The 144,179-nt window shown below is 41.2% G+C and overlaps 3 protein-coding genes and 1 long non-coding RNA gene across 6 annotated transcripts; 1 reads left to right on the plus strand and 3 right to left on the minus strand.

Moving 5' to 3' along the window:
* Positions 1–9,747: 9,747 nt before the first annotated feature.
* Positions 9,748–88,630, minus strand: POLN (DNA polymerase nu). The gene is made up of 24 exons (XM_072335127.1): positions 88,501–88,630; positions 86,045–86,106; positions 83,758–84,240; positions 83,128–83,318; positions 81,564–81,676; positions 79,953–80,107; positions 76,008–76,076; positions 69,827–69,887; positions 69,560–69,624; positions 69,195–69,278; positions 68,687–68,776; positions 67,533–67,589; positions 66,989–67,042; positions 66,668–66,733; positions 55,078–55,135; positions 53,443–53,520; positions 52,870–52,984; positions 35,990–36,072; positions 33,593–33,724; positions 31,899–32,009; positions 27,574–27,652; positions 19,366–19,433; positions 12,112–12,173; positions 9,748–9,816 (listed from the first exon to the last, which is right to left on the minus strand). Exons 1-24 carry the CDS (start codon positions 88,628–88,630, stop codon positions 9,748–9,750), a joined length of 2,535 nt encoding a protein of 844 aa, XP_072191228.1.
* LOC140252199 (uncharacterized) lies at positions 10,073–11,176 on the plus strand. Its single transcript, XR_011903572.1, has 3 exons — positions 10,073–10,147; positions 10,511–10,617; positions 11,142–11,176. It is a non-coding gene; the product is annotated as an uncharacterized lncRNA (long non-coding RNA).
* Positions 88,631–90,513: 1,883 nt separating the features above from the next.
* HAUS3 (HAUS augmin like complex subunit 3) lies at positions 90,514–98,152 on the minus strand. Its single transcript, XM_072335128.1, has 5 exons — positions 98,022–98,152; positions 96,327–97,814; positions 94,842–95,278; positions 93,028–93,253; positions 90,514–91,806 (listed from the first exon to the last, which is right to left on the minus strand). Exons 2-5 carry the CDS (start codon positions 97,227–97,229, stop codon positions 91,528–91,530), a joined length of 1,845 nt encoding a protein of 614 aa, XP_072191229.1. The 5' UTR covers positions 97,230–97,814; positions 98,022–98,152; the 3' UTR covers positions 90,514–91,527.
* Positions 98,153–105,487: 7,335 nt separating this feature from the next.
* MXD4 (MAX dimerization protein 4) lies at positions 105,488–142,248 on the minus strand. Of its 3 annotated transcripts, none has more exons than XM_072335688.1 (6): positions 142,030–142,248; positions 141,453–141,621; positions 133,574–133,603; positions 112,266–112,380; positions 109,147–109,306; positions 105,488–108,307 (listed from the first exon to the last, which is right to left on the minus strand). In XM_072335688.1, exons 1-6 carry the CDS (start codon positions 142,091–142,093, stop codon positions 108,159–108,161), a joined length of 687 nt encoding a protein of 228 aa, XP_072191789.1. In that variant the 5' UTR covers positions 142,094–142,248; the 3' UTR covers positions 105,488–108,158. The 3 variants fall into 3 exon arrangements, with proteins under 3 accessions (XP_072191789.1, XP_072191788.1, XP_072191787.1); XM_072335687.1 differs by having other exon boundaries at positions 141,453–141,549; positions 142,030–142,218; XM_072335686.1 differs by having other exon boundaries at positions 106,921–108,307; positions 141,453–141,552; positions 142,030–142,218.
* Between the last annotated feature and the right edge of the window lie 1,931 nt (positions 142,249–144,179).

The raw sequence follows: 144,179 nt of genomic DNA on the forward strand, positions 1-144,179 counted from the left end.
GAAACCTCTTCTGAAAAATCTTGTGATTAAGCTGAAGAGATACTTTTTCACCCGTGTGCAATAGCTCAATACCCCTTACGTGTAAACCACCACATTACTTGCAGGCTATGAAGCCAGTTCTGGGAGCATCAGTGTGACCAGTCAGAGGCTGCAGAACTGCTGGTTCAGTGCTGTATATTATTGTACAAAAGGTACAATACACAGCATGTGTCCACAGCTGCTGTCCAGATGCCCTTTTGCCATCCCATGCCATGCTCCAGTGGAATGAGGAGGATGAGGAATCGATCCAAAACTCTTTGTTCTGCCTCAGTATACATTCAGCGGGAGGAGGAATGCCCCAGGCTCTAGGCAATAGGACGTCTGGAAGAGGATGGGCACACCAACCCAGTGACTTGGATGAAAATTCAAACCTCAAGCAAGAACTCGTGCTGCACTCTGAGATGGGCTCTGACAGGGATACTGCCAGTCATCCCATTACTCTGTGGAGTTCTAAACCTCTTGCAGATGCTAAAGCTACAGATTAGGCTTGAGGGATTTGGATCCCCACACTGCAGTTTCCCTTAAACTTTGTTTTACCTCCTCTTTGGGGAAGTGAGCCCATATATTTTTTCAGCTGCATATCAACAAAGGTTGTCATAATTGACATTTAATGCCATAGCTTTATGAACCATGCAACATGGTTTCCCCATGGCTTCCCCCTTTCTACAAGCCTGGGAAGGAGAATATCTGGAGATGAAACATGAGTTTCATGTAGGCAGCGAAAGGATTTAGATTCCACATTTTCCCCACTATTACAAACGTGTTTAGCTGCATCACAAACAGGACAATACTTAACACCGGCAGCTTTGGAAAAGAACATTTTGTATGAAGAGACTTTGCTGTTGCTGGGAAAAGAATGTCCTTCGGCTAAGAAACCAAAACCTGTCATTGGCAGCTGTTAGGCACTGAAGTATCAGTGAGCAAAATGGAGCAGGAGGTGGAGGAGGGAGTGAATAATACCTACTGTGAAAATTATCTGTTGAAAGGACTGAAATATTGCAAAACTAGAAATGAGTTTCATGGTGAAGAGTTCAGGCTGGAGAAGGCTCAGGGGACACCTGACAGTGGCCTTCCAGTACTTAAAGGGAGCTTGAAAACAGGAGGGGAAATCAACTATTTACACAGGTAGGTGGTGATAAGTTACAGAGCAGAGTTAATTTTGCTCTATTCTGATTTACATACAATGACATTTAAAAGAGTGAAGCACTCCCTGGGTTTGCAGCTGGAACCGAAGTCTGGGATATGGTAACTTGGAGTTGTATTCTTTTGAGCTCATTCTCAGGCAGAGCAAATATTGATCAGCTCAAACGCTGTAGCCAGCCCCAAAGGGAGCATAGAAAGCTTCTTGGCGTAACATCCTGTAACCCTGTGGTTCGTGCATTCCTGTGGATGATGGATTCTGAAAGCTTTTCAGGGAGAAAAGTTTCTTACACTGTGTGGCTATAAAGCCAGGAGCAGCAGCAGCACCCATTGCTCTCATTGCCTTCTGAACGAAGGAACTGCCTGCATCAGAAGAAAAAGCCATTAATATTAAATGTCAGGAGATGAATCCCAGAAGAATGCACTTAAATCCCAAGGGCACAGAGTCAGTCACACTTCCTGTCCATGGATCATTTTTTTTCACAGTATACTTAGGTATTCAGAGGGCTGGCAAACATAGGGTTGTTCTTAGGTATTTTATGGAGTGCTAAGTGTATACTTGATCCTAAAACTGCTATGTGACACTAACAGCCTGCCAGCTCCTGCTGCTCCTGCCAGGCTGAGTAATGCCGAGTAATCCCAATATTAACAGCTGATGAAAAGAGGAGGGACGAGTTCATTTGACCCAAGCTGGACTTCTAGATAAGGGAAGATAAATTGCCTAGCTCAACGGGTCATTCACAAGTTGGATCAGCTCCCTGTGTGGCACGGATGTACATACTAAACACATTTTCAAAGACATGGACTGCCTTATGGGGATACACAGAACAGTTTATGGACATCTAGAAGAACCCAAAGCACACACTGTATGCAGAGCTGTGAGAATACAGTACATTTTGCATTCTGCCTGCCAGGCCCAGCTGGTTTTCATAGGATCTGTCCTGCTGCTCACCTTAGAGTAAATAACAGGCATGTGGTTTTGCAATTTCCATACTCCCAACGAAAGTGACAGCAATAGTCCTGCTATTGAATAGAGCCTTCATATACAAAAAGGGCAGGGCTCTCGGCTAAGACAAAGATGGCTCACTGGGACGTTATGAGTTTGCGTAGGTAGTCAAGCACCACACACAGTGCTGGGTACCGTGTCACTTGTTTCTAGTGAAAAGATCCTAACACAGACATTGCAGTGTTTAAGCAAACAGGTTCTGATGTTACATAGCAAAGGAGTAACTATCAGGCCTATCATGGCCTGAAATAGTGACTGAGCACCTGTTGGGAAGGCAGGGCCAACCCAGGGGAGCTCAGCTGCATGCAGTGCACCTGAGTGACTGGTGGCTGGAGGCAGGATCCAGCCCTTTCCACACCTCATTAAGGGTTGGCAGAGGGGGCACGAATCTGTTGCTGGAGACTCCTACCTACCAGAGAGTCTTCAAAGGTAAGCAGTTTTTCCCTTTATTTCTGTATCTGTGGCTGTTGTGTCTGGGTTTGCTCTCGCTTGCTGCAGCCTAGGACTGTGCTACTATTGCTGTACTTCCCATCACATTATAGCATTGCAGCACTACAGAATGTATCAGGACTCAGGCCAAAGCAGACACACTCTTTGTCTCTGGTGGAGACAGAGGCCACCAGCGCAGGTATCTCCTTACCTGAGAGTTTCACACCATTCAGATGAAGGTGCATCCTGAGTCTTGTGGACTCCTGTCCTCATAGCAACCCACTGCATGCTGAATGACTGCTTTCAGGTCTCTGCTCAGCCTTCTCAAGGTTGAACTTGAATTTCAGTCTTCCCTCACAGCTGAAGGTGTTGATAACTCTGGTTTTTACCTTATACTATTATCTCACTGTGATAAAATCTTTTAAAAAGTACAAACCCATTGGCCAAGAGGAACTAAAATATGATCTAAATCTATTAAAAAAAAACAAAAACAAAAAACAAACAAACATACAAAGTCTGGAAACTACCAAGGGAAAAAAAGAGACAACATTAACATCAAATATTGGTGGTGTTACGAAACTATAAACGTGTCAGGGAACAGTAAGTGACTGAGACCAAAGGCGTAAGATGAAGAGGTGAATGCCAACCTGATTACTGTGGGGAAAAAAAGATACTAAAGACACTAAGGAATATGGAGAAGGCTTAGATCACACATAAGAACAAGTGAAAGAACTAAAAGAAATCTTCTGCAAAAGAACAACCAGCTGTATCACAAACCATAGCACTGGAAGCACAACATGGAGAAGCTAGCGAAAGACCACATTTACAACACTTTTTCTAACCTCATCTGTGACCCACAGAGGCCCCAAGGGAAAATGTTGACTTCCCCTAGCTCAAGTGTTACAAAAGCTCATTATATTTAAAGGAAAAACCCCATAGGAGGCTTATTTAATTTAACATCAGAGAAAAAGTGAATGGATGGGAAGATAAACAGAGACTGGGTTTGCTGGCAGGCAAGTAGAGTGGCCCAGCTTTCAAATTGCTACAGAGTTTATTCAGTGTGAAGAAATAAAGCTCTTATAGGTGGTGCTCTTATGCGATTTGGAGCCAATCATGGATGTGAGCTGGCACTGTGGCACAGCTGAGAGTTAAGAAAAGAAGATGAAAAAACTTCTGGCAGAAATCCATAAGACACTTGTGCTCTTCACCCAGCCAGATACCAGTAAGACACTTACAGTCATTCAGCAATGAACTCACTGTACGCCGAATGGAGGTGGACAAATGGATCTGTGCAAGGAGCTTCATTCTTTCAGCAATTCAGTGCAGAATTGCAATGTGAGAAGCAGCAGTCACTCGAGGGGAGGTTGGAGGATGATTATCAGGAGCCTGTAAGCACAGTTCTCTGCTTAGCACACAGATTGGAAAACAGGCTTGTAATCTGATACATAACACTTCTGAATAATTGGAAAGTGTGAAATTCAGTGCAGGCAATGAATCCACCAAAAAACAAAGGGGGGAAAAGAGAACCTCCTCAGGCAATTTTTGATGCCATGGAAAACATGATAATGAAAGGAATGACAACAGTAAAAAAAACTTGTTAGCCAGAAAAGTCTCATAAACACCATGAATACATAAATACCATTCTAAATGGATGACCATAGCAAGATAAGGGCATGAAGGTTAGAAGAAGAAAGATACATAACTTTATATTTAAAGTAACTTCAATTAAAAAATAACTTTTCTATTATTATTAGTACAAGCTCTACTGAAGTGCAGGGAAAGGGTAGTGAATGGATTAAGCTATCAGAGAAAATAGAAAAGGGACCTTTAAAGGTTCCTTCCAACTCAAATGATCCTATATTCTGTGATTCCACAAAAAGGTAAGGATGAAGGAGCTTATATATTAACCATGTAACTAGTCTTGAATGGGGATGGTGACATGGATAAACATACCAAAACCTGGAAATGTACAGCTGGAACGTGGAGCTCCAGGCTTCAAAGCACAGGTCTATATGACTGAGAGAGCAGACAAGATAACAGATTGCTTGAACCTATAGAGAATAATAATTGATAACAACTGATACAAAAATGGCCAGTAGAAGTTCACTTCTAAGATGTCTTAAGATAAAAAGCTTGATTGTAGGATGCTGTTTTCAGTAGAAATAAGCCAATCAGGGTGTGCAGTTTTCCCAGGAAAGGAAAACTGGTATATAATTGGAACTTACTTTTAATTCCAGACACACTCTACCTACTGAAACTATTGCAGAATGTTAGAAATGAGAACTGATTCTTTTTCACTCTTTGAATGTTTCTGACAACCTGCTAATAGCAAAAGGAAGTATGCCAACCAGAAGTGAGTGTGTGAGCCAGGAAATATAGTAAATGCTGGCACAGAATGAGGCAACACAGGTGGGAAGCATGAATGAAATCCCCAGACATTTCTGCGGCTTCTGCTGGTACAGCTCTGTATACTTTAATGAGGTACAGGAGAATATCTGAAGGGAATTTCTGTTTTGCCTTTCATGCATACGACTACTGCTGCTCAGCTGAAGAGTGACAGAGAATCACAGGCAAGCTCACGTTTTCTCACTCCACCTCCTGTTCCATGTGGGGTCAGTGATGAGGACAAGACCAGGTTATTCAGGGCTTAGTCTAGGCTTCAGTGGGAAAGACAGAAGAGACATGTTAGGACACTGAAGAAATATATCAGGAAGTTGTAATTCAATCTTCAGCTCATTTCTTGGCCTTATTTTCACATCAAAAATACCAGGTCTGTAGACTCCCATATAGACTCCATATCCAACCTAAACCTACCCTGGTGCAACTTAAGGCCATTTCCCTTCATCCTGTCACCAGAGAGAAGAGATCAGCCCAGCTCTCACTGCAGTCATCTTTCAGATATTGGAAGAAAGCAATAAAGTCTCCCTTCAGCCTCCTTTTCCCAAGACTAAACAGTCCCAGTTCCCTCTGTCACTCCTCGTAGGCCGTATTCTCCAAGCCCTTCACAAGCCCTGTTGCCCTTCTCTGGATCTGCTCCAGCACCTCAATGTCTGTTCTGTACCGAGGTGCCCAAAACTGAACACAGTACTCGAGGTGAGGCCTCACCAGGGGCAGGATGACTTCCCTAGTCCTGCTCACCACACCATTCCTGATACAAGCCAGGATGCCATTGGCCTTCTTGGCCACCTGGGCACACTGCTGGCTCATATTCAGCCAACTGTCCATCAGCACACCAAGGTCCTTTTCCATCAGGCAGCTTTCTAGCCCCACTTCCCCAAGTGTGTAGTGTTGCCTGGGGTTGTTGTGACCAAAATGCAGGACCCAACACTTGGTCCTATTGAAACTCATTCCGTTAACCTTGGCCCATTGATCCAGTCTATCCATGTCCCTCTGTAGTGCCCTTCTCCCCTCAGGCAGATCAACACTCCCTCCCAGCTTAGTGTTGTCTGTGAACTTACTGAGGGTGCACTCAATCCCCTCATCCAGATCATCAATGAAGATGTTAAACAGAAGCGCCCCCAGCACTGAGCCCTGGGGGACAACGCTCACGACTGGCCGACAACTGGATTCCACTCCATTGACCACAACTCTCTGGGCCCAGCCATCCAGCCAGTGCTTCACCCAGCAGAGCGTATACCTGTCAAGACCATAGGCAGCTTCTCCACAAGAATGTTATGGGGGACAGAGTCAAAGGCCTTACTGAAGACCAGGTAGACCACATCGATAGCCTTACCTTCATCTACCAAGCGGGTCACCTTGTCATAGAATGAAATTAGGTTTTCAGGTCCTGAAGACAGGATCTACCATTCATAAACCCATGCTGACTAGGCCTGATACCCTGGCTTACCTTTAGTTGGTCCATGATGGTTCCCAAGATTATTCATTCCATAACTTTCCTGGACACTGAGGTGAGTCTGATGGGCCTGTAGCTGCCAGGATCATCTTTCTGGCCCTTTTTGAAGCCTGCAATCCACTGGGCCATCCCCAGTCAGCCAAGACTGCTGAAAAATGATGGAGAGTGGTTTGGCAACCACATCTGCCAACTCCCTCAGCACTCTAGGGTGCAAACCATCCGGCCCTGTGGACTTGTAAACATCTTCCAGAGACCATAAACTTTCTTTTTGTTCTTGAGGTCCAGCCAAAGATCTCTGTTTAGCCAGCCCAGCCTCCTTGCCCATCGGCTCATCTTTCATGATTTTGGGATGGTCAGCTCCTGCGCCTTCAGAACAATTTCCTTAAAGCATTTCCAACCTTCCTGGGCTCCCACGCTCTCCAAAGTTACCTCCCAAGGGACCCTCTCAACCATGGTCCTAAAGAGGTTGAAGTCCACCCTCCAGAAGTCCAGGTGGCAGTTCTGCTGACTCCCCTCCGTGGTTAATACACATACCAGCAAATAGCCGTGCTATTACATTTCTCACAGAAAATGAGTTAAAGGGTTTGCAAGTCTCATTCCTTCACCACTATCCTATGTGACAAACAAAAACTAAAGCCAAAGATATAACGCAGTTCAAACAGGGTTCACTCACTAAAGCTCTGGAGAGCCACCTATTCCTACTTCCTACCTTTTTCCTGTATTCTGTTTCCTCGTATTCCTTAAGCCCTACCTATGCAGAGTTCTCTGCACTTCAAACAGAAGTTCTGTTTGTTGCTCTCCCAGTATCATTTCGTAGATTTTGAGAGGGAATCATTTTAGAGGTCAAATTGAGAGTTTTAGAGATTGAAAAGGGCCCTTATGATTGCTCCTGCTCCATCTTACCCATGTCTTTCAGTCCCCTTCGTGCCAAACCAAAATAAGATGAAAAAGTGGTCATTCATAATAACAAGATTCTTGAATTCAGTGGTGTGAAATTATTGTGTCAGCCAAAAGGAATTCCTGGTGGTCATCAAATACAGAATGTTTTCACCTATATTTATTTGGGAGGAAATTTGTGGTCAGGACTGGCCCTGCTTCCCTATAATGGCTCTTTACATTCAGGCATGCTGCAGGGTCTCTTGCTAAGGGGTTAGAAAAACTGTACTGCTCTGAATTTATAGTAATACACATGTTAGTACACTATTAAGGTAAAACCGATGCCTTGTCCAGCAATGCTTGTTGGGAAACTAATAGCAACCACTACCCTATCTCAAACAGTTTGTTCAAGGAAATGATTGCCACAGTAAAGAGAGAAATAAGTCTACTATTCCACAATTTGAAATCTATTTTGCAGTATAGGATGGAAGGCAGCAAGAATGGAATGTGAAGTACAAGCAATTGCTCTAGAGAGTGAGCATTCATCTCAGTACGTGGGATTTCATGAGTTAAAAACTCATCCAGAGAGGAGCTCTGAGATCAACTTCAGTGAGTTCTGAAAAATCTAATAATCCCCAAAACTGATACCTTAACAAAGTAGAATAGGCCAAGCAGTGAAGACCGTCTGGCTATTCATAGAGAAGAGAATGGAAAGACTAAAGAACACATCCCAGTATCTATAATGTGTCATTATTGCATGGACAACATCAAAGAGGTCTAGTTGTGTGCCCCCCCCCCCCCCCCCCCCCCCAGTAAATCTATATATGCTAATTCACTCATGGCCTACAACTGGAAGAAAACAGCTTCTTTACTAGTGAATCTGGAGTACTAGAAGGTATCTTGAGTTTCTGGTATACATCCTGCAAGCTGTGGGGACACAAACTGCACTGTCTTGAGATCCTGGGCTTGAACAGTCCTGCAAGCTTGAACCAGTTTGTCTTTTGCCCTCACACCAGCCTATACAAAATGGACCTTCAGATGTATAATAAGGCAGTGCCCTTACTGTGTGGTTGTCTTGGAGATTTAAAAACAGGAAGGAAAGTTGCAAAATCAAAAAGGGCAAACCTGGTGCCCAGAGGGGATCACAGTCTCTGTGATCTGCCTCCCACCCAAAGAGACCCACAATTAATATGTAAAATGTTCTGACTTTGCTTACATGACCACTGCTAATTTTATAGCAATGTGAATTTTTAGAAATAACTAATTCACTTCATCTGACAGGCTGCGTACAATTCATATGCAATAGGTAATAGTTAATGCCTTTAAGGATAATGCAAAATTGTCCAAGGATATAAATTAAAACTGTTGCAAGATCTCTGTAGCTCAACACATTTAAAATTTAAATTATATTACTTTGATTATTTGAGGTCTGATGCTGAAAGATATTGAACGTCTCCTACAAATTTTTTTTGTTTGATTTCAACTTCCAAATGAAGAGTAGATGCTGAGGACAATTTCATCTTCCACAATCACAGAGACAATTTGGCAACCAGTAACGATTTATAAAACAAACTTCAAGCACAGAACAACAAAGTATCAATAACAAATCCAAACACTGAAGAAGAAGCCTGAATCCTTTAAAGTGTAAGTCTGAATCTCAGCATTTATCTAAGCTGTATTTAGCATTATATCAATAATAAAAATAATAGATCAGGCAAAACTAAAATACCTCCTCTAAAGTTTGCTAAAGCTGTAGTGTACAATATGAGTTTGAAATTAATAGCATTGACATAAATCTGGCTATTTTTTTAATACATTTTATGCTGTTTTCATTTACTTGTTGTACTTTAAAATCTTAAATACAAAGTAAAGTGAAAACTCTTCTAAGGAACTCTTTTCTAAGTCTCTGGAAAAGGACATTCAGCATGTTAGCAGCTGCCATCTACTCACAAATTATAGAATAAGCTGAATGCAACAGTTAAGCAGCTGCTGGTACAGTCCAAATAACATCTTTCTAATTTCAGATTTTATGTATTTTTACAAAAGCACTTCAGAAAATATTTAATACTAAAATCTAAACATCCATTTAATTCAAATAGATTTGTCATGTTCCCAAAGGGTTAATATTGTCTTGCTTCATTTCTTGCATGTAGCAATTTAGCTCTGAACAAAAGCAGCTCCCTGCTGGTTACCTTGGCTAAAGGAAACACAATGAACTGGTAAAATCCAGTTTTATCTCACTGCTGTTGCCTAGGGCTACAGACAAAATGAAGTAAAAAAATTCACATGCAGAGTATTAGGTGCTTATGAAAGATCCAGCAGCGCTGTTGCCTAGTGATTCAGTGAGGAATCAGCACAGGCCAATGAGGTGTACGGGTACTGAATAACATCCCCGATGACTGCTTTACATCTCCTGCAATTCTGTCATACACCCCCATGATTTCCCAGTGGTAAGAAGCACTTTCAAGGGAACCTGTCAACAACAACAACAAAAATTAAACAAACACATCACTTATAGCAAGATTACTGGTTTTGCTTTTCCTTTTAGATACTGATAATGCTCTAGATTACACACCTATCTATGTGAAATGTTATTTGCATCTTAATACTTAATTGCAATTACAACTTTGATTTTACTGTTTTTGTTTTTTAAATCATCCACTTTTACAGACCTGGGTCTATTTGTTGTTGCCTTGGCTCTTTTTCAGTTTGTTTTGCAGTTACTGTGTAGTACAGTAGATATTTTGACATGAAAGCTGCCTCATTAGCAAGGACTACATCTTGGAAAAGCAGCTACTTCAAAGGTAAAGAATCCTTTAGCTCAAAGAATAAGAAGAAATCTCTCCCTATTACGATGACATGTGTGCTCAACTTTAATGACATCTTTCTTCCATGTTGAAATACAACATTCATATTAATAGAGCACATAACATGCAGTTAGTCGAAGCAGGTGTGCTGAAGGAAAGTAGGAGCATTTGGCAAAAATCTTTTCATCTCCAGCATCTCTGATCCTAAAATATGTATTTACTGCACAGAAAGATAATATGAACAAATATACAGACTTTTAAAAAAAAAACATCAGTCTCAAATTCTTCACTGAGACCAAACTATTTACACCTTCTACTTTGTATGTGGTTTCTGCCATTGATCCATTTTGGATGTTTCAGAGGAAGATGAAGTATCTTCATGATGTGTGTAGCCTCATGTGCAATAAGAGTACAAATATCTCATGACTCCTACGGTAACTCACTTGGGAAAAGGAGACCAAAACAAGGTAAGAAGACCTGCATCTCCAAATACCTCTACTGCTTATAAAAATGTCCCAGACAACTACCTGTTGTCCAAGACTGTTTCTTTTTTACCTATTAAAATCCAGTTATCCTTTAAAAGAGAATCACTGTTCGCATAGAACCCATTTGCTAGTGCACGTAGGTGCATTTGTCAGTGTGTGGTACAACACTTCTAGTATAAGAAAGGAGACATGCTACATGCTGTAGTTTGATGAACTTCTGACAGTGGTTTGTCTGCAATATGTAACATTAAGATGGAATTTAGGCTGTGTAAATGTGAACGTTCTCACTGTGTACAAACATTTCTTTATTACAAACCTATTATACTGTCCATATTTTATTTCATACCAATGATTTCCTCAGGCAAAATGTGAATGATGTTGTCTCTGACAATGTCCTTGAAAAAGGGAATCCCAAAACTAACGAGGAAGGACTGCAGTGTTGCTATTCACCTTATATTCTATTAGTAATGCCATACTTATTTTAATGAATCTCCACTGGGACCCAGAAATATGTAACTGCAAGATCTCAAGAGAAGGCCAGCCTCCCAAATGCTGAAATAGAAGACCTGGATGAAGGAATATAAGCTGGAGTTTATCTAGTAATTTTCTTTTTCAATTGATCCTGTTAATACAAGTCTGTATGTTGTAAATATATCTGAAATAAACAGAATAAATTTGTTTCTGTCCCCAGATCTCATACAGCGATCCTGGAGAACGAGTTATCTGGCAACACCAAGCACTCAGTTTCTCAGGTAAAAGGAAACCCTTGAGCAATTACTCTCTTAGTCAGATTCCAGAGACTGAAATCCCTTATAAAGCAACAAAAGCTGAGCAGTGAGCTAGCAGCAAAGGGCATCAACCTTGTACAGAGAGAAAAATATAGTTACATGATATAAGAATTACAATGAGACACAATGGAAATGGATACAGTCGCTGCTTATCCACTCAGCTGTTACAGATGCTGTTCAATTAGACAACATCCCACACTTCACGCTGGAACGAGTGATTCTGAATGTTAGGCACCCCCTTAGAAATGTCAAAAAGATCAGTTTTCTAAGTGAAAATTACTGGAGAAAGATCTTTGCAGTGTCCTAATGAATGCCTGGCACATTTTAAAATGCTTATTAAGGCATTATTTCTCATCCTACCACACCCATCAGAAATTCCATGGCAATAAATGAACTGGATTTTGAAATTACTGTACTGTATCACACAGAATCACAGAATTGTAGGGGTTGGAAGGGACCTCTAAGATAAAGAGCGTACTACAGTCACTTCCAAAATAGAGGTTGCATTTCTTTCCATTATTTTTCCTTTTAATGATAATTCTAAGAAGCTACTATTACCTGCAAATATGAGCACAAAACTGCTGAAGTGAAAGTCAAAGTAGTTGTCTCTAGGTTCTGAATATGATGACAACAACATACAAAACTACACATCCTTGAGACAGCAGTGGAAATCTGGAATTGTTCCTACCTTCAGTGGCACTTCCAAGGCTGCCGTTTGCTGAAGGGATTCCATTGTTCTTTTCACCAGTGCTGTAAGGACAGAACAGTTGAAAATCTACAGCTTTATTTTCCAGGATAGAATTATAATATTAATAAGAATAATAATAATAAAACAATAGAAAGAAAGAAAAAAAAAACCAAACACATTTAAATGTTCAAGATTTTTTTATGGCTACACCTGATTTCTTGTGGACAAATTCCTTTTCTTACTTTAAATTGAGTTTCAGATAAAAGTTGGAGAATTATTTAGCCTACATATGCTATAAACACAAATTAAAGCATTGTTACCTTTTCCGGAGGCAGCATACCTGGTTACTGTATGTCTCAGCTTTCAAATTCTGTGCTGTTAGATTATTTGGTGACAATTCACATATTTTAATTTTCTTGTGCAGGCACAAAATTTTTTATCTAAAACAAAAAGCTCAGAAAAGCAATGCTGGGATTCTGAACTATCTAAAGTACTTCTTCCTTTGAAGTAGAAAAAATCTTCCCTGTGGGACAGCTGAGCTCTAAAGAGTTGAAACAACTCAACTTCAGTATGATTTACGTAACTTAACAACTCATCATGTCACAACACTATGCTCACCACTAATGTGAAAAATGCTTCTGTAATTATTTCAAATCAGTCATTTGGGACCAGATTTGTCAACCTCGGTCATTCCAATTACAAAGATTGCTACTGCAACAAAATATGGTTCCAGTAAAAATTCAATGGATAAATGGCTTTAAAAAGGAGGTAACTTTTGTCTACTGAAAGTGAAAAAGGAACACTGGGCAGCCCCACAGAGGAAGTCATTGAGCAACCACCGCTCCTTTGACAGGACAGCTGATTACATGTCATCGTGTGCCTCACAGAACTGAGAAACAACAGATTATGCAGTATGTGGTGATAACAACTAGGCTGAAAACAACATGATTACTGAGAAGTATTCTTTGAAGTTATTCCTCGATGCACATCATGACTCTTTTGCAGCTGAAGTTAGGTGCAAAGAAGGAACAAGAACTCTAAGAAGCAGCATATGGTTGTTGTCTCTCTGGCTGCTGCTAAAGCCTTTTCTAATGATGCCAGCACCAAAGAATAGTACGCAGTGTTTTATGTCACATCTGTGACACTGAGGCTGACTTGATAATAATGAAGAAAATAGCTAGCTTCTGACTGAACACAAGTGGGGCGCTTAGACTGTGCTGGCTCACTCAGACTTGCATGTTAATGAGCTGTCATAAGATTTTCCATTAAGTCCAAATTATGCAGTTACTCATAAGATCAGTGGCTGAAGTTCCACAGATGAGAAAAATAAGACTTATGTTGACATGTGATGACAGCTATGTACATAGGTTGCTCTGAAAGTAATACCTCCTATTTGTTTCCATAGAAATAATAAGAAAGAGAACAACAAGACTGTTTGATAGAGCAAATTCTCAGTTACAAAACACTACTTTTCAATAAAGGCACCACCATTAGCTATGCATTTTCATCAGTGATGAAGAAGAGCCTGCACAAGCAGATGTGACCCGCTGTCACTGTTACCACTGCCGAAACACACCACCCACTGCTTCACCATGCTCACATACACTGCTTGGTCTTCATAAGTGTTCAGTAACCATAGATGAATGTCAGTGGGTGCCTTTTTTTCCACATGGAGAAATTCAGTTCCACACCTTTGCTTCCTACACACATCCATGTCAGACACTACTTTGTCTGACTGCCCCTGTGCTGCCATCTGTCACATGGCAACAAAATGTAAGAGAATACTGGTAGGAAGGTTCAGCTTCTACTGTCATACCACTGACATCTGCCTCTGACATTGTGGGCCACCTTCATAAGATGGGAGGTATTACTTTTGGAGCAGCCCTCACATTTGCTTCATGCTGGACTTGAGGTAGCCCGTGGTTCCATGCAGGACATCATTGTGTTTGGAGTGCAGAAACAAACATGCTAAACACTAATTGTGAGAGCATAGGACAGCGTTGGTCTAAACAATTATCTTCTTAAAATTCATTCCAAGTCAAGATGCCTATTAATAATGGAGCGTTGGTCCGTCTTGAGAAGCCCAGTCTGAATTTAAACAAGCTGCCAGTTCTGGGAGATCAGCAGTGCAGCAGACGTCGGGACACTGAGCAGGTGGCATGCCTTTAGAAGGCTAAACGGATTGCCAAGCAGTCCACGGGTAAGTAATTTTTCATAGGTACAACTGTATAAAGCCTTAGTGAGAGCATAACCTCTGGATTCTACATTTGTACAGCATCACTCAGCCCTGTAATATTCCACCAAAGTACTTATGAAAAAGTAAAGGGCAAGCTCAGCCCTTAGTGTGGTTAGATAAATAAAGAGCGAGACCATCAAGACAATGGGAGGAATAGGTCTTTTAGACAAAAAGAGCTCCAGTGGACAACAAAAGAGGGAGCATGAGTCAGCAGCACTGATTCATGGGTTGGGAAATGTGAGCAGTATGATTAAAGGTGCCGTCTGCACGTGCACTGAATTAGATCTGGTTCCCCTCTAAAATTTAACAAATTTTTCTCCTATAGAACTGTTACCCCCAAAAGGGGTTTCACAGTGACAGTGATGACTGCAACATCTTTCTCTTTTGGTTCACACAGTTTTTGCTTTGAGGCATGTGGCATGATCAGAATTCTGCTGTATCTTTAACTGCTTTTAATTTTAAGAAGTGCAGAAGTGGCCACATCAACATGAGTGAACCTAATGGTTCCTCAGTCGCCTTGACAGCCCATTAAAAACCTCTCCATGGGTTCACTCGATTTTCTTCTTTGTTTTTATTCTGTGTCAGGTTGACTCCCTATTTTATTTCTCATGTCAAACTGACTTCTCTGGTTCTTCCCAGAGTTTAGAGGGTGGCATGGTAAAACCATTCACTTCAAACAATCTGAGGAGGTTTTGCTTGCATTTCAGCCTTTTGAAATCACATCTTTGGAAGTTTCCAAAAGATTTGCCTACATTTATTTTATAACAGGTTTTAAATTATATATATATATATATATATATATATACAAAAATGATAACAAACATCAAGAAAAAGCAAGTGGATTACCATTCCTGTTCAGTAGTCTGTAAAGAAGGAAGCATTTAAATTAATTGACAGATTTTGCATGAAAATAAGTAGGTAAACTGGCTGAATACATTTAGGCTGGAAATTAAAAGTTCCAGAATTTTCTCTCTCCAAAATCTAGAACAGTCTCCCAGTGGGAGTAATTTTTCATATGGAGATGATCATTTATAAAAGAGACCATATGGCACGGTGGTATATAATTGCATGAGAGGTCCCCTTTAGTTCTATGTGTATAATGTCTGATTCTTCCTCTCTCTGATCTGGAAAACTCTCTAAGTGCTCAAAATAAACAGTCCAGGCATAGGCAAGCTTATGTTCTTTATCTCATATACGTTAGAGAATAACAACACAGTGTTTAAATAGATCTGTCTCTATGTCTCTATCATTTTGTTGTGGTGGTTGTTGTTGGTTTGGGGCTTTTTTGTCTGTTTGTTTCTTTTCTAGAATTTAGATTGGAAGCATTTGGGAGAATGGTTATTTATGTTCTGTTGTGGTTGTGCACCTCTGGTAAATCTAGGGCACATTAATTATTAATTTTGAAATGTTCCTTTGCAGTCAGCCATCTACTGCAGTGGCATCTGCTAAGTGCTGTTCTCCCAGCCTTTGCAACTTCCCTCTCAAAATCCACAGTCAGCAATTATGAGATTTGTTGATTATGCTCATTCCGGAATGTTTTGTATGCCATGTTAAAAAAACGACATATTTCATCTTTAGTCCCCCAGAACTGATGACAGCAAAGTAAAGGCATCATAAATGAGCTGAAATTATAACCCATATTAGATTTTCTTGATACTGGCTGGAATAAATGTGCTTATTCAAAGAGCTGTGAATAGGAGCAAAGAAGAGGCACTGGTGTGGAACAAAAGCTTGCTTGTCCCATCAAACTGAAGACATTTTTCAAGCTCATTCACCTATGAAGTTATGACTCCAGCAACAAGCCAAAGCTGATCAGACACATGATCTGAGGAATAAGGATTTTTACAAATTAAAGACTATCTGGAGGCATCTCTGTTTTAAGTATCCGTGTTCTCCAGTTAGAAGGTGGCAGCTCAGAGAACACAAAATGCCACTACCCTGCAATGACTTGTTCATTCTTCCGTTCTGTTACTTGAATCACCTTTTGAAGGTGCACACATTTTTATGCAGCTGCCTCAGCACTCACTAATTTGGTAGCAGAATAAAAGGAAATTTCACGGAAATTCAAAGAACCACAATTTGCTGCTGACAGATGATTTTTTTTTTAATATAAATTAAGCTATTGTTTTTACGTATCAGTAATCTTAACTGATCTTAATATCAAAACAAATAGGCTTAGTTTACTTTATTTTTTCTACTCAGGCTCATTCCTCTGGCATTCTTATATTTTAAGTATTTCAGCTGATTTTTTTAATACCTGGTAAAGTATGAGAAGAAAAAAATAAAAGGGTATGCTTACTATGGGCCAAATATCAGACAGGCTGCAATCGATACGTCTCCACAAAATGAAAAATTGGATTCTTTCTGGAGTTCCTATGAAGACTCACAGTCAGATTTGGGCACTGTCTGTGTACCTGACTGCATAGACTTCAGATCTTAGACACCCTCTCAGATGCAAGAACCCATTTTTTGCTGCTCCCAAAATACCACCTCCTTTTCTGCTTCCTGGGTTGCTTGAGAGCTCAGGATGTGAGGATGTCAGACAGACAGGCTGCCTAGGAATCAGGCATATTATTAATGGTAAAGGTGATGGTCGTCTGTCAAAACCAAATTTCCACCAAATGTTTAGATTTCATCTTTCCAGGCATCCTCCAATAGGAAGTGAAGATTGTTAAAAAAAAATAAAAAATCTTTTTGATATCTTTTTCTTGCCCTAAATAGAGAATTGAGTTAAATAATACACCATAACTGTTTTGAAAACTAGCTAACTCAGGGTAGTATGTGCTTTACCGTATTTCAATGTATGGAATAGAGAAACACTGGCAGTATGACTGACTCGTGGCAACTCTCAGCTCCTACTCAGGAGAGTCTCAGAAGCAAACAGACACATTCTTGTTGTAAAGAAGTACAAAAGACACTTCCATATGGGAAATGCTACTGAAAATGCTTATGTTCTTCATTACCATTTAACTGAAATAATATGATTTGCCTTCATGATCTTAATTTATGAATCTTACAAGTATCTTGTATCTATGAATCTTACAAGTATCAAGAAAAGGAGCCTGAGAGGAGACCTTATCGCGCTCTTCCAGTACCTGAAAGGTTCTTACAGCGAGAGTGGGGCAGGTCTCTTCTCACTAGTGACAAGTGACAGGACAAGGGGAAATGGCCTTAAGTTGTGCCAGGGCAAGTTCAGGTTGGATATTAGGAAGAACTTCTTTACAGAAAGGGTAGTTAGGTGCTGGAATAGGCTCCCCAGGGAGGTGGTTGAATCGCCATCCCTGGATGTGTTTAAGAGCCGTTTGGATGTGGTACTCAGGGATATGATTTAGCAGAGGTTTTTTTAGAGTTAGGGTACTGGTTAGGCTGCGGTTGGACTTGATGATCTTCAAGGTCTTTTCCAACCTGGGTAATTCTATGATTCTATGATCTTAAGATTTCATATCCATTCTGCAAATAAGAAAACCGAGACATATGTTTGCTGTTGCTTTCCTTAAAAAGTAGATCAAAAGCATGACTGGAATCAGAATGTAAATATTCTGAATACTAGGCCGGCGCTTTCTTGGATCACGGTGAATGCAGGAGAATAATACAACACTGAGTTGTACTCAGTTAAAGCCATCACACTCTGCTCTTTAGCTTTACTGAGCTTAGTGACTGTACAACTGAGATTCCTCTCTGGGTCATTAAGGCTCAGGCTGGGTTCTGCAAGTCAGCAGATTCTATAATTTAATGTTTCTGAATGGACAAAAATACTCTTTAGATAAGGAAAAATGAAGCCAACAGCTAAAGAATATCAGTAAATAAAAATAAGAAGTCAAGGAGGAGAGATAAAGAACATGGGGTAATGGGATGAAATTCATATCTGGGCTTTCAAAGCACTGAAGTGATTTAGAAGCCCATATATCCTTTTGGCACTCCTTCTCTTTAAAACTTGCATACCCAATTTGTTACCTCAGTTAACAACTCCTGAACTAATTGGAAAAGTTAGGGAAAAAAGAGTTTTCCTATTTAGTTTCATCTAATAGGAATCTGGGTCAACTGCCCTCAGACTGCAAATAAAGCAAAACTCTTCACATCATGGACTGGGGACAACAGGGAGATCTGCTTCATACTCCTACTCCTGACTGGAAGTTAAACCTTAATTCAGACACACCCTTTGTCTGCCTATTTGGTTATAATGCAATATATTTCTTGGACCAGTTAGTCTTAAATATTTGTGAGCTTACAGTACTTGTTTTAGTCAAAGTCATTATTCAACTTCAGACTAGTCCTAAGTCTAAAAATTAACATAAAGCACTGGCAGTAATGTCTCCAGTACTTACTGGAGAAAAGACCTGACAGCCTTGTCTTTGCTGTCATTTGCTAGCTAAATTTTTACCAGATGTGGGGATAAACTTAGCTTAGGAAATAACATCTGTAAGTAAGCTGGATGAGAAGATAAAAGTGTAGGCAGGAACTTTTGCTAACAATCAGTGTTGAAAGTTCCACCATAAAAAGTTCTCTTAATTAATACAAAGAAACAAACAAAAAACCCAAACAAACCAGTAAATTAACTTAAAATTACAGTACCTTGCATTCCTATATGAAGAATTACACACTTCTTTATGTAACTGACCCCAACCATGTGTATTTAGGAAGTTACTTTCCAAGTCATTCATCTTAATATGGTTTATTTCCTTCTACAGCCCTTAAAGACTTATTCTTTGTGGGATTCTTGTACTGAGGGAATCATGGTAAGGAAACTAAGTACAAATCAGTAATTTAACAAACTCTCGATAAAGAGTATATTGAATTTTATCGACATAAAAACCAGTGAGGGAAAACTTTCAGAAAAATCGCATAGCATTTATTTTCTTAATCATGAGAATCAGCGTACCTTCCAATACATTAATTCTTTATCATATGGGCATGTGGACTAGATGATCCTTGTAAGTGAGCTATTGTCTTCTATGCTATTCAAAAGAATGACAGGTTATTGGGAAACGGGGAGGGAGAAAGAAAAAGATTGTATTTACCTGAAAATTCCTGGATTTGGGAATCTTCTACTTCAAACAACAACTCGTCATGAATCTGAGCAATTAACCTGAAAAAATTCAGAGACTTCAGATAAAACATGCACAAAATTTCTAACAGTGCTTTCCACTTGTATCAAGTAATTTTCGTGTAAACCCTGCATACACTAAAGAGAAAATAGAATCATAGAATCACCAAGGTTGGAAAAGACCTAAAAGATCATCCAGTCCAACCTTTCACCTATTACTAATAGCTCCCACTAAGCCATGTTCCTCAACACAACATCCAGTCTTTCCTTGAACACCCCCAGGGTCGGTGACTCCATCACCTCCCTGGGAAGTGCATTCCAGTGCCTGACCACCCTTCCTGAGGAGTAATACTTCCTAATGTCCAGCCTGAATCTCCCCTGCTGTAGCTTGAAACCATTCCCTCTGGTCCTGTCCCTTCCCTTCAGGAAGTTATAGAGAGCAATGAGGTCTCCCCTGAGCCTCCTCTTCTCCAGGCTGAACATTCCCAGCTCCTTCAGCTGGGAATAAAAAATAAAAATCCTAAGAAAATGAAAGACTTCATTAATGGAGTTAAAAGGATTGTTGCTCAACCTCCTCTGAAAGCATAAAGGCTATGGTCTGAAATCAAAGCTGCTTGCTAACTTGTAAATGCCTGTCAGGGATTTGATGATGTGACAAGGTACTACTTAAAACTGTTGTAAATTGCAGAAAACTGCAAGAATTTAGAGAGACAGGTTTTGCTTTGTTAATATAGCTTGTTTTCCTCAAGCTGAGATGGAATAGATGTGGTTTCAAATATGCTGTTGCAGTAATCCAAATTAGGCCAATAGCAAGAACTTGGCTCATGGGCATACAATAGTAACTCCTAGTCTAGGATTGGCTGGCGACTGGAGTCTTTCTCAGGAAATACCCTTTTTACTTGAAAGCAAATTAAGGCTCCTCATTCTGCGGGCTGAAGAACAAAAATGTAGGCACAGATACTCAACCTGATTAATTGCCTCTGTCATTAGGACAGTTGTATAGGTAAGAACAGAATGTACAGCTGAAAGCAGCAGCATCTTAAAACTCATGCAACAACATTTACCTGCCTGAGCTCTTCAGTCAGAGCTGTTTTGTAACAAAGTTCTACTGATACTTTGTTTTTATCTTTGTCAATATTAGGTGTATGTGGATAGGCCTCCTGCATATGGACTGCGTCTTAATTGTTCAGCGCTTACAGAGATAAGCATCCTAAATTATTGGTCTGCATGCAAAAATAAGATCGCAGTGGAAAAAATAAAGGTGTCTGACCGGATCACATCTGAGGAAGAACAGATATAGTCTAGCATATGTAATCTTTGGGTGCAGTTCTCACCTAGAAGGGATAAATATTGCACGTCTGATTAAACTGCATTCCTACTAGGTTTATTTCATTTCTTCTTTAATTCTTGTAGCTGGCACTCTAAGTCATGAAGCTGTAACATCTATTTTTGAATTTCTTTGCATTTCATATATAACATTTAAATTAAATGCTTGCTACAGACTTTTTTAATGCCTAGCACTTATTCATTCTTTAGAACGGCTGAACCACTGATATGGTTATAACTTATAACTTTCACAGCTTTCAGGAAAATATCCTAAGATAGTTTCACACTGCCTTAAATTACAATGTGACATTGAGTAACAGAGTGGTGAGCTCTAATAATAGGTCTTCAATTATTAGTCACTTACACCACAGTCAAAAGCAGAGTGAAACAGATTAACATATTTCTAATAGGAAACTGGGACACAGAATACAATAAGAAACAGACGAGAAGACCAGGATCATCTGTAGCAAGAGAACAGAGTTTACATGAAATCTATAATTTCCAGTGTAAGTAAATTAATTAAAGCAAGAGATTCTTCTTAGTCACTGGAGTGACATGTGAAAAGGTATAAATCAGACAGAATGTGTCTGTGAATGTTAAAACCTCTAAATACACTCTGAATCAATGGAATAAGGGAAAATAAATGCATTGATGAAGCTGGTGAAATAAAAATGTGATTGGTTATTATTTGTAGCAGAGCAGTGACTGATGGCTTCAGAATTAGAGCCAGTTTTCTAAGTATTTAGTAAGGAACTGTCCTTTCTTTGAAGAATTTACAACACAGATCAAATATTTTATCATGGATTTGTCAGATTTTAGAAATGGAGGAAGAAGCAGATTTTCAAAAACATGCAGCACTGGATCAATAGATCACCTCATCTCCATGCTAGAGCTGAAACTGATTTTGGGTTTCTTAAAGCAGTGACATTAACCTATTTGACTTCAGTACGGATAAATGAAAAATCATAGTAACTTTCCCATTCAAAATTCACAACTTTGACCATTTCAATGCACACAGAGATCTTTCCTGTACTTTAAGTAAAAACTATTGGAAAAACCTACACTCCTGTTCAATAGCTTAAAAAAGCAATCACCACTTTGAAGAAATATTGAAATAGCAAGCTCCCCCATTATTGCTTGCTAAAATGTGAAGTAAACTGGATAACACTACACTTGGATCTTTAGAGGATCCACCTAGTTACCATTATCATAGTATCATCATATCATAGTATCATAGTATCGTGCAAGTTGGAAGGGACCTTAGAGATCATCGAGTCCAACTCCCGGGATTCGAGCCCTCTAGTGTAGCAGAGCAGCACTTGTACCACTTGCGCCACAAGGGGGATTCGAACCCGGGCCCTCCGGTGTTGCAAGCGGCGGTTCTAACACCATTACTATATGATAATCATATAATTGATCTGATATATGACAAAACAAACTGAACTATCAAGAGATTTTTTCATAGCCTTCTACTGATGAGGCCTCCTTACTGTTTAACTTTTTAAAACACCATGGCAGGTTTTTTCTAATATAAGAACAGATGAAGATTTTATTAGTTACTGTAAGGCAATATATTCCAGATCTGGACCTCTCTAAAGAGGCAAGATTTTCCAGTACTACCTAAAATCTTTTGTCTAGAAATGAGGGTGCTACTGAACAGAATTCAGCAGAACAGCTCTTATATCACCTGTGAGCAGGTGCTATAATTACCAATAATTAGTAAGTAATTATAAAGTATTAAAGTAATTCAAAAGAGCACAAGAAATGTGAAGTGGTTAGAAACAAATGTGGAGAAGACTTAAAAGAAAAGAAACAATAAGAAGACTGCTTATGTAGCAAACATTTCCACGTTTTCAAGAACATTTAGAACTGATGAAATCCAATGACTTTGGGGGAACACTTTTAAATCTTAAGTCAGACTGCAGATATCCCCACAACCACAGAAAGATGAGTATTTGCAGATAGGCTATTCCTAGTAACAAAGCTTGCACCTTCCTCCTGAAGCATCTGCTACTGGCCACACTTGGTGATAATGGATCAGATGAATGCTGGATTCAACTCTTCTTAAAATCCCTGTGTACTCTGCACTAAATATTTGTTTATTTTGTTATATACTACAAATACTACTCACCATTTAATAGCTGCACAATTTCTCCACAAATGCACATGGGTTTAACTGGAAAGGATTCCTATTAAATTGTCATGTAAATAAGGAACAAGTTCAGATAATTTTGTATCATTTTGTAGACTTTTCAAGTTTCTCATGAAACTGCATCTAGGAAGATTTCTACTGCAGTAATATAGAAGATATAGCTCAAAATATATCATGCCTGCATAGGTGTTACTTGAAGTAACTTTATGTTACTTTTCTTTCAGTATTTTCCTACTGAAGACCAAGACATGTTGACATTCTAACATTTTAACTACAAAAATTCAGCTAACTTGTGAAATTTCTCAGCAGTTACATCAATAAGAGCAGGAAGCTGAACAGATGGTTAATTAAGAGAATAGAATTTTCACGTGTTCCAAAGTGTTTTAAAACATACCAGTCTAAAAGGTGACCTACAAAAGGTTTTTATAAACTAGAAGTATATATTTGCATTGGATGACCCACAAAAAAGGTACATTTAAGTGTCTGCTACATCTTCAATGTCCTTTTTGCCTATGATATTTAAGCATATTAAATATATTTAGCTTTTACTATAAAGAATAAATCATTTTGACTTTTTCTGGCTCACTCTGCATAAAGTGTTCAGGTAACAGCATCTTGATCACAAGATGGTGATCTTGTGCATACATGCATAATACCACTGTGAAACACTGAGGAAAGCAACGTTTTTGCTAGGTCACAGCACAACTAGAACTGCAGTTATTTGTCTACTTGGGAAGCAAAGAGCTACATACTGGATGGGGACAGCAGCTATGGAGAGTTCTCAATAATTTCCACATCAGCCACATGATCTAGGACATTTCCTTCTGCTACTGAAACAAAAGCATACGTCTGAGAAATGAAAGCCTCATTCTCCTCAAGCACAACTAAAATCTCCTATCTTTTCCCTGTGATGCTGTTTCTCCAGTACTAGGTTAAGGATAATACTCTTACAATAATTGATATTCAGAGCAGACCGTATACAGGTAATAATGAGGCATAGAACAAGACTAGTAAGTATTTAGTTGAAAATCTTGGATAACTCCTACAGGAGAAACATGGGTAAGATCAGTTCTTAAATTCCTTAAAAACTAGGTGCAGGGACAACAAATTTATACTCAGAGTTATGAAAACCATCCGACACAGCAGCAGCATTAAGTAGCTCACAGAACAAATACTGAAACTATGATATAGTCAAGAGATCCTTTTATTACTATGTCCTTTTGTATGAATCTGAGAAAGGATAACCGGTTAATAAAGTACTAGTGCTGGAATCCCTGTACAACTCATAATATGTTTCTTATTTCTTCTCTGTAACTAAATTAAAATCAATTCCAGGAAATGAGCTATTTGAGTTTTACCACATGATTTGTATCAGAAAAAAATCCAGGTCACATAACACAGTGCTTGTTCCTGGGACAGTAATGGTTCTCTCTTACTAACTTAGTGATATGCATGGAAGCAAGCTGCATTTTTAGTTCATCAGCTCAAAACAATCATTGCGTTGATTAAAGTTTTTTTTTGTTCATTAAGGAAGGCTTAGAAAAGCTCCAACATCTGCTGCTAAAGAAGAGCAGGTGGGATCAAGAAAATAGATTTGTGTCTTTTCCTCTTATTTATGTGGCTCCTACTTTTCAAATCATTCATTTGTATCTGGCCTGTCACTGGACCTGTTGCTTTAGCCAAACTCTGGACACACTGAGAAGTAAAGCTGTGTGTTTGAGGCACCAGATCCAGCGCTATAGGAATGATAAACTGATAAGAAAGCACAGTTGCTGGATTCAAGCAATATTACTCAACAGTTCTTCGGAAGTGTTGAATTTACTTTGCATGTTGTTAGGATGTTACCATCTTTAATGACTAAAAGCTTTCCGAGCAGTTCATACAGTGCCACACAGACTTTGGGTAGCATCAGCCAATCTTCAGCTTATACAGTGACAATTTCTACCAAAATTGGTATAGGCAACCCATTCTTCCTGTAGTTCCTTCCTCCAACATCTTTCCTCCATAACACATTCCCAGGCATACGTCACTGTCATGACATTTTAAATAACTACAATTGTCAATCTAAGTTCACCGAGTATTTTTCTACTCTCATAAATTCCACAGATCTTCTTTCAGTTGCTAATACACACCTTGATCTGACTTCAGAAGTTTCTTTGTTATCATCTGCCTGCAGGAGACATTCTGTGGAGGTTCTGCGAATTGCATCAGGCAGGTAAAAGCTAGCATTTGAATAATTGATGTCAGTAGCATATTTTCAGTAAGCAACTTGGCCACGAGCAGCAGAACAGCATCCCAACAAAGATGTAGATAATATGGTAGAACACTGAAGAAATCATTTTGATTATTCATCCGTGCCACACAGAATGAACATGTTAACACCAATGGCAGTAGCTAACCGATAGTAGTATCAGCTTTTATCGTACAGATTACATATTGAATGCAATACTTCTTTTATTCATTTCTGTAAAATTATTCCCGGGTTACGGATTGATTTTTTTTATTGACAACAGCATGAGTTGCTGAACTGGCATTTGAATTAAAAGCTGTCCAATGCAAAGTGAAAAATGAGACTGCCACTGATCAGCCACAGAGGAACGTACTGCTCCTTCATGAGGACCTCGCTGATTCAGCTTTGTGAAAATGGAATTGGTTACCTTTCACTGACCTCCCAACACCACGTTACATGGACAAAGAGTAACTGAAAAATGTCATGATTACTAGTCATAAGAAATGAAGCTATGTACTCTTGGATCTGAACTTGCTCACACACAATTACAATATATGTGAATGCAGCACTGTTGATGATTAGGAACATAAACCTAACTGCAAATTAACATCAAACACTGTAAGGCCTTGTCTAAAATGCAATTTGATTCTTTTTTTTTTTTTTTAATCTCCTAGATAGGGAAGACAAAATGTCGGGTGTTAGCCACTACATGGCTATGCCTTATAGGATATACTGTATCGCAGTGTAAGTAAGGGGGCCATAATTTCTTCTAAAGCATATGTAAATGATATTTCTCTTTGATATGTTGTTCAAAGTGAAAACTTGATTCTAAAATTAGAAATTCTAATGGAGGGGAAAAAAAACCTTGCAAAAGGGTAGAGACAAAAGAAAAGATAGTAGTGTATTTTTTTTATTTATTTTTTAGTATGATTTGATGTGATGATAATAGGAGGCTGATTATATTTCTCATTTTGGAAGAGCTACTGTGCATTCCTATTGTTACAATAACAGCAACACTTCCCTTCAACAATATTTTTCAAAGAGCATTACAAAGAATGTTAGGATCATTATCCTGACTTTACTGAAAAGCAAATTAAGAAACAGACCACTGAATAAATAATAGCTGAATGTCACTTGGCAGACAAGTGACTGAGTGGAAACACAAAATATCAGGTTCCAGTACTCTAATCTGTTGACAAGACCATAGTGATGCTTTCAAATGCCTGAGCCACCTTCTAACCAGGTGAGTGTTCACAGAATTTACAAAGGCATTGACTGTGGTTTTCTGACAAGCCTAGCTCCTAAGTATCTAATAAATATTAAAGCAAGGAGCCATTTGCAAATATTAAAAGGCTCTCCTTTAGCAAAGCCATTCAGTTGTTAATGGCTGGCAGGAGTTCAAAATTCCAGTTTAAAACAGTGTGTCTCTTTTAATTGACCTTGCAGTCTTCCCAGCTGCGGTATTTATGGTAGGAATGAGAAGCATAGGCAGCAGTTCTTCTGGTCTAGCACTTCCCCTATGATTTCACATCACATGGAAAACTTGTAAAACTGCAGTACTTCCCCATGCCCATTATGTCCTTAGCCATTTGATAGCACTACATTATAAAATAAATAGCTTGGAGAGAGGACAACTCAAGCAAACTTTTCTGTTGAAAGAAGAAAACATTCACAAGCTTTACCAGACATGGCATTAAACGCAAAAACCTTTGGCTTTCTGAATTACAATAAACAGCTGGTCACTGAATCTAAAACACTTGTTAGGTAGGCACAGAAGGAGAGAATGTATTTTTACCCTTACACCATCTCTGCTTGCATCCATTAGAGGCTGTTGGCTGACTGTCCCACAAGGCAGCTTCTCTATCACTTATCTAACCCAAAGTTACACGTGCCAAAATAAAATTCAACCAGGCCACAGCCGCCTGATTCTGGCCTCTTCATATAGCATTGCCTGGATGCCTGTCCACCAAAGAACCATTTCCCATTTCAGATTTGTAGTATACGGCCGCTTATTTCTTTCCTTTGTGTTTTTTGTTTTGTTTTGTTTTTAGCAAAAGAAAGCCATCTGTACAAGGATTAAAATCTGTTCATTTATTTTGTTTGAGCACTGATTTCCTGATTCCTGTTTTTTCCCAGCCCATTCGATGTTCAATTGCCACTGTACAATATACTCAAAATACAGGAAGGATATGATCAACTGGGCTTGATTTCAAAGACATGGAGCTACCACTGAACTAGATCTGACTGAGCTTAAACAGGCCATAGGCACTTCATTGCCTTGGGATAGCTTTACAGATCCAGCAGTTCAAGCACAAAGATACAATTTCTGGATGTAAAAAAGCATCCCACAAGTCTTCTTTTGTTAAACGATACAGAAGCATATGCAATATTTCTACAGCTGCTTAAAATGCTGGAGACTCATTCAACTATTTTTGTTTTAAAATTAAACACTTTTTCAGTCATTCATTACTAACCTGGCTGTTAAAGTTGGAGAAACGACAACAGAAGTAAAAATCTCAACCATAGCCATTTTGCAAAGATCAGCTGCAGATCCTATGAAAGAAAGTGTACTGCTTTCAGTTTAAAGCACACAAAAGGAAAGCTGTTTTATGGCACAGGAATGAAAAACATCTGAAGATTGTGAATTATAAGAATTTGCAAAAGTAGCAGGTTCCATTGATGTAATATGTGAAACAGATTAATAAATTACAAACTACTACATGTTAATTAGAAATAGCAAACAGAAATTATATAGAATCAATGAAATGCTCAGGTTGGAGAAGACCTTAAAGATCAGTGAGTCCAACTTCAACCTAATCATACTATCTATCTGAAATGATCTAAATTCAAACTGGAATTAAAATTTACCTATAAATTAATTAAAATGTAATTTAAATTTTGTTTTAGAGCCACATTTTCACTTGGTAATTTAATTCATGATTTTTCTTAACTCAGTGGGTATGTGATGCATATTCATTACATTATAGGGCAGTTACACTATGTTATAGAGCAGTGTTGCAGAAAGAGTGTCACGTTGTGTAATGGATAAGGCATTTCTAGTGATAAAGAGACAGAATGATTCTCCAGCCTTGCAGTTTGGTGAAACAGCCTGTTCTGAACCACACGACAGGATTTAGTGCATTTTTATAGAGAGATTTATCAGAAAAAGTAAAGAAATTATCCTTTAACTAAGGACCAGAAGCCATAACTCTTGCTCCATCAGATATCTTAGAAGTACCAAACCATACACATTTTCATTTTTGAACCCTCTAAATCAGTGAATCTTGAATTCTTTCTTTCAAATAGTCCAACATCAAGAGATAAAGATTATCCATTTAGGCAAATAGCAAGGGTACTCTTCTGGGAGGTAAAAGAATATCTAAGAGACTGAGGAGATTATTATGTCTCAATAACCCAACAGGGGAAAGACCTAATACTTCTTTCTGTTTTCTGTAACAAACTGCCTCCCTCTGAATCTCATGCTGAGACTCCCTTTTATTCATTAACTATATCAAGTGCAGATTCTCAGCTGGTTTTTGAGATGTCTATGCCTAATGGAAAATTTAGTCCCAAATACTCTTCTTATTTTTCTGTTCAAATGTTGCCTTACACTGATTAAATACAACACAACACAGGGCACACTGATATAGAAACTAAGAAAAAATGTTTCACCGAGAGTTAAGTAGTCAGTCAGATTATGAGAATAAATTTATATAACTATTTAATTCCTCGCAATACATATGTGTAAAGTGCAGTTGTAGCAAGTTAAAGCTGGAACTCTGCACATTCCACTTAATATTGCAGTGCAACAGAAGAAATCATCTAATATCTGCTTCTGCTACCATTTTCAAAATGCAAACTGCCTATATTATCAGACTACTATCACAGAATCACTGAACCATTAAGGTTGGGAAAGACCTCTGTGATCATCTAGTTCAACCACCCACCAAGATTTCCCCTCTAAACCGCACCCATTAGTAGCACATCTAAACATCTCTTGAACACCTCCAGGGATGGTGACTCAACTGCCTCCCTGGGCAACCTATTCCAATGCCTCACCACTCCTTTGGAGACACTTTTATTTTCTAATATCCAACCTGAACCTCCCTTGGAGCAACCTAAGGCCTCTCCCTCTGGTCCTATCACTGGTTACACAGGAGAAGAGGCTGACCCCCACCTCCTTTCTGGGAGTTGTAGAGGGTGACAAGGGTCTCCTCTGAGACTCCTCTTCTCCAGACTAAACAATCCCAGTTCCCTCAGCTGCTCCTCGTAAGACTTGTGCTCCAGACCCCTCACCAGCTTTGCTGCTCAGCCAGTCTGTCCAGATCTCTTTGTAGAGTCTTCCTACTCCCAGGAAGAATGACACTTCTCCCAACTTGATGCAATCTGCTAACTTACTGAGGGTGCACTCAATATCCTTGACCAGGTCATCAATAAAGATATTAAACTCAACAGGCCCCAATACCAACCTCTGGGGAGTACCACATGTGATCAGTACCCAGCTGGATTTAACTCCATTCAACTCTCTGGGCCTGGTTCTACAGCCAGTTCTTTACCCAGTAAAGAGGGCATCTGCCCAAGCCACAGACTGCAAGCTTCTCTAGGAGAATACTGTGAGACAGCGCCAAAGTTTTGATGAAGTCTAGGCAGACTATACCAACAGCCTTTCCCTCATCCACCAGGTGGGTCACATACAGCAGATCAAGTTTGTCAAGCAGGATCTGCCTTTCATGAAATCATGCTGTTTTGGCCTGATCCACTGATTGTCCTGCACATGTTGTGTGATCTCACTCCAGATGATCTGTTCCATAACTTTCCCTGGCACCGAGCTCAGATTGACAGGCCTTTAGTTCCCTGGATCCTCCTTATGAGCCCTCTTGAAGATGGGAATCACAGATGTATAAACATAAAACACATTATTTGCAGTTTAGTACATTAACTCTAGTGCTCAAACTAAAAATGCTTTAGTATCATAGTATCATCATAGTATCATAGTATCGTGCGAGTTGGAAGGGACCTTAGAGATCATCGAGTCCAACTCCCGGGATTCGAGCCCTCTAGTGTAGCAGAGCAGCAGTTATCCACTTGCGCCACAGGGGGGATTCGAACCCGGGCCTCCAGTGTTGCAAGCGGCGGTTCTAACACCGTGCGCCACTGGAGGCACACAAAGTAGTATAATAGGCACACAAAGTAGTACATAGTATAGTATAGAAAGATTTTATAGCACTTAAATATTTTCTCAGAGCTGAAATACTTTGAGTCTAGAGCAAATTTTCTAATGAAAACCTAGAAATACTGAGTATGGTAAAGTTTTTAATCCTTGTTTCACCCAACCTTCCAATATTACATGTTTTGAATAAGAGTTACAACTTTCTTTTTCAGATATGTCCTCCACTATTATTTGAACTGACAATTAAATATATCAATCTTATTAATGTAGGATAATTTCACAAGTAGTCCTGTGTTGGGGTTGTAGGCATGCTGATCATGGGCCAACAGCTGGACTAGAAGATCTTAGTGGTCTTTTCCAAATTTAATGATTCTACGATTCTATTTTATGATTCAGCCTTGCCTTGCCTCCAAGCAATTTGGACAGAATGGCACAAGCAAGTGGTGCTCAAAGGGCAATGTAGCTTTATTAATGTTACCCTATACACTCAGCAGGACCCACTGTATTAGCTCAAGCATTGTGACTTCAGCTGGAGAGGGCTGCTGTTCAGCTGGATGAAACTGATGTGAAATAGACACAAGTCTCTAGAGAAGCTTGTGTAGGTATTCCCGCACATAGAAACATGCAAGCTGTGCTGCAGATCTTATTAGGATATTTTAAAATCATAGAATTATAGATTCTTACAGTTGCTCAAGTTGGAAAAGACCTTAAAGATCATTGAGTCCAACCACAACCTGACCATATTACCCTAACTCTAATGACCATCTGCAAAAATTCTGTATTTGAAAGCCTCGTACAGCAAGACAGCTATCACTTGAGCACAACTGTTACTCAAGCAGCAGGGTATAAATTAGAATTCTAGATCTGTACATGTTCTTGGAGAGATAAGTCCTAAATAGAGTTACTAATTATAAGGAATGTCAAACATGACATAATTACTTAAGTCATTTTTAAAATTAAACATTGTGACATGAATAACATTTGGAGAGAAAAAAAGAAAAACCAAACGATCCTTTCAAAAAGAAAATTCAAATGACTCTATAAAAAGCACTCCATCACCATATTTAGAAAGCAGTTTTTACTTGCCTGTAAATTGTACATGTCCAATATAACTTAATGAAAATCCTGTCTGTACCTTCCAAATAAAGAAATAATGCTTCCAAGGTTTGGTAGGAGAGATGACAGCTTCAGACTGCCAGCTCAGTTACTATTTGTTCCTTATGTGGTTAATACTATACAAGACTTGGGTCCAAGCAACTTATACAGAAATATTTTAATACATTTATTACTAATATTTCAGTATTTTTGTGCTGATTTTTACATTTCCAGTTTACATGGCAACTTTCCAATGTTTTTCAGAGGTTCCTTTTCAAGTGTTCCTTACAAAGACTTGGGTTTCAAAACAAAATATAATAATGTTCTTGTAATACTGCATATTTCTTAAACTAAAGCTAGAGGAACCTAGAATCAATATTTTAAACTTCTGTATTTATAATAAAACACATGCCTTAGTAGCATAACTTAATAGACTATGAAAATACTCATTTTTTTGTGAGCAAAAGAGATGTCGTCTGTTGGAGTTAAGATAGGTAGGCAGGTAAGTAGGTAGGTACATAGGTGAATTTTTACCTTGAACAACAAAATTGACAGCCTGCCTCTCTGCTTGAGTGCGTAGTTTGTAATCCTGTGAATTGATATTACCAAGTAGCCTTTTGCGTCCCATAATGGAAACCACATAACCTTGTAGGATTTAAGTAGAAATCAGTATTTCTAGAGCAAATAAAAGTTAAACTTCAAAAAAGTAAATATTTGAGCATAATGCAGATTTCCTGTAATTATGCAATCCTCGAGATAATTTACTATTTTACCTTCTTAAAGTACTCATAGCTTATTGTATTGTTTGCCTCAGAATTATTTTACTCAGAGAACTGATACGTGTTATACAATAATAACTTATGTTCATTAAAGCTGTATTTTCATTAGGATTATCTGCCAATATGCTGGTAGAATAGCAAATTCTCTGTGGGAGATGAAACTATAAATACCTAGCAGAATTAGCTATCTATTAGCAGCCATAATTAGAGCTTTCCATGCAGTGAATAGTTTACTTGGGAATAGCAAAAAAAAAATCAATTTGTACAGTAATTAAATCATTAATGAATCATTCCCCAAATTATCAAATAATTATTGGGGAATTCTTTTTTTCCCCATTTTCTTAATGCAAGTTCCATGTCCCTTCCACAACCAAACTTTTTAAACTCTATTTAAGTAAACAGTTTAAAAGAAACACATAAAAATAATTAAACATTTATTTTTAGGCTAATTACGTACTTTGCCAGCATCACTGGTTTTTTTTTTGGAGGACAAGTGTGAGGAACAGAGAGAGAAAGAGAGAAATCCTCTTGTCCAGAAAACACTTGTAAATTCTTGCTTGAGCTTATCTCCCCAAACTAAGCCATGTCCTTTTCTTCAAAGTACAAAAATGGCTTCTGTAACACTTCTGATCACCCTGACTACCCATAGACCATCACTGGATACCACTGAAGGTCAGACTGCACACCATAATTTCATCTGAAGCACAGTATAACCTCTCTAAACACATTACTGTTTATTTTGACAGTACTTGTAGTACACTATACAATACCGTATGGCTTACTAAGTAATCCATCCTGACAGTTCTAGTAAAATTTTAAAATAAAATATTTCAAGCAGCTATTCTTTCTCTTCTCTAATTGCTGTGCTCCTAGGATTCTCTAAATGTAAATGAATATGTAGAACTAACAACAAATTTGATGCTAGAAGAGTTTGCAGCTGCTGGCTTCAGGAAGCACTCTGCACACATCTGTCATCACAGATACCACCCGAGCAACAAGAACAGAAACTCCGACTAGTGCAAAGAAAAAATATGTATTTAAAAACTGTTTCTGTAAACTGGTTCTTTGACTGAATGGCTGAACATTCATGGTTCAGCAGTGTTGTAACATATTTATTAAGTAAAATATTCCCTGGGATTGTGTTGGAGCACATTATATGTCGAAGTGAGGTAGTGTAGCTTGACATTAAGTAGAGTTCAGCCTGAGAACAGAAATATTACTCTGCTAGCATCTGTCTGAGGAAAGGCAGAGAAGCTTAATCAATTCGTTGTAGGAATAAAAGAGAAAAAAAAAAAAACAAAAAACAAACAACTGACTCACCAAGAGGTGATATAACTTATAATCTCTTGTCCTGTAACTACACGAATTTAGGTTAAGCAAAATCTCTGTCTTCATCATTGTGACAGTGATCAATTAAAAAAAAAAAAATTGCTTGTTGATTTGGATTACCTTTACTTTGACAATCTCCAATGGTTTTCTTTGTAAATTCATGTACTTTCTTGTATTTTTGCATAAAACTCTCTATAAAGTGACTAGCTTCGAGAGGAGTAATTCCCAAGCATTCAGCAAGACGTTCTTTACCTGGTACACAAAGAAAAACAGAACAGAAATCCATTACAGACAATAACACTGTTACGTTCAAAACAACACTGGTAAATATGCTCATCTCTATGAAAGGGGATGGATATGATACAGTACATTCATATTTCAATAATGCGAATGTTATCCTTGAGCTGGAATGTTAAATTGAAGTTGAAATCTGCAGACTCTAAGGAGGAGATGTAGAATCTACATGTTATGTAAAAAAAAAAATGGAGATATGGCTAGTTGAGTTTAGCCAAAAGCTTTGGGTATGGTGTAGAAGTCATAAAAAAAACTAACAGCAGAAGTAATCAGACCATGTGGCCTGGTTTTAAAAATACAATAGGAGTGTGAATCCCACAGATTTCAAACAGTCTTGGACTCCTCAATGTCTACAGAAATCTATATGATGAAAGGGCTAGCAAAGAAATGCAAAACAGGAAAGTGTTTCAGCAGAGATGCAGAAGAGTAATAAATTCTGGATAAGAGATAGATGCACTATATGTATTATTATATATATTACAAACATATAATATTATACCAAAGACAGTTTTTCCAAGTGCAAAAATATCATCTAAGAGCTTCAGTTTAAATACATTTATAATTTAAATATTTTCATTAAAAATAACACACGCATCAACTTTAGTCATATGAGGTTTGAAAGACAGTTATATTTGTCTGCACAGCAACACAAAACCAACACTGTGTCTGCAAACAGCATAAGCTGAGAGGCAAAGTCTCAAGGCATTAAAAGCATAGAATAGTTACTGTCATGGTAATACTGTCAAGAAAAATTACCCAGCGTTTTTTAAGGGAGAGAATTTCAGCCACCTAAATGCCATCCCTGTCAGTCTGATAAGCATTTCAGACTTCTGAATACAGAATTATGTAGCATTTTGTTCTGTCATGCTGGGATCCACACTGAGCTACAGGAACACCAGTCCAGACAAGGTGCTAGAACAAGAAATTCACATCTCAGATGACTCCTAGCTGAGCTGTTACAGGTCTGGGAATCTATTTTACATCCAAACAACTTGTTTTTAATTTCTTAGTCAGAAAATGACAAATTTTCTACAAAAGTACGGGTTTTTAATAACTAGGTGAGTGCTGAGGCTTCCTTAGAGAACTGCAACATCTATATTTGTCCATGCTACCCTTCTAAAGAACTACTGCTATACAGACCAAAGTATTACATGCAAGAGAAGGAAAATTAAGCCACAGTAACAAGAAGGAAGTCTAAGAAGTTCCAGCAAACACAATTCCTGGAAAGCAAAAAGAGAAGAATCTACAGCCACGTAAGTTCATGTTTCATCATGTGGGAGAACAGGCCATGCCAAGCAACTCCCAGGAGTGGGCTTGAGCACTCCCCTTGAGTTATCTCCGTCAGGGGAACTGTTAGCAATAGTATGTGCATTCTGGCGTTTTACATTCTGTCGTATCATATTTCAAAACTGAAAATAACACTTCTAATCAGCTTCTCTGGTTTTCATTTAAACACTTTTATATACCTCTGTGTTCCATATAAGTCAAGACTTGAACACTGGACTAGGACCACTGAAGAGAATTGATTCCTTCTTTCACAGAAGTTTAAGTTGTCTTTTCTGTAGTTTCACAGAAGAACTGAGTCATAAACGGATGGATATAATTGCTCCACATTAGGCAAAAAGTCTGAAATTCTGCCATCTCTCTCAATAGTTAGTAGATTAATTACGGTACTAACTCCTAGACATAGTAAAACCTTTCTGTATTGTACTGTTTTCTACCCTCCAAGATTATAGGAAAGATTTTGAAAGTACAAACCAAAGAGTAACATACAGCTAAAAAAGCATAAACCAAAAGATCACCAGGTGAAAGATTTCCACTGACTCCAGCAAGCATAATACCAGCAATCTCCTCCAGAGGTCCTTTCCAGCCTTAATATTCTGTGATTCTAAGAATGTGCCTTGAGACAGTATCTGAGTTCTTCTAATTTAATTAGAGCTATTGTCATCTCTGTCTAAATACCAACAGAAAATGAAGTCTCCTAAAAATTAGTCCTATTTTAGATGAAGACAAATGCATCACTTACATCAGCAGCAAATAAACTTGACATCTGAGTAATTTTTACATATGCCAATGCAGGTAATTTGCTGATTTTAATTATTTAACAATAATTGATGAAAATCAAAATATGGCACTGGCAAAACTCAGACATTTGGTATATTTGCACAAGTTACATATATGTTATGGACATACTGTAGCAATTTATTTTATGAGAATACCTACCTGCTCCATAAACCACTGAGTAAACAATACGCTTTGCTTGCTCTCTATCAGTTTGTTTCACTTGTTCACTTGGGATGCCCTTCCTAAGCAAACAAACAAACAAACAAACAAAAATGATATATTTTCACTTAAAATCAATTTACATTTTTATCCTTACCGAAAACATATTTAACTACATATTAACAAGACATAAACAGAAGAACTTAGGAGCTTTTATCTTAGGCGCAATGAACACACAACCTGTTTACAAATTTTGGTGGTGACAGACCTTAGAAAATGTAGCTGTTTAATCTTCATCTTTTTTTTTGTTTGTTTTATTTTTTAACCAAATCCTTGATTAGGAAAATTCCTTCTGCTATATTATTAATTCCTTAGGATGAAGACCAGTACTGATCCATGAGAAAAGTTAAACCTTCCCAGCATCAGCATTTCTTCAAGACACGAAGTATACACAAACACCAAGCAAAAGTCTGACCTCAAGCTTATTTAAACAAGTTATATAAATTCATCATTAGTAAGAATATCTGACCCTTTATCAAGAATAATTGCTGATAAAAGCACGCACCAAATCTCTTATGTGTTTTACAGAGCTCTGAAATGGAGACAGGCCATAAAACAGCAGCAGGAACAGAGACAGTAGCTAGTTTACTTGCAACAAGCATTGTCCTCCCTGCTTCCCATACACACACCAATGATGTAGATTGTCCTAGAAAAGGGCTAATGGATTTAGTAATTTGTAAATTAAAAGCTAGGACTCTGCAATCACCAATTATGTGCTATCTATGCTTTCTCTTATCTAAACGTAGCTTCAGGAAGAACACTGACATTACCGACCATTTATAGCACTGAAGCATAATGGTAATATGGTTTTAATGGAAGCTTATTGGAGGAAACCTCTCTAACTGGCTCACACTCTGAATGTAAGTATCTACACAAACTGTTTTGGGAAGTTAAAGACAGAGTGCCATCAGAGATGCTTGCTGCCATATGAACAGCCTGTGAATAAGTTTTCTCATGAGTCCACTGATGATGATTCAATCATGTTTTAAGAGTCAGTTTGGTATACTTTGTCATTAAAGCTTTTTGTTATGGGATGTGCTCTATCATGAAAGTTTTGCTTGGCAAGCTTAGAAAAAATTGTCATATTTTTGTATGTATCCTTGGAGTCTTTTACCATTATTATGATGCCTAAACACATAGAAAATCAACAGAACCACAGATTTGTTCATGATTGGCATATAAACTGGCTTTAGCCTATGAAAAGTGCTCGTATAATTACACAGTGAAAGACGAACAAGAAGACCTTGTATGCAATCAATGTTAAGAGAGTCCTGTTCGAAATACATCTATTTTGAAGAGGAAAATCAGAAGTGATTTCAGATCTTCCTTCATAGGGCAGACCGTCTGGTTTTAAAAAAGTTCACAGTCGTTTTGAACAGTATACTTGCTTCTAGGATAAAATGGATTTTTCTCTGTTTATTTTTAAGCTGAGAAACATGAAGAGCTGGATAATCCCAAAGACAGTGTAAGTTGATCATTTCTGTACTTAGAGGCTCTCATACTTCACTTTCTATATTGTGCCAGTTCAAAAGGTCATCATGGCTCCTATGAATAAAATGGGGTGAAATTCCCAAATGTACCTGATTAAGGTTACAGAGTGGCAGTTGGAACTAATATGTGCAGAATTAGGAAACCAGACATCGTCAAAGATTTCCTGAAGTAACCCCTGCCAGAAAGTCTGCAGGAATTTCCTGAAGGATCTGGCAGAAAGCCACACATATTCTTAGGAAAACACCTATCCAGAACGAGAGGAAATATAACCTGATAGCGATTCCCAGAAAAGGAGAGCAGACCTTACCCCAGATCACCGTATTTAAACTTGGGAAACAGTACAACATCTAACTCTCTTCCTAACACTGCATAATTCATACTAGATGCCTGGTAAAGCAAAGAGATAGGATTACAGCAATAGAATTTACTTGCAGATTTGCTTAAGTCTGAGGTTAGAGACAACTGAGAGCCAAGGGATGAGCAGAGGGTAAGTTAGCTGCTGACCTCTGAAAAAAAGAAGAGCTTTAACTGAAAGAACATAGTAGGCAAAAAAGTTATGGAGATCTGTAGGCAGATACAGACTTCTCAGGTCATGGTATTGAGGAAGCAAGACACAAGCTTACTGAGTCTCACTGAAAAGTCTTGCTGGGTGGAACTGGAAGTTCTAAAGAAGATTCAAGTGGAAGGCATCAGAACTTGATAATGCGAGAGACCCTATTATAGGATTATGAAGGTTGATTTTGCAATATACAAACTTCATCTTGAAGGGGCTGATCAAGAAAATGTTGCTGTAATCATAATAGGCAGTCAGGAGAAAGATCCTATGCATTTTGTAAACAACCATAATAAATATTTGTCTAAGGCATCTAATGGTGCAGATGTACGTGCACTGTGTGCTTATGGCAATCACAACAACCACTTCACATCTCCTGATCTCCAGTTATCCAAAATAATATATGAGAAGCAACTAATATTTTAGAGCTTCATGTCAAGTATTTCTTTTAATATAATGCTAAAACCAAAATGATCAGTCAACACATCCAAATGGGAACATATCGGAGTGGGAAATGTGAGTATTCAGCAGACAGGTGCTAAAGGTAGCACCCTGAATATTTGCAAATGTATGTATCTCACTCAAAAATCCTGAATAACAAAAGATGATAAAAGAAATTGTGTTATAAATCACAAGTGCTTGAGCAAATAGAAATCATTAATCAAAACGATACATGTTTATTCTAATAACAAAAATGTTTTCTTCTGTTTATATCAAATCTGATCTATTTCTATCAAGGCTGCTCAAACCCCTTTGCAACGCAGTGCCATTCCTTCAGTTTGAGGTGGAGACTACTCTTTTCAGCAGGTCTGCCTGCTGGAAACTACCAGGTCATGGTCTGAATTGGTGCTAGAGCATCTGGTGTAATTAGTAATTAGCCTGTGTGGCCTGAAGGGGGTGGACCCAGGGTTTAAACCTCATTTAAGGGCTGGTAGTCAAGAGGGCAATGTCTCTAGCCAGAGATTGCTTCCTTCTGGGAGTTTTCCAGCAAGCTCTTGCTTTCAGAACAGGATGTGCTCTTCTTCCTCTTATAAGCAGCTTTAGACTAATACCTGTTATGGGTAATCCTAAAACTGATCAGAAGCAATTCATACTACTCTGTACCTGATACAATTAGTTTTTCAGAGGTATCTTAAATATTTTCTGTCATTTCTCTGAAATTCAGAACATATTTTTATATATTACCACGGTCTCAAGAACACCCCAAAAATTTTCTGCTGAATTACATCTTAAAACTTACAAACACAAACTTTCTTTATACCCAAGAAAAATATGGCAACCATATAGAAAAACAAACAAACAAAACTTACCTACAAACTAGAATAACATATTTAATAGATAGAAGATGCTTGGATGAATTCATTTTCATCTGTACAATCATTATGAAGAATAAATGCTAATTTTAGTCTACAGAAATTAATACAGACCAAAGCAGTTGAACCTGCAAACAAGGAGAAAAAACTAAAGGAGGCTACAGTGCATTTAAATTGAGCAATACCAGAATAAAAGCTTGAGAACAGGTAGATACGGAAGGAAATCAGTCTTAAAAGAATGCGATAAAATGTTTCAGTACTTCTGGGAAACGTTGTGTGGTGACGAAGTCGTCTGTTTATGTACAGGAAAAGGAAGAACAAACTTCTCAAACACAATATCTGGCAGACATGCATTGCCTTGATCTGCATTACCTTGCAGTCATAATAGCCACACGGCTCTTGGCTGCTGTCCTGCATGTGCCAACTAATTCAAGTCCTAACTGGGAGTTGTTGATGTGGGAAATGAGATGAAGTGCCATTAAATTCATTTTATACACAGTCATTAATGTCCAATAAATGAGTGAATATATGAGCAAATGCATCTTCATTCATCTGACTGGTCTTCTACATTACCTTGGGTATTTTGTGCTTTTCTGTGTTTAACTCTTCAGTGAAGTACATAAATCTGCCATTTTTAATCAAATAGGGTTATGTATTTTGTACGATTGTGCTTGGAGCTCTGTGTTGGCATACGAAACTGGTGCAGACAATTTACGTAATTAGTGACAAGTGCAAGCTTTAGAAAGGCTCAGTTTTATGGCAGAATCACCCCTGGATTTATTATGTGGGAGGTAAATTCTGAAAGCTTAGAGTTTTTAAGTGACATTGGCCTTATCATAAGGCAAGCAGAGTATATAGTAAAATGTTATCTGAGTATTCTAAACACATGGAAGAGACTGATACACTATAACTAGTCTGCTCACTGTTAATGTAATGTGCAAAAGTAAGTGAGCTTTTTGGAAGATTATATACAAAATAAAGAGTCTCAACGAGCTCATCCATACAAAGTGGCAAAATACAAACAGGGAACTCTGTATAGAGCTGAATATTGTCTTTGATTCATTGGAAATGAGGGTGGCAATACTGGAATACTACAAAGCTTTCACTGGGTAGACCCACAAGCTCACACAGGAACAGAAAACATCACAAACAAGTTTCTCAGAAGTTTCTGAACCGATACTGAAGGCTGAAAGTGACAGTTTCACAAACTGTATCATCACTGCTGATAAGAAATGGTGTCACCACTACAAGCCAGAGTCAAAATGGCAGTGCACGAAGTGGCAACAAGTGTATTTATCATCAAATAAAAGTTGAAGACACAGTCCTCATTGGCTGAAGTGATGTGCTCTTAGGATAGGAAAGTGTTAAGTGTTTCCTGCTTCTCTGGAAGAAGCTTCGAACAGGAATGTAAGCCATGTTGGGAGATGATAGAGTTATTTTTGTAGCAAAACATCAAATAATTACTAATCCTGATCGAGTCAGGAGTCTCAAAACCTTATAAAGAAATAGATGGATCTTCAGACTAACCTAAGATAAATATCAGAAAACATTGTTTGCACATAACCAGAAGGTGATATAACTGCTGTCAGTCATCATATCAAACCATCAGCAAACAACGTGCATTTTGCTCAGAAAAACAAATTGGGGAAAAGGGAAGATAACATTAGATCAAACTGCTTCTACACAGTTAAGAAATAGGTAAGATATAGACATCTAAATATTTTGGCAGCGCACTCAAAAGAGCAAGAAAATATGCATGAGTGTCTTCTGCAGAGAGGGATGAGATACTGAGCAAAACACTTCTTCAATGAAAAAACCTCTTTCAGCTTAATTTTCTATTATGCCTATTAAATGTAATTATATTTAATACATTACATTAAGTGTGATTACATCTAACTAAAGGCAGAATTAATACTGAAGAGTCGTCTCTTTTGTTCGTTTTACAACAATCAGTGGGCATGAAATTCCATGTTTCAAAAGTAAGGAGGTCTTAACTTTTGCAGAGAGATGTTTGACCTTGGCCTAAGAGAAAGTTTCTGGACAAGAGGGACTCTCAGTTCTCAAAGTTGATGCTCCTCTATTTCCCACAATCTTTACTTGATTTCTTTGGCACCTACCAAACACATTCACAGTACTATTTTACAAAATGTATCCATTGTTTCATTATTTCCATACTCTAAAAGGTTTCATCAATGAAAATCTAACTACTATTGTGTCATTCAATCCCGAAAAGTAACTGTTTATAAACTGTGTCACCTCAAAACATTTTGAAAATGGTGTGGATTTGAAATACCTGTCTTTATATTATTAATTTCATCAGGATTTATACTGAGACTCAAGTTAATTGAGTTAAATGAAATAAACATTTCATTTAGATTTAGATGACTACTTGAAGATAATTCTTCATACACAAGAAAGTTCTTCACAGAATCAGGAAAGTCAAACACTGTAAAACACAGTGAAACAACTGGGAACTGTACAACATTACAGGGCTTATTTTTCACTAGTTGATGCATTAGTTGTGGTGATAAAAATTCTTAAACTTCATTTTTTTTAGTTATTCTAGAAGCTAAGAAAACATCTGAGGTGCAATAATATTAAGCTTCCAATCATTTATATGTATACATATATATATACACACACACATATATACGTATGTATATATATGTACATGTATATTACATATACATTTTAGCTGGTTTATTTCGAGCAATTGTTTAACTCTTAAACCAACTGTCTTTATGAAGCATAATGAGTTTTGCCTCTGCCTTACTACTGGTAAGCCTAAACAAACGTCATAGCTGCATCTCTACAAGGAACTGCATACTATAAGGTGAAATAAGTTACCATACAGACATTCCGTCAGAGTATAAAGCAAGTGGAGTGTTAAATTACATTAATATTAACTACTACAAGCCAGCTTTCAAAACACAAATACTTTGCTGCAAAAGTAAAACTGTTAAAATATTCAACATCAGCTGTTTTACCTCTGAGCCTACGATGTTTTAAAACACTGATTTGGGAAAGTAAACTGAACCTCTTCCCTTCCACTGAATTTCAAGGTGAAGGGGTCGTGGGTGGAAAGAACGGACACAGGAGTGGGTGAAGAAAAGTGACAGCAAATTAAAGCACTGCATCAATGGTGTTGAAAAAATGTGCTGCAACACTAGAAACCAAAATCTATATTGAGAACCTATTTATTACTCATATTTATTATACATATTTATACTCTAATTTCTGGAGGCTGCTCTGCTTAATGCAAAGGCAAAACAAACATTACAGCTATCATGAACATTATATTTGCAAAAGCCAGTTTCCAAGAGTTTTCTGTCAAAATCTTTTTGTATGATTTTTTATTTTGTAAAAAATTTATCAGTTACTGCAATTATTTGTTAATGAACCAACATTTTCACAAGTAATATCTGTTAGAAGAAAATCTCAATCTTGAACTAATGTGTCTTGCCTACTGCAAACAAGCTTGATTTTAAATGATGACAATTATTCAGAACAATGATTTAATCTGTTACTGTCACAGAAATCTAGATGAAAGTGATGAACTTCATCATTTACGATATTTGTGTCCCCTATGCCAACACTAGAGACATAAACTGAAGATTCAATTACAGCTGATATCACAGTGCTTTCAAGTAGATATGAGACTGACTAATCCCAAACAAAGAATATTAGCACAGAAAAGAGAAACTAAATATACAGAGAACCTGAAGCTCGTGTTTCAAGCTAGTCACAACAAACTGATGCCCAACACATCATATAGGAATGAAATTAGATAGAACACCGACTCTATTTCACCCTCTCTAGATATCAGTAATTGCAAAGCTATACCTACACAGCTGGAGAAATACACCCTCTCATGGAATCTAAAGAAGAAAAAAAGACTATTGTTCTTCTGCAATAGTAAGAATTATTAAAATTTTGCATAAAGTAGGGGGGTGAGCAAGTAGAAACAGAGGAAGATTGTAGTATTTGATCATGAGATGACTAGGAAACAACACGGTTTGGCAGCGGAAAGACAAATACAATTTCAATGCATAACAAGTGGATTATTTCCAATAACAAAGCAATCTTAGTTCTGCTGTGAAATGCACTGGTGAGATTTTATCTGAGATCGTTAACTTCATTTGGTTACCATGTACAAGAAACATTAATTTTTATTAAATTTCAATATAATTTGAAACAGGAATGGAGATAGGTTATTAAAATGTTGAATAGACAAAATAGTCAAACTGTATGAAATGAGACCATTCTATGATTCTATGAGGCACTAACTATATAAATTAAAAATACCATTCATCTCCTGAAGCAGTGAGGTTAACTAGAAAACATCACACATCCATACTTTAAAATTCTTTTACCACTTATACATGCCACTGCAATTCAACAGCCTCTAGCATCATTATTTCTTTGTTTAACTCGCCATAGTGTTAACCCTATTTCATGACCAAAATTAACTCCTATTAAACTAGAGCATAGGAAGTTCTGTATGAATGTGTGCAAGAACTTCTTTAAGGTGAAGGTGACAAAGCACTGGAACAGGCTGCCCAGGGTGGTTGTGGAGTCTCCTTCTCTGGAGATATTCAAGACCCGCCTGGATGCCTACCTGTGCAACCTGGTGTAGGAACCTGCTTTGGCAGGGGGGTTGGACTCTATGATCTCTGGAGGTCCCTTCCATCCCCTATGATTCTTGACCACGATACCAATATAGCTCAGACTGGGTTGTGCACAGAAATTTCAGAGCTAGGTTAAAAGAAAAAACAAACAAACAAACAAACAAACAAAAAACCCAAAAAACCAAAAACCAAAACCAAAACAAAAACAAACAAACAAAAACTAACTAGCTTTGCTAACGAAAACTATTTAGTTAACCAACTAGTTACACTGATGCTGTAGCGCAGTACCACAGCTTCAGGATCTGCAAACAGTATAGCCTCATTCACAACTGATTTAAAATCTAAGTTATTGTTAAACAACAGCTTCATAATAAATAGTATCTCAACAGGTAGACACTGGGCCACAGGACACCTGATCCTGAATGTGATTTGGTTTGGAAGAGCTTGCCTTCCCATTTAAATTGAATTTATCTGCATCTCTGAATTGCACACAGGGAACAAATTATTAATTCCTCTCTCATTACCAGTAATACACTGAATAAGAAAAAAATACATGATACAAAATGAGATATTTTGTATGAGAAGTGAAACAAACAATAAAGCCATGGATAATAATTATCCAGTTAAAAATACTGCAACAATGCTTTCATCAGAATATTTCAACAAAAGGAGTCAGAACAGAAGCCTTGAAACTAATTGAAAATAATAACATTGTTACAAAATTGGATAATCCAGCACTAATGGAAGAAATAGAGTCATCAGCAGGTAGCGCTGACCTCCAGGTTTTCAGTGAATCAGTACTGGCTGAGCTACGTGGCCAAGCTTCATAGCTGAAAGACCACAACCTAGCCTTGCATTTCTGAATACAAAATTCAGCAGAGATATTCAGTGATATGTATTTAAGGTGACTATGGTATCATACACGTAAATAATTGTCTCTGCTTTCTTCAAAGGCAGGACTCGAGATATTTAAGATTCCCCTAAAATACTCCATGGTAAAGAGCAAGTATGTTCATAATCTGTTTTAATACCACAAACGACCTATCACAGTCTTATACAGTCTCTATAGCATGGAATGTGACTACCCTTCACATTCCAAGAACAAAAACTTCTAATATATAAATCAGAATTATTCAAAATTCATTTTAAGTAGACTTGACATTAAATTCAAAGAAGTGAAGAAAGGAATCAAAAAGACCACAAATCCTAATTTCTGATTATGAAATATGAAAGTATGAAATAATCTGGACAACCTAAAAACTCTTTAAACAAAGATAAAAGTCTTTCTTAAGTCCTAAGCTGGTATATCTCCTTATTTAGATAATGAATAAAAGCCAAGAGAGCCCTAACAACAGGGAAACAACTGTAGAACCCTGAGGATAACTGGGATGAGAGGAATGGTACAGTGGTACCTATTTTCCTTGGTAGAAGTCTACCTTGATAAACATAATCACTTCATTGTTCTTTAACAACCTGACAAAACCCAACTGATGCGTCTCCAATAACAAAGACTTCTTCAAAAGTTTGCTGATAATATACTCATTAAAAATAGAACCATAAATAAGAACCATTTGGACAACACTCAGACTTATGGTGTAATTTTTAGGTAGTCCTGTGTGGAGCCAGGAGTCGGAACTGATGATCATTGTGAGTCCCTTCCAACTAAGGAAACTCTATGACTTCAATCACAACTGTTTAAAAAGAATTTAACTACAGATGTTGGTTTTACCTCTGATAAATCTATTTATCTCATTGACGTTTCACTGGCTTTTCTTGTTACTTGACATTAACCTTGAATTCAAGTCCTAGAATTAATACTCATTTTTAAGTTTTTTCATTTCAAGCCTGATGTCTGCAGTTGTAAGTAAACTAGGGAGTAAGCAAGTTAACTGAAGTCAGTGTTTGCAATGCAACATATTTACGTGAAGTAACCTAAACACAACAGTGTTTTGCTAACAATAAATGTTTTATCTATGTGATTCAAAAGATGCGTTTTAAACAAAGTTGCATGAAATGGGTACAGGCAAGTGAGCATATATTTAGTTGGTCTACTACCAGAGATTTGTGCATGCTTAACTTTATCTTTTTCTAACAGATCCAGCACACTATCTTTTTGTATATTTTAGCCTACAATGACTTATTTTGATTTATTTCAGAAATATCCAAAATCTCTTTGCTTATTTCCTGTGTTCTTCACAGCCCAGCAGGGTACCAACAGATAGAACTATTGTCGCTAAGTGTCTTGAATTTCCAAGTGGCTGGAAAAACAGGAGTTCCTATTTCACCATAGTCCCTGATGGATCAAATGCCAATGCACAGAAGTTGGACTCACATTAACATTATTCGATAAAATCAGTTCCTTGAGTCCCCTGCTTGGCAGACTGTAATTCAACAAAATTTCCTTATCTTCCTAGAGAAAGACAGTCTCTGAAGAACAAAACAAACCTTTCCGCACTGTGCACTTTTTATTCAAATCTAGTTGAACTTCTCTGCCCTTTTTAAAGAAAAAATGAAAGACTTTTGTTTCTCTGATATGGTAATCCCAAATAATTCTGTGATTTGCTGCTATATGGGCTTTTTCTTGAGTCATTTCCAAAATTAGCATGTCCCTCTCATACCAAAGCAGTTCGCTATATATTACCATCATCCCACACACACATCAGCTGAGGAAATGGACTTTTATATTCAGTACATTTTGTTAACAGCCTGCAGTTCCCAAGATTACTTGAAATTAAGTGTTCAGATTCCTCTGATTCTGACACAGGTGATACAGTGTAAATGAAAATCTCTTCCCAAAACTACACTACAAAAATCGATTTTTTTCAGATTAGTGGTAAATAATTTCTCTTTTTACTCTTATTTTAGGTATTAGAGGCCTTTGCCACAAATAAATAATGAGACAATGTCCTCTTATTCTGCACCAAATTTCTGAACTCTCTGCAAGCCACATAGAACAATTATTATGTCTATTACGTATTAGGAGACCAAGCCAGTACCTAGAAGAAGAATAACTTTCTACGCTGTTTCTTGTTTTATACACTAATATTGTTACTAGAGACCACAAATCAGTTGGCTACATCCATACTTAAGTTTCTGGATATGAAAGTGTGGTTTCACACAAAATGCCCCAGTAACCAACCTACATAGAGTCTCCTTTGAACCTCATGGTTTAAGAGGACATACACACAGGTATTATAACATCTCAGTTCATAGTCACAATCTGTTAGATGTTTTATGACAAACTCATCTATGTAGAAACAAAGAAGATGAATGGTTGCAAACATATCTGCAATAACTGGTTGATGCCTGCCAGTGTGTGCCTTAGGAATAATTCACTAGATAAAAGCATGAATCACTAAAGAATTTTCTACAGATTTGAATATAAAGCATTTGAATATATAAGCAGGTTCGTTTAGATCACATGTGACTGATTTTCCTTGTCCTTCAGTTCCAGCTATTTAAGAGAAGCATAAACAAACTATTGTGATTAGAATTTCTCATTAGCTTCTCTCAGATGGACTCATGGTCTGCATATACCTTTTTTTTTTTTTTATCCTCACCCTTTGAGATGCACACTTTAGCACTATACAGAGAACCTGGCAACCCAATACTGGGTTTTATATTCCATTTCAGGCTCAGAAAACTAAAACATAGGAAGTAAGTCTGATTTTCAGATATCAGAGATGTCATATTAAAACATCAGAACACAGTGATGAGTCTTTCAAGCTTAAAACGAGTAAGCTAGTTCCAGAACCATAAATAATGTAGCTGAATTTGATGGAAAAGCACTATCCTGTGATACATGCAGTTCTGAGGAATCTCCATTTCTCTGAACTCTGAAGCAGCAGGAAAAAGGACTTATCCACATATCTGAAAACAGCAAGAAGCAGACAAGAATTTGCTCGAGTTATAGGAACTCTATTTCCAGTTAAAAAAGCATGCTGCAGGAAATCAGGACAAAAATCGTGTGTTTATGCAGTATGTTCTTAGCTACATCAAGATCCTCTTCCTGGATTTTGATGCAGTATGGCCAGTACCAATATATACTATAGAAGAGGAACATCAGCCTACCGAGAAAGTGGCAAATGAACAACTTGAAAGAGATTGGCAGAATCAAAGAGTTATTTAAGATGATACAAGTCCACAGCTATATCCCTTAGAGCCACACTCACACATCTCTTTAAGTACCTTCAGGGATGGCAACTTTGCCACTTCCCTGGATAGTCTGTTCCAGTGGCTAACCACTCTTTCCATGAAGAAACTCTTCCTGACATTCAATCTAAGCCTCCCCTGACACATCTTAATACCACTGTTCCACATTCTATTATTTGTGATCTGAAAATAAGGACTGACATCCTCCTTTTAGGTAGTTAGAGAAAGCAATAAGCAACACTCCCCCCTCCCCAAAGATTCCTCTTCTCCATACTAAACAGCCTCAATTTCTTCAGGTGCTTCTCACAAGTTCTGTTCCTTCACCATTTTTTTTGGTAGTTATTGTGCCTCTAATGTAAAAAAAAGTTACAGTAACTACCTAAAAATGGAAAAATTGATTTTTTTTTTCCAGCTTCCATCTTTGAAATTTATTTTAAGATATGTCCATTAACAGTCTTTTTAACACTATATGAAATGCTAGATTAAAGAAGTGAGATATATCTCATTCAGGAATTTGTTCTCATTTGCATGGCTTATGGCAGTTAGTCTTGGGTGGTCAGACAGCTGCCAAGACAGTTCTCATCATCTTCAGCACTGTAGTAATAGCCTGACATTTCCAAAGAACCATAACTGTCAGAGGACATCATCACAGTGCAGCACAAGGTGATCTTCTAGACAGCTGGATTTAGTTATGTCAAGAGTTTTCAAAAGTAGAGGCAAGCTTTGAAACTTTACTCTGTTCAGTAGCAAACAGATCGTTAATGTATTTCACTCTTTGTGTTCTTGCACTAGGTGGTGTTGAAATGACATTTAAAACTTACTTTTAAGTAGGCCAAAACATTGCACACCCCCATAAGATAATGTAGGTAATATCATAGTCAAATTGCTACAGACAGGATAAGAGTAGGAAGAGTACTTAGCATAAACAAGTGAATATTAAAATCTATTGATATCATCTTAATTTTAGCTGAGGATTCTGTTAGAAGACCAGAAAATATACTGGATGTACAAGGCAGAGATAAATATGGGCTTTGCACTGACACAAAAAATAAACATCAACAGAAGCAAACCTATTGAAAAGAGGCCAAAAGACATCATCTTAATTTTACTCCTTAGTTTCCGTGGGATTATATTCCATGAATATTATTTCCATGTCTGAAAAGCAATTAACAGACAAAACATAAGACTAAGCAACAGATTAATGCTGTGAGTTTGTGGGTAATCTGTTAACACCAACTTTTGAAATTTTTATAGCAGTTTCAAAACAGTTACGTCAAGTAGAACACACAATACTTTAAAACAACGCTACTATCTAGAGCAAAAAACATCTACAGCAAACTGCAGGGAATTCAAAATCAGCAGAGGCTCCGTTACTTCTGAAATGAGCTCTCTTGCTAAATTAGCCGTGGGAATACAAGATTACAGTCTCGTCTTGAAGAGAAGATTGCTCCTCAGCTAGGTTTATTGCACATCACACTGAACTTCAGCCTTTGAGTACACTCATCCACTCTTTTACCATGATGCACAGACATGGTTTGGGTTGACACATGCTTCTGCGTCTTTAGATTGCACTGTCAACAACTACAAAGATGGCATAAGAATAGACGTTTAACAGAAACATCAATCCAAAAGGTCTGAATGGCAGACACATCTCTAAGGTCCCAGAAACAGATGAAATCCTGATAGGTCATGCTTAACAAAATTAAGACAGGAAAGCTTCTATACATTAGAGATCTTAATTAAATTGTAAACTCATACACAGCACAACTCCTTACAGAAACTGCCCACCACATTTGCCAAATGCTATTTAAAGCCTGTCTAGGGGAGCTGGAACCTGATGATACTTAGGGCCCCTTCCAACCCAAGCCTTTCTATGATTATATGATTTATTAGTCTAAGTTTTCATAGATACAGAACACCTGTTAAGAAGGACCAGCTGATACACTCAGAAGCTGGAATGCTGTCAGACACTGATGTTATCCATCTATAATTGTTTCTTATGAGAGGGAACTTCAAAAAACTAACTCACTCTTTATACATTTCTTTCAGAAAAATAATTTTTGTCAAGGTTTTCAAGTAGTCTAATATGTGTCAGAGAATATTTACAAACACCAACAATGTCGAATTCCTTTGAAAAGAATAAAATATTTGGTATATCACTTGGTATATCCCTTGCACAGACTTTAAAGTCTCAGGATCAAGCTCTAATACAAGTCAGGTGACAAAGAGGAGTTAAAAGGTTTCTCATTTATTTTGCTCTTCCTTCACCTAACTCATTTTAAATGGCAGTAGGAGGGGTGCTGGGGGTCAGAGGCTGGTATTTCATGCAAACTACACGAGACTTCTTTTCTAAAAACATGTGAATTCCATTATTTAGTTCTGTTTTTAAAGCAACGAAGGTTTGCATAGCTACTACGGTACACAATAAGTTAATTCTGTTTCTTCAGACTTTTTAAAATAAATTCAGATAACTGGGTAATTATTGCCTAGTAAGTAGTTTTGTTCTCATAACTTCCTGGCATTGGCCACATCTGAAACAAGGATAGAAAGTTGTTTCTCTGAACTGTTTTTGCCTCTGTAGTTATGATCATTATGTTAAATATATTTTTTTTTTCTTTTAAACATGGGTTGGATAAATACATAAGATGTATATCTATAGATAAATTAGGTATTAAATAAAGAGTGTTTGTATGTATTCAGTTGCTCAGTCTGAATGTGAAAATTACTAAAAAGTTAAATAAATCTCAAAAGAATACTGTGTTAACCATACAGTTAACATTTCTCTGAAATCTGAATGTGCTCAGCCATACCACAATTTCCCCAGCAACTACTCATATTCCACTAATTTAAAATTTGCATTATGAAAGATGAAGCATCATCCAGAATGGAAAGATATATGTGATGTTGTGTCTTATCCCCTGTGATAAGCAAATTAAGTACAAACCCCAAAACCCAAGGGTGAGTTTAGTAGGAAGTGACTCAGTAAGAGGAATTAAATCTGCCAGAACAAATGAACATTTACGTGGAAGCTGGCTACCCTGGATCTACTTCATTCTCAATAGTGAGAAATTAACACACCAGGTACATAACGGACATCCAAGTTTAGAACAGATGAAACTCAACTTTCATTCTTCTGTAATTATTAACAGTCACATTCAATAGTCCAAGTATCAGCCTTCCTGAAGTTTAAAGGAAGAGTGAGCAGTATCGTTATATAATGATTTTGTAGACACACTATGACACTTCTGTCTGATAAAAATATTTGCCTGCAATATTTCATTAAATGCAAAGTTACCGTGTAGCAACTATAAGAGGTTGACAGCTGCCAAGAGCTGTGAGGTTGTTGAATAGGATAGTATTTCTGGAGCCCTGCCCAGAGTTAAGGCAAAATTTGACTCATCCTCATGCACACACTTGCAGTATATCTCTAAACTAAAATAAGGATTTAACTCCATCACGAGGTTCTAGTGTTATTTCAGAGCTAGGAATTAATGATAATATCAGTAGAAGCTGAGAGACTCTAGAGAAATAGGCAATCTTTCCATAGCTATACTCACTGAGACACCTGTGACGCTGAGTTGTGTTGTCCCAGACTGTACATGCATGTAATTATGATCTGATTATATTTGTGTTTATTTTTACTACTTCAGAGTATATTACCAAATAGTACAGTGGGGGGAAATTTAGGAACTGTAGAACAGGGATTATCTAAATCAGGACTGAATAATTCAGATCTATTTTTGCTTTCATGTTTTTCAGCTAAAAATCTTTCAACAAAAACAGAGAAAAAAATTAAAGAGTGAGAAGCAAGAAAATATGGAAATTGTGTGACTTTTACATGACAATTCTGTTCAACCTCCTTACATTTTAATATATATTTACTGGATCTTCACCTGTCTTGTATGTTCAAACTGTAAGCTTCTTTAGATCTATCCCGTCACTTACTGAATGCTCATGTATTTTTGAGTACAACATGAATCTCAGTCTCAACTAAGATTTTAGGCATCACTACGATAAAAGCAATAATAAGAAATATCTTCATGCAGATGAGTAACTAATACGTCACTGCTTGGATAGTTAATGTTTCAGTCTGCACGATGAAAAGATCAGTAAATAATCCAGAAACTGAAGTTGTTTATTTTTAGATAACTGGAGTACCACTTTTACAAAGCATCACATAATCCATCAGAATTGCTCCAAATAAGCCCATGAACTCCAAAGACTGTTTCTCGCATACATGGAACTTGATGCCAGTACTTCTCTAATCAAGCAGGTTTCAAAAATGCTTTTACTTCTACTGAGAAAATATGTTCTGTAATTTTTCACTTACCCAGTTTAACTGCTACAATGGAATTTCAAAAAGTATTGATGAACAATAACACAGTGAGAAATTTACGAACATGTGCTCTTCACAATCAGCATCAGCTTTAATTACAAGGCTTAAACTAGGCAGCTGAATTACAGTATTGCAGCCTATAGCAACAGAAAGCAATGGATAAGAAAAGGCTCAGAAAGAGAAGGAAGTTTATAGTTTCCAGCACTAAAACAGCATAAGAGTAACAATAGGTATTGCGGCTATTGTGGCAAAATACTGTCTTTTATTATCACTGCACAGGAAAACAACAGTTTGAAGGGTGCTTTTTTTGGACAGTAAATATCCCAAAATGCAATATTTGCTCTTACCACTGAGAAGCCAGTGAGGTAAATATATCAGTGGTTTCAGGCTCTTGGAATAGTTTCAACAGCTCTGGTTCAGCTGATAAGTCAGCAAGGATCCTTAATTCAATTTGTGAAAAATCTAGAAAAAGTGTGTCAGAATAAATCTATTGCTCTAAAACAAAAATCTCTGAATTTCAACCAATCTACTACAAAAGAAATCATTTGTTTCTTGTTCAAAAACAACAACAACAAAAAGAACAAAAAAATACCAAAAACAAACAGCTGTAGAAAGTGCATCCTTAAAAAGTTACAGTCCAGCTATGGACTACAAGGTACCTGACTCCATTATTATCTCCATTATTAGTGTCAATTCATTTTTATTAGCTCTTTGGTGCTACTGACAAGCATTACAAATAACCCACTTCCAAACCACACTAAGGAGTACATGTCATATAACAATATTAATTGATGCTAAGGGATTTTACAGCTTTTAAAAATGAAATGTCATGCAAAGAAGATGGGAAAAAAAGATCACAGAATGGAGAATATTAATGAGAATATTAATATGTATGAGAATAGTGATACATATTATCTTACCTGCTGCTAAAAAAGTATATCCTTTCTTTGAAACAAATAGTGCTCGTGGGGAAATGGTTAGTATTTCCTCTTCTTTACCTAGAGAGGAAGTAGACAAATGTACCAGATCCCAATCCAAAAATAGCATTGCAAACCATAGCAGGTTGTAAATGCCTCACCCAACACACAATTAAAAATACACAACTGACAATGTAAGCATCCTAGAAGAGCACCAACTTCCACTTATTTTACTTATTCATGTACAGCATCTCCATGTCTAGCAAACCTGCATGACCTGCACTCATTTCTCCATTTATTTTCCACTCCCCCCCACAACCAAACCCTCCCCAAAACTCCAGCTAACAAGCAACTGCAATGAATAACATAATTCAGAAGTCACTTAATAAAGAGACATGCAAGTAAGAAAGGGTCTATAGAACTGATCTACTTATAAGAAGTGTTTTAACTTTGGATATGCTGCTTCAGTGTGTTAGTAAAGAAATTCTGAGTTACAGGAAGTAAAGGAGTACAAATATTAAGAACATACAGCTGATACAAAATCCAAGTGGTAATGAATTAAGCTCCCTACAATATAACAATGCAGTAATGTACATTGAAAAGGTATTAGAAACCTCAGTGTATTCTCTGAAAACCACTTAGTTGTCTTGGTGCAAAAAGCAATTACTTATTTTGAACAACCATAGTTCATCTGACCAGAGATTATTGACAGCTGATACTATGAAAGTGAGGGAAATGAATGCCTCAATATACAAACAAAACATATACATGGTTTTTTGAGAAGTACATATAAGATCACTAACAAATTTGATTGAATTATTTCTGAAGAAGCCCTTGTGCCACTGTTAAACATTATGCCACAGATTTACACAGCTACTGTTCACACTTCTTTAAAAACAACTTAAAACCCAACAACATATAAAAATAAGCCAGGGAGATAAAATAGAACTACTGTTGAAGTTTTACACTGTTTTAGACAGTCCCCCGTCTTGCAATTTGTATTATATCAATTGGAGGGACAGACTAGCTGTGAAAAGGAAAGCCTGCTCTTATCTATGCAACAAACCAACAACATTTCCCAGCTATGACTAAAAGTGTTCAAGAAAGTTCATCTGGCAGATCTCTCCTATTACAGTCTACTTACATGACTTTTCGACTTCGTCACTTGGGTCATGATTTCTACATTCTGAATCACCTCCCTTAAATCCAATTCCATTACCAAAACCAACAGATCTGACTAACTACTCGCAATTAGTTGTGAGCTTAATTAAAATACCCAAGCTTTAGCAACTCCTTGGGAAAAGCCCTATGAGCTGAACGCACACAAAATCACCCCTAGAATGTTTAATAAAGTTAAGATGCATAATTTTCAGCCGGAACAGAAGGAACAGTGAGATTGTCCAGGGAAAGGAAATTTTAAACATTTAAGACTATTCAGATAAGTGCTGAAACAGCAAACGTTTCTCGAGCATAACAAGCACAAAGCGATTGTTTTAAATGTGAAGGTACAGCTTTCCATCAATAATCCATTCCGTTCTTTTGTGTTGGAGCTTTTGGTCCACTTCAAAATAGAATATTACTCAGCAAGATAAGGAGATGAAATTAACTTTTCATGTTTATATTGATATAACAGTTTACCTTTTATGTACTGTTTCTTTGTAATTCTCACTGGATGTTTAGAGATACCTTGAATGTTCTACAAATAAGAATAAAAATTGCTTAGTAGGTGAAAGTTTATAACAACATTTGTGAACAGTTTGTAAGAAGCATAGAAACATTCAAAATACTAATGCCAACAAGTTTTTTTGTCATAAATTAAACATTTTGTCTTTCAAAGGAATCTTCCCCATTCTGAACCAAATTCGTTTGAATATTTGACCTTCCTTGACAGTTGGGATTTCATAAGATCAGTTTCTCACCAACAGACTTTACAAATGCTAATCTCTGGACACATGATAGAACATAATCAGTAACACTTCTTATTACTACTATTTTTTTCATTTTTACCCTGCATTTTTCAATATGGAACATTACTTTCAAGAACAACATACATACAAACTCTGCCTTAAGCTAAATGAAGTTATTCTCCTCCAGCCCCTACACATTTCCCTAACTTCTATATCCACTGTTTTGAAAAGCGTAACAAAATAAGAAGCAGCTGTTTATTAAGTACCGCATATCTGTCAAAGTTAAAAGTGAGAACTAAGTTTATCAACAAGCATAATACAGGACAGAAGATTACTAGACCTTTGTTTAAAGATTCATGCTCATACATCTACAGTAAACTATGAAAGATGTCACATGACAGCTTCCTTCTGTTATGTTACTGTGCTTCCTTGTCTAGAGGGGTAACACACAATGGGAGAAAATGTGTATGAATCTCAATTTTCCTAATTCCAAGAAATTCATTTGCAAGTGGTTCAGGAATTAGACAAAAATATTATGTAATACTGTAAATTCAGAAGAAGGGAATAGTGCTATATGATAAGCAAACTACATTTGCTATGTAATTTTAACTCAAAATCACTACCCATCCCCCTAAGAGGGATGTAATCAAACTGCGAAAGGTATTAAAATTTGAAGTGGAAGGAAAAGAACCAAGCCCCAGACTTTCCTTATGCACTCAGACTTGAATGCAGGAACCTAATTTTTCCACATGTAAAAACAACTAAAATCACTAAAGTTATAAAGATCCAATTTTGACTTAAATCGTTTTAATGGTAGAGAGCACGTTATGGAGTTTTCAGCTGGGCTTACACGGTTACAACATTTGCTTAAGATAACTTCCAGCATAGATCCATTTACGGTTACAATCACTGATTATTTTCTTTAACTCACCAGATTCTAAATTCTTAACAAGATGAAGTGAGGATTTATTTCAAAATCTTATGATGGCAAAATAAATCACTGTACTGCCATCTTGACTTCACTGAAAGCATAGGCAGGAAGTCTGCTTTTAAAGCCTTTTTAGATGTGTTACAAACTATTCTGAAAAACATAATTGCAAGTGCAAAATGTACTTTCACTTGTAAATTAGCTAACAACTCAAAATTTGAATAAATCTTCAGGGAAAAAATAAGAAGCTCAGGAAACATGAAAGTGGCAATCATCACCTCTAAGACACTGGAACAGCTTAATAGATGCCTCTCACCTAACTTAAACATCTTTAGGTTAGTGTCTGGTTTAAACTAGCTGTCTAAGATCCCTCTACAGCCAGTAGACAAACACAGATATCTTGAGTGGGCAATTCAATCTACCTGTGCAAGACACATTTACAACAACTTCAGACTTGACTGAAAGTGATGTTTTCTAAAATTTTAGATGATCAGATTTCACAAGATACATTTAGTATAGGTATTTTAATTGATGGGCTAACAAGGAGACAATCTTCCAAAATGAAGACCTTGAGTTGTTGATTAGATGACTGTATTATTATAATCAAAAGCAGAAGATTGTTGTGGCTTTGGTAAATGACTATTACCACCCTGGATGACATAACAAAACCTCTGCTGTGGGCAGAGTTGCCCAGGTTTGAAGGATCCCTGTGATCAGAGGACAGTCTGTAATACTGAATGAAAGCAAGTGCTACACCCATCTTCCAGGAGGCCAGAAGGGAGGATGCAGAAAACTACAGGCCAGACAGCTCCTCCTCAATTACTTAAATTAGTCCTGGAAACTATCTGCGAACACATTAAAGTCAAGAAGATGATCCAGAGTAGTCAGCATGAGGGAAATCATGCTTAAGCAGTGATAACCCTTGTGATGAAATGACTAACTTGGTGGATGAAGGGAGAGCAGCAGATGTTGTTTACCTTGATGTTAGCACAGCTTTCAAAACAGTCTCTCATAAAAGTCTCATAGGCACACAGATGAAGTACAAGCTAGATAAGCAGACAGTGAGGTGGAGAGAAAACTGGTTGAAGTGCCAGGCTCAAAGGGCTGTTATAGGCAGCACAAAGTCCAGCTGGAGGCCAGTCACTAACAGAGTGTCCGTGTCCCGGTGGCCAATACTGCTCAGCACCTCCATTAGTGACCTAAATAACAGGATAGAGAGCAATCTCAGCAAGATGGTAGACAATAGAAAACTGAGAGGAGAGGCTGATGCAGCAAATGGCTGCATTGCCATACAGAGGAACCTCAACTGCCTGGAGAAATGGGCCACGAAGAGTACAAAAGAATTCAACAAAACTTGAATTCCTGCATGTAGGGAGGAATAACACTATGTGCCATATACTTTGGGAACTGACAGCCTGAGAAACAGCTTTGGAGAACAGGACCTGAGGATTCTGGTGAAAAAAAAACAAGTTGAACATGAGCCAGAATCAAGTCTTCGTGCCCAGGAAAGATGGCAGCATCCTGGAGTGCATCAGGAAAAACGTTGCCAGCAGGCCAGAGTAAAGGTGAGCCTTCACTCTGCTCAGCACTAATAAAATAAACCTGGATTGCTGGGTTCAGTTCTAGGTTCCCCAGTAGAAGAGAGACATGGACACGCTGGAGACAGTCCAGTCAATGAGCCACAAATATAATTCAGGGCTTGGAGCATACGTCATACCAATAGAGGCTGACAGAGCTATTTATCCTTGAGAATAGAAGCTCAGCAGAGGACATTAGCCATACAAATGCCTGCTCAATGGCAAGGTATAAAGAAGATGGAGCCAGATTCTCCTCACTGGTATCATGCAGTGATAGAAAAAGAGGTCGTGGGAAGGCAAATACAGGAAGCACCATTTAAACAGTGCTCAAACAGCAGTACAGGCTGCCTAGAGAGGCTGTAGTATCTCCAGTCTTTTTCTCAGACCATGACCTGAGAAATCCACTTCATGGACCTTGCCTAGCGCATGAGGGGTTGGACTAGATAATCTCTACAAGATCAATCCATTGTCGATGATGTTGTGATTGTATTAGTCTCTGCTGTTAGGCTCTGCATATAGAGGCATATAGAAAGAATGACAGGCTACTCCAGCAAGGACACTCAGAATGATGGACTCTTGACGTCTCTGTTACAGCCTAAAAATACACAACTTTTTCATACAGTTTTCAGCCAGAGGAGAGTAGATTTATCAACAAAAACACCATCAAATCAAAATTCAACAAACACCACACTGCTCCCATTTTGATGGGTATATCCTCAATCAGTTAAAATTTGTTAAGCTTTCCATTTTTGGCCTCCGAGTTCTATTTCTACATTTCAAACTGATTTTATAAACAAACTTGATAATTTCTTAGTTTAAACAGTACGTCCTTTCAGTTCTTTCACAAGATTGCAGCATAAAGATACATACTGGCTACAATAACTTTCAAGTCAATGAGGTTAGAAAACTGAATCAGAGGCTAGTGGTACCCTTCAATTATTTCATACTTTTTGTCAAGGTTGTTGCTTATTTCCCATGTTATATTTCACTTTCAGTTATTTCTATCAATGCAGCTAGCCTCTATCATATACATTTATAGCAGCATAAATAGTGTTTGTTTTTTAAATAAGCCAGCAACCTTAGTCAACACAGCTAACTCCCTGGAAATAAATTTGTATATGTATACAGTGGCATCTATATTCATGTGTATATTTATATTAGAAAATTGCTAGTCATCTACTAACTGCTCAGATCTGCATGTTTTTAAAGTATGCAAAATGCAACAGAAAAAAGCTGGTAAGTTATTGAAATAAAAGGGAATGAGAAGAATGTTGGTAGAATATGGACATTTGATTCTGATTAATTTCTGCACTAATCTAAGGATTTAATTAAAAACAAGAACAGAGACAAAAATTACTCAGGGAGATAAAATTATCCATTCGTATATTAACATGGTGTGGTTACATCATGAGTGAAGACCAAAAACTGCTGAGGAGTCAGATGGAGCAGATCTATGAAAGCAACCTTTTTTTCCCAGCCTTCACTCAGGTCAGTTAAAGTTATTACTTGCAATGCAGAGCCAACAAGACTGAGCCCTGAGCACACTCATGAACTCAGTTCACCAAAACTGTCTGGCAAGTGACTCACTGAGAAGGTATACAGCACAAAAACTGCCATACTTAAACACAGAAATAATTATTTTCTCTAACTTCTGTATGAGACAATTTTAAGATACTCTGAAGATCTATTTTTTAAAATACACATATTTCAATAAAAAGAGAAAATGAAGAAGGCCGTGGCAGCAGTATTATTCTGCATACATACATTCCTAAGCAAGTCTTGACTTATCTGCAATTGCCACCTAGTGGCTAGCTAAAAATCAAACACATTCATTTTCCTGATTACAGACAATATTGAATTTGAAACCTAGATAACCATTGTCTCTTTCTTCCCTCAAAAAGAGGAAAATGCATTTCTTGAATTGGTAGAAGTAGTACTTAACGATGAGTACCTACCAGTCACAGCCAGCAGATGCTAATGGTTAACACAGGAGAACTGAGGACAGTAAGACGGCATAGAAGTCAGCAAGATGACCTCTGTCCGATTCCATCTATCTTCAGTGATCCTCACGTGAGCCATTTTTTATTTTTTGTTCCAAACCTGAGAGAAAACATCTGTCTCCAAAACTCTGGGGGAAATTTCTTGACGTTTCATGACAGGATGCTGACAACTGGCAGGTTTTCCACTCATTCACACAGGAAAAACAAACTGTCAGCTGAGAAAGACCACTGTGATAGGGATGTACATTTACAGAGATCATTTTCTGAAATTCTGAAGGAAGCCAATGACAGAGCTTTCAAAAAGCAGCACTCTGAAAACAGAACCATCCAAGACAAGAAGGGTCTCTTGCTATATCTATCTTTTGATCTTCCCCTATAAATCTATTCCATTTTTATCATTCTTCATTTCTCCCTTTTTCTTTTTTTGTCTTGTCAGAACTCTTAAAGCTTTTGAAGAAATTGTTTTCCGAGTGAGAAACAGGAAGAAGAATAATGCACGATACTTTTGTTGTATTGGACCAATGAAGCTTATTCTCAGATCAGAATTAGACTTACTGCCCTTGCAAATAGTAATTCACTAGAAAAGAACATGCTAACAGTTCGAACTTTTGAGAGCCTACAAGACAAGATGTAATCTGTGCACGAGTTACATTTAAATTATTATTATTATTGCCTTCTCACAACACGAGTCTCCAAGCTTCGAGTAATTTCTACAAATATATTCTTAGAAATCCTACTGTCGGAATATTTCATACAAAGAGCAGAACATCTTCAAGCAGGACTTCAAAACCTGCATCAGTACACAGACAGGTACCAACAGACAGCTTCCTAAAAAACTGGCACACATTTACACTGATGTGAAGATAGATGCATTTTTGCAGATTGCTAGAGACTTGATACTTGAGCATGAAATTTGACAGTGAAAATGAACTTAGTCGGCCATGAGCTCTATTAGATTCCTCAGTGTGGATGTGGAGGTACAACAGTTGTGACCATACAACAACTCAGTGATACTATTAGATACCCATAACAGAATATATAACATGCCCATACAGGAGTTGAAGCATGTGTGGATAAACAGTGGAAAAATGAAGACTGTGGCAGATTACAAGTGAATAGCACTATTTGTCTCTTGTAGTGAAAATATCACACTAAAACTGCTTTCTGGTTACTATAAAATTGCATGGAAAAAGACTTTACAGAGTTCCAAGAGGCACAACACAGAATACAGATAAACTTCCATAGCACAGTACTCTAACTTATGATTATTACTATAACAACTTTAAAAAAAACATCTTGTAATTTGCATCGGAAACTACATAGCTATAAAAACCACTGATGTAAACAAAGGCAGTGTTAAGTTCTTGCTGTCACCCACAAGCTCCCATCATTATCGTATCAGAAATAAACACAGCCAGTTGTACTGACTGTATTCCAATACAGATTTCTAAAAGGCAATCAGTGCACAGCTTTGGAATCTGCAGCAGCTCTAAAACATCACTGGCAAAGGCCGTTCAAGGGATAAAAATGATTCAGCAAATATCCAACTGCCTGAACAATGCCCAGTCAATAGCAGCAGGCACTTAAAAGTTGGCAATTTAATTTTTACTGCATATAATGGAAATCCAGTATCTTAGAAATTTGACAGAGCAAATGGAGGTATGCAATGCCATAATCACCCGAGCAAAGAGACACTTAACAGGAAACTTTATCATCTAAGCCTCTCCAAGGGGCTTTTTGCCAGAAACTAAAGGAGAGTGAAGGAGGAATTGGGCCTCTCAGTTGATTTTTAGCACATCGTGAAAAACATTTTACCTGCTATTACCCTGAGTGGTACAGAATCCCACGTTTTCTTGCACTGTTAATTTTGATGTTCTGTTTTTATGTTTATGTTTAGTTTGCAGAACTAGTAATGACAGACTCTCTCTTTTCCTGTGTTTTTAAAAGAGAAGCATTTTTTGCATGTATTACTGTATAGAAACAGATTTATTCTGGCTACACATTATCGTTCTTTAAATACCACACAAACCACAATTATACATACAAAGACAGTCCTAAATAAAAGACAAGTTATCTACATAATCGCTTCCGTTACTGCAGAATTACAGCCCAGATGATATCCCAAGCTTTACTGAGCCAGATGGGAAACATTATCATATCAAATGTTATCTATGCATTGGATACACTACGCCCACCATGAGATGCATGCACAAATCAGAAGCCTTTCTACAGAGATCACCAAAGACATGAATATACCGTGTAAAAGGATATGAGGAGTACATGTGATGCTAAGAGAACAAAGGTTTATGATACAGAACCCTTATTTGTACAGTTCGATATTGAATCAATGTGATTATCTGGAACATCAGACATCAGTGTTATACTGCTACTAATGTGACTTCGTGCTGTTGCTGTCCCGCTTGTAACTAAAAGAGTCTTATTGAAATGTAAACATAATGTAAATTCTTATCACAAAAGCAACTGAACTACAGCCTTGATAACACACTTATTCTTTCAAGTATATTTCCCTGTCAAAACAAAAAAACAACCAAGGAGTAAGAAAGAACAAATTGAGAACTGTCTCCAATGTTGTAAATGCAGCTCATTTAATTGCTGAATCCAGGACCTAAAACACATTTCTAAAAGTAAAGCAGCAATAAGAGACTGTAAAAACTCTAAACACATAAAACGAGATACTATTTTAGTACTATTAGTGCAGTCCTAACCAGCATGCAACTCAAGAGCACTGAAAGAAATATACTGAAAATAAACATGACAAAAGGAAAATACATTTTGAATGCACTTCATACTCAGAACAAAGACCAGCTGTAAGAATGAATGCTCTGACTTTATCAGCATATCAGAGCAATAATGTTTATACCTAATAGAAAATATGACACTAAATTCCTTTGATGCAAAGGTCCAAGAGAGTGCATAGACTGTCATCTCAAACCAGACATTCCCTTTTAGTAAAGCCAACGTCAGAGCATAATTACCTAAAAATGAATTTGTCAGCTTAAATGGCACTAAAAAAATCTTTTGGGAAGACGTTTTACATGAGCCTTGAACATACCTGACTTCCCCCTATCCTCAAGGCATTCCAATAAACATACTTTTAAACAAACAAAAGACAAAATGCACTCAAAACCAATGCAAATGTAAGATCCACACTATCTGCCCACTTGAAGAAATCATTCATGTCACTACATCAGGATATGAAAATATACTTACAAAACTGAACTCATAATAGTGCAATTTCAAAAGTAGCCAAAGACTTTATTCTTAGCATCAGCTGTCAAAACCTTTTATGAATCATGGAAGAAAGAGACAAAAGAAGGATGCTTGGGTAGAGGTGAGCTTCTATACAAAGCTGAAGTACCAAGATGAAATTCTGTTTGTGCAGGGATGTAAACTTCCACAATAAAAATAAAAATTCGGCAGTGTCACAGATTAGACTGCAACACAATGAGACCTGGAAATTCAAGAGCTGTCCCTACAGTTTTGATTGCCTGATACTCACAGTCTGCCTTGCTCAGTTGTGCATGTGTGTAGGGGTATGTTAAGGATGTAAAACCTATTGGAACAGTGTTAATGGAGAGAAAAAAGTACACAGCATCTCATCCACACTGTCCATAAGCCACAGGACAAACTACCCCAAAACTACACTTGAGTTTTAAATGACTCAGTTCATTCCTTCACTCCAAAAGACAGCCCAGAAGAATACACTCAGTGCTGATACACATACAGTGTCCCTACTTCAAGAGACTTTCTATTTTATTGGAACTAAAACCAGACAGGTGATTTATTATTCATATTCCAGACACCGATAGTAACACATGACTTCTAATAAACAACCAAGCAACTCTCTATAATGCGTTCAATACCAGAAGCTATTACTAGATATCCTGAAATACATTCAGTATTTTAGGTTTCATGTGGCTCTTCTTTGAGCAAATTAACATTCAACATATCCAAGTTAATTTCTTTTTCTAGTGACATTTCTGCTCTCCAAGTTAAAGGCTACCGAACACTTTGATACATTGAATTATTTATTTCTTTGTCTGTTTGGATAAGCTGGTAAAACTACTTTTCTTGGAGTGAAATAGCAATGTTTTTATTTCACTTTTTTTTCTTTTTTTCCCCCAACTGCTCTAAGGACATAAAGAATTTTACTCATCTCCAGCATAACTTTTTGATACTCAAAGGAAGGAAACATCCCCAAAGCCCATTGCTTTATGTTTTTTAATTTAAAGATACAAACATATTCTGAAGTATAGAAGTGTAAATTCATTAGTAACAGTTCTCTTTGATGCAGAAGACTGGAGGGAAAAATCTTAATACAGAATACCTACTTCTAGCACTGAAATTTACATCTCGAACCAAATCATAGTATTCCATTATATGCAGTCTTCTACAGCAGTAGACTACAACATCAAACATGTCTCTCTTTTGTGAGGTACTATATTACATGATATATACATTATATAATACTTATTTGTGACAAAAGTTTTAGTTGTGCAACTCACGTTGAAGAAGGAATCAAATGAGAAGCAGCAATCAAATGAGAGGGAAGATTGTACAGTTAAACTAAAGTAGATGCATGGAAGAAAAGCCACTGAATTCAAGTTCTACCAAGAAACCTTCTCTAAGTTGCTGCAACGGAAATGTAAAAAATCACAGAATCACAGAATTGTAGGGGTTGGAAGGGACCTCTAGAGATCATCGAGTCCAACCCCCCTGCCAAAGCAGGCTCCCTACACCATGTCACACAGGTAGGCGTCCAGGCGGTTCTTGAATATCTCCAGAGAAGGAGACTCCACCACCTCCCTGGGCAGCCTGTTCCAGTGCTCCGTCACCCTCAGCATAAAGAAGTTCTTGCGCACATTCGTGCGGAACTTCCTATGCTCTAAACATGTTTCCTAGGCACTCGCGGACCACCTCTTCCCTGACTAAAGGGAAATCTCCCATTCCCCAGACTCTCTCATCAACCTCCAGGGTCTGGGATTCCTGAGGGAGAGCCCTTTCACTGCAGACAGAAGCAAAGAAGGCATTCAGTATTTCTGCCTTCTCAGCATACCCTGTTACCAAAATGCCCCCCTCACTTAGTATGGGGTGCACATTCTCCCTAGCCTTCCTTTTGCTGTTAACATACTTAAAAAAGCCTTTTTTATTATCCTTTATCACCTTAGCTAGATTCAACTCCAGGTGGGCTTTAGCTTTCCTCGTCGCATCTCTGCAGTCCCTGACTACATCCTGATATTCTTCCCAAGTGGTCAGACCCTTTTTCCACATATCATGCACTTTCTTCTTTCCATGGAGCTTGCACATGAGCTCCTTGCTCATCCACGCAGGTCTCCTGGCACCTTTTCCTGATTTCTTAGTTACAGGGACGCACTGATCCTGAGCTTGGAAGAAGAGCCGTTTAAATGCTAACCAGCTCTCACAGGCCCCCTTGCCTTCTAGCACCCTGGCCCACGGGATAGCCCCAAGTAGGTCCCGGAGGAGATCAAAGTTGGCTCTCCTAAAGTCCAGGGTAGCAATCCTACTTTTTGCTTTGCTTCCTCCACTCAGGATCTCAAACTCCACCATCTCATGGTCGCTACAACCCAAGCTACCCCCAACTTTTACTTCCCTAACAAGTCCTTCCTTGTTGGTGAGAATAAGGTCCAGCAACACCCCACCCCGCATCTGTTCCTCGACCACCTGCATCAGAAAGTTATCTTCAATGCACTGCAAGGATTGTCTGGACCGTGCATGCCTGGCCATGTTGGTCTACTAGCAAATATCTGGACAATTGAAGTCCCCCATAAGTACCAGTGCCTGGGAGCATGACGCTACTTCCAGTTGCTTACGGAAGGCCTCATCAACCTCCTTCTCCTGATCAGGGGGCCTGTAGTACACACCCACAACAGTGTCACATATCATGTGAATAAGCTTATCTTTTGACAGAAACCCACTTAGAGGCAAAAATATATGTCATCCATACATCCACACGTGGATTCATCTGAATGAAGACCACAGAGTTCATCTGAAAAAGAAATCCTGTTCTGTGCCTCTTATCTGGTCATTTCCCCTTAGACCTGCAATTAAAAACCTTTAAAACACTAAACGGAGTCACAGAGAGAAGACAGATATATTCAGTTCTTTTACAAAACAAATAATACACACATAAAGAAACCTTTGCTTGGAATATAATCATCCAAAACTGCATGTGAGATGTAGTATATGAGATGTTTTCCTGTTTGAACTTCCACAAAAGCAAAGCATCTGCCAAAAGTCACTCCTGCCACAAGTATATACAGAAAAAAATTATAGCCAAAATGAAGCACAAAAAGCCCAACTATCACAGCCATAAATGACCTGACTTCCAGAGTAACAGAGTGATTCTATACTGCAAGGCCTGAAGTCAAATTCCAGAAGAGAAGGGATTCTTCTTGTGCTCTTCCTCCTTTTCTGTAAGCCCCGGGTATGCCCTACGGTTCACCAGTCCTTTACAGGGAGGGATTTATAAACATCAGGAACTTATTATATAGAAGTCATTCTGTAGCAATCTAGAAGGTACATGTGTGGCTTGCAGATCTCACATTCTACATCAATTTAAGGTAAAAAAAAAATAAAAAATTAAAGTTTCTGATGAAATGTTCATGGAAATTATTCACTAAAATTACTCATTAACATATTTTTCTGTCTTCCATTTACATACAGTATGGCTATTGCTAGACTTACTAGAACATTTCCTAAGTTAAGGTATGCAGTATGGTATCTAAATTACCTTATTGTTAAAATTTTAATTTAAATTTTAAAAGGTTCACTTACTGGATGTTTGGATGAAAGTCTGCCAGTCACAGTTCCTGTTTGATTCCATGTAGGACAAATAAATCCCTGTAGTCAAATAAAATAATACCCCTCACCATCTCCCAAAGAAGAGGGAGATTTCACACATCCAAAAAGGACGTATTTCTCTACTTTAGTTAATGTAAACTTAATTAAAACACACTGCAATTAGGATTACAAATTTAAAAAGAAATGCTATCTAATTACATATACATTACAGTTCTTTAACTGTAAATACTGCAATCATTTCTTAACTTTTATTTTAAGTCCCATGTTTTAGAATTGTTTTTTAATATATATTACCTTTCTCATGCATGTTCTTAGTCCATCCACATAGGTTGATTTCATTTTACGAACCTAAATTATATAAGACCATTAGACAAATACTTATACATAACAATAAGATCTACACATCAAAAACAATCTAAAGTGCATGAGACTGTTCCATAGACTCTCTTAAAAGACAGTCTACCCTAGGAAAAAAAAAATGGGTATATAATCACTGTTGATCTACTAAGATAAAATAGCAGAGTGCTAAGGTATACACTAAAGCAGATCTATGAAGGTACTAGCAAAAGCCCTATTGGAATTCATTCTTTTACACTTTATGCCTCCCAGTCAATGAACTACACAAAAAGCAGCACAAAAAATAGAAGCATGGATTTTATTTATTTATTTATGTTGGAAACTGATGTACTGAATACCTAGACGTTAAGCATAAGAGCTAACTAGGTAATTTGGGATTTTCAGGAGGCTCTTGTCACCTTGTTTGTTTAGCTGTTAATAAGTTCTATTTTTTGCTAATTTTGCTTGACTATAACTACATCATGTAAAACCAACAGCTCACCTGCCGGTATTCTAACATTAGCTTAGGCAAAGGATGAAGATCTTGCAACTTACTTAACTGTAAAATAAAGAATCTGAATTACTGTTATGTCCTTTTGTTAAGTGGTATTATTTAACTATCTTAACTTCACCATTAGAACAAGGATTAGTATTTCATACTTAACAGTTAAATAAAATATAGCAGAAGTTCTGCTGGAGGAAATTCACTTGCCAAGATGAAAGAGGATGAAATGTTTGTCTAAGGATATAACAGTTTAACAGTCTCAACACAGACCCAGAAGAGTCTTCACTCATCCCTTCCTTCTGCAGGAGGGGTGGAGATTATCCCCTTGCATTTTGTTTCCCTTCCCATTTCAGACAGAAACAAGAGACGTAGGCATGAAAACTTTTCCACAAGAACATAGAAAACAATAAGGCATGTGGAGTGGGGGGGGGACTGTCTATCATCATTCATTTCATTTTTGTGCTAGACAGCATCTAAGCAAGAGAGAACGTGGAAAAGTACGCAATATATTTATACATGTATTCATGAGTGGATAATAAACATGTATGTAAGTAAGTGTATTCATACAATGAAAACCTAACAGCAGAGTTCCCTTTTGTCCCATCATACAAGTTCCAGGAGATTTCAAGATTACTTAGATTGTAAATTGACATAAAAATTTGTAAATAAAAAGAATCAAAGGAGATTGTATATGAAGAGGTACAACAAAAATTTCCAGAACTACACAGTTCAGATTAAATAAAATTATTCAATTCTATCAGAATCAAGATTTTCAATCGTAACTCTTTTCTTACTACTGGGGATAAATGATTTATTAACCAGTCTATAGTTACGTAGATTTGATACTAGATCTATGTAAAGTTGATACAAAGTGCTACAAGGTACCATGAATTTCAGATCAGGAACCTACAGAGTATTTCCCTTGACATAAGTGTATTCAATACAAAGCTGTTTTTCTGTCTTACGCAGTAGAATTCTCTTTCCATTCTTGGTCCCTCTCTGTCACTTCTGGCATAAGTAGATCAAATGTGATTAACATAGTATCAAAATAAAAGAAGATTGGAAGGGAAACTAGACAAATGACAGCTTGACTGACATACAACTTAGAAGCTTTTCTAAATAATGCAGATCATTTAAAAACCTCATCTCACCACAGCTTCTGAGGTGGATGCAACTTGCTGTCTTTCAGTTCTGGGAATTTTCTCACACACAGTATGCAGTTTTAACTTTTCAAACAGTACCTACATTAAGAAAAACAATTCAGTGCTTCGAGTGATGTAAAAGAACAGAAAATCATTAGATTCCTGAACTCCAGTCTATAAAAGAGATTCCAAGCAAAGTAGAGTGTAATGCAGAAAAGAGAAAAATAACAGAGTAAAAAGATCTAATCTTTACTTTTAGAATATTATTTCTGAAAATAGTGCACTTACTAAAACAAAAAGCATTACTGAAATTCATTCAAATACAGATTAGCCAAACTGTCAGATTTATGAATTAGCTGAGATGTCTTCCCTTATAATCAGAAAAGATAATTAGAATCTAGGAAAGTAGTGAAGAATCAGAAGTTGTAAGAACAAATTTATATGCTTTATAATTCCTTTGCATCAGTAACAGTTTACAGACAGATAGATTAATTAATAACAGTAGTATGGATATTACCTCTCTGAGTTGAGTACTGCTGGTCAGAAGGAATCGTTCTCCAGCAATCTGATGGGCTTCCTCTTCAAGTTCCTTGAGTCTCAGCTATAAATTAGTACATCAGAATTATTCCTTTTACAGATTTTCTTCAATATTCTGTTCTCTCCTAGATTAGTGAGTATATATACCTCATATTTCGTTACTTCCTACATTAATAAGTATATTGGACTACCACTTATAAGTGAGATACCACATTGTTGACTGTCAGCTGGTTTAATGGATTGCTCACATATCTTCTATCTACATTTCCTTGTGCACTAGAGAGGGGATTTACTGCAGGAAAAAAAGCACTAACATCTGTGGGAAAAAACAAGGATAAAATTTACCCCCAGGATCTCTGATGTTTTTCTCAGTTCTTGTTTGTCCACATGTATTTTTTGAGTTTCCATCACTGCAAATACAATTAAATCCTGAGAACATTTGCAATTGATGATTTTAATCTTGCATGCTACAAAATGGAAACCCTAACCTGTGTGAGTGTTCACAGGCATTACAAGGATAATGTAATATTTGGTTATTATAACATTTTATTTCAGTATAATAAACAGCTGCATGAAAATGGTAAAAAGATATTTGGGACTGAATTTTCATACCTGCCAGAACTTTGATTAGTGGAATCTCTAATTTGCAAAATAATTTCCACAAACCTTGGACCTGTAATGTAAGGTACAAATCAACGCCAGTATTGGCAAACTTTATTCTAAAAACGGTACAGTAGTAGCATTACATAGATCAGTTTTTCAGTAAGTAGTATTTCATGTTCTGTATCACAGAATCACAGAATTTTTCAGGTTGGAAAAGACCTAGAAGATCATCTAGTCCAACCATTACCAATACTTCCCAACTAAACCATATTCCTCAACGCAACATCCAAACGTTTCTTGAACACTCCCATGGTCGGTGACTCTACTACCTCCCTGGGCAGTGCATTCCAATGCCTGAATCATTTATTTTTATAAACACAAGGCTGTATGTAGCATGAAATACTAGTTAGTGTGAATGACTGCATCTGAACATTACATTCAGTTATCAAGTTATCACATTGTTTTATAAGGACAGGAAGTGTAATGGTAATTAAGAAATTTACACACCATATTTCTACATTATTTTTAGTGTAGGGTCCACATTTCTTCATTCTTTTTTCTTGTGCACTTGAACAACTAAGCAACCACTCTGAATTCAATATTTTCTTTTCAGTAGGAAGATTTAAAATGGTGGGATTATTCACACAATTTAGTCACAAAGAAGAGGATAGGTTTTTTCCTCTGACCACTCTGACCAATCAGACAACAAGAGATCTCTCAGTTTCTGTAGGCTTGTGTTTGGTGCTGCTGTACCTTAAGCGTTTCCATTACCTTCATTCACAGATAGAACAATTGCTTGGCCACTTAAAAAAACAAACAAACAAAAAAAAAACAACAGCCCAACATGGCTCCATCAGCTAATTTTCTCATCCCTTACACTATAATTTACATCAGTCTCAAGGAAAGCCTCTAGTATCTAGTTTAAACAGCCTGTAAACAGCCTGCAAACGTGTTGTTGTTGCTGGTCATTAACGTCAGCACCTGACAACAAGCTTTAAAGAGCCTCAAGGAGAGCAGAAGCTAGCTTCCGCCCACAGCTTACCCCAGCGTGGTAGTCACTATCTCTGCTCATAGTAAGCTGTGCTTATAGGTAGTGGCTGAAGTAGTAGGGGCTGTAAGTATTAGCCTTTAGTTTTTCCTACGCTCTTCTTGCTGTTCTTGGGACTACAGTATAATCATGGTCTCCACCAGGAAGAGATCCTACTCTTCCAAAACTGTGGCAACTCAGACAGAGGGCCAGGCCAGAAATGCCGCAGTTCAGGTTTCTGGCTGTATGGAGTGCCTGGAGTTGTTGCTGCCTGGGGAGGGTGGCAGGGCCCCCACCTGCGTGAGATGTGAGCAGGTGGACGAGCTGCTAAGCCTGGTGGTGAAACTCAGGGAGGAAGTGCAGTGGCTAAGGGCCACAAGAGAACGTGGGAGTAAGAAGCAGGGTGAGGAGCATGGAAAAAACACCGGGAAGGTGGTGGACCCCCTGCCCTATCACAGGAGGACAATCCCTACCACTGAGAAGGGCTGGCAGAGAATTCCAACTCGCCGTCGTGGCTATCCCCCCTGCCTACCTGCCCCGTGTCCACCACTCTCCCTGAGCAATAGGTTTCAGGCACTGGAAATCAATCAGGAGGTGAGTGGAGAGAGGGTGGAGGAACTACCTAAAAGGGAACCCCCTAAGCTGAGTAGGTCCTCGGATGGTGATGATGGTAGTACTCCTCAGTTGGTGGTGCCCCCCAAGTCCATCCGTTCCTCACCCACCATTAGAACATCAGCAACAAAGAAAAAACGACGGGTCATCGTTATTGGTGACTCTGCGCTGAAGGGAGCAGAAGGGCCAATATGTCGGCCAGACCCTCTACATAGAGAGGTCTGCTGCCTCCCGGGTGCCCGGGTTAAGGATGTAAGGATGAAGCTTCCTTCCCTAGTCCACCCCTCTGACTACTATCCCCTATTAATGTTCCAAGTTGGTAGTGATGAGGTAGGCAGAACTTCCATGAGGACTCTGAAAAAGGATTTCAGAGCTTTGGGGCGACAGGTAAAGGGTTCGGGAGCACAAGTTGTGTTCAACTCTATCCCACCTGCTTCAGGGAAGAATGAGGGATTCAATATAATGGGCCAACAGATCAATACCTGGCTCCGAGCTTGGTGTGCCCGGCAGGGGTTTGGGTTTTTTGACCTTGGGTTCCACCGGTCAAAAGGGATCTTAAGGAGAGAATTGGGTAGGTTCATCCAGAGGGCTTTAAACTAGTTATGAAGGGGGGTGGGGCAGTAGCTGGGGTCACCAAAATGGAAACTGCATGCAATGTCCCTGTGCTTGCAGGAGAGGGGTATGCTTCTAAACCCCTAAGGTCTTGGCCCTTGGTGAAGGAGGAGGATGACTTGCCTCCTTGTAGGAAAAACACGAGGGCTGGTGTTAAGCTGGTGGCTGTGGAAACGCCTAATAGTAGTCACAAGGCTATTAGGGCTGCTGCTGATCGCAAGGAGGCCAAGCTCAGGTGCCTTTATGCTAATGCACGCAGCATGGGTAATAAACAAGAGGAGCTGGAGGCCATTGTTTGTTCAGAAAATTTTGATATAGTTGCCGTCACTGAAACATGGTGGAATGACTCCCACACATGGAGTGCAGTGATTAAGGGCTACCAACTTTTTTAAAAAAATAGGCTAGGTAGGAAAGGTGGTGGTGTAGCTCTCTATGTTAAAAAAGATTGTGAATGCGTGGAAATCAATAATGATGATGACAGGGTTGAAAGCTTATGGATCAGAATAAAAACCAAGGCCAACAATACCGATGTTATTGTGGGAGTTTGCTACAGGCCACCTACCCAGGATGATGAGGTGGATGAGATGCTTTATAGGCAATTGGGGGAGGTCTCAAGGTCACTCCCCCTCATTCTGGTGGGGGATTTCAACTTCCCAGACATCTGCTGGGATTACAATACAGCAGACAGGGAACAGTCTCGGAGGTTCCTAGAGTGTGTGGGAGATAACTTCCTGACACAGTTGGTGAAGGAGCCGACGAGGGGAAACAAAACTCTGGACCTGCTGTTTGTTAACAGAGATGGTCTGGTGAGGGATGTAAAGGTTGGAGGCCGTCTGGGACAAAGTGATCATGAAATGCTAGATTTCTCGATCCTTGTTGAACCGCGGAGGGGAGTCAGCAGAACTGCCACCTTGGACTTCCGGAGGGCGGACTTCAACCTCCTCAGGACTATGGTTGAGAGGGCCCCCTGGGGAGTATCTTTGGAGAGTGTGGGAGCCCAGGAAGGTTGGGAATACTTTAAGGAAATTGTCCTAAAGGCGCAGGAGCTGACTGTCCCAAAATCGCGAAAGATGAGCCGACGGGTGAGGAGGCCGGGCTGGCTGACCAGAGACCTTTGGCTTGATCTAAAGAACAAAAAGAGAGTTTACGGTCTCTGGAAGAATGGGGGAGCTACTTATGAGGATTACAGGTTTGTAGTGAGACTGTGCAGGGAGAAAATTAGGAAGGCCAAGGCACAGCTAGAACTGAGCTTGGCTTCTAAGGTTAAGGAGAATAGTAAATGTTTTTATAAACACATCAATACCAAGAGGAAGGCTAAGGAAAATCCCCATCCCTTGTTGGATTCTGAGGGCAACTTGGTCACTGAGGATCGGGACAAGGCTGAGGTACTTAATACCTTCTTTGCCTCGGTCTTCAATAGTTATGCTTGTAACTCCCTGGGAACGCACCCCCCTACACTGGTAGACGGGAAGGGGGAACCAAAAGAGCCTTGCGTGATCCGTGATGAGATGGTTCTGGACCTACTTAGAAAGCTGAATGTTTATAAGTCCATGGGGCCGGATGGGTTGCACCCTAGAGTTCTGAGGGAGTTGGCGGATGTGGTCGCCAAACCACTGTCCATAATTTTTCAGCAGTCTTGGCTGACTGGGGATGTCCCGGTGGATTGGAGACTGGCAAATGTGACGCCTATCTTCAAAAAGGGCCGGAAAGATGATCCTGGCAGCTACAGGCCCATCAGTCTCACCTCGGTGCCTGGGAAGGTTATGGAAAGGATAATCTCAGGTATCATCATGGACAAACTAAAGGTCAGCCATGGGATCGGGCCTAGTCAGCATGGGTTTATGAATGGTAGATCCTGCCTGACTAACCTGATCTCATTCTATGACAAGGTGACCCGCTTAGTAGATGAGGGAAAGGCTGTCGACGTGGTCTACCTGGACTTCAGTAAGGCCTTTGACACTGTCCCCCATAACATTCTGGTAGAGAAGCTGGCTGCCCGTGGTTTGGATGGGTGCACGCTCCGCTGGGTGAAGAACTGGTTGGATGGCCGGGCCCAGAGAGTTGTGGTCAATGGAGTGGAATCCAGTTGGCGGCCGGTCACAAGTGGCGTCCCCCAGGGCTCGGTGCTTGGGCCGCTTCTGTTTAACATCTTCATTGATGATTTGGATGAGGGGATTGAGTGCACCCTCAGTAAGTTCGCAGACAACACTAAGCTGGGAGGGAGTGTTGATCTGCCTGAGGGGAGAAGGGCACTACAGAGAGACCTGGATAGACTTGATCGATGGGCCAAGGTTAATGGAATGAGTTTCAACAGGGCCAAGTGTCAGGTCCTGCATTTTGGTCATAACAACCCCAGGCAACCCTACAGGCTTGGGGAGGTGTGGCTGGAAAGCTGCCTGATGGAAAGGGACCTTGGTGTGCTGATGGACAGTCGGCTGAATATGAGCCAGCAGTGTGCCCAGGTGGCCAAGAAGGCCAATGGCATCCTGGCTTGTATCAGGAATGGTGTGGTGAGCAGGACTAAGGAAGTCATCCTGCCCCTGTACTCAGCATTGGTGAGGCCTCACCTCGAGTACTGTGTCCAGTTTTGGGCACCTCAGCACAAGAAGGACATGGAGGTACTGGAGCAGGTCCAGAGAAGGGCAACGAGGCTCGTTAAGGGCTTGGAGAATCAGCCCTATGAGGAGAGACTAAGGAAGCTGGGGCTGTTTAGTCTGAGGAAGAGGAGGCTGAGGGGAGACCTTATTGCCGTCTTCCAGTACCTGAAAGGTTCTTACAGTGAGAGTGGGGCAGGTCTCTTCGCACTAGTGACAAGTGACAGGACGAGGGGAAATGGCCTCAAGTTGCGCCAGGGCAAGTTTAGGTTGGATATTAGAAAGAACTTCTTTACAGAAAGGGTGGTTAGGTACTGGAATGGGCTCCCCAAGGAGGTGGTTGAATCGCCATCCCTGGATGTGTTTAAAAGCCGCTTGGATGTGGTACTCAGGGATATGATTTAGAAGAGGTTTGTTGTTGTGGTATTGTTTTGTGGTTGTTTTTTTTTAAGAGATAGGCTACTGGTTAGGCTGCGGTTGGACTTGATGATCTTCAAGGTCTTTTCCAACCTGAGTAATTCTATGATTCTATGATTCTATGATCTCATTATACAAGGCAAGTTTAGATGAGATGTTAGGAATAAATTCTCTACCATGAGAGTGTTGGGAGTCTGGAAGAGTTGGTCAGAGAAGCTGTGGATGCCCCATGTCTGGAAACATTCAAGGCCGGGATGAATGGAGCTTTGGGCAACCTCATCTAGTGGGTGTTCCTGTCATGGCAGGGAGGCTGAAACTAAGTGATCTTTAAGGTTTCTTCCCAACTAAACCATTCTATTAATCTATGCAACTTTCACCAGAACCTGAGCACACCCCTAAAGTTTGAAACATTTTCAGACATAATCACAAGGAGAAAACAAAACAGAACATTAAAAACTCCCCAAAATTCTTGAGATGTATTCTGAACTCCACTGAGCACCAATACAACATACAGTAACAGACATACTAAGTTTGTGCTGCACAAAGACGATCTCTGAACGTGTCTACCAAGATAAATCAACTACACTGCTTCAAAACTTGTTTTTGGATTGTTCATATAGCTATAAAATATAGAACGAAAAGGCACAGCTTTCTGATTTTTTCCTGTTTTTAGGATCTTCACCTAAATATTTAACTCCTGTAAAGGAAACTTCTTCAACATTTGCTTTGAGTAAATATTTCATTCTTCTGAAAACAATGATAAATTTGATGGACAACTTCACCTTACATGTTGTCTAGTAGCATAAATCAGTGAAGTTTGAAACATTCTATTTTATTTCCCTAAGAGAATCTGATTTGAATGAGAAGCACACCACTTTGTGATAACACCTTAGAAGTTACTGCTGAGTAACTACTTGCCAAATCTTACCTGTAAGTCATGAGCAAGGCCCATCATTATGGTATAAAGTTTTTGCAAATTCACAACCAAGTTTTGATGCTGATAAAAAATAGAAAAGACTTTAATATTAGTATTAACATATTCAGAACACTATTTTTAAAGTGATTAAGCTATTAAAATATCCTTCCTGTATTTCCCTTCAATAATGTTAAATATAACGGGAACATTCTAAGACCTCTGACTGCTGCAACCTGACTCCTAGCTACCAAGAACAAAAATTACAAGCACAGGATTAAAGACAATAAGCATTCAAGATTTTACTTGTTCCTTTTCTTCATTTTGAACAGACTGTGTGTGACGCTGAATTCAGAATTCTATTATTAACTTCCAATACTGCAAAGAATTTAACTTCTGCTATCAGTACTGCCTTTCTTCTGTGCCAATTTATTCACCTCCTTCTCTTGCAGGGTTGTTCCACACAGTCATACTACTTCATGTAGATGACTAAAAGATTGTTTTGATGTGCATACAGAGAATACAATCAAAAGCTTCATGCTGAACCAACTGAAAACTGCTTAGAATTATTCTAAGATGTCTTTTTAAGTTGAAACTTGACTAGATACATTACTTTTAATTTAATTACATGGAAATTAATCTGCTCAGAGCAACAAAGATGGTGAAGGAACTAGCAGAGGAGACACAAAGAGCATCTGAAATCCCTTGGTTTGTTCAGCCCATGGAAGAGAAGGTTGAGGGGAGGCCTCATGGTGGACTGCAGTCTCTTCACAAGGAGAGCACGGGGCAGTTCCTGACTCTCTCCTCCCTCTGTAGGCCAGCTATCCAGATAAGCAGATGTGATAATTGTGTGACTTTAGTCCTTAATAATCCAGGAAGGAAAAAACAGCCTGAGGAAAGTCAGAAAGGGAATATCTACGTTGTATGCCATGACACTGCGGAATTTTGGGCAAGTGCAGAAATCCAAAATGCAAGATAATTATGCAAGACAGTGCAGTACTGCATTCAACAATAGTCTGGAAAAAAATCTGTAGTATATAGAACTGCAGAATGCTCAAGGTTAGTAATTCTTGTTTGACAACATGAGTAAAACGCGTATCAGACGGAAGACTCAAAGCAGAAAGGAATTTTGGGACCAGTAGAATTGTATCTTTTTTGGAAGATAATTAGATCACATTCAGTGCTTCATCCTCAATATCTACGTAGTTGGAGACTGACTTAGATTTGTCTAGATTTTTGGTGAGCAGGGTATTCCAAGATCATTTCTACTAAATTAATATACATAGTCAGTGTTCAAAATAAATTTAAAATCCATCTCCAAAGTGAGAGAAAGACAGCTTTCTATCAAAAATAGCAGGTAGACTGATTGACAGGACACTTCTCACTTAAAAAAGTACTGACAGGGCTCCTTGGGCATTTTGCAAATAATATATCTTTGGATACACCATTCCTCCTACGTGTACATTAGAAGACTCCTAATTATTCTGTGCTCATTCTACTGTTTGCATCCCTAGAGGAACACTAAGAGTGGCTCTTGCTATGAGATGCAGGAATTTCTCTACAGACCTGCAGATAGTCCATGATCTTGTTGCCTTACTGCTTCTGTAAAATAACTAGAGTTGGAAAAAAAAAAATCTGGAAACAAATGTTCTGATTTTTCCACTCAAATTGAGCTGGGAAGTGTTTTTATTACCAGACTAAGTTCTCAGAAATTATTGTACCAAATCTGACCGTGCTACTTATTACAAGTCCATGGTTTTCACTTGATTTATTCAGAAGATTTCCTTTGGTCCTTCTGGGATGAGGATGAAGAACAAGCATTCTACTTGTTATCAGACTTACATTATGTTCGAAGATTGCAGTGAAAAGTGAAGTTAATGTCTCAGTTTGAATGAAATATTCAAAATAAGTAATAAAAACGAGTTTATATGCAATGCAACCAGATGCAATATCACTGGATATGATACTCACTGGATGTCATTAAGCCACAATTACGATGTAAAACAGAAAGACTATCACTGATTGTTGCCAAGAATATTTTCTTACAGGTCTGATGTCAGAACGCTGTGGTCCTGTAGGGCTTTTCATTTGCCCAACCAGAATTGTAATTCTTTTTAAGCAAAAGCAGGCAAGAATAATCAAAGTGGTTGAGCAATCTTCAAAATCTTCCTGAAGAAAAATCTGTACAGACTAAATAGATCTTTAAATAATCAGAGGAAGGATCTTTCTCTTCCAATCTCTCTAGAAAGCTAAGGACCTTCAACGTGACTTTGTGAAGAGGTAGCTCAGGAAACTTTTTCATTCTGAACAGTCTTGAGCAGGAATTGCTCCCTGAGCTGTATGTATTACTACTTTCCTGAGTTCAGGTGGACTCTCAGAAACTCCTGGTTGTGTTTCTACACAGACTTAGACATCAGTACATTTAAACACATGATCCCGTGCCTTCACAGTGCAAGAGTTAGCTGTCAGCAAAAGGTAAGAGATCTAGCCCCCACACAGTGTATAAGACCTACCTGATGTACAGAGCTCACAATTTTGACCTACTGTGTGCAAGAGTCCTATCTTTATGTGAAGAAAAAGAGAAGTCTGGAATCAAGACATTACTGCAGATGCAATCTATCAGCAATGCTTCACCTATTGCTTGAACCAAAGAGAATGAAGAAGGAATCCAAATTACTTGCAAGTGCACAAATGCAAAGTCAGAATTAACCAAAAAATAGTTTATATTAGAACAAATTGTAACTAATCACATAGGAAAGCATTCTGGCACACAAAGAACTACCACTACAAGGACTTTATCACATGGACCTAACTCTAATTTTTAAGTGGTGTGCCAAGAGTAACAGAAGTGTGGAAGATCCTTAGATGCAGGATGTTTAGTTTATTCTAAAAACAAAAAACACAATTGAGTTTGGCAATAAGATGGGAAAACAAAATACAGAAACTGTAAGGAGAAAAATCACATATATACAGAATTGCCCTAAGGTACTTGCCAGTGTGTACATCTCACTACCACAGATTTTGAGATATTTGGAAGAAACGGTAGCCTTTGTTCATCCCAACTTATCCTTCTTGATGTCAGCTACACAGGAATCCCATTTCTTACTCAAACCTTTCTGCCACTTTTGCTTTCCCAGACCAAGTCAGTGGCAAGAGACTATTGCTTCTTGTCACCTCCAACTACTTATTTGTCTATACATTCTTTTTGATGAATACTTTGGATACTAACTTCAAATGGTTTGACTTAATTATTTGCTAAGACATTGGGAATCAGGATTACAAAGCTGAGAAATGAAAACTAAGAATAGACGTGATCCCCAAAATGCAAATACATCTTTAACAAAATGCAAAACAGTCTTTAACACTCAGTAAATAAACCTCAGCAGACAGTAAAACATTTCCATAGTACTGGGAATAACTCCATGAAGTTCATTAAGCATTCACTCTCATCAAGAACAAAAATTAACATACATCATGCTTGTGATTTGAAGGTTCATATTTTACTCCCTACTCTTCCTCAGCTTGACATGTGATACCTTTACCAGAAAGTTTTAAGATTCAGCATATTAATAACAATTAGATAAAACAGTCTAAAGGTTCTCACAAATTAGGAAGCAAAACTTCAGACATTTTGGAAATAAAAGCTGGAAATAAGTTTGCAGCCAGCTGAAAGAAAAGACCAATTTTTCTATTAATTAACATCGTTACTGAACTCCAGGGTTTGGATACAGAATTTTGCAACTGTTCCTCGCGAATCGGGTGCCATATTAGTAAAATGCAGTGAACCCTTCCTTCCTCCCTCTTTTTAAAATTAGATTTCTAACAAGCGGCATGAATATAATCATTTTCTACTCGGTAGGTCTAATCTGTAAGTTTTCAATATTCTTAAGAGCATTATTTTCAACATTTCCATCCACTTTGAAATCAACCATACAAAAAAATCTAAACCAAACTACTTACCGAAGAATTTCTCAGAGTACCCTTATCTGTATTTACTGTTTCCACTGAATAAGATTTTCCAAAATACTGTATGAGACATTCAAAAGAAGGAACCGTGTCACTGGAGTTTATCAGCCATGCCGCAATCCTTGGATCTAACACGACGCTATCAGCAACTGCAAAAATCAGTTATTTCTGACAGTTAAAATATTTAAGTTACCTCCCAGGTAGATAAATACTTGTAAAATGTTGTCCATGTCTCCTGTAGACAAACATCATAACTAGACTTAAGATGACAAATACCTCCTGGCAATCACTTTTAAGATCTGTAACATATGAATTTATGAATTCACGTGAGTACGTAACGCTTTGATCTCAAAAATCAGACACTTGTGTCCTGCAGAACCTTATGTTTATGCTGCACTTTCTCTTAGATCCACATAGGACTGAACAAACCTAGTGCTAAGTAACAGAGCCTCACTGATGGGCAGTAACACTCCAGGCAGCTGATGTCTATTGGACAGACATCCAGAGGTTGCAGGTAGGCACTGTCCAATGAGATGATGGGCTCACAAGTTCATATGTGGAATGCTTGAAATGTGCACTGTTTTGTTTTTTTTTTTTTTTAAATAAAATCTGAATTCTATCTAGAATGCACGGAAAAAAGAGAATCCTGCTACCAAACAGCGTTTGAGAGCTATCAGAGATCTTCTACTAGTATCTCTATTTACAATGCACCCAGGAGTCTCCAGTTTAATAGTGATGAAGAATCGAACATCCCAACCATCCACTCTTTCTTTCTCAAGTGAGATTTTCACTAACAGTCAGCTCAGTAGTAAAGAGTTGCAACCAACAACTCAGTCGTTGGAAGAGCGTGATACCTGCAAAGTTAGGAGGAGTAAGATATGTAACTAGGACAGACACAACCTGAAATAACTGTAGCAAAACCAGAGTCAGGCTGAGATATAAAAGAACAGAAGAGATGGTGCAGGTTAAAGCACAATTATTTCCAGACTTTGAAACGGTAGTAGAGACTCAAGTCCTGAAAATCTCCTCAAAAAACCTTAATGAATCCCAATGGCAAAGCATGCTACACTTTACTAGTTAGAGTTAACATAACTGTGTATTCCATTTGTTGGTACATAGCAATTTAAGGAAGTTTCTATGGGGAACACGAAACTCAAAGCAATTTAACCTTCTCAGCTGTATACAGGATTGTCATGGAGTCATAGAATGACCTAGGTTGAAAAGGACCACAGTGATCATCCAGTTTCAACCCCCCTGCTATGTGCAGGGTCGCCAACCACCAGATCCGGCTGCCCAGAGCCACATCCAGCCTGGCCTCGAACGCCTCCACTGTGTTGAGCCATTGTGTTGAACGCTTTTGGTCCCACTGAAAGCTATCATCCTTCAACTTCTCAGTGTTTCAGCAGTTCCTACTCTAAGAAGAAATTCATCATCTCAACATGCCAAGTCTTCTCTTCAGAAGCTCCCCAAGAAAGATATTCCCATCCACTGTATCAGAACTGTTTTCCAGTATCTAACTAACCTCTAATCTAGTTGCTTCTACCCCTCTTAATTTTAAGACCAGAGGCACAGATTATAGGACTAAATCATAGGTTAAACAGTTACCTTGTTTCCAGCTAATTCCATTACCGTAAATTAGAAGCACTGTCTTCAGGAAATCTTTTGCATTGAAGCAGATAACTGGAACTTTGCAACGTAGTATTTGAAACAACACCTGCCTGCACAGAGAAAGTTTTTGAATATGCACTGTACTGCTATTAATTTAGTTAATCTCTTTAATTTATATTTTTAATTAGCAAGTTGTGTTAAACTGAACAGCTAATACAAAGCATTTATTAAAATAAGAAAATAGTATTGTATTTGAAAATTAAATTTTCAATTCAATACCTGAACCTTCATTCTGTACTTAAACACCCTAACAGATGGCTTACCATGAATGCATAAAGAAATCTTTGACAGTTAGAATTAAACACAATCTTAATCCAAATAAGCAACTTACATCCCTGTAATGCTTTGATGTATCTAAATGAGATCACAGAAGCTTCTAATGTTACTAGACAATCAAAACTGCTCTAATTGCCTACTGTTCAAAGGCTGCTTAACACTAGTATACTCCATCTCATTTTTCCATAGTTTCCCATTCTTTTTTGGAGGAATCTGTAGTTTCTGTACCTACAACATTTGAAATAGAAGTATATATAGATTTTACTAATCACAAGTGTCATTTTTAGTAAGCTATCTTTCAGACAACATAAAAAGATAATTCCTTAGAGGGCTTGCATGTTGATTTATTATTAATTAAATGAAACCACAGTTCTTGGACAGGTTTAAAATCTTTTATTTGAATTTTTTTAGGTCATAAGGTATTTCTGAGTGTATTGTAGAACCACTGTTAAACAACCTCACCATTCTTAGAAGATATGAGCATTTAGGAGAAGTCTATTGGTAGAATATGTATTTAACATCTTTATTCTCGAGTTTTTATTGTTCTGAAAGACTTTATATCCTAAAATTCAGTTATTTACAATAAATCAGTTATTACTGAAAATCATAAAGCATTACGAACAAGTTTTGTTATGTAACTTATTGTGAAAAATTCCTCCCGCAATGGGATACCATTTCAGAGTTAATAAGGAATAACAATGGATTTTGGTTATGCTAAGTGGAAGTTCAAAATAAAACCCAACTTGAAAAATTTAGTCCAAATATTAAACAGATACAAAAAATGCTTTTATAATTTGGATGTTTCACTGTTAGTGGATCATAACAAAATCTCATTCAACATATCAAAAGTCATCCTAAAAGCCTACTGCTCTCTGTGCTCTGAAATCAAATATATTACCAGAGGTCAAAAATGCTATTCGCAATAATGATGTCCTGAGATTACCATGTAAGAAATGCAGTGCAGGAAATGAAGTTTAGATACAAAAAAAGAAAAATGATGACATTTGTGATTTATGTTTTTTGAGCCACATCACTGAAGGGTGTTCATACCACATTTCTAGGTGAATATATTAACACTTTAAATTCATATAGAAATTAAGGATTGCGTATTACTGTGTTAAAGGAATATTATCACAATCCCAACCTCCTGCAAAGAAATCATCAATATCACTGTTGCCAAAAACATACATAAAGCAAAATGTTGCTTATTCTTACATACTCTTACCGAGCAAATTTACTGTGAGCCTGTTCTTCTTGTTCCTGAAGGGTAGAGCATTCGGTTTCCAAATAAATGTATTTATCACTTTGACTAGCAGTGCTCCTAGTACTGTCAGCTGAAGAGAAACTGAAGGAGCAAAGGCGATCTGTTCGACTCTTCACTAACACAACAATTCCCTTTACTGACGAGGTTAAGGTCTGTGAAGCATAATTACAACAGTGTTTCCTCTGACAGATTTTATGCAATGCCAAAAAAATTTCCCAAGTATTTTACAATATGAACACTACAAGGTACTACAGTTGGTGTATACACCATTGGCACAACAGAGGAGTGGGCAAATACTTCATCCTTAAATAAAACAAACACTACTGTGACAGGCATGGTAGAAAGAAGAAAAAATATTTAAAGTCTTGCTTGATGCACACTAATGAGTGCTTAGCTCAAGGGGTTCCAATTTCTTTAGATTTTGCTTGGTAACTAAGAATGAAAGGCAGCCAGAAGTAAGTATTTTGGTAAGCAACAATATTTGAAAGCACTTTTTCCCTCCTCCCAAAGAACATGGCTTTATTTTAACCAGTCATACCCACAGTTCAAATAATTTTGCAAAACCATCACAAAAAGCCACGATTCACTAACCTGCTCTGAATTGAGCTGTGAAGAACCATCTAGAAATATCATAGTAGTTACAAAAGCCACTGCTTCTTTTATATTTGCAATCAATTCTCTTTTTTCTTCGTATCCTAAACTCCTGATATCACAAAATTCATTTTCAGAAGGTTCTGCTTGTCTGGAAGTCCAGTTATATCTACTTTCATTTGAAATGTGTTTCTTTACAAGTAACCTTTTTTTTCCCAAACAATACGTAGGCAACTCTTGCTTTCTTTTAAGGGAGGTAGCTAAATTCTTTTCACCATCCACCATGTTTCTTTTTTCTACTGTAAGGTTTTTTTCTCTGTATCCCCATTTAGAAGAGTCTAATTCCTGGTCGAAGTTCAGTATTTTGGTATCTTGACAGCAAAGTATTTCTTTGGTATGTGCTGTCCTGGCTATCTCACCAGCAGTACTTTTTTGAGAGCTGGCAGCTGATTTTAATAAGGCAACTGTGGAATCACTGATCTCCTGGAAAAATCAAAAAATGTTCAGTGAACCAATCATTCAACTTACTAGGAAACAAAAATAAACATACATGAGTTCATTCAAATAAGCTTTTCAGGAAGCGATGCACTACAGAAAAAAAACATTCATGATAACATCAAAAAAGAGCCAGTTTAAGGGAACTGTATCACACAGGCCCAAAGCATGTATGTAAATGATTTTATGCTTGTATCCTTGGGAAGAATATCACCTCAGAAGTGAATGTCTAGGGACTGTAGATAGACAGCTAATGCACTCAAGTATATTCTCCAGTCAAACTGCAGAAAGTTTTTATTGTTTAACACATAGTAGAATTTGAATTAAGACACTGAAGTAATTATAGAAGCAGCAGTAAGTAATTATCTTTTGAAACTTCAAAAATAGGAACAAAACAAATTTAATTATCAAGTCAGAATAATAGAGTTGAACAATGATTAACTCCAAAGCAGTAGCAGCAGCTTCTGGGAGAAACCAATCATCTATTAGAAATAATGACATAGCTAGAAGTAAATAACTGGCTTTCAAAGTCAGAAGATGTAGTTCCATAATTTATGTAGAATAATCTTGCTAGACATTGCCGAGTCAAAATTTATCCCCTCAACATTGCAGGAAGGGTTTCCACTACTATATACAGACATCTATGGCTTAAATCATTCTCATCATGCCCACCTAAGAGCCAACTAAATTTGCAGCAAGCTACCCCATGCCAAAACTCCTAGATGGCCTTGCAGAAGCATAGAATAATCACTAAAGTTGGAATAAGGAAGGCTTTGAGATTTGCAGCTGGGATAGGGCTTCAGTTTTAATACCAGCAAATCATTTCACTGCCTCAACAGACCTCAACCACAACCCAAGTTGGGACTGTTCCAGTTCGCCATTTCCATTCTTGGACTTGCACCTAAAATCATAGAGTTGGAAGGAACGTCTAAAGCCCATTTACTCCAACTCTCCCGCAAAGAACAGGGACATCCACAGCTAGATCAGGTTACGTAGAGCTCGGTCTAGCAAGTCTCCAGGGGCTGGGCACCTCTGGGCAACTTGTGCCAGTGCCTCACTGTAAAAGATTTCTTCCTTATGTGTACTTGCATGCACATTAAATAAATTCAGGGAGATAATTCAAATGAAAAATTAAACTTCCTAATTTAAAGGCATTTTTCTCGTGAACCAGCTCACTTTGACTGTGAAACACCTAGTAGCAGCCTATGGAAGCACCAGAGATGGGCAGTAAAATAATATTTTAATCTTCACTCACACGGCTGCTCTAAGGATATTTAGTAGACAGAGTGATGTGTTAATTTAGAACAGCTTACGGAGAGGATATGTCTAATGGTTCTGTTCTAGACCACATGGAAATTATATAGACCATGCTAGTTTCAGATGAGAGGATAATTTACAAAACATAAGCCATTCACTACTGTTATGAAAAGCTTTTTCCAGTATTTTGCAAGGTATTTTCAGATGCTAGTGATTATTGAGTCGTAGAAGTTTGAGAACATTTTAAAACCAACATTAACTACCTGAATTTGGCAACATTCTATATTTATTTCTGATCAGTCTATCAGAAAAGACTGTATAAGTAGGGCAAGGTGAGGGGCAAGACTCTCTCAGGCAAATAGATAGCAAGTACAAAATAAGACTGAAGAGGAAAGTTATCTAAACCACAAATGTATGCAATGTACCGCAACAAAGTTTGTTATGGAAGAACTAATCAATAACAACTTCAAGTCTTCCATAAAACAAGTGGTTTGTTGTTTTTTTTTAGTGGTATTTTATCTTACAATGTGCTTGCCTTTTCATTTTTCAGACCTGCATCCTTATCACCTAGCTTATCTTCCTCTGTCTTCTCCTTACCTTTAAAAAAAAGAAAATATTTTACAACGTAAATGAATCTGATCAGTGCAAATAATTCAGTTTACAGAGTTCTAGATTAACAGCCTTGTTACTTAAGTTAAAATAATTCCTATCAAGTTTTCTGTGGCAACAATTTTGCTCAGACTAATGCAATTCATATTTAAAATGAACCTGCAGGTTCTGAAACACGCAAACACAAAAATATGCACTTCCTCCCTTAAAAAAAAAGTTATATTCAACTTTGCTACAAAGTAGAAAAACATTTTCTAGAGTACTCAGAAGGTACTTCACTGCAACACTGTAAGCATGCGCATTGTCGTCCCTCAAAACACATCCAACTTTTCTCAAAGCAAAGCTAAGGGCACATATAACAAAAACAAAAAAGACACCACATATCACAGTTTACACAAAATCACAGGAGCTGGAAGGGACCTCCAAGAAATCATGAAGTCCAAACCCCTGCTAAAGCATGCTGCAGAGGCACATATCTGGATCTTGAATATCTCCAGGAAAGGAGACACCACTTCCTCTCCGGACAGCATGCCCAAATGCTCTGTCATTCTCATAGTGAAGAAGTTCTTCCTCATATTTGTATGGAACTTCTTGTGTTACAGCTTTTGCCTGTTGCCCCTTATCCTGTCACTGAACACCAGCAAAGAGCTCAGCCCCATCCATTTGACTTCCACACTTTAGATACTTACAGTGATATTCATGAACAGTGTAACATGTTGTTAGGTAGTACTATTCTCAAAAACATTCTTCAATAAATTATTGTATTTGTTTATAGATCTGCTGCATAACATGGCCTAGAAAAAAAACCTGACCATACCCCACTGAGAAGTTACTCTTATCATATTGCTCATCCTTGCAAGAAAATGGGTATTTTAAGACCAGACAAGAAGAGAGAACAAGGAAAACTCAGACATCAAACTGACAGAAAGTCATGACCAGCATAACAACAGAAGCTGTCAGTGTTGGGTTTAAGGCAGATCGCCAAGCATAGTTGCTAACCTGGGCCCACCGCTGAATTACCAGTGATATCAGCCTAGTTATTCTGAAAGTTTAAGGAAGGCTTTGTAATGTCAGGACTTCGCATAATGTTGAATGAAAAGGTTAAGATACGCCTTCTCCTTTTCTTCCCTCAACAGCACCCAGGAGCCCAAGAAGAGGAGAAGTAGATGAAGGCTGGAATAAACAAACCAAGGGTAACAGGCAAGCAGTACTCAAAAATTCAGTAAGAACTTTCCTGAAATATGTCCCTCTGCAGTCTGTAATTAGAACTCTTATCTCTAGATACTTTTACTGCCTAGGAAATAAAAAACAAACAAACAAAAAAACCACTCATGAGCAAAATACACATTCCCTTCTAACTCCTGGTCCAGAAATCCTGCTGATTTCTGCTATAAAACTTGCATTACCAGCAGCAAGACATTCTGAATTTAACATGCTGCCGCTCAATAAGAAAGCATAAAGAAATCAACTTCCTTTCACTGAAACTGTTTTTATTATTATTTGGTTTTGACTAGGTAAACCAGGATCCCGTATTTAAAAGATGATTACTTTCCCCAAAAGAAACTAAGCATATTACTTAATATCATAGGCATCTCACACTGCACAACCTGTTATTTATCTCCAGTTGTCCCCTATCCCGTACTGGTGGGACGTAGAAGACCAAACCTAAAATTCTCTCCTCCACAATAATAAGATTAAAATTTAACAATGATAGTAACACGATTTTGCATTCAGTGCTCTTAACTGCTTCAAATACCTAGACTTATTCTTAACAAGTTCACTCTCCTGAGAAAATAAGGTTTATTCTCTCTCCTTCAGCACACTGTATTCAGTATGACATACGTAAGTGGCTAAACGACTTTCAATTCCTGCTTTATATTAGGAATTATCACTAGATGGCAGTAGAAAGCCATCCTTGCCTTCAAACTTCACAAAGCTGGAGTCTAAGCGCTGACACACTATTAGCATTATCTAGCTCACTCTACCTCTGGAACTTACATCCACTTTCCCCCCAGAATTGCACACAGAGCAAGTTGGTAACAAATAAAAGATTCAAGTTAATGCACACATTCACGGTATTAGTTAATTAATAGTTAGAAATTCTCATCTATATTACTACCACAGAGCAGGAACAGGTTAGGAAGGAAAACAAATGCAGTGAAATTCAGGCTAACAGGGATATCCCAGCTCCTTGCACTCGCACAGTAATACTTAACCAGCAAAGACAATTCAAATGCTACAGTTCTTTCTTAATTCTTCTTCCAAACCTGGAAACTTGCACTTAACAGGACCAGAGGTTTGGTGTTGTGAGTTTGCATTTCAACCTTTTTACCCTATTTCAACTGAAAAGAGAGACACTTAAGAAGGCCAAGACTTACTCACTCTGATTATTTTTTCTGCTAGTCTGAACTCCTGCAGGAATAGACTGCAAAGCTGACATAATCCTCTGAGCAGTATCAGATAAAGGCACCTCAGAAAGCTCACATCCTATGTATGATGTGCAACGCTCCATTTTTATGATTAAACCTAAACATAGAACGCACATATGAATTATGCATTATAGCAGTCAGAAACCAGTCTGTACTTTAATTCTGTTCAAGTTAAAGACAAAATACAAGGACCGTGTTCAGCCATCCGTTTCCCTTCATAGATATAATTTCCTCCGTGACATGCCCACAGTATTCTCAAGTATTGTAAATAAAAATTAGCAGAATTCTAGTCATTTACAAAACCTACAAAGTGAAATGTCTCTGAAATACGGTGTGTTCTAGTGCACTGATAAGAACTATGCAGTCTTAAGTACAGCTAACTTCTAATAAGAGAATGACAAACAAGGATTACTCCATATGGTGGAAATAACCCCCCCTCCGGTATCTTCAGTCTAGCCAATATCTAGTATATGCACAACTTTACTGTTCTTAGTACTCAAGTTTTAAATCAAGAAAAACATTCATGAGCTAACTGTCAAAATAGCACCAACACGTGATGAAAGAGGGGTTACTATCAACATACAAAGATCAATATTAACATTTTAGAAAACATGCACATAAAAAACTTCTATTTCATAAGTTCTGTATAATTTACATAGTCAAATATGAACATTAAAATTACTACGTTTGTCAGTGCAGAGTCAGTAATGCCTAAAGTCTCTACTCATTTTAAACACAGCCAGTGATGTCCTCAATTTTACCCTATTTTTTTTAACCCCCCTCTCCAAAAGCAGCTGCTTCTCCACTCGTCCTGTAGCCACATTCTACGATACGTACAAAATACTTGGAACCACTAGATAAAGTGCATTTGGGAGAACTAGAAACAAGGCATCAATACTGAGAGGCTGCTTGACTTTATCTAGTTAGATCAGTACAAAGCACAGAACTTACCACAAACACTAGGTACATAAGCAGCATTTTCAAAGGATTAGAGAAAGTACATTCACCACCAAGAACTGCTGTTAAGTAATATCATTCCTACACAAATATGTTATTCTGATCTTCTTTTACTAAGTCCTGTGCATAAATGGCCTTCCAAGTCAAGTCTAACTATCAACAATATGCCCTTATCTTTACACAGAAATATTCTTCTTAGTTCCAGATCACAAGCAGATTGCCTACAGTCTTACTTGCCCAAGAAATTACTCACAAATACAAAAAAAAAAACAAACAACTATCAAAGAGCAATAGCCATCAAGCCACATTAAGTTTTGGCTATTAGCTGTCTAGCTCGAAAGAGGTAATCCTGTTTCAATCTGTGTATGCAATAATCTGAAGCTTTCATAATAGCCTGAATTGTAGATGTTGTAGAAGACAAAGAGCATCTCTAAACTCGTTTGTGAGAAAGAAAAAGCACCACAAGACCAACCTCCAGCACAATGCTCAAGAACCCTAACCAAAGTAAAACAATGAGGTATTTTTGAAGTCACAGGATACTATGGTCATAACCCTTGCAAATAAAGTACTCCCATACTGCGTGATGCAAAGTCATGGAAAAAAAACCTAACTGACTTCCATGGAATCCAACAAAAGGTACCAGGAAAAAAAAAAAAAAATCACTATTTTGTCAAACAAAATAACACACTATGCAGTGAAAGCTGCTCTGCATTTTGATACTAAGCATGCAGACAGCAGTAAGACTCAACTTTCCCAGACATTCCACAGGTCAGGAACATAATCCTCTCCTAACTTCTAAAATTAGTGCTTTTTATTATCTGTATCGTTGTCTTTGTACAGAAGGTGAGAACATCTCCCATAAACTTCCCATAGTGGGAAGCAGCAATCTTCAGATTCAAACTCTGGACCCTATCAAAATGAGAACCTACAAGATTAGAAATAAACAAGACACCATTCATGAGCATATATAAAAATACAGACATGCCATAAAAACTGACAGCACTGAACTGAATTTAGCATTTGGCATTTAATAACAAACATATGGATCTAAACAGCATGAAAAGTAAATACAAATACACCAAACCAATAAGCTAAAAATTATACATTTAAGAATAATTTACATTAATGTAGAAATTAAAAGCGTGAAGTCAAAATATTTTTAAAAATACTATGACTGAAGTTGAAGCTAATTTACTAGTCTTCATCAATATGTGCAACATTAGAAAGTAAGTAGAGCTGATCTAATCAGAAAACAACAGTCTGGATTTCTTTTATACTATAAAAGCATATTTAGTGCCCTTAGTCCATTAGGAAGCCTACACAAAGATTTGATAAGCAGTCTTAATACCAGTCTATGCAGGAGTATGAAGACATCGTTCAAATGCCTGGCAACACAAACTAGAGAGTAAATACCGTGTAAAGATGTCCCCAAAATGTCCAAAAGGTAAATTAAAAAGTCTCTCTTTGAAAAGTTTGCTATCAGTAGGGACTAATTGCTATAGAGAAAACATAAATTAAGTGATGACGTGGTGGTCAAGAAAAGGATGGTCTTGGTACTTCAAACAGATTCTGGTCCATATTCCAATACACTTTCATATAATAAAAACAAATCTCAGAGGAACTGAAAAGCAGGATCATATGATTTCTGCCTTGGAGAACTTTCCTCTACAGAAGGAAGCACATCACCATTTATGTTCCAAAATCTGCAATCCCTCTTCATGTATTAAAAGTTTCTTACCATGAAAGAAAACTAGTCTCGAGGGTTTGAAGCTTTCCTTTGCACTATGCTGTATACAGTGGAAATCAACACGCAGGCTAGTAAAAGAGAAGTCTTTTCATTCAAGCAACCCATGTGTTAATTAACATTGAAGAACTTGAACTGAATGACCAAACACCACAGCCATGAAGCAGCATCTAACTCAATATGGTAACTGTGGCAGCTAAACATACACAGCAGTGATAGATAAATGTTCACCTTGAGAAGCTAATACTTATCATTCCATAAACTTGTAGACTGTCTACATTAACTTTTTTTTTCAATATTAAGGAATTCGCTGGTGGTGAAATTTTCATATTCCAGACCACTGGCTTTAGCCTCTGACTGCCGTTCAAGCTTCTCCACCATCTCTTTCAAGTGGTTCTCATCTTTGAAAAAATGCACATACAAGTTTCTTTCCATCTGATGCAGCTTATTGGATGCCAAGAAGTTTCTCTTTGACTTCACATCAGCAGTAAGATTCACAATTAGTTGATTGAGTTTCTTTAAATCACCTTCCAGTTGATGAAACTGCTTAGTAAGTTCCTAATAAAAGAGATACAACAAAAATGTTATTTTTGTATCATTAATACACTAGAACTAGAAACATGAAAGTCTTTTGCTTTTGGAAGCCTTTTTTTAAAAATAAGTAAAAAATAATTAAAAATAAGAACATATGATAAATCCTGTATACGTAGCTGTCAAGCTGCATGCATCTGCATCAGGTTATGAAACTGTAATTTAATTTACTTCCTTGCTAAAACAGATGAATTAAGACTGTAATAACCTGACCTCCAACAATATAGATGGCTGAACAACATTGGCTATGAAGTCTACATTACTAGTCAAAAGAGAACAAAATTAAACAGAAAATGAATTCAATTTTAAAATGAAATAATTACAAAATACAGTTCTCCTAATTGTCAGTCTTATATCAGCTCAGGGTAGGCAGGCTAGTTACCTACTTGCACATTATTTCCTTATAAGAACTATTTTTCCTGAGAAACAGTAGCAACAGAAAAAATGTGTCACTGTTGTAAGTTACTTGAATCAATAAAGAATACATGGATGGAGGCAATAACCTTTAAGCCTTAAGAAGGCATTGTTCCAATTACAAACAACTTCTTCGTAAAACCATTCTTTATGTTGTGAATAGTCAAATATTATTAATTATATTATTAAATATATCTTATAATGCATGTAAATAAGGATTGTGGACCAAGTGAAGGCTTCTGTTACATTTTTCAGATATCCATAGCTGCTTACTATAACAGAACTATATTTAACCCTATTCCCCTTCAAAAGTGGCTTCAAAAGCCAACCAGGAGCTTTGTCATAGAAATGTTCTGCTGAAACTATCCTTGAAAAATCCCAATATTTTTATTTCCTACAAATGAGCCAATACAGCCAGACCATTTTAAGGAAACAAATCATACTATTCGGGTGAATACTTATGAATTTTCCTGTGACATCGTAGCCAGAAGACATTTTCCACACCATAAATCTATACGTGACTGTAACCGCCTTCGAAAGAAATTAAGGGGTAGATGCCACTATTACTTCAAAACCAATAAATTATTACCTGTCAACATATGCAAAATCCCACATTTGCTAAAAACAACACAACTACCTGACCACCATCATTACACTAATAAGTTTGTTGATGACATGTTGTGACCTCTTTTTTCCTACCGTCTTTATACCTGTCTCAGTAAAAGAGCACAACAGGCATGGATACAAACATTGAATAACAACATAAGGACATACCCGACTAGTGAGTAGTATCTGATTTCCTCCACAGTACAGCGCATCATGAAGAGCATTTACATCACTGTCTAGTTTGGACAACAAGAGAGACTGCTCCTGGGAAGACACTGCTAGCTGGTCTTGTGCTGTCACACAATCCTGATTTAGCTTCTGAGCCATCTGTTCCAGGTTTTTGTATGTTTTAAACAGTTGTTTATTGTTTTCTCCTTCTAAAAGCTGGTAAAGCCTGGAACAAATGAAGTTAGACACAAGCATTTTTAAGTTACCTAATCATTATTAGTCAAGAGAAGATTTTCATGTTAAGAAATTCAAGAAATACACAGATACAGTACAAGAGAATATGATTTAATGGGCAATATTGGTGGTAGGTGGATGGTTGAATTAGATTATCTTAGAGTTCTTTTCCAACCTTAACAATTCTAAATTAGACTGAGGGCCAGCAAAATACAGAAGTAGTAAGGGCACTATTGATATATAATGATGTATCTCTCACTGATTCCATAATTCTATATGTGCAAAGGTCATGAGTGACCCACAACACAGGACTCCAAACTATTCCAAATAGCAAGCAACAGCAGGGAAATCTTAAAGTCACAGTTCATAAGAACGTAACTAATGCCAACTCATTCAAGAGGATGACAACACATGCTTTTGCAAACTTCTTTCCTACATTTTAAGCAGAGCTGAGAAAACACCAAAATTCCATGGCCAGTAAGAAATACAAAAAAATCTTTATGAAATTTTAAAGCTTACTGTTTTCTATCTTCTTTGGAAGATCTACGGAAAGACTACTAAGGAATTCTACACTGAGTTATGAGTCATGCAAAAGACAGCAATATTTTGCAGCAATATATCCACCTCTGCACATTGAAGTCTCCAGGAGACTTTGGAGAATCCCTGAGCCCCAATTAGGAATCAGATTGCTTTTAGAAGAGGAGCCATATTTCAAAGGCAACTGAGTTTATTCTATCTACTGCTCATAAACCATTCAGGGTTTACAACTCTGTCATGAGTAATAAGGCCTGCCTTTCTGAAGAATAAAGCAGTGAATAAGCAGCCAGTAAACACTTATTTAACCACAGAAAGACTCAATAATAAACCTGAAATAAAACATTACAGCTTTTCAACACAGACACAGTCTGGGTGAAATGAATCCTACCTGATTCTGCCATTCTTTGCTCAAGACTAAATTATCACTTAATGTAATAGCTATTTAAAAAAACACTTCAACAGTCTGCAGAAGGGGTAAAAGCCTATCATCAACTATTACTATAGAACATACCTAAAGAAAAAGTTTAGTACCTCGAAGTACACAATCCTGCTGTACCACCTGAGATGCAGGAAGACTGAATCACTTAGATGGTGGAAAGAAAAAAAAAATCCTATAAGAGCAACTGGATGCAGAAGCCAGGTGGCAAGACAAGTAGTATCAATGAGCTAAAAGCATTTCTTACGTTCCAGCTGTTCCTCTCCTCCATCACATAAGGGGTTTTGCAGGCTGAGCAGATGAGGCCATGGATATCGTCTGGGATATTACTACTACTAACAGCTCTCTGCACCTGCACTTCTGGAAAAGCTTTCAAGATGTCTGATTTTGCTATAAACATTTGTTTTAGTCTCAGTATTGCTTAGGAATGCTTTGGCAGTGTTAACATCTCATACCCTGAATGCTTCAATTGTGGGAGATTTCAAACATTAACTAGCTATGGCAAGTAACTAATAACAACTGAGACAGCTTCACTTACCTGCTCCTTTATCTTCCCAACTTTATTCCCCCAAAGAAGTCTAAGTTCAGCAGTGACTTTAACACTTACCTACAAGAGAAACCATCCTTTGAACTAATAGTATTCCTTGGCTTTTCAAGTTTAGTTTCCTTAGATAACTCCTCTAGTCTCTGTTGCATCTCATTACTGCTCTGTTTCAGAGATTCTATCAAATCCTCAAGCTGACACTGGATGTCTTTGTGTTTCTTCAATTCAATGTCATAGGCTAGCTGAATAAGTTCAAACGATGCTTTCTGTCTTATCAGATGGCTGCAGATTTCATCCTGTTTAGAAGCAAAATGGTCCTGCTGAGCAATCTCATGATCCAGGGCTGCCATTACCACCGGGGCAGTGAACAGCTGTGCACGCTCTTTCAAGACAGAAGGCAGATCTTCATTGTTTATTTGAGCTATCTGTTGCTTAATTGTAGAGACTTCATCATTTAAACTAGATATTTTGGCCTCGACGTTTTCTTGTTTTCCAGTACCCTGCATAAAGCAAAACATATCAATCCATACACGGTTCTCTCAGATTTTTGTTCACCTTTCTCTGTTCTGCTTCCCTAACACGTCCCTTCAGTTCACACAAGAATCATACACTTCCATGAAAATCAAAGCATCATCTAATTTAAATGAGAACTCTGCAAGCAGCTTTACAGAACTTCACAATATACAGGCAAAAACAGGTTTAAGATGGTAGGCATCATCTATATTTCAAGAAATAATTAAACCTGCTCTACTGCAGAGCCATGAAGCAGTTCATTACAGAAGAATTGTAGGCGCTGTATTTTAGTTCACACCTACATTTCAAACAGATCTGACTGAAATCTCACATGCAAAAAAGTTTACATTCAGCCAGATGACTGCCAATGCTGCCCATCAGAACTGACCTTTTGCAAATGACTCTAATCAATCAAGCACTGCATGCCTGTCAAACCAATGAAAACAAAGCAGCACAAGGCCTCAAGTTAGTTCATGACTGCAGTATAAGCTAATTTCCTTCCTTCTATTACAAGTCCCTCTCATTTTTAACTGTCATTAGTCTCATCTGCCCATCACACAACGAGATCTGTGGGATTTCAACTACACGATTCATTGCTTTGCTATCTAAAACATATCACCATTATGCCTCCACATTACAAATTCCCGAGTCATTGAACTAAAAACTGGAGGTTTTCTTTCCTACAGGAAATACTAAAAAGAATATATCACGTTAGCCCCCTGTATGAAAATTTAATTAAGGGTTTTGATTGTTGCACAAAAAATGGAGACAGTTACAACTTGAAACTTCAGACTTGAACAAGATTAGGAAGGTACAGTAAAAAACAGTTTTTTAATGTAATAAACTCTAGAATGCAGAATTCAAGGTACTCTGCCACACTGAAAAAACTACCCACAGTCACCGGAGCAGCTTCACAAGGAGACTAAAATCTCAATAAATGCAATTCCACTCTGTAAAAACAGTATAACTAATAATTCAGAACATGCCTGTCTCTGTTTAAAACTCCACCGCCCTAGAAAGCCATTTGCCTCTTACCTTTAGGGATGGCAGCATGCTCACTGCACACTCTATAGCTGAATTCAAGCTCTGTTCTTCAGCTTGCAATTCAATTAGCTGACGTTGAGCACAAATGTACGCTGCCTGGAGGCTGGCAATCTCCTGACTCTTTCCACAAGCTGCAGCAGTCCCAACACAAGTGCCATGTTTGCTAACGTCCACAAGCTCAGCATTGGTTTTGTGCACATTTTCAGCCAATTCCGACCTATCCTGATAAAAATGTTCTTTCACATACGAGTCAAGTGCTGCAGCGCAGTGCTCTTCTTCAGCCAAATACTTGTCCAAGGAAAGCTGGGAAAAAAGCACTGGATGCAAATCTGATCCTTGTTCTGAAGCACTGAAGAAAGGGGCCAGTTTCTTAGCTCTATCCACAAGAGACAGCAGTTCAGCATTAAGCTTATTCATTGCTGTAGCAAACAGCTCCAGACCTTCCTTCACATCTTTCTGTGCTTCTTCCTCTTTGATTTTTAGCGTCTGTAACATACTGCTGTTCTCAGAAACCATCATCTGAAGCTTATTATGCCGATGGACTGTAACATTTTTCATTTTCTGAAGAGTTTGGAACTCATCCTCTAATCTCTTCAGTTCCTCCTCCTTCTCTTGGCTGCTGTTCCCCAGATCCGATGACTTACAGGTTTTAAGGACTTCATCCAATGCATTTCCTTCTAAAATGGGCCTTCCAGACTCAAGGAGACGATTGAAATCTTGTAGTTCTCCTTCAGATAAGACGTGCTGCTCATTTACACTTCCACAAAACCACTCCAGAAATGATTTGTCTTCTGGAGACTCAAACAGCCAGTCGAAATCTTCCCCATTGAGCTCATTGGCTTTTGGATACCCGATTTTCTTAAGAATTCCCACAAACTCCTTCCCACAGCTCATGATTGAAGCATGTATGAAAGCAGAAAAAGATCCAAATATGTGGAAAATTTCTAGGGGATGATTCTACTGTGGGCTTTTTTGGGTCATTTTAAGAGCATTCAGTATTCTAACAAGAAAGTGTCTGCACAGGAAAGCGAAAGCAGCAGATCACACCACAGAACTGAATGCTACCATGGGCTGCAGTTGTAAGACCAGAATGCCATTTTTATTCAGGGATACCTGCAGACATTTTTGCCCAGATCTTATAACCGAAATGTGTCTTGACAACAATTAAACCCCAAAGATTTGTAAAAAATGTATCTTTTTGCACAGCGAATGTCACTTTTACGCCAACACCCAATTGCACCATGAACTCAGGACTGACAGACACAACTCGGGGCCCTGCTGGAGCGTTTCCCTTAGACAGCTTTTCACACCCGACATTAAAAAAAAGCTTTTTAACTCTTCCCAAACGGGGGAAGTTTTCAGTTTGCCCTAAAAAATAAAGCTAGAAGACACCACGCAAAAAATTCAAAACTCTCGTTTCTATCTTTTACTTCGGCAGCGAACAGAATTGTCTTCCAAGGCTCCGTTTTATATTTCCCTCTGAAAATAGGGCGAGAAGTCCTTTACCACAAAAATACCGAATCAATTACATCAAGATCACCCGTCGCAAGCATTCCGCGGTGCCGCCAGCCATTAAAGGTCAGCCTTCGGACCAGGAGCAGCACCGCAAACACCGCCGCTCTTCACTAGCGACCCCCAGGGAGGGCCCGCGAGCCCCGCCGGTGTCAGGAGGGGAGGGCTACTCACCACAGCGCGGTGCCCAGCGGCGGGCAGGACGGGCTGCGGCACGGAGAAGCGCTCGGGCCGCTCTCTGCGAGGCGAGGGAGGCGGCGCTGTGAGGAGAAGAGGGCGGCGGGCGGCCGTTATGGCGCCAACGGTCAAACCGCCCGCCACGCGCCGCTCTCGCGCAGCCTCCCTCCGCTGAAGCCCACTGCGCATGCGCGCCTCGCCTCCTCGCGAGCCGCGGCCTACTGCAGAGGCGCATGCGCGGTGCACCGCTCCGAGGGGTGGGGTGCGGCCGGAAGTAGCCGTGACGTCACGTGGGCGGACTGTCTACGCGCCTTTCGGTCTCCTCAGTGACGGTTCCGTCAGCTCCGGGGCGGACCCGGTTCTCGTTTCGGCTGCTCGTGTGCGGCCCTTTGCTGCAGCCTGCGGCTTCCCTGCTGTCATCCGGCATAAAGGAGGGCAGCGTTGTCCGCTGTTTAACGCGGCAGAGTGCTGAGCAAACTGTCGGCACCGACTCCGGTGTTCAGTGTGGAACAGGGCCTGGCGTTGGCCTGTGGAGGCTTCGTGCTTGCAGTGGATCGGCCTGTGAAGCTGCTTTCAGAAACAAACAAACAAACCTGGAGGTGGATCTTTGTACTGCGGTAGTGTTTTAAAGAGAGGAGATGATACTGAGGCAGCTGCTGATGTGAATGCAGTAAATGCTGGACACGAGAACACTGGAAATGCCCGGCTGGATCCCCAGCACTGCAGAGGACTGCTCAGCGCAGGCCTGGCCACCTATAGAGCCCATAGGCGCCATGTTGGTGCTTTGCCTGTCCTGCTGCTTTCATTCTTTCCTAGTCTTGATGGCCACCAATTAGTCTAATCCCTTTTTGAACCTATCGATGCCATCCAAGACTTTGCAGGGCAACAAATGCTAGAACCTCACTAGCTGCTGCTATAAAAATACGCTTTCTTAGCCTCCTTCGTGTCATCAAATGACCACTGGCTCCAGCATTGCAGGATCTGGTGAACACCACCTCTGCGTTTACCTTGTCTGTCCTAAAAGCTGAGAAATCACAAGTAAGGATCCCATCAGCTGCGCTCTCTGCAGTGTGAAGAACTGCAGAATTTGACCTTTGCAAGCAAGTGCGAGATTACTTCAGTTGTCTTTTTTCCTGCACCTTCCACGTTGTTGCTTCATAGGATCATAGCTTGACTTGGTTTGGAAGAGACCTCACAGCCCACCCAGCCCCAACCCGTGCTGTTGGCTGGGTGCCCCCCATCACCTCAAGCTACTCAGTGCCCATCCAACCCAGCCTTGAGCACCTCCAGGGATGGGGCACTCACAGCTCTCTGGGCAGCCTGTGCCAGGGCATCACCGCCCTCTGAGCAAACAAATTCCTCCTGACGTGTATTCTGAATCTCTCCTCTTTTAGTTTAAAACCATTCCCCCTTCTCCTGTCACTGCCAACCTGCGTAACAAGTTGATTTCCCTCCTGCAAATGTTGTTTTTCCTTCTCATTTCTTGAGATGAAGAGACAAGATGCACACAGGCCTCAGGGCACTGGTGCACCAAGGGTTTTTGTAGCAGCAAAACCCTGCCGCTCTGCTGTGGCTCCACTGTGCTTCCTTATGATGCTTGTTGTTTTCTTGGCTTTGTGGCTTACGCTGCCAGTTGAGGCAACAAACAGCTCTTAGCAATGATTGCAGGAACTCTTGCGAGGGCTTTTTCTGAGTGGAGAATCCAGTAGAGCTGTTACTAACAATTGGAGCACCTTTTGTTAGACGCTCCTGAAATTTAGCCGCCTTCATTTCCTGTTTATGTTTCACATGCCACGTTTTTCTGGTCTTTCCTATTTGCCTCACTGTATCCTTCTTAACTCTCTCACTGAGTCATGCAGGAGGGTTTGAAACAGTGTTTTTCTATTTGTGTCAGGCATTCTACCTGGGCTTCTAATGCCAGATCTTTAAGCCTTCTTGCTGCCTTTAGGCTACTTGCTTTTTAGGTGGTTGCAGGGTTGGGTTTGGGGTTTTTGTTTCTTTGTTTGTTTGTTTGTTTCCAATTTTTTCCCCATTTTTACATATTTTGTTTTCTTAAAATGCAGGATTTGTTTGCTCTGTTTGTCTTGCTTGCTGTTGTTACACCATGCAGCTTAATTATATTGTGGTTGCCATCAGAGAGCACCTCTCCCACTAATAGCTCTCAAATCAGATCCTCTGCACTTCTGAAGACTAAATTCAGAGCTGTGTTTTTCCTTGTGGTTTCCAGGGCCAGTTATTCTAGAAATAAGTCGCTTAGTGCATCCAGAAATTCTATCTCTCCATTTCACCCTGGTGAGGCACTGACCCAGTCTGTATGTGGGTGGTTGAGCCCTCCCACTACATGTCCTAAATGTGCAGCTCGTCTAATCTCACTTAATGCAGCTGTTGGAATGAATCAAGGCAGGGAAATGAGCGACCTCTCGGTGCAGCTAAGGCTGATTTGCACGAGGTTTTTGCACCTGAGTCGCCTGCAAAGTGCAGCATGGTGATTTGTAGCTTAGTGTGGCCTGTGCAAGACACGTTTGTACAATGAACCCTGACCTTGCAGTGATGGGTAGAAGAGCTGTAGTGGTGAACTCCTTACCATCTGATTACAGTTTGATACACAGCTGCAATTTAGGCTAGCTGGAGTTTTCATATTGTCTCACACATGGAGTGTGTTGTGTCTTTCTGATGGGGAAGGAGCAAAAGCATTCCCTAGAATACTTCAAGAGACAGTGCTGTTTCAGTTCAGTTAAGTGCACTAAAATGCTCCTATGGCTGTATTTTGGAGGTTCGTGCTTCGCACTACTGCACTGTTTAATCTGTTTGATAATATACATGTCAGTGTTTCTAATATAAAAAAAGATGTGAGCAAAAGCAAATTTTATAGTTTTCTCATCTAGAAACCTTCCAAAAATTCCTCTGACCTGAGAGCAATCAAGCTCTGTGATTGAAGGCTGCATCCTAGAAGTAAGAAATGCATCTGAAAGAAGAGGACTTCGTACAGCTCCTGGACTTCTGCAGCTACACCTTCAGATAGATCCCTGTGTGAGCAGCTTCTCTCATTATTTCCTCCCTCCAAACTCAAGCACTCCCTCCTGGCCTTACACAAAACATCCATCCACATCTGCTTACCTGGGCCAGCAGGAATGGACTCCGATTCTGAGCTGGTTGGTTCTGGGCAGCAGCCGCCTTGTGGAACAGTCAGCTCAGTCATGCCAGCCTTCCAGCACAGGAAACAATTTGATTCTCTTTCGACCCAGACATGAAATTTTCATGGAAGTTTTCACCACTGATTATCATCGCAGCCTCCATCCTATCTCCGCTTAGTCAAATTTGGTCAGAATTAGCCTGAAGGTTCAAAAGTTATCAAGGAAAGAGGAGGGGAACAGATGGATGAAAGAGGAATTGACGGACAGCATGATCTCATAATCCCCGCTGGCATAGAATTCAGGCTGGAATTGAAATATTTTAGGTCAGAACACTGTGCACTTCAACTTCTCATTTTGGAAGAACAAGCCTCTAATGTGAAACAAATTTTCATTTGTTAGACCGTGGACTGGCTCTTAGGGGCAGAGATTAAACAACAGCCCTCCCTGCAAACATGTTACAATCGTATCTTTGACGTTTCTTACAGTCCTTTTCCCATCCAGCCCCAGCCCCATATGCTTCACTCTTTCCTTCTGCAGCTCCTTATGGGTCAAGAATGTTTTTCTCTGATTCATTTTTCTTTTTCTCGGTTGTGTTCAGTCAAAACATAATTAAAGGCTTTACCTTACCCTTTTTTTCCATTCCAGGAGCAGTTGTTTTGCATCTGCGTCCGAGCACCAGAGAGGCTGCTTAGATATAGTGTGTTGTATTTACAAGCCATTTTATGGTGGATTCCAACAGATTAAGACACAGACTTTTCTGGAAGGATGTCTGCAAGCTCTGCACTATCCCACCCGTGCCATGTTGCATTTGTTCCACAGCAAAACATGATGTAGTTGTGTCTGGTGCTCACTGAGAAGCTATCAATTACCCACTGGGCCAGGCTGTGAAACACATCGTATAGGCATCACAGCTGGTGAGTATAAACCCTCCCTCTTAGATACATCTGTAGTGAAGAACTCATACTGAAGTATTTTGCTTATTGTAGTTTTAGGTTTCGGGTTTGGTTTGGTTTTGTTAAATAACAGCAAAGACGTGGAAATGAGTTTTTAGGTGGCGTAACAGTGTGAAAGCGTTTTCATTGGGCATCATGCAGGTTTTTGGCCAGTAGCAACAGGATTTTAGAGGGGCCCAATGCAGATTACAGGAGTGCCAGCCACTCTTTGGAAGCACTCTGTTAAAGGAAGAACATTGCTTTAAGCAAACTGGTGCTCTGAATTAAGCACAGCTTTTGAAGTGCCGTGTGAACTGTTATGATAATAAAGCCAGGATATAGAAATTTGGCACCAGCTCGCTTGCTCTCATAGGCACCTGTATTGCCTCTCTGGAGGAACAGATTTCATCCCGAGTCCTTGTGTTCCCAGAAAAGCAGGTCACAGCGATCAGCTTTCTTCAGCTTTATTGGATACGGTGCCGTAAATCAAAAAAAGAAAAGCACCTGTACGGTTGGGCTGACACTGCTGCTGCATTTAGACGTACAGTGCACAAAGTTATTCTTTTCTAAAACAACTGTTGGTTTGCTCTTCTGGCCCCGTTTTGGATTGAAACTCCAGCAGGATGGGAAAGCACCAGGCTGCTCCTACCAGCACCTCGTGCTGTTCTTCCTCCTCCATTGCCTTCCAGCTCCTGCGCAGCAGGGCAGGGGCTGCTCTGCACAGCAGCAGCACAGAGGAATGGGAGCTTTCAAGGCTTACGGAGAGCTGCTCCCTCAGCCTGGGGAGCTGACACCTTGGTGAGCAAAAGGGAACGGACCTCACACCAGCTGTGGGCTCTGCTATCACAAACCCAGTCCTTTGTGGCACCAGTAATGCCAGCCCTCCATTCCTTGCCTGTCTGCCCATCGCAGTGGTGCCATGCTTGCCATGCTGAGGTCCATGAAAGCACTGGGTCGTTTCAACAATTTCTAATAACGGTAATAACTGAAAACTTTGCCACTGAAACCACTTTAAACGACCTCTTTTAGAGCAAGCATCATTTTATTTATAATTTAAGGCGCTTTTCCATTTGAAATGGAAAAGTTGGAAGTTGGCTGCCCCTCTCTTCCCGCTGGAGATTTTCCTACCTCATACAGAACCAGAGCGATTTCAGGTGCAATTATTTGGAGCAGGCAGCAACGCATCTCAATCTGCGCTTTGTTTTACAGGCTGGTTTGTCTTCAGACATTTAATAGTGGAAATTTATGCAGCGCCCATGATTATAGACAAATAACCTTAATGACTGTTAGGGTTACATTGGGCCAACATGCGTAAAAGATATTTAATTTGAATTGCACTCCAACCTGAATGCCGTAGGATTAATTTGAATTGCTAAAACTCCATGAGCTCCTCATTAAGTAGTCATTAAAGCTATATGAAAAGATTTACGAAGAGAAGAAAACACTGCACGCAAACAGAGACGACAATTGGAAAAGAAACAATGAAACTCACAACAAAAAAGGTATAAAAATGTGTATTTATATTCTGGCAAAATAAAGAGACAGTGCTCCATGCATATGGCACACATGGGTGTGCACACAGAACACAGTGTGGAACGGCAGGAAAGAGGGGCATGGACTCTTTAGCAGGGAGTGTGGTGACAGAACGAGGGGAAATGGGACTTCAAGCTCAAAGAGGGGAGATGTGGGTTGGATAAAAGTCTTTTACAGTGGGGGTGGTGGGGCACTGGCACAGGTTGCCCAGAGATGTGGTTGATGTCCCAACCCTGGAGACTTGAATCGCCATCCCTGGATGTGTTTAAGAGCCGTTTGGATGTGGTGCTCAGGGATGTGATTCAGCAGAGGGTTGTTAGAGTTAGGGTACTATGGTTAGGCTGCGGTTGGACTTGATGATCTTCAAGGTCTTTTCCAACCTGGGTAATTCTATGATTCTATGACTTTCAAGGCCAGGCTGGACCAGGCCCTGGGCAACCTGATGTATCTGTGCATGTCCCTGTTCACTGCAGGGCAGTTGGACTAGATGGCCTTTAAAAGTCCCTTCCAACTCTTAAGGATTCTATGACTCTAAGTGGATTTTCTTCCACTGCACTTTTGCTGGGATTTACAGTAGATGAGATAGAATGTCTAAAATGACTAAATTCTCACATACTATCTGTTCAGCACTTCCCCTCCATTGTAATTCTAGGCAGTAACCTAACACTTGGGTGTTTCTTTGGCCAATTAACAGGACCACATTTAGTTGCTCACTTTGGCAATTTGGCTCATTTTGCTTTTGGTGAAACTGCATTTGGTTTCTGATGTGTTCACCCCATTCACATTAGTGGGGAGTACAGATCTTTAGGAGCATCTAAAGGGATTCAGTTCTCCTTCCCCCAGTGCTGGGATGTGCACTTTAGTGGATGAAACATCAACCCCAAAACTTCAACCCTGTTCTTGGCTCGAGGTTCAAAGCTGTGACATTCGTTTCCACAGTGCTCGACTGCAGGGACAAAACCACTTCACAGACAGTCGCCATTGAGCGAGGAAGGGGGCAACGTGGTGCAATAATCGCCTCTCTGGGGAGTGGAGGCTGCAGTTCAGCAGAGCCGGGATGGGCATGAAGGCGTATTCATCCTCCTACTTGCAGCTGAGGATTTGCAGAAGAGTCAACCGTCTGGATGTAGGCTGTGATGGCACCAACGCACTCACAGTGCTGCCCTGGGAGCCAGTGAAGGGCCAGCCCCAAGGCCAGGCCTCCACACACTGCAGAAAGCCCTTTGTGTTGGCTTCATGTCTGCAGAGCTCTGCGCACAGAGGAACGGCCGGCAGCCATCATCTGTTCTCTGCTCATTCCTTCCTTGTGTGCTAACACGGAGGAAGAAATATGGACATAGAGCTGGGTCTCATCTGCCCAAAGCACGGTCATGGCACAGCGCAGCAGAACTGCCAGCGCAGTCGCAGTGTTTAATCTCGGAGCAAGCAGCATTAATTAATTGCAGCAAGCAATGAATGCTGTGGCTACAGGTAGTTGCACGCATGTATGTTGTTGCACACCAATGCATGTATGCACGCACACAAAACACACACGCAAAGATTCAACTTGAAAATGAACAAAAGCAGGACACCATGCCCATCCCTTGTGACACGTCCCGCGGTGCCACCGCCACGGACACAGCGCCGTGAGACGCGCTCTGGAAGGAACCTGCCAGCCCAAATGGCAGCAAACCCAGCACCTGGAGCAGCTCTGGGGCTTCCAGCCGCTGTCCTGCACCGCCTGCAGGGACGGGGCTACGTCTGGAGGAAGCACCGCTTTAGGGTGGGAAGGAGAGCGCATCAGGTGGGTCTCTTTAACTGGGATAACGGCCCCCGCTGTAACAACTGGAACAGTAAAAACAAATAAACCTCTTTTTGTTTCCACTCAAGATTATTCGAGTAATTTTTATTGAAAATATAAGATCTACAAAGCCATGGATACCCAGCGTGGAAGAACTCATTAAGTTAGCACATTCATCTTGAAAAGGAAAATTTCAGGTTGACCTAAGGTACAATAATGTTCAATTTAAAGTCTCGTCTTTCCTTCTGGAAGTTTCGAATCTCTTTTCATCAGGAGGTTCTGTGCAAGAGCTGCTTGTCACGAAAGGAAACACTTTACAATTCATGAGCGTGTTCATTATAGAATAAATGAACAGCAACAACATACTAGCCTGGGTTGCTTTTTTTTTCCTGTTAACAGTCGTGTGTTAAAGTAAACTCTTAGTTTTGTTGGTTTGTTTGTTTGTTTTTTCCATGATTTGGAAATCAGTTACATATGCACCAAAGGAGCTAGTAATTTCTGCTGCTTGTCAGCTACACACAATGAGGATATTGCTGTGTGCTTTCCCCAACAACGAGGAGTTTAGTAAAACGCAAGGTGTATACAACACAATACCAAAACCTGCATCACAGAAAAGGTTAATTGTTTTCTTATTCAGCTGCCAGAGTTGATAACCTTATGCCCCTCCCCAGAGCCAAAGTAGGGGTGGCCATCCGTTAGGTTATGTAAATTAAACATATACGTTTTCCTTGTTGGCAAGTTCCAAGCGGTAAAGCGAGAGTGCAAACAAGGATCTGTAAGCTGCCACAAAATGTATTCGTATTTCTACTCGGTGTTGTTAAGAGCCGAAGGGAGGACACGTATGTCAGGCGTTGAAAGAACAACTGAATCTTTGTTTTTGATCATCATGGTCAGCGTGTCATGAGGTCTTGCATCTGAATGCTAAAAATGGCACCACACTTGGACATCCCATAGCCTCACACAGTACATTTGTGTTTCCCCAGCCACTGAGCACTGGTCTCACGGAGACCCTGACTTTATAAGCTAACAAAATATAGATTTGGGTGCTGAAGAATCGAAGGGAGGGCTTATACCATTAACCCTCGCACCGAAACCTAAGTGTAGGATTTTACTTAAAGCCACACTGAATCAGTTGCGAGAGGGTGAAGATATAAACACACCTCTCTACTTCATCGGTAGGAAGGTGGACAACTGACCATTCAAACGGAGGGTCTGGAAACAAAGCTTAGTTGTCCTTTAAACAATGAAAAGGAGAGGCATACATAAATGGTCACCAAGGCACAATATGACAAAGGTGAAGAGTCCCTGAGACTCTGGTCTGGGTCTGTACCATTCCCCTCCCTATACAAGTAAATGAGAACATTTAGGAAAATATAATACAAAATCTCTTACAGGAAATATAGACTACACTTGCTAAAATCACTTCCCTAAAAGTGTTTATAGCTTTTTTCTCTTTTTTTTTTTTTTTCTTTTTTTCTTTTTTTTTTTTTTCTTTTTTTTTTCTTTTATTTTTTTTTAAAAGACCTCCTTTAAACAGGTAATGCAAAGACTGGTCCGTTTTTTCTTACCCGGCAAGCCAAGCTCTAATGACTTCACTAAGCAGAAGTTGTATTAAAATACATCTCCGTAGTATTGCTATAATTGGGGTAAATATGTTCTGAACAGCTGGATGAGTGCTAAATAAACTTTGCTGTTTTACAGCATACATTTACATTTTTTGCACTTTTTAAAAGAATAGAAAATGCAATTATAGTGTGCAAAAGAAAAAAAAGGATTAATTATCTTCTAGCTGAATACTGGAATCTTAAGCCATGCCTTCCATACAATTGTATCGACGTGTGTAAAAAGAAACAAAATACAAGCAAACAGAGATTTCCTTTCCTTGCAAGGGAAGAGGAGCCGTCACAACCTGCATCGCTTGAGGTCTGCACTTGTCAGGCAAAGAAATGAAGAAAAAAACCCACCAAAAACACTGAAATGCTTCAATGTCATCCATCCCACAGTAACAGGTCCGAACCGCAGTGCTGCTCCCTGTTCCTCCTGTTAACGTGGATGGAACGGTTTGCTGCTGGTTGGATACTGAATACAAAAAAGCAGAAGAAAGTTGAGATCATCCCACATGAAGTCATTGCTAGAGCTGGCTTTTCCCCCGTTTTGAAGTACAGTAGTGACTTGGAAATACGACCTTTTCTAAAGATCATCTGCCACTGGAAGGTTTATCCGCCTGCTTTCCCCAAACAACAACTGCTGAAAGAATGGATACAACAGAGCCTGCTATACAGGGTGCCATTTCTTTCTTTTTTTTTTCCCCCGTGTAAAAATACCACAAAAAGGAGTTTTAGGTTTCTGTATCTCTCAATCGGTAACGCGTGGTCGTTTCTGGTTACGCTTCCGTGTCTGAAAATGGTTTCTGCAAAATCAAAAATAACTGTCAAACCTCCTTAGGCCATGCTTCCAACAGTTTGAATTTAATACTTCTTGAATGGAATGACAATTTCTTTTCTTTAATTTGCGGTAGAGCTACATCAAGCTAGCTTTAAGTCACAACTGTACCTAACCACAGTTCTCTGCAGCAAACCCATGATTTACAATATCTAATATTGTGGTTACAGTGCAGGGAACCGTGGGTAAGAAACCTCCATGTCAGAGGACTGTGGTTGGGGTTTCCCGGAAGAGTGGCAGTTGACACCTCTGGAATATTCATATATAAGTGCTTTCAGTCAGATGGTCCTGAGTCGAACTGGTAACTCAGGCACTATGAGAGCCTGGCATTCAGTCTGCGGGAATGTGTGTAACCTCCATCGCTCGAGCCGCTTTGCAAACTGTAGTGGTCTTCAGCATCACTGGCACTTCCAACACTGTCCATTTCACCGGGTGTAAACTCCATTCCTTCAATGTCTACTTCTAAAGGAAACAGAAGAAGCACACTGTCAGGAACGCAGCGCCTCTAACAAGTCAGCAGGGGCCAGCGCTGCCTGTGGAACCCAACGCTCAGGTGGAACCCGAATCATTCATCCTCTCTAATTAAAAGAAACCTGCGACAGCAGCTCCTGAGGTAGGCAGCACCGTGTCCACCTGAGAATTAAAATCCCTTCTGTCCTCACCTACACAAATACACAGCGTGACATCAGCGCCAAATGCTGTCCCAGAACCGTTCCAACCTGTTTGTGGATGCTGATCTTAAAAGACGAACCAAGAAAGCCCGAACCCTCTGGGCTCTGAGCTGTAGCACCACAGGCGGCAGCTCCACCGGTGCAGGTGTCGGCCCGCAGTGACTGCAGAGCAGCCATCTGTCCTCCAGGAGCTGCACTGTGACCAGCAGCTCCACCTCCTGTGGGCCCCGACAAGGGCTGCGTGTGTGAGCTCTCACTCACGGGCACGCTGCTCATCAGCAGGTAAGAAATGGTGACGGGGAGCTCCGAGAGCTCACTCTTAAATGAAAACCAAATGGATCACTGGGTGATCGCTGCACTGAAAATGTTGTAAAATTTCATGAGAAATGATGTGAAATCAATTTATTCATGCAAATGGATTAAGGCAAATAACTGTTATGCAAAGAATATGCAAAAGACGCCGTTGTTTTTCACTCTGTACACTGCGTAATGGAACAGTTTTGTCTGGGTTTTGTTGAAAACTTGATCTTAGCTCTAAGCTGTGTTTAGAAGAACAGAGATTTTTGGCTTCCCTGCTTCCCCCTCCTTCCCGCAGCTGCAGGCCCCTCTGGGCAGCCCCTGCACAGTTACCTTGTTCAGAGTCAGTGGATATTGTTGATCCCATGCTGTCAGTGCGGATGCGCTCCATGCCCTGCACGGAGAGCTGCTCCAATCTGCGTTTGAGGTAGCGGTGTTCCCGCTGTAATTGTTCTTTAATATTCAGAGCTTTCCGGTCCTGTTCTTCCAATTTCTTAAAGAGAGAGAATATCAGTAAGACAACTTACTCTTAAGCATCAGTAGCTTAAGATCTTCTCTAATCAGTTCTCTTAGAGCACGAATTGATGACCAAGACAAAACTATTTCTGTTACCACCCTGTAGAGCTCCATCCAATTTCAGCTGGCCGGTCCAGAAGCGAATTGGTTTCACAGTGAAAGAAAAAATGCCTCACGGACCCTTTTTGCCACCAGCAAAAGCTTCTCGGCTAAGACTGAATGTTTGTTGCCTTGGTTCTGGGGAACATTTAAATCGTTTTGTCAGTCAAAACTGTCACCACGTTTGGTAACTGCAGCACGGCCCCGGTCTCAAGCAGAATTTTATGGCTCTTTAGGTGAAACAAGAGTTATCACCATAAAGGAACCCTCACAGGCTCCTCAGTGCTCCTTGCTATGGGAATGTCTACCATTTAAGAGTGCTTTGTTATCAATACTCCAGTATTACTTTATATATATGAAGTGGGAGGAATTTACCAACTATTCCCTTCATTCTTGCATTTCTCTTTCCTAGCACCTCTCTGATAACTCTATGATAACCCCCTACAAAATCAGCACTATTAATCCAATACTTCTCAGCAAACAACCTGTGAATGGGTCCTTTCATGAATCAGCCCCAAATCTTTCCTGTTACGTGAATAAAATAAGGCGTTGGTTTTGGAAAGAAAAAGAATACCTCACACTGCGTAAAAGGCAATGCAGTGCTGATACAAAGGGAACAGCAGGGATATTCTCTTTTCAGATTTCAGCTGAGTGCTTTTCCAATCACTGATAGCTATGTTCAAAAACGGACTACATAACTAGAGAAGAAAGTAGATGGGTACGACTGGATCAAAAGCAGGAGCTACAAACAAAACACATGCACACAAAAGGCAATTCTTCTTATCTAAGTGATGAAGTAAATTACAGGTTCTGGCAGAAAAAGCACTCATAAGCTACAGCAAATTTCTCTTTGAGCAGTGTTTACATGACCACTGAGACTTAGGAGACGTATTGGGAGTGAAAACAGCTGCTGCTGACTCTTCCCTACCATCTGAATGGACCTATGTGTGGTTTTCTAGAGGGGAGTGGGGTGGGACAGCACACAACAAACCACAAGGCAAGTGACTGCAAAGATTCTGCCGTTCTAATGCAGCCCCAAAAATATAGCTGCTATTACTCAACTCGGCAGCTTCCCACCTGAATGAAACCTAACTGCTGTGGCCTCACTGTAAGCCCTCTCCCAGGCCACACGGTACTCAGATATGCACCATGCGCAGGAACACGATGTTACAATAAGCACTTGGGTAAGTACATCCATGTGCACAGCACACCACATGCGCCCAATTGATCACATTTCCTTTTCCTGTATTTTCCTGGCCGAGGTCCCAAACTCTAACAACTATTTTGGGAACGAACTCGGTGATTCATATCCAGGAGACCCAAAACTGTCTGATCTCTCAGGGCAAGTTTCAGTGCATGGGTGTGCGTGTGAAAAGTTCAGAGCTAATAGCTGCGTTGGAAGGGCCGGGGCAGTGCCTGCTGTGGCAGTGCAGCAGGGAGGTGGCTGCCTGAAAGCCTGCAGACATGACGGAGGGGAGCAATCGGGCATCAGAACAGTGGAGGTGGGTTCGGTTCGAATCTCAAAAGGAAAACGAAACTTCAGTTTCACTTTTGAGGAGTACTGGGTACCCTGCACCATGGATGGGGGGAGAATCCATTCCCAGCTTTGTTATCAGCAGCTGAACTGTTAACTGCGCGGCTGATCTCTCACACTTGCCACTTGTAAAAGCAGTCTTTCAATTCGTATGCATAAGCCCATGATAGGGGGGCAGCCTGAGACAAAAACCACACGCAGTGCCTTTCATGCGCCTTAGCCTGAATTATAAACAAGCAGCCAAAATCTCCAATGGTCAAAACTGGGGTCGCTCAGCTGGGGTAAACGTGCTTACAAGAGCTGAAGCAGGAGCTCAGTAACCTTGTTTACAAGAATGGCTTTGCTTAAATTCATCCGTAATGCTTGGTACAAATTGCAGCCATTTCTGCAGTTGCACTGAATGTCATTGCTGTGCAGCAGCAGGCTGCTCTCCAAAATATCCCCAGCTCACTGGCAGCATTCAGCCCCTCACGAGGCTTTTTACCTTCCTTTCTTTTCCCCTAACACTGAGAAAATGCCAGACAGTAACTACAGTCCTGGACACGGCATCAGAAACCTGTTCTTTAACCTCCTGCATTTAAATACTTAATACATTTAAATACTTATCATCCTCTATCTGCATTTCCATTGCCCTGAAAATGACGAGAGTGAAACCGCGCTGTCTTAGGAAAGAGGAGGGCTGAGGAGGGATCCCCTTTGTGCTGCCTGTGCACACGTCTAACCTGTACTGTTGCTAAAGCACAGCTGAGGTTTCGTTTTGGTTTTCAGCTGGCGGCTCAGGTGCTGCTCACACAAAGCGTGCAAAGGGAGCGGCAGCTACCAGGAGATGATGTTCTTGTTGGTTTCTTTGAAGTGACGGGCACATGCTCCACGATCTGGTTGTTGGGGTATGGGATGAGGGTGAGACTCATTAGGAGCTACAATCCCTTCGACTCCGTTAGTTATTTCATCACCAGTTATTGGTGTTTTTTACATTGAAATCAGTGCAGGACAATGTTACTTTGCTCAGCCCTTAAGAAATAAGTACATTCATCAAATAACACCCATGACATACGTATGTTTTAATACAGTGAGAACCATTAATAATCACAAAACCATTTCATATATCCAAGGCTGCAAAGCACATAAAGAAACCCAACTTGATACCCTGAGTAAAAACCCTGCTTCTAATACAGACCAATAGAGCCAGAAGATCAGACATATGGATACAGATCTTTGTGTGAAAATTCAGACTCCTCTCTATGGATACACATTCTGGAAGATCAGGCTTTAAAAAGATAAAGATACGGATGAATGTTTTTACCTTGATATGCATCTTAGCTCTTTTCAACAGGCTTAGAGTGGTGTGTCTGGTGCTGTCCGGCCCAAGAGGCACAAGCTGTTTTAGCTGTTCCAAATATAGTCGGAGTTTTGCCCGTCTGCAATTATTAAAAATGAAGAGTGTTGTAGTAAAGTTGCACTCGAATAGCACATCCTATATGCAAACACCATCTGTTTGCAGGATCTCTCTGCAAAACTCGATTCAACAGTGGCTTCCTCTCCCCTTCCCTTGGCAAAGTTTCAGACCAAAAGGTCACTTGAAATGTAGTAATGCTACTTGGCACATTCATACGCTATTTTCATACCTATATTTCAAAGCCGTTTGCTTAGTCTTGTTATTCCCAACCTAAGGAAGGGGGAGCACACCCAGAGAAAGGAACTCAACCAAGGCTGCACGTTGAATCTGTGCTTGAATAAAGAAGAAAAGCAGAGACTTTGCCCCAGCCTGTGTGGTAATCCAGCCTGTGGGAGGGAGCAGAGGCTGCACACCGCAGCTCCCCCTGCCCAACGCGATGGCTGTCCTTCTGTGCTGCAAGGCATGGCTGCTTCCAGCTGTACCTCTCAGCCCTCACCGCAGACCTTTCTTGCTCCTGTCCATGCACGGACCCACAGCCCTCTATGAAGGAGCAAAACACCAATGAGCTCCAGCAGTATCGGGTCCATCGCTCTCACTCAAGTGATACCGTTACCACTCCCAACAACCTCTCTCTGGTATTAATGGCATCAAATCCATTGGTAAAGAATGAAGATAAGCAAAGTGGCATTTCTACAGCCAGCTGGTTTCCAAACCTTTGGCATTTCTTTAAGGAGGCACTTGCAATACAACACCTCATGCAACTCTACTGTAACTGCCCAAAGCAAGGCAGCAGCAAACCAAAGAACGTTGCATCTTTCAGTCTTACATGATGGAAATAGATGCATTTACGTGAGCAACATCTGTACCATTTTCTTTCCACCAGCCCAGACCGAACAAAGCAATGATCTGGAGCCTGCCTACAGCCCCCACACAGCACTAATAATAAGCGAAGCGGATCACAAGTGTGACATGAATAATTATCTGTTTCCAATCTGCTATATGCTGCATGAAGGAAACAAACTGTGCAGGAAATGGAATGCTCCTGGTCAGGATGCTCAGAACAAGAATCAGTATCTGAAATGCAACTGAAGAGGATTCAGTGTACGCTGAATGACAAATGACGTCGTATCTGGAATGAGTGCTGCAATGCAAACACCTGAGGATGAATGGGGGAGAAAAAAGGAAAATGAAGCCTAATGGAAATTCAGTGCTGGAATGACGACACACCAACACGTGTCTTAGTGGTGAATTAGGTATGAATTCAAAGAGCATTTCTGTAGAATTGTTAATGCTTTCTTCAAGTCACTTAGGAGAAAAGGGCTATTGGTGGAAGTATGACTCAAGAGAGAACAGACGCCATATTCTTTGTTCAGGGCTGGGGTTTGGTTTGGATTCAAGGCTCTGCACCTAACAACAAAACGCTCATCTCTTGGATGCAACTCTATTTAGACAGCTGGCAGGGAAGTGGGGACTGAGGATAAAGGAGGACATGGCAAAGAAGAGGACAAGAAGAGTATCCACGTGGTGAACAGACAGTTAAACACACAGAACAGAACGATTGCTTGCTGTAATTAGAAGTATTATAACGAATACACAGCACTGTTAATCTAAGGTCTACTTAATATTCATCTTGAAATACGTTAATGGAAGCCAGGCTCCATACCCAACTTATCTGCCTCTGTTGCTATTTGAAGGCAGTCTGCTTACCGCAGGGTCTCAATAAGGGCTTAGTGCACTTGTTAGCATCTGCTGGGGGAATGGGCAGAGATGCATCCAGTGGGTGAGGCGGTGAGCACGGCTGGAGCACTGCTCTTTTATGTCCTATGCAAACCAGGCAAAGCAGGACTTTACAGCAGTGCCACAAAGAGCACATGATGAAGTTAATAGGAATATTTTAACTGATCAATGAGAATAATTAAAAGGAGCTCGATATTAAAAATAATAATAGTAATGCCTTGTAACATTCCCTACGCTAACAGCCGACAGCACTCATAAACACACCTTGCTGAAACACCCACTCCAACTTCATCCTTTATTGCGTGTGTAAACAAGGGGATGTTTTCTTTCATTCTTTTACTCGAGTCTTTACATAAATAAGGGACGTTTATGTGGCTAATTCACGTATTGTAACACAAGAGCATCATCAATGGCCTGGATCACGAACACAGAAACTCCACCCCATCACAGTCACTACAGTAAATACCCCTCACTTTTCAGTTTACATGTCTTGGGAAGAAAAAACCCCTCTAAGAATGTAAGAAAACACTGCTGGCGTGTTGCAGTAACAGATCACAGCAGCAGCAAGGAACTGCAACTGCACAGCAGGTAACCTGTCACAGGCAGGATCAGTCAGCACTGACTTCTCCCTGACTGCAGGGAACCACAGCTCTTCCTCCTCAGCCGATGGGAGGCACCCAGGAGGCGGCCGCAGAGGTGATCACAGCCTGAGCTCTTTGTGTTCTGTACATCAGGCCACGAACTCCACCTCGAAAATAAGCAGAAAGCTGCCTGGTCCCAGAGGAGCTGAGGAAGTCTCAGTGCCTGCGATGCGGCTCAGCGCAGTAATTACGCTGCTCCGGCTCCTAACATGACACCTTCGCCCACACCACGCAGGATGTCAGGCGGGTAGGCCGCTGCCTAGAAAAGCACACGCTTTTCCCCGCTCATGTAGGCACACAGAAATATTCCACTCACTGCTGCTCCTCAATTGATCCCACAAGGATCTGTAACAAGCCTCCAAAAATCTGCACACTTGAGCTGTGAGGAGGGAGTGAGGTGCTGAGAGAGAGCAGCCAGGAGACCCACCTCAGACACTGCGTGTGCTTTTCTGCCTCAAGATGAAGATAGCTCAGATGGTCAGGATTGGAATCACCACAGGATCACAGGATGGCATGGGCTGGGCTGGGAACTCAAAGCCCATCCAGTCCCAAGCCCTGCCATGGGCTGGGTGCCCCACACCGGCTCAAGCTGCCCACGGCCAACCCGGCCTCGAGCACCTCCAGGGATGGGGCACCCACAGCTCTCTGGGCAGCTGTGCCAGTGCCTCACCACACTCTTAGTACAGAAATTCCTCCTAATTTCTTCTCAGAAAGATGGTGAGGCATTGGAACAGGCTGCCCACAAAGGTGGTGGAGTCACCATCCCTGGAGGTGCCCAAGAAAAGGGCAGAGATGGCACTGAGGGATGTGGTCAGTGGACATGGAGGGGATGGGGCTGGGTTCTCAGTTGAACTAAATGACCTTGGATGTCTTTTCCAACCTTAATGACTCTATGACTCTATCACTACCAAACTGTAAAATATCAGTCTCCCTCCTGTTCCTAAGCTCCCATTAAGTTCTGGAAGGCTGCAATGAGGTCTTCCTGAAGCCTTCTCTTCTCCAGGCTGAAAAAGCCCAACTCCCTCAGCCTTTCTTCATAGCAGAGGTGTTACAGCTCTCTGAGCACCCTCAGTCTTTTCCTCATGAGTGAGTGTACCACATGGTCCTGTAATGTACATTCTAGCTCTACTAATGCTTAATAAAAGGGAGCCATAGCCCCTCTGCACTAGTCATGGCTCCCCTGGGGCAGCTGTCCTACAGCAGGTGGGTGGTTGATAGAAATGGCAATCACATTTTGACAGCCACTATAACAGCCACCAACTGGGGCTCCCCTGAACTGGCAAAGAACCTCTGAAAGCAGCATGGGGCAACACCTGCTAAGTACTAAGTACAACAGCCAAATGAACCTGCCAAGCCAGAGGGACACACGAGAGGCCTACCTCAAGGCACCAAGCCTAGGTGTCCAGACAGGATGCCATGCCCAGCAGTGCCGGAGATTCCCCCACACAATGAGAAGTTCACTTGAAGGCCAGTGTCTGCAGTCCACAGACCCCACAGAAAGGCAGGATCCACACTGGCTGGAGGAGCTCAGGTTTATCACTCCTTCTAGACAGGCTGCTGTGTGAAAGCACGTGAGGATCTCTGACTCTAACCCATCTCCAAACTGCATAAACTAACCTATTCAATAACAGTCAGGAAGCTTCCCCATAGGTATGAAATTCTGGATGCAAATGTATTTTACACCAAGAAATGGAATGCTATGTTGCAGAGGGGGGGGAAAAAAAGAACAAAAAGCCTGTTGTTCACAATGGATAATCTCAACACCAAGAAAACTGCAACAATTCCAAGAAATTCCTATAACTTCTTGACGGGTGGTTGCAATGGGAACAAAATACTCCTCGGTAAGGCCAAAGAACCAAACAAGAGGCAATGGCTGTGAGGTATATGATGGACATTAGTTAACAAATTGACTCTGAAGGCAGTGCACGTGCAGAACAGGTTGCCCAGAAAGGCTGCACAAGTGCCACTGCTGCAGGTTTTCAAGATTCACCTTGACAAAAACACAGAGTTTCAGAGGTCCTTCCCATCTTACCCATCTTATGCAATACGGTGCTGTACGATTGAGGAGTGACCTGATCCACCTACAGGCTTTCCATGGGAGCTCTCGGTAGCTTTTTTAGACGCAGCGCAGCAGATAGAAATAGCCTGCAGACAGTTAAAAAGTAGGCAGCAAACAGCAAAGAGCTGCCGCTCAGGCAGCAGCTGCACAGCTCTCTGGTGGCGGCGAAGGTACGTCTCCTAAACCACACAAGTACAAATCAAGAGACCTAAATCGGGGTCTGTTGTTTAACCCATTGATCTGCACCAAGTCATCAGGAAAGGCGAAGCTTTCCTTTGGCAATGCATGTCCAAAGCAAGCTGCTCTACCTCCCTGTGGCACGCCTCAGCCCGGCCTAAGTGAAATTACATGGCACGGACACTCGTGACAGCTTACAGGGTGGCAGTGAAAAAGGCTGCCACGTCCAAGCATGCATGTATCTCACCGCCTTGGTGGGGAAACCCGCACAGACAGAGCTGCTGACAGCCCTGCACACATCTGTGATAGGAAGCACGGGGCAGGCATGCCCTCCAGGCTGCACTCAAAGACAGCAGCAGCAGTTCCCACTGTTGACATTGTGCTGCTCAGTGCCTGTGGAAAGCATCAAAATGGCAACGCTCATCCATTGATCCCTCAGCAGTCACAGACAAGAGCACAGAGCTGAACATATACAGCTCGAATTCCACCTTGCGCATCAAGACTTCAGTTCATGGCCTCTCCAAGTTAGAAGAGTGACTCTCTCACACGTACACATTCTTGTGTTGGCTCAGTTCTGTCTGTAAAAGGGGAGAGCCGACTGGACCAGCAAAGCCTGATGTCCCATGGGAAGTCCCAGAACAGCCCTGTCTGCTCCATTCCTACTGACCCCTACCTGTAGATTGCCCAGCCAGGACACCCTGTTGTCCCAGCCAAACTGGGAGGTGTGTGCAGCCAGGATCTGAAAGCATGTATGGGCATGAAACAGTGCTTGCATCACAAGAAGGCCCGAGCTGTGCCTTCTGCAAGATGTTTTCAGTGCTAAAAATGCTTGCATGGCTGAACACGCGTCTGTATTTCAGAAGTCCCAAATTTAGTCTAGTGAACTAGCTGTGTCTACAGGAGGTTGACACACTCCTAAACCAATTGCTAAATATATTTACGTGGAGATGTTTTGCAAATAAAAGGACACTACAGATCAAACACTGAAGTGACGTTCCAGATGCAGCCATTAGAAGCTGCACTACTGAAAACAACAGATAGATTTGAAGTAGGTGCAAAAATTAAAACAAAAAACCAATAAAACTCATCATTTCTGCACTTCATCTATTTCAATCCAAGAAACTGACAGCTTCGGAGCCTGCCAGAAAGTAAGTCCTGTCCCACCTCACAAGGAAAACCCCCAGAGTTTTTAATACAAACAGTTTCTTAAAGCAGAAAACTGTTAGGGGTAACCTGAGCAGAAATTCCGAACTAAATCCAGGAGGTGTAACATTCTTACAAACCGGACTGAAGCATTTCAGATTCCTCCTATCGTGTTCCGCATTTTTGTCCACATTTAAACCTATCCCGGTCCTGTGCTGTGCAATGAAGTTAATATACACAAGTTTAAATATAGAGCAGTTACTAAACGTTTCATTGTTGCAGAATGACTAAGTGATCTGGATTAATAACGTACCTAGGGTCAAGTCAGAGAAGGATCCCTGCGCCAACAAGTCACTTCTGGAGTCAGATGTTCTCCAGGTGAATCGGGGGGGTTTGGGTTGAGCCCGTAACATCAGCTCAGAGACCCCTGCAGTGAACCACAGGGTTTGCTTCCTTAAGAAAAGGGATTCTATCTGCCCACCAGACAAGAAATTTGGTGTGAAACACAGAAGTGAGCTCGCCAACCGTAGTCGCAAAGCACCGTGCTTTTACAGGAAGACTCTTCACAGTTTTAATTATGAAAAGCCACCACCTGTACGGGGAGCGGCAAAGTTTTAGAGTCAGCACATGAGGATCTTTTGTGACCCATTCTGATCCCGATGAATACAGACAGCACTGCTGTTCAAACCCCTATCGAGAGCTGTTTCTAGAGACGCCAGCCTCACAGCCCACCCACTCCCACCCCCTGCCATGGGCTGGGTGCCCCCACCAGCTCAGGCTGCCCAGGGTCAACCTTGAGCACCTCCAGGGATGGGGCAGCACAGCTCTCTGGGCAGCTGTGGCAGGGCCTCATGCCCTCCGAGTGAAGAACTTCTTCCTAACATCTAACCAAAATCACCCCCTTTTAGTTTTAAGAGCCCGTCCCCCTCCTGTTTCCTACAAGAGCTCCATCTCTTTTTATTTTTATGCATAATCATGTCTGAGCGGTGACAGAGTTTTGCTACAAACAGCCTTAAAAGCAAAATGTCTGCATGTTATTTTCTATACTCCTGGGTACCACCGTACATACATACAGTGTAGATACACACATGGCTACTTACCACACTGCGTAGCATGAGCTGGTATTCAGGCACACCTGCCTTCCTCCTCCTTAAGATAACACTTTTCCCCAAGTGTCAGGAATGATGTACTTACAGCTCTGCGGTGCTTTTAATAAGCTACCAAAGATGATCCTGTACCAACTAAAACGTATTTGTTTGCACAGGCATTTAGAGAGATTGTATTGACAACTCCATTATAGCAAAGTGCTTCTGAAGAAACCTTTCTATTAATGGTCCAGGCAGAATTCAGAGCATCTTCAGAACAAGATCAAGCCCAACACAAGCTAACAGCCCTCCACTCAAGTACAAAATCCTGCCTTTGCCGTATTTTCCATATTTATTTCAGCCAGAAACACTTTCAACACTTACTTTTCACTCTACACAGGATACCTTGAACATATACCAGGTTTTTCAATAGAGGCTCATATTCGAGCTGCACAATCTACTTCATCTACACAACAAATTTACTTTAGTGAAAAGGAAAGCAAACCTCTTAGTATTAAAGCACTGTACCATGGCGAGGCACCCAGCGTGCCGCACTTGGACGTTCCGATTGCCTTGAGTTGTGTGAAATATTTGCTCACAGCTGAGCGCCTCGCAGTCAAAAACAGAGAATTCAGCAGCGCCCTCACAGCAAACTCCCCTGGTTGTTATTATACAAGGGAGAAACAAAGCAAGCAAATGAATCAGCGTTAGTAGATGTGATTGTCTTTGAGCTAACAACAAAATGCTGGAATTTGTGCTGCAGGTGAAGATTCACAGGTTTGTTCCAAATCGTGTTGTTCTGCCTTTGTCTAATGCCCCCCATAGGTCTCTGCATCTAAATTCAGCATGGAAGGTACAGTGGAAGCAGATGGAAAAACCTGCGAGTGCCTGATCAGAGGGACTTCAATGCAACAGCCCAACAATCTCTCTACATTGGAGAGGTGTGGATCTGAAGGATGGACTGTTGGATGGATTAGGAACCGGCTGGCTGGACGCAGCCAAAGGGCTGTGATCAATGGCTCTGTGTCAGGGTGGAGGCCAGTCACAAGTGGTGTCACTCAGGGGTCGGTCTTGGGACTGGTGCTCTTCAGCATCTTCATCAGTGACACAGACAGATCCAGCAGTGTGCACTTGCAGCCCAGAAGGCCAACTGTGTTCTGGGCTGTGTTAAAAAATGGGTGGCCAGCGGGGAGAGGGAGGTGATTGTCCCCCTCTGCTCAGCTCTTGTGAGGCCCCATCTGCAGTACTGCATCAGGGCTGGGGACACCAGAACAAGACACAGAGCTCCAGAAGAGATGATCAGAGGGCTGGAGCACTTCTCCTGTGAAGAAGAGTTGAGGGAACTGGGCATATTTAGCTTGGAGAAGAGAAGGCTCTGGGGAGACCTCACTGTGGCCTTCCAGTACATGAAGGGAGCATACAGACAGGAGGGGGAACAGCTGTTTATGAGGGTGGATAGCAATAGGACAAGGGGGAATGGTTTTAAACTGAGACGGAGGAGGTTTAGGTTAGATATTAGGAGGAAGTTTTTTACACAGAGGGTGGTGATGCGCTGGAACAGGTTGCCCAAGGAGGCTGTGGATGCCCCATCCCTGCAGACATTCAAGGCCAGGCTGGATGTGGCTCTGGGCAGCCTGGTCTGCTGGTTGGTGACCCTGCACATTGCAGGGAGTTGAAACTGGATGATCACTGTGGTCCTTTTCAACCCAGGCCACCCTATGATTCTATGAATCAGCACAACAGCCTACTTTAGCAAGTACCAGGAGTTTCGAAGTTCCACCTGCATTTTCAGTGTCCTGAATGCTTTTGTGCCTCTGTTTCACCAAACTGAAACTGACCAGATAGTTCCAGCAGCGAGGTCAATGGTCTTTGGGTGCTTCAGTGGTGTCTGAATAGAATCACAGAACCATCTGAATTGGAAGAGACCTTTAAAGGTCATCTACTCCAATTCCCCTGCAATGAACAGGGACATCACTTCCATACAAAGGCAATGTCTGCAAGTATTTCTTGTAATCATTACCCTTAAAAGAGCTCATGCTGCTCTGAACACGGCCATCAACAAGTCTGCATGTGAGCAGTGGTCAGGAATGAGTCCTAACTCTTACACCACAGAAGACAGAAGAAAGCTGCCCGTCACAAGGCTTACTGCTTCCCAACTCAATGTTTTCTGCATGTTTTCATGCTGAAAAATATTTACGTTCTCTGTGTCCCTCTACAGCAGTGCACACTGCAGCATTCATAGTGCATTGTTTACTTTCACTTAGTGCCACTTCAGCCCACTGGCTGAGCCAAGACCCCACACCTTTAACTTTGCTTTTTTTCCTTCCAAAAGTTGCAGCTCGTTCCCGTTTTGGAATACGCTCATGTACCAGGCCTATTCCTACACCATTTAGCAAGCATAAGTTGAAGGAAATACCTGCAATGCCACAGATGTATAAATCTTTGGCCAGGCACATGTGTTGGCAGCAGCATGCAGAGGCTAGCTGGGGACAGGTGAACCTGCCTGCTTTGGGAGCAGGAGGCTCTGGCTGCTGACGAGAGGATACCTGGCAGGCCCTGCTGTCCATCTTGCCCTCTTCCCTTCTTTCTCCTTTGCCTGTCCCCCCAGCCTCTCCCTGTCCTGAATTATCACAGCACCATTATCATTAGCATCAGACTACATCAACATTCCTTCATCTCTCAGGGTTACCACAAGCAAACTTCCAAAGCTCTCCGCACTCTGGTTGCCACTGGAGGGTGGGCTGGGGAGGCCAGAGCACCTCTCATGGCAGCAGGCAGACTGCTGAGGGCCCCAGAGGCACGTTTTATTCTGGCCAGCAGAAGACATAAAATCCTTATGGTGCAGTTAGTGCCTGCAACCATCTAATTCCTCCATCACCTCCCACTCAAGTCCTCCTCTTGCCACTGTGAGCTGTCAGGGAAGTGTGTGTGATGTGACAGTGCTGTCTGCCCTCCAATGCCACGCTCTGTAGGCCAGCCCCATAGAGGACAACATCCGAATGAACTGCCTGGTTTCCAACTAAGACTGTTCCTCCCATGGACAGGGTGAGCAGCACGCAGTCATGCACAGCAGTTAGCTGCATGAGCAAGGCCTAGGGGCAGGCAAGACACAGTGGCTCTGCCTGGTGGGGAATCACAGCCCCAGGCTCAGCCTCAGGACCTGAAGACAGGCATCTGACTGCCCTCACCTCTTCCTGTGTGCCCGCACTGCTGCTCCCAGCAGCTGGGCCTCGCCTCTGTTTTACACTGCTCTTATTGAATGGCAGCCACGGGGTTTAACAGCCCTTCGCCGTCTCAGGTCTCAGAGATAAGTAACTGAAGCATGCAGAAATCTGAGCTGTGCTTCTCAGAAAAAGTCCATCAGAATTTACTAGCTTTAGAGGGACTCCCAAAAGCATCACAGTCTAACAGTGGCAGCTGGATCCCATTTGTCTTTCCTGGATGGTGACCATCTCAGAGTCGCACGTACAGGATTCCCCATCCTCTGACCAGAGGCAGTAAAATCTCTGACCTTGCAAGAGTGTGAGGCAACAGAGATCCATCATAATGGTAACTGCTGAAAGGTTTCACCCTTGCAGAGATTTGTTTTTTCCTCTGCAAACAAAACGGGAGTGATTTCAACCTAGATTTAGCATTGTAACCTTCAGGTTTTGCTCATCTACAGAAAGCAGCTTTCTGCATTTGAAACCTTCAAACTCAATGTCAAACAAGTGTGAGTAATCCTTACACCTACAGAAGGAGAATTTCTGTTTCAAATGTCTCCTATTTTTAGCTCTGTTATCTACTCATTATCTTTTAACATTTACCTCCCAAACGCTTTTGAGCAGTAGTGGGAGGCACCACACAGCACAACGGGCAGCATCACAGTGCACCTACCTAACACAGGCAGACAAACAATGCTTGTGGTGGAAATACATCTGTACATACCTGAAGGTAGGGTCTACAAAAAAGACGTCAACTGTGTTCTCACTACATTCATTAACTGCTTTGTTCCTCCAGCCTCACACTTCTTTGTTTCACACCTTAAAGTGCACACACTGCAACTGAGTGGTCCTCCTAAATGAGACCTCTCCAATCTGTCATTCCAGCACTCGTGTTTCTTAGATTACTCTGCAGGGAGACTTCAGATTTGGAGTTTGTTACCTCAGAACAGCGACAGACCAAATCAGGTAAGGCAACTGCCACTGCAAGATCAGCCCATCCCACTACTGAGCAGCTTTACTTCCCACCTGAAGTGACACCAGCTGCACACACACACACACACACACACACACACACACACACACACACACACACTCCCTCAGGAACCCCAAGAGTGGATGACAACTCCATCTGTACACCAGGGCAATGCTCTCTGTTCTTTGGCAGCAGTGGAACACAATATTCCCTCCTGCTCAGCAAATCCAAGCCTCCTGCCTCACGTCTGCAGTTCTGCTTCCATTTCACTGCCTTTCCCCACGCTCCTGTAAGGAATTCGTCGAGGAACTGCAGAGCATGGGGTGAAGAGAACTGCATTTACCAAAATGAGGAAAAGCTCTGTTATGACCGGGGGGGTTGTTCTTCAATTATCAGACTGTTTCCCCACATCAAAATGCTAAGCAAGAACATCATGTCTCAGGACAGCTGCCAACAGGAAGGATCTGCAAAAAAATTAAAGAAATGAAAAGGGAAGGGTGGGGGGTACAGCGCTCAGAGAGGCACAGAGGAGTGGAGCTGCAGCACAGCACTGAGGGGAGCGCAGCACAAGGCCCAGTGAGCTCCTCCTGCCTCACTTCATACCTCCCTGCAGACCTGGTTATTTTATACACATGTCAAATGCAGGGAGAAACGTGTTCAAGATTTCTATATATATTTTTTACATTGCTGGATGATGTCAAATTAATCGAGAGGCACGTCAAGCTGAATTGTTTTAGCTAAATTAAAGCCACGCGTTGGCTTCACACACAGTGTAAGGTCTTCGTGTGGCAGACAGAAGAATTAAATGGCCGTTCTTCCTCCATGAAGGTAAATGCGGAGTGTGAGGCCAGAGTCCCTGGAATAACAGATAGCTGTGGCTGTCACTTGACTGTCTGCTGTACCTCCACATCCAAATGGAAAGGAAACATCAGGTCCCCAATTCAACCCCAAAGGCCACCTCTAGCCTAACAAATGCCACAGGAACTCCACCGGGCATCACAGGCATGAAACACCCACCACAAGAAACTACTGCTCACACCACACCTCTGCAGCACCCATCTCTCCATGTAGGCACCTATCAACCACCTTCTCAGTCTCAGAAGCAGGAAGCTCTGACTGGGAATTTAAGCACTAGAAATGCGAGTTCAGTGCTACTTCTTACTTCCATCTTTGCTTGTGCTGACACTTCCTGGACTGTATCATAGAAACATTAAGGTTAGAAAAGACCTCCAAGATCATCTAGTCCAACCATCACACCGTCCCTGCCATGCTCACAAACCCACGTTCCTCAAGTGCCACCTCCAGGGTCAGTGATTCCCCCACTGCCCTGGGCAGCCTGTTCCTACGCCTCATCGTTCTTTCTGAGAATCAACTTTTCCTAATGTCCAACCTGAATGTACTGAAGCTTCAGGACCGTCCTAGAGTAGCCAATGGTGGCAGCTTGAGCATGCACGAGCAAAGCTAATTGGCTTTTATGGGAAGGATGAGGTGGGCTTTGCTGGCTTTATTAGTGCAGACACTTGAGATGCCTTCAGCGAGGCAGCTGGGTGCTTCTTGTCCCTGCCAGAGACAGCAGTGCCTGCTCTAGCCAGCTCAAGACTGGCTCTGGCCCCAAGTGAAAACACCAAAGGAGAAGAACAAAAGAAATAACCCTGAGCTAATTAACAACACGCGTCCCCAAACGTCCTGCTGAACGTCCCAAACTCTGCCGCTGAAACCTTGTAATTAGAGGTGGGTAGAAAAGATTGTAGGTGCACATATAAACAAATACAGGGGAAGAATTAAATACTCCAGCTGTAATTAAAAATGGTCCGTTCCAAGACTACCGTGAATTCCAAGTTCAGCAGCACTTCTGTAATATTTCTTCCCCAAAACAATGACCCAACCTGGTGCCATGGGACAGTGCAGTTACTGATATCTGACAGCCCTGCCTGAAAGCTTAGACGTAGTTTGCCACAGCACATGCAGTGCCTTGTTTGTAATACCATTTCCGTTCTATTTCCTTTTCCATTGAATGGCACAAAGCTGACTGACTGCGCCAGACAGGGAGCAGTTGTGCATAATATGAAAGCGATCCATTTTGAGATGGCAAGGTACGGAATGGCTCTTCGCAACTCTCCCCCTTTCCTGCTTCTTCCTTCCTCGCAAGATTCAGCCCTAATTTCTTACAGTGTTCTGAAATTATCTGGTAATAGAAAGAAAAAACAACAGCTTGAATCTTGGACCCATTTGCCATTTGAGTATGTAAATGCATGCAATGGGAACCAAGACACCTGACAGCTTATTTCAAATACCTGTTAGCAGCTAAACCCAATAGGTGCTTCCAGCCAAACATACACAACCAGCTCCCAAATTTCCCTACGAGAAATTATTTGCTCCACCCACACTGCTCATTTCAGCAGTCAACACAACATCACTTACCTATCAGGATGAAGGCAGCTTTCTTAGGGGAATTAGAGGGTTTGCTACCTATATGTTTGTAAATACCAGCTGCTTGGTACGTACAACACACAGTGTCAGCACAACTGATACCTGCAAACACTGCCGGTCCTCCTGACTTTAAAAGGCAACTGCTGAGTTTTGACAGCAGCTACATGCCAGGCAGGCCCCTCATTCAGCATCCTGTATCTTCATTCAGTTATCTGAATGGAAGGATCCACAAAACAAAGGCAGGTAAATTTGTTAGGCGTTAATCTTTCCTCTGAACCTTCTGCTTTCTCGCTGTAAGGTAAAGCTTAGCTCAGGTTTTCTTAATGTAGGGCAGGCAGCCTGTGACTAGAGTTATTAAAGTTAGAAACATTGCGACAGATGACCTCATGTACACGCATCCAAGCCCACACCTCTTCTGTATCAGCTACGTCGATCTCCACACGCTACATAATTAGTTATGCTAATTTATATAGAGAAAAAGTTGTGTAACATAAGCTAGGCTCAACGAGTAAAACTAGCCAGAGAGCCAGCGCGCTCTGATCCAGCAGGATGCACACAGCTCCGCAGATGCAGTTTCCATCTCAGAACACACCACGAAAGCCCAGCACAACCCCCTCCTTCCAAAAGGAGGCAAAGAGAGACAAAAAAGGGAAAATCTCATCCGTTCTTGTGAGATGCACTTTTTAGGACAAGAAAAGTCAGTTTTAACCAGATGAAATGTGTGGGGCTTTTGGTGTTTGTTTGGTTTGTTTTTCAAAAAAGGCTCCAATTAAACTGCTGTGAAGGAAGAGCATTATGCCTTTTTTACAGTTACAATCCAATGGCTGAGCAGAGCTTCCAGGCCCACAGCTGCACGCTCCATGGCACGCTGTGCTACCACGTGTGGTGAGGAGAGAAACAGACCGGGAATTAATTCATCTGTGAAGGAATTCTGTGCAGCCAATCTAAGCCGTGGGCTGTTATACCCAAGTGTTTGCCAACGGACACCAAAAGGAGAAGGTGGCATGACCTGCAACAGGAAAGTGTGTGTTGCTCCATTCGGAAAGCACTGCTTTCAATTTGGGACCAGACCACGCTGCACTCAGGACTCCAACAGCATAAACATCCCATGGAAAGGGGACTAAAGTAGAGCTAGAGGTGCCAACACAGCATGCAGAGGAGAGGATGGAACAAGAACCCCACAAAAGAGCATCACCTCCTGCAGACTAAGCTGGTACCTCAGTGTCAACCCCAACCAAGGACACTGGGTCACCACACACTCTGTGCTCAGAACATGCCTGGGAGACATTAATCCACTCTCCTGCAAATCTGGTGCAAGTCCTGAGCTCAGTGCCCATCTGGCCTTAAACTGCAGAGCCATGCTTCCGACCTGCAGGTGTACCCATGAGCTCTGCACACTGCAATAGGCATCACTGCTCCCAGTGCTCATCTGAGGGCTTCCACAGTGATGTCAGGCTGGGATTCAGTCAAGGATTCCCACTGTGTTATGCAAGTCTAGCTCCAGAAACAGCTCCTTAAAGCCCATTAGCTGACTAAATACATTGAAAATAAATAATCAAGATCCACCTTACTTTGTAAGCTTTAAAGGCATACTGCACTTGCACAGGTTGCCCAGAGAAGTTATGGGCACCCCAACCCTGGAGGTGCTCAAGGCCAGGCTGAATGGAGCCCTGGGCAGCCTGATCTAGTGGGTGGCAACCAGCCCACAGCAGGAGTTTGGTTGGAAGTAGATAATATTTAAGGTCCATTCCAACCCTATCCATTCTGTGACTCTATGACTGTGTTTTCCACATCTAATTCAGCAAACCTCTTCCTTCTCCAATTAACAGAGCAGCCACCAGCGAGCAGCTCTCCTCCTGTTTGCAGAGGGCAAGCACCAAGCTGCTGTATGGCTGAACGTGCCCACTGACCTCTGATTTGTACAAGAGCAGCCTGCTCTTCTTCCTATGGTGGCTAAGAACTGGTCTGGTCAATGAACAGATGCTGAGAGCATAAACCACCTTCCACACAGTCCATTAGAGGCTCAGAGGAAAAAGCCACGCGCGAGGTTTCTCAGTCATCTTCCTTCTGCTCACTACCTGTCCGGCCAGGAAGCACAGGAGCCTGAACCCATACTGAGGCCTTACAGTCCAGACAGAAAAAATGATGTGACAGTTCAGTCAAGAGAATATGGCAGCCCAGTTTTCATCACTAAGTTCTGCCCAGACACGAAGCTCTGTGACACCTGGAGTACAATATGCTTTGCAGATTAATTCCTAAGCTTCACCTGATGAATGCACCCCTGCTCCCTAGAACAGCAGTCTAGGTGGGAAAAGACTTGTTGGGAGTGCGTGGCCAGTGTCACGTTGCTGTGGGCACTGAGAAGACAGCACTTCAGCACACTGGAATTTACAATGGCAATTGCAGCACGTCGTGCATGGCAAGCCACAGGTCTGACATCTGCTGAGTACCTGAGGGTGAGGAAAAGTGAGGGAAGAATAACGCTGTGCAAAGCTCTGAACATTCTGATTTCATTGATTCCGTGGATTCATCAGACTGAAAAACAAACAAAACCACAGGACTGAGCTCTCAGTTCTGGGGGTTCGGTGTTTTAAAAACTTTGCTCAACAAGCTGCAGAAAATACTTCCTAAGGCATTTTAAGCCATGAACCCCAACGTATGCTTTGCTCCTCAGCTGGAAGCCTGAGGTTAAAGTACAGGCAAGAAGGGGTTTGAGCTGGCTGAGGCCACACCGTTCAAGATCGTTCAAGAGGCAGAACTAGCCAGGAGGGAGCAGGTATCTGAGCCATGTGTCTGCCTGCCCACAGAGGCAAGTCAGACTCTTAGACATCATCTTGTTTAAGCAGTGCAAAGGTATGTTTACTGCCTTTCATCTGAAAACCCCCTTACACCAACAGAAGGGTGTAGGAAGTCCTTCAATTGATGGGAAATGGGTAACAGCGTGGAGGTTCTGCTCTGCTTGTAAGACAGTGTGGTTCCCAAGACTCACTATCTGGGTGGTTTGCGTGCCATCTGCACATGTCATAGCAATGGCAGCAGATTTTACAGACCCATTACAACAACGGTATCTGTACCAGGTCAGCAAGACCCATCTAGTTCAGCCATCTGTAGGCAACAGCAGCCAGATCTGGATGCTAAGGAGAAACATTAAACTGACAAAGGAGTGAAGTGTACTGTTCTGTACTGCAAATTAATACTGCCACTTGCAGAAGCGATTCCACCCTGTCCTGAAGCTGGCATCAGGGTGTGCCTGAGACAATCAGCTGGGTCAGGAACACCAACTGAGTGAAACAGCAAGCCTCCCAAATCTGTTTGCACAGGGCAGCAGCCAGGCGGGGCTGCACTCACTATGATGCCCAGCAGGAGGACACACATGGGTGATCCTTCCATCCTATGTCCTCAGCTTCCAGCAGACCCCTGGGGGATTTCCTGAGCTGCACTGTAACCTTTAAATGTGATGGATCAATGCAGTTGGATCTTCATGCGGCACAACGCTACTGTGATGGTAATTTGGGTTTTGAAAAGGCAGCTCATAGTAAAAATAAACATCAAGTATTGTTTTGCTGTGCTGTTATTTCAATGACCTTTTAGTTGTAAGTTTATCAGCAACTGGTGAATGCACGCTTTTGATTAACCCTGCCATTTACTAACACAGAGAAGCATGGACAGAATTTAAAGACCAGATTTCTTAGATGTGGAACTAAGAACTCTCCAAACAACAAGTAACCCTTTACGTGTGAACTTACTGTAACAAAGAGTGTTACAGTGCTTCTGGCAAGCTCAGCTGCACTTCTTTCCTGATATAACTGATAACCTATTAGAATTTAACTTCACGGGCACCCACTCTTATTTATCAGCTAATGTCGTACACCAGAGTGCTTCCATTAAAACACACATATATTTAATCAAGACCTGTGTTTATATATGCATATCTGTTTCATACACATAATGAGGTTTGCCTGGTGTGACTTTAGGCTTAAGGACTACCCAAAGCACAACACACAACAAAGGAACACATTACCTTCAGCACACATGGGAACACTTTCAGCCTCCCCTGATCAGCACTGTAAAACACTACAGATTAGGCTCATTTAGAAAAGTCCAAGTTTTTCTTCTACTAAAACGTTCTGCAAGTCACTGTATCTCAGGTATTTCCCACCCTGATCTCACACTTTTACAAATCTCAGACTGTTTCCCACAACCTACCCAGCCTTATGCAGCATCACAGCTTCTAACAATATGAAGCAGCATGTTTTGAGCTCAAGCAAACTGGTTCTTGCCCCAAACGACCCCCAGAGTACAGCTGAATACATCTGCTCTTCCCCCTGTCAGAGCAAGACCCCTCGGGAAGCAGGGCAATGTTCCTACATCAGCCCTCTCCCAGGGACCGTGCCTGCTTTTCACCAGGATGGGACAGAGCGCTTGCAGGGATGCTGCAGGGCTGGGCACTGCCTGTCAGAGGCCGGTGGTCCATTTGCTCAGAGACACGCAGCTCCCTCTTAGTTATATTCCCCAGTGCCTCAGGGGTTTGAGGAACGCACAGAGGACAAGTTTTACTGCTGCTGATCCACTCCTTCCTGCGTTCTTGATGAACAAACAAACAAAACCCACAGGGAAAAACCCAAGAGGTCTGGCAGAGGCAGGAGGTAACTGCCCGCCTAAATCAAGCCAAAGCACTTGCTCAGTTTACAAGATGGGAACAGCAACACATTCCCTGTCCATTTCGAGGAACGCTGAAACAGAAGCTTTTTCTTCATTTCCTCACCAATTCTTAGAAGCTGTGCTTTAAAATTGTTCAATTTTCAAAGGCTAATTCCTCCATACAGGTGTCAGATTAGGGCCATTTCAAAGTTTCCTTGCAAGAAGTCAAGAGTACCAATGCAATTCCTATTTATGCTGCTCAGTGAAAGCATACGGATATGAAGCTGTAGAAACACTAACAAACAATATATACATGTGTATTAGTGTATATTATTCTCTGTATCATTAGGAACTAGTTACTTTTGAGTGCCATTCTGACTGACATGCCTTCAGCTATTACAGTCTCATTTAGAACATCATTTAGGAGGAAGTTTTTCACTCAGAGGGTGGTGACACACTGGAACAGGTTGCCCTGTTGTAGATGCCCCATCCCTGGAGGCATTCATGGCCAGGCTGGATGTGGCTCTGGGCAGCCTGGTCTGGTGGTTGGCGACCCTGCACAGGGGTTGAAACTGGATGATCACTGTGGTCCTCTTCAACTCAGGCCATTCTATGATTCTATCGTCTGTCCTTGGAACAGATTTCTTCCCTCTCTGAGTTTTGAGAGTTTCCTGCATCATGGCCCTGAGATGCGAACTGTAACCACGTGGCACCAGAGCGGGCAAGTCATCAGACAGATGAACTAGATGAGTCCTTACAGAGTTTCACCAGGAGGAGCCACGTTAGAGTTCCCAGCAGGGCATCCTACTGAGGCTCGTACCAGACAGAAAGGAATCTGATGAGTGAAGTGCTAACAAACACATCACTAGTTTTGATCTCAAGTCTGTCCTACAAGAAGAGTTTTGCTGGAATTATATCCCTGTTTCCATTTATCTTCCTCTCAGCATCCCCTCAAGAGTGTACCAAAAACCAGCCCAGCACATGAACACACGCAGAGAGCAGGTGCTGCCCTCCCCACTGATGTCAAAGTCAGAGATAAAGCCCCACATGTGCCACATGAGCACAGGACACAGAGCAGCACAGCTCACCGCTGAGTGGCCGTGTGGCATTTTGGCTCTATGGGAGTACGGGAGGAAAAGCAGCCACTGCTGCCCCAGGGCCTCGCTGCGGCTGGGAGCCATTAAGGTTTACAAGACGCCTGATGGATTTTAATGCCATTTTACTAAAGCGGAGCAAAGAACAGTACGGTCGGTATTATCAGCTCATAAACCCACTGTGCTGGAGGAGGGGGCTGTTAAAAAACAGCTTTTACAAGAGTCCTTCATGCCAATCCATTAGGTAACTAGAGTTAGGCACATCTCACTCGCTTTGGGAACACCGGTTTGCACACACTGTGTACCTGCACTGATTTGCCACTCACACCAACCACCACTAATAATAAAACCACCAGAAACAATAAAATCTGGCTTCAAGTGCAGCAAAACCTGAGGAGGTGCAACAAGAAGAAGCAGCTACAAGTGTTAGTTGTGTAACCACAAGCACACCCTGCAGTTCACCTATTTTGACCTTGAGATGGCTGAGAAAGGTGACCTAACGTGACAAATACTACCCAGTGCACCACCACAGAGATACAATGCAGAGCTGAAAGCAAGAACAGAACCTGAGCAATGAGCAGACCCCAATTCTGCCCCTGCATCTGCTGCAGGTGGTGCCGTGCTGCTGCAACACTGTGTGGAGAGACACAGGGAACAGCAGGCTCAGAGTGGAGAAATGACCAGGGGAAAAAGGAGGGATGGGCACTTTGGATGGTGACGAGTTAGTAATGGAGTGGATGGGAGGAAAGGAGGAATAGAAGTGAGCATCCGGAAGGAGGATGGAAAAGAACAAGAGTGAGAAAGCTGTGGAGCTGGGGGCAAAGGCGGTTTTTGTTCTTAAAAAAAATGAGATGAAAGGGCAGGATTCTGCACAAAGCTTTTTCCTTGAGGACTGATCTCACTGCCGGAGCCACTGCCCTCTGCAGCCCAGGCCTGAGCCGCCCCAGTTCCTCCCATCCCCAGGATGACCACGTGGCTGTTAGGCAGGGCCACATTTACTCATATTACAATTAAACTACAGGAAAGCAAGTTGGCATGCGAGGGAAGTGATGACCGAGCAGCTACGTCACTGTGGGCACAGAACAAATTGAAAAAAAAGAAGAGAAAAAACGTGAGAAAACCCCCATTGAGCTCAGTCCGGCAGCGCCATCAAAACCAGCCATCAGCCACTGCTCACACATTCCGAAGCAGGCAGCTGGGCATAGTTCATCCACACTCACACTTCTTTGGTCCGCGAAACCCCAAATACCACACTAATGAAAAAGGACAAAGCATCCCAAAGGATGTGCATAAAAACGACCCCAAAGATTTTCCTGTACGGTGCCCTCAAGGCAGTGATCCCACAGCGTGGGGCCGGGCACCTTCAGCACGCTGCAGTAACCTGAGTGCATCTACAGGAGCTGCACGCTGCAGCCAGACCTCACCTGCCAGCAAACCCCAGCAAAGCACAACAGTTTTCAGAACTGTGCAAATATGGGGCCTTTACAAACCTAATGAATGCACACAATAACTGCAGAGTTTCCCACCATCAATTGTCCTATATGAGAGCTGCAGCTCAGGAGCCCACCCGCAGCTTTGTAGCAGCAAGGGGAAAAACATCTCCATACGTACCAACAAGCAATGCGAGTTGCAAGCTCAAAATGAACTGTACTTTAGGCATGCTTTTAAAACAATAAGTACTTCTGTGTGACATGTTGTTCCCCCAAAATAACCCGCCTTAATCACAATATACCTCCAGCAAATAGCTGCTGCAGTTGGATTCTTTATTAGTAACAGTGCAGTTAACCAGTTACAGCTTTAATTAGGCGAAAGCTAATTAGCAGAGGTGATTCAAGAATAGCACACTGAACAACGTGAAAAAAAAAGCCAACAGAAAAGCAACACGATACCTATTAGATATTAGTTGGTAGAAAACAACACTTAGCAGATCTGGTGCAGAACGAGAAGATCTCCAACATTATATTCTGAACTAAGCACAGTCACTCTGATGTCAGCCACACATCCTTCCATTTGCTTTTCACACAGGACTTACCTATGTTTTTCTAGTTCGTTGTGGGAGGACCTATTAAAAAGAAGAGAAGTAATATTAGAGGACAGGATAAATCCCAGGATTTGGAACATTTAAAAACCAACACCTGCATAAGAGCTCTCTACAATGTATATTCCACGTATTATGAAACAGCTTTGCTATCAAATCACTTTTACATCTCTTAAATATTGCAAGGTACCAAGTTAATCTCCATGAGTAAACGGTGGGTTGGGGGGAATGATAATGAATTTGCATTAATAAAGTTCTCAATTGATTCTGCGAATGGATTGGATATGAAAAAAAAAACAACAAAAAATGATCAGGTTAGTATGAAAAGCAGCCCACGAGATCTTTATCTGCAAAGAAAAGCTGTGAGGGGGCAGCAGTGTTAGGAGATCTGAGTGCCGATGATAAGGGAAAAAGCACCCAGCGAGCTGGCGTTGGAGCCAAGGGGAAGCAGAGGGAGAGATCAGCAGCCCAGCACTGCTGTTGACATCTTAGTGGCAAAACAGAGGAATGCTCTGAATTCTTCTGAGCCTACAAACAGAAAAGAAAAGCCCAGTCCCTAAGCTGCCCACACCGGTACGCCGTTCTCTTCCAAACTAACAGGCCTCGAGGTTTATTTTTTCCCCCCAGCTGATGCCTCAGGTCTCTGCCATCAGAAGGAGGCCCGAACTGCTTGGGGATGTGTTGTTTTTTCCAATTGATTCAGCTGGAAATACCGATTTTATTTATTTACACAGCTCAGACTAAAGACATTCCCAAAACAAAGTTACTGTCACCACTTTGAACCCAGTAACTTCCTGGAGTATTACTTCTGTCCAAGCTGCACCGTGAGCAGAACTAAGGACCGCTATGGGATGAGTGCAGACGTCTCGGGAACAACATCCCCCTGACCAACATGCACCCCATGCAGCAGGAATTGCCCTGCTTGTGCCCGCTTGCACCCGCAGTACCTTGATGAGAGCTGCACCATGAGCATTATCGCTCTGGCCTCAGAGAGGAAAAGGGAAAGAGCTCATACAAAGGAATAACCATCGAAGAAAGCCACAAGCAATTTATTTCAGGCCGGCACAGCTACTGATCCCACAATGAATTAAGTGAACAGCCCTCTGTGGGTTAAGGAAAACCCGGACACACACAAGGTTCAGCACTGATGCTGCTCTATTGACTGAGAGCATCCCAGTGTTGCTACTGAGACATCAACTAAGCATCCACTGCCTGCTATCATTTGCTGAATAGCCTATGGATTATTTTTATAACTTGTTACATCAAGGGAGCCACATCCAGATAGTACAGGTATTCCTCCAATGCCACACGAGCACTCCGCACTGCCACAGTGCGACTGAGAATGGTTTATAAAGGTACTCTGTGCTATGCTGGCACATCAAGTTGGGTTTACTTCACTTTAACATCCCTACCATTTGACTCCAGTAAGGTCCCTATTCCCATATACACTGAGACAGACCAAGCTTTAGCTCCAGAAGCAGCAAAGAACACCACACCCAACCAGACACACAGAAAACAAATGCTTAGTCTGGAACCATTCTGCACTAAGACTGGGCAGGCTGCGGGCAGTCACAGGGACAGTCATGGACTGTGAAGAAGCAACACTGGCAGATGCAGCCAGGCCAGCTCTGGACCACACTCCCATTAACCAATACAAATGGCTCCAGTGCCTGCCTTATTGGGACACAGAACCCACCTCGGTAACTGCAGCATGAGAGAACTGGCACCAGCAGGAACTGAGCATGCTGAGCAACACTGAGGCCTTGGGGCAGCCTAGGAACCAAAGCTGGAGAGCTGACATCTACCTGACTGTAGTTCCACCTGCAGAGCAGCCTCTGGAGGAGGCTCAGAGGAGACCAACAAATGTCTGAAAGGTGGTTACAGTGAAGCAGTCGTCAGCCTCTTTGGTCATGTAAGCAGTGTCAGGATGAGAGGAGACGGCCTTAAATTGCACCAGGGGAAGTTCAGGTTGGATATTAGGACAAATGCCTTCTCTACAAGTGGTGAGCTATTGGAATAGGCTGCCCGGGTGATGGTGAAGTCACTGTCCCTGGAGGCACTCAACAAACTTGGAGATGCAGCACTGAGTGGCACGGGTTAGTGAGCATGGTGGGGGTGGGCTGACAGTTGGACGGGGCGGCCTTAGTGGTCTTTTTCAACCTTAATGATTCTCTGAATGCCCTACAATCTGACAGGTGCTCTGGAAGGATTAATTGGAAAGCACAATAGTTTTCATTCACTTGGTTTCTTTGGGGGAGGAGAGATTAACCTCTAAACACTATTTACTTTCTCCTTCTACACTACAGAATATCACAAGAATATCCACCTGCTTATGCTCCTAATGCAACTTCAAGTGAGGGAAAAGTCAGAACTGCTCTGCACACAAACCAGCACTCCAAATGCTACTGCACTTCAGAGTGGAGGCTTTTATTATTTCACTGCTCTAGGGAGTGGACCGGGAATAAAACGACAGATGGATATGTGTGTTTATAGAATAACACATGTATGTATTTCTATAGAAGAACGAGGCCTATGCAGCAGCTTGCAGACCAATGGTCTGTGGAGCCCTTCAAAAGTGGCTGCAAGAGAAGGAAGACTTCTGGTATCAAACTGAAGTCCAGTATGCTGGGCTCTGCATCTCCACGCATAACTTCAGGAAGCTGGGGGTAATGCTGGTAAAGGAGTCAGTAAAAAAACCTCAGCTAAAAACAGGAAAGAGACACCAACAAACACCATCAACAAAGTAACAGATCTAGAAGGAGACCAGGAGTGCTGCTGCTCAGTGTTGAGCTGTTTGCAGGCACAGCGGCCCAGGACAGCCCTAACTCCATCCAGCAATGGGTGAGCAATCAGCTAACAACCAAACGGCAATTTTCTTAGTGAATGCACTGTCCAAGGAAGGTATGGAAGAGGGAGGAGGAGCCAGGGAACCCTATAACCCCACCTGAGCAGCCGTGAAACACACATGGAAACACTGCAGCCCACCACCTGCACTGCCCTGCACGAGGAGTGTAATGCTGAGCCTGAGTATACGTGCATCCTGCCCCATAGTGACTGTTCTGCGGGCACTTTCCCATTTATTTTAAACTGGACACACCACTTACAGTGTGTTGGTGTGGAATTTATCCACCAGAAACAACTTCTGCATTCTCCTCACAGCCTGACAGATTGGGCTGGGCACTTCCTCACACACAGCTTAGGCCCCTGGATCCAAGCTCACGCTGCTACACGATGGCCGTGATTTTGTTTCCCCTCACTGACACCAACACTGCAGCTTGCAGGCACTGCAGGCTTAGCGCAGCTCATAGTGGAGAAGGAGCAGTCAGTAAGATTTATCACATTAGGACCAAAAGCATCAGTGTTAAAAACAAGCTGAGGGATATTGACTGCTGCCCCTCTGCCGACAGTTTTAGGAAAGCAGATTCAGAGGGATCCATTGAATGCAGAAAGCCGAGTCGTCGTCCCCACATCCAGCTTCAGAGCTTTCTTCTCAGCCTTCCACAAAACAAAAAAGAACAGAAAAATAGAAGTCAGCTCTGATCCCTACACCGCGTGGGCACGGAGCAACATCTGCGCAGAGCCAGGGGCTCGCTCTGCAGGGCACGTGCTGCCTCTCGCCATCAGCCAACACTAACAGAGGAACCCGGATACGGAGCTCTGTTTTTATTTGAAACACCAAATGCAGCTTTCGCCCCTTTTTACACATAACCCTTCACCAGAGCACAGCAAAAAGTACAGCCCTATTTATACAACACTCCGACCAAAATACTGACTTTAATAGATAGAGAAGATATATTTATGAACGAGCCTTTCTTTTGCTTTCATCCCCCCCCCTTCCATAACGCAGCTCCTAAAGGAGCAGGCCAAACATTGCACCACTGACGTCCAATTCCTTTCTCCACGAGTCAATGTAACCGTGACCTCAGTAGACTGGCATCCAACACACTGATTTCAGTTCTCATTTTACCTTATTTCTGACCCTTTCGGGTCAGGGACACTGCTGTCCCTGGGCTGGTACCACGCTGTGCCACCAGCTGTATGGCAGTGCGAATCCACCTCACACAGGGTGAGGATACAGGATTCCAGCACCAAGTCCTTTCCCATTGTCTCCTCTTCCCTTTGTTTTTTAATAGCTCAGAAACGTTTGGGCCTTCGGGTGTCACGAGGACAGGACACAAGGAAATCCAGCTACCTGCAGGCCAAGCTGGGTTCCTACCCGAGCCGTGCTAGCAAACGTCACCACATTTCCAGTCTGTGTTGTGCTCCTCCTTGGCACGCTGCACACATTATCTCTCCATTTCACGGAGACCTCGGGGAGACATCCAAAGGTTTGTTATTAAAATATCCAAGGCACAACCCTGCTAAACCCAGCTGTTTGCTTTGTGCCCTTTCTGTAATTCCAGATAGACAGTAAGCAGGGTTATAGGACTGCACTGCTTTAGGAGCTACAGTTATTGCTCGGTGAAGAGGAGACATTTATTATCCCTTGGTCAAGTACACGATAAGCATTTGTGTAACAAGATGTGAGCTGGGTTTACCTCTCCTCCCCCCCAAAGCCAATTGCAAGCTTCTGCCTCTCTCAGATCTGTTCTCCTTGCACAACAAACACGCAGCTTCATTGGCCATAGGATTTGGGTCAGAACTTTTGGAGGAGCACAACTCTGAATCTCAGCGATGGACATCAGAGAGAAAATGGAGCAGCCTGGTCCATGGGGCACAGTAACGAGCACAGTGCAGGAAATGTGGCCAGAAGAAATAGCATAAAAACAAATAATTACAAGAAGATGGCTAAAAAATGCCTACTAGCCACTAACCACCCTGCAAATACCCTGCTGAGCAACAAGCTGCTATAGAACACTTCCAGTTTTGATCCAAAGGTATAAGTGAGCAAAACAAACATGTGAAATTCCTGCAGTGGACGGCAGGCTTATAGATTTGGATTGATTAAATGCTGCTGTTTTTCCTGCTATGCATCCAGGCCTGTCATTTAATTCCCATAGGGAAGCAGGCAGTGCTTCAGCCCAGACTCCATCGCCCTGTCCCAAGGGTCAGCACTGTTCCTCCCATTCTGCTCACAAGAATCCCAGCCAAGATGCATCCCGTTCAGCAGGAGGACGGAGGCTCCAGGTATCACGACAACACTGTATCAGTAGGGGAAGCAGCACCTTGGTGAGCAACAAGGCCCTTCTGCCCCAGCCCTCAGACCCACAGCCAGAAAACGTGGAGCAGCTGCAGGGGTGCTCCGAGCCCCCATAGGCAGGCAGCGTGGGGAGGAACTGCAGAGCAGAGCGGTGTGTGGCACAGCCTCCTGCTGCCGACACTTCTCCCCTCCTCCCCTTTCCTCATTTTCCCAAAATGAGGATGAAGATGTTTTTCGTGCTTTAATGTATCTATACATATATATACTTAGCTCACTAAGCGTGCAAAACATACATACATATATACATATCAGTTTTTAATCTGATCAGATGGTATAAACAAAGGGAGCTGAGGATGCTGCAAGCAGCAGGATATAAAAACAGATGACGAAAACAACCAAACCCCTGCAGTTTCGAAACGTGCAGTTCTCTGCTCCTTTCCTTCCCCTCCAACCTTAAGCACGTATTTTTCTATCTAAGAAGAAGAACGCAACCATTAGGAATAAACTTCAGACATGCATGCACTCTGCCTGAATCTGATGCTCCAAGCCTGGAAAAAGGTTGAAGCAGAACAATAACGACAAACGCTTTGCCCAGTGCCTCACATCACCACAACCACTCCAGATCCTCTGAACTTTGGCCAGTCGTCTGCCCCTGGTAATCTCCAGGTTACTTAGGGAGACTTAACAGCATTACCCAAACTCTAGTCTGGAGTTCAGACCCTGCAGCCTATAAGCTCCAAATAATAATAATAATAAACAGCGATGCTGATGTACTTTGTGGGGTTTAGACTGGATGTTCTAATGTAAAGATCATTTTTGCTCCTAGAATTCAAGCTCAGAGGCAAAGCTGAGCGGCAGTACCTCCAAATGGGGGTGGGTGCAGGAGGCACGATGGATGCAGGGGTGCCCACAGAGCTCTGAAGGCACGCTTGCTCCTAACATAGCAGGGTGCTGCATTTCAGCAATGCGTCTTCACTCACAACCCGACAGCATCCACGCCACGCCAGACAATTTGGGAAGCACCACTTCATCCCATAACAGAAACTCATTCCTGATCTAATCGCTGCAGTGAGGAGGAAAGAAAGCGCAAGGAAATGCATAGGTGGCACATCACAGGATCGCATGTTGGAGGCTGGCACTGCTGCATGGTGAGGATCAGAATGAAAGTCCGAGCAGGTAAATAAAGGATGCAGAATGTAACTGCAAGCAGACATGCATGCCTCAGCTTCCATAACACGAGCAAATCTGTGACCAGAAATCTTTTAATTCTGCTATATTTGATAGGTTACAAATCCTCTCCTAAAAACTCTGAAAAGCAGCTTATAGTTCAGACAAATAACTATTTTGCAGGGATGACAAGAGACCTAAGAAAGGAAATGATGGAATAATAGCTCTCTAAGTAACACAGCTTTCCCAAACTCAGGAGACAGAAATAGTGCTTAAGATGCAACGAGCGCTTTGCGGTGGGAAATCCTAGGAGCCCTGTTTAGATTAACCATGAATTCGTTTCCAAAGGCAGCCAGCACCCTTTGTGAGTAAACAGCTAGAAATCTCCAGGAGCGGAGTCTCGGGAAACATCTCCCACTCCTGATGACTCTCTAAAATGAACTGACATCTCCATACTCTGAAATGAGACAAGAATTCAACTAAACCCAAACCCACGTCCAACTGCTGCAGCGAGAACGCAGCGGCGTGTGCCTGACTTACAGCGGGGGACAGAGAACAAGCAGCCTCCCCCAGCAGCTCTCTGAGAGAGGCACTGCTCAGCTGCGGCGGACAGGAGCAGGGTGCCAACTCTGCCCTCCCAGGGAGCCAGCTGCCAGCTTCTGATTTCAGCCTGCATCTCGGGCACCCTGCAGGATCCCTGCTGGGGGAGCGAGAGCAACGCGGGCCCACCGAGCTCACGGCCGCTTTGCAAAACAAGTCACGTGCAAGCCGAGTTCACGTTAGGCTATTCCAGAGGAAGCTCCGTGCCCAGCGGAGCCGGCGGTAGGGCCAGGCCCGGCCAGGCACAGCGGCTCCGGAGCAGCCCTGGAAGAGCCGAGCAGCGCGGAGCAAAGCAGCAGAGCGAGGGCTGGAGGAGTTCCCAGGCGGGGGCCGGCACTGTCCCTAAGACAGCCTCCTGCACGTACACAGCCACTGCCGGAGCAGCAAACAAAGCTGCAGAGAGCCTGCGCGCAGCCGCCCTCCGCTAATGCCATCGCAGCACAGGTAGCGCTGCGGGGAAAAAAAACAACAGGCGACGGCACAACGAGGCGGGCGACGGCCACGAAGGGCCACGCGGTGTGACAGCGGCACACGTTGGCCGCGCTCCAGCATCGGGTCGAGCTCAACTTCGGTACCTCCTCACTGCGTACCTACAGGGAGAAGTTCGAGCACGGGGTCGGGACTGTCCCGTGCACGCGGTGATCCTGAGGCCCCACGGGGGGAAGGTTATAAATAAATGCTGTGGGGGGGAGGGAAGGGGGGGGGGGTTGAATTAGTGCCATGCAAAGAAAAGGCAGCGTGGGGCCGCCGGCAGTGAGCGCGGAGCAGAGCGGAGCCGTGGGGGCGGCCGGCCGGGAGGAGATGGTGTACGCGTGGCAGTGTTTATATGAGAGATCAAAACAGAGCCAAGCCCATCCAGGGAAAAATGGCGACTCCCGGGATGGGGGAGCCGAGCCACGGGGCTGGCTGCTGTTTGCATGGATGGGACACGGGACAAGCGCTGCGGGGATGCGGCGTGTCGGTTACCTGTTATTCGGGGACTTTCTGGCCATGGAGCCTGCCTTTGTTTTCTTTCTGGAATAGTCACTATCGAAGGGTAACACTGATGCATAGCCATGTTCTGCTTCTAGGGACAAAGTCAGCATTAGTGGCAATATATTTTTTCCATGCATTTTTTTCCTCCTTTGCAGGAACGCTAGGGGTAAAGAACAGAATTTGTTGCGGTTGATTTGCTGGGATTTCATTCCGGCATCTCTTAAAGCAGCGACACACACACACATATACACACATATATACACACATATACACACACATACACACGCACATAAAGGCCACGGCGCGGGCACGAAGCGCAACGCCACCCCAAGTGCCACCGCCGCAGGATCCCCCCCATCCACGCGGGTCAAAACTACAAAAAATAACGACAAAAATACTACTAATAATAATAGATGTGTGTGGAGAAAAACAAACAACGCAGGAGCGCAGCCTTAAGGCGGGCGCCGTGCTGCCCCGCGCGGCGGCCCTGGGGCAGGTGGGGCGGCGGGGCCCGGCCCGGCCGCGATCGCCTCACAACAAAGGGAGAGCGGCTCGCGGCGCTCAGTACCTCGGTCTCTTCTCTCCAAGTACTCGGCCGCCTCCAGGAGAATTAACAGAGAGTTCAACTCCATGGCTGCGTGTGACAGGAGAGCGGAGCCGAGTGGAGCCGAGCCGAGTCTAGCTATGCCGAGCCGAGCCCCCCGCAGCGCGGCCACTCCGCTCCGCGCCGCGCCCCGCGCCGAGTTCACGCGCGGGGGACTTCCAAGTCCCCAGTTATAAGGCACCTCTCTCAACCTACATTTGACACACGGCCGACAGGCAGCTCTGGCGGCCAATAGGAAAACGGGGTTCAGCGGGGAGGCGGGACGAGGCGCCTCGATGGGGCCAACCGGCGGCCAGAGCCCCCCTCCCTTTTCCTCTGGCTGGGGCAGGGAATGTTGACAGATCCCCATCTCGCCTCCCATTGGCCGGCCACTATAGTAACAATTTAGAAGCCGAAGCTTAGCAACAGCACGTGGTGGCCCGACCCCCTCGCTCGCCGATTGGCTCGCTTCTTGCATGTTAAGCAGCTAGCCGGCGCCGATTGGCCCGGAAGGCGCTATGCAAATGAGAGCGGGGAAGGAGCCAATAGGGCGAGAGAGGCGCGGCGTACAGCCCGGGGAGGGCCGGAGGGCGGGGACAGCCAATGGGCGTGGAGGAGGCGCGGCGTTGCCGTGAGGAAGAGGCAGCGGGGCGGGGCCGCGCGGCGCCTCCGGTACAAACAGACCCGCGGCCGGGCCGAGCGCCCCGGGAAGGCCGCGAAAACAGGGAGGAAGGGACCGGGAGAGAGAGGGGGGAACGGGGCAGGGAGGCGGGGCGCTCCCACAGCCCATTCCGCGCAGCCTCTGAGGGCCGCGCCGCGAGCTGCGGGACGGACGGGCCGCGCCGCCGCCGAGAAGCAGCAGGCCACGCGCAGGGAGTGCGCTGCGCGTGCGCGGCGCGCATGCGCGGTGCGGGGGGGTGTTGGGGCCGCGTGGGACGAGGTGCGCGCTGTCAGCTCCGGGCAGGGCGGCGCTCAGCGCGGAGCGGTTCCCAGGGAAGCAGCAGCAGCAGCACCGCCCGCCGGCTGCTCGGCTCCTGCCGCCCGGAGACGCGCTGGTTTGGTACTAGGAAGAGGTTTTAAGATAGATGGGTTTTAAGCGGTGCTGCGGGTGCGCGTCGCTACGGCTTCCGGCCCGCAGCGCTGCCGGCTGTCATCGACCCTCCTGCCGGACGGCGCTGCTACGCGCAAATGGCCCCGTCGGGTTCAGTTGAGCCGTTGGATGGGAGCTGTTGTAGGGCTGCAGAACAGCGCGCCCTGCGTTTATTCGTTAGCAAAAGGCAGCGGCTCACGTGGGTTCAGTTACGGGTTCAGTTGTGCTCACATCCACCGTTTGCTCTCCAGAAAAGCTCAGCAAGCATCGTTCAATGGCAGCAGTGGCTGCGTTTTTATTTCCACGTGGAGGAACTCGGTTTCACCCCTTTACTTCGTACACGCTTTTGTGTTAGGTGCCATTTTGTAAGGCTGCCCCTCTGCTGCCATCTGTCACACGGCAGCCACATGTAATAGAACATTGGTGGGAAGGTTCAACCACTACTGCTATATCACCAACATCCACCTCTGGTGTCGCATATTAAGGCTGTTACCTCTCATCCTATGTGGTCATTTCCCAGGATGGGACAAAATAGAAGGCTATTAAAGCTGCCTTACGGCTGTAATTGAAGAGAATGGTACATCTGCTTGGAGAAAAAGTGTGACTGTAAATTACCCAACAGAGGAGAATTCAAAGCATGGATGGCAACAGTAAAAAAACAGCAACAAAAATTGCTCTAACGTTCTTTACTTGTTGCCTGAGCTGTTGAAATTCTGCATGGGGATGAGATAGTGAGCTGTACACTGTAAACCCATCAAAAGTAATGGTCGTTTTGCTGTTGTCTCTGTTGGGAGTAGGTTTAGAAACGATTTCACGTTGTTTTCTTCTATAAAATAACACAAAACTATGTATAGTTCTGCAGCGTCCACACGGGAAAGGAAGTTCCCTCTGCCTGACCGCATGCAATAGGGCACGTAGTAAAGCAAACAGAAAGATACACAGATAAGGCAATGCTGTTCACTCCTGTAACCAGTGGACTAGCGGTACCTCCGATCTGCAGAGCATCTGTATTTCTTAGCACGTGTGTCTAAATGCATCTTAGAGT

The sequence above is a fragment of the Excalfactoria chinensis genome, chromosome 4 (assembly GCF_039878825.1).
Source record: "Excalfactoria chinensis isolate bCotChi1 chromosome 4, bCotChi1.hap2, whole genome shotgun sequence".
NCBI classification, from domain to species: domain Eukaryota; kingdom Metazoa; phylum Chordata; class Aves; order Galliformes; family Phasianidae; genus Excalfactoria; species Excalfactoria chinensis.

Excerpts from the sequence above, each read along its gene's own strand:
- POLN (XM_072335127.1), bottom strand. The coding sequence starts at position 88,630 with ATGGAGCGTTGCACATCATACATAGGATGTGAGCTTTCTGAGGTGCCT. Across the intron at positions 67,043-67,532 it reads TAATGTTAGAATACCGGCAG|GTTCGTAAAATGAAATCAAC; the intron begins GTGAGCTGTTGG and ends TATATAATTTAG. Across the intron at positions 66,734-66,988 it reads TAAGAACATGCATGAGAAAG|GGATTTATTTGTCCTACATG; the intron begins GTAATATATATT and ends ATTTGACTACAG.
- HAUS3 (XM_072335128.1), bottom strand. The coding sequence starts at position 97,229 with ATGAGCTGTGGGAAGGAGTTTGTGGGAATTCTTAAGAAAATCGGGTAT. Across the intron at positions 95,279-96,326 it reads GCATGCTGCCATCCCTAAAG|GGTACTGGAAAACAAGAAAA; the intron begins GTAAGAGGCAAA and ends TGCTTTATGCAG. Across the intron at positions 91,807-93,027 it reads AGATACTACTCACTAGTCGG|GAACTTACTAAGCAGTTTCA; the intron begins GTATGTCCTTAT and ends CTCTTTTATTAG.
- MXD4 (XM_072335688.1), bottom strand. The coding sequence starts at position 142,093 with ATGGAGTTGAACTCTCTGTTAATTCTCCTGGAGGCGGCCGAGTACTTG. Across the intron at positions 133,604-141,452 it reads AGAAAGTCCCCGAATAACAG|GTCCTCCCACAACGAACTAG; the intron begins GTAACCGACACG and ends TCTTTTTAATAG. Across the intron at positions 109,307-112,265 it reads GAGCTAAGATGCATATCAAG|AAATTGGAAGAACAGGACCG; the intron begins GTAAAAACATTC and ends TCTCTCTTTAAG.